The 144,179-nt window shown below is 40.2% G+C and overlaps 7 protein-coding genes and 1 long non-coding RNA gene across 15 annotated transcripts; 3 read left to right on the top strand and 5 right to left on the bottom strand.

Moving 5' to 3' along the window:
- Window positions 1-2,224: 2,224 nt before the first annotated feature.
- On the bottom strand, window positions 2,225-22,057 carry LOC122034510. The gene is made up of 5 exons (XM_042593832.1): window positions 21,877-22,057; window positions 21,557-21,599; window positions 2,629-2,803; window positions 2,395-2,527; window positions 2,225-2,325 (listed from the first exon to the last, which is right to left on the bottom strand). Exons 1-5 carry the CDS (start codon window positions 22,055-22,057, stop codon window positions 2,225-2,227), a joined length of 633 nt encoding a protein of 210 aa, XP_042449766.1.
- A 2,982-nt stretch (window positions 22,058-25,039) lies between these two features.
- On the top strand, window positions 25,040-48,106 carry LOC122053490 (oxysterol-binding protein-related protein 1D-like). Of its 5 annotated transcripts, none has more exons than XM_042615548.1 (8): window positions 25,045-26,151; window positions 26,844-27,200; window positions 35,691-35,778; window positions 37,048-37,523; window positions 45,287-45,442; window positions 45,668-45,976; window positions 47,234-47,578; window positions 47,802-48,106. In XM_042615548.1, the coding sequence occupies exons 1-8, from the start codon at window positions 25,645-25,647 to the stop codon at window positions 47,967-47,969; spliced, it is 2,406 nt and encodes an 801-aa protein (XP_042471482.1). In that variant the 5' UTR covers window positions 25,045-25,644; the 3' UTR covers window positions 47,970-48,106. The 5 variants fall into 5 exon arrangements, with proteins under 5 accessions (XP_042471488.1, XP_042471496.1, XP_042471482.1 ...); XM_042615569.1 differs by lacking the exons at window positions 25,045-26,151; window positions 26,844-27,200 and adding exons at window positions 29,902-29,998; window positions 30,073-30,106; XM_042615554.1 differs by lacking the exon at window positions 47,234-47,578 and having other exon boundaries at window positions 25,040-26,151.
- Window positions 48,107-48,258: 152 nt separating this feature from the next.
- LOC122053541 lies at window positions 48,259-49,675 on the top strand. Its single transcript, XR_006132228.1, has 3 exons — window positions 48,259-48,465; window positions 48,551-49,428; window positions 49,537-49,675. It is a non-coding gene; the product is annotated as an uncharacterized LOC122053541 (long non-coding RNA).
- A 240-nt stretch (window positions 49,676-49,915) lies between these two features.
- Window positions 49,916-51,524, bottom strand: LOC122053528 (thiol protease SEN102-like). Its single transcript, XM_042615581.1, has 4 exons — window positions 50,832-51,524; window positions 50,513-50,745; window positions 50,278-50,415; window positions 49,916-50,194 (listed from the first exon to the last, which is right to left on the bottom strand). Exons 1-4 carry the CDS (start codon window positions 51,259-51,261, stop codon window positions 49,934-49,936), a joined length of 1,062 nt encoding a protein of 353 aa, XP_042471515.1. The 5' UTR covers window positions 51,262-51,524; the 3' UTR covers window positions 49,916-49,933.
- A 3,823-nt stretch (window positions 51,525-55,347) lies between these two features.
- Window positions 55,348-69,717, bottom strand: LOC122053549 (coilin-like). 2 transcript variants are annotated; one of them, XM_042615595.1, is made up of 14 exons: window positions 69,389-69,717; window positions 68,909-68,973; window positions 67,562-67,846; window positions 64,926-65,123; window positions 64,539-64,733; window positions 62,104-62,167; window positions 60,941-61,012; window positions 60,685-60,823; window positions 59,009-59,049; window positions 57,858-58,049; window positions 57,488-57,559; window positions 56,196-56,345; window positions 55,950-56,091; window positions 55,348-55,860 (listed from the first exon to the last, which is right to left on the bottom strand). In XM_042615595.1, exons 1-14 carry the CDS (start codon window positions 69,578-69,580, stop codon window positions 55,622-55,624), a joined length of 2,046 nt encoding a protein of 681 aa, XP_042471529.1. In that variant the 5' UTR covers window positions 69,581-69,717; the 3' UTR covers window positions 55,348-55,621. The 2 variants fall into 2 exon arrangements, with proteins under 2 accessions (XP_042471529.1, XP_042471524.1); XM_042615590.1 differs by having other exon boundaries at window positions 55,348-55,866.
- A 27,504-nt stretch (window positions 69,718-97,221) lies between these two features.
- LOC122053572 (serine/threonine-protein kinase STY13-like) lies at window positions 97,222-107,650 on the bottom strand. 2 transcript variants are annotated; one of them, XM_042615600.1, is made up of 7 exons: window positions 107,050-107,650; window positions 106,788-106,920; window positions 106,511-106,706; window positions 99,033-99,157; window positions 98,778-98,936; window positions 97,997-98,694; window positions 97,222-97,917 (listed from the first exon to the last, which is right to left on the bottom strand). In XM_042615600.1, the coding sequence occupies exons 1-6, from the start codon at window positions 107,178-107,180 to the stop codon at window positions 98,389-98,391; spliced, it is 1,050 nt and encodes a 349-aa protein (XP_042471534.1). In that variant the 5' UTR covers window positions 107,181-107,650; the 3' UTR covers window positions 97,222-97,917; window positions 97,997-98,388. The 2 variants fall into 2 exon arrangements, with proteins under 2 accessions (XP_042471534.1, XP_042471537.1); XM_042615603.1 differs by lacking the exon at window positions 97,222-97,917 and having other exon boundaries at window positions 98,519-98,686; window positions 107,050-107,649.
- A 483-nt stretch (window positions 107,651-108,133) lies between these two features.
- Window positions 108,134-109,634, top strand: LOC122048599. 2 transcript variants are annotated; one of them, XR_006130736.1, is made up of 3 exons: window positions 108,134-108,564; window positions 108,653-109,340; window positions 109,494-109,634. XR_006130736.1 is itself a non-coding variant. In XM_042610175.1 (2 exons), exons 1-2 carry the CDS (start codon window positions 108,321-108,323, stop codon window positions 109,105-109,107), a joined length of 699 nt encoding a protein of 232 aa, XP_042466109.1. In that variant the 5' UTR covers window positions 108,134-108,320; the 3' UTR covers window positions 109,108-109,601. The 2 variants fall into 2 exon arrangements, 1 of the variants encoding a protein (XP_042466109.1); XM_042610175.1 differs by having other exon boundaries at window positions 108,653-109,601.
- A 52-nt stretch (window positions 109,635-109,686) lies between these two features.
- Window positions 109,687-110,217, bottom strand: LOC122034589 (probable calcium-binding protein CML46). Its single transcript, XM_042593938.1, has one exon. It carries the CDS (start codon window positions 110,215-110,217, stop codon window positions 109,687-109,689), a length of 531 nt encoding a protein of 176 aa, XP_042449872.1.
- Between the last annotated feature and the right edge of the window lie 33,962 nt (window positions 110,218-144,179).

Here is a 144,179-nt window from a genome sequence, read left to right on the forward strand (position 1 = left end):
GATCAACAGAAGCTATTCTTAACAGCATATATGGCCGACTTGAACAACCGACCGAGATATATTTAACAGGAAACATTCTTAACAGTATATATGACCGACTTGAATGACCGACCGAGATACATTCAGTAGGAAGTACTCTTAATAGTATATACGGCCGGCTTGAACGACCGGTCGAGCTATATTCAACAGAAGGTATTCTTAATAGCATATACGGCCAGCTTGAACGACCGACCGAGATATATTTAATAGGAAGCATTCTTAACAGTATATACGACCGGCTTGAATGACCGACCGAGATATATTCAGTAGGAAGCACTCTTAACAATATATACGACCGGCTTGAACGACCGATCGAGGTATATTCAGCAGGAAGCTAAGTATTGTTAACAGTATATATGACCATCTTGAACGACCGGTTGAGACATATTTAATAGGGGGCATTCTTAATAGTATACACGATCGACTCAAATGATCGGTCAAAACATGCTTAACAGAATATTCGGCAGGAAATATCTTCTAGAAGTTTTTTTAATTATGACGACGTGTTATAAATGACAAAACGAATACATATGGGGTACAGAAAAAATTCTTTAAAGAATTATTGCACGAAGTATAGAAGATGACTTCATCTCCTAACAAACTTTAATGAACCGGGGACCACCTCACGACTACGGAGGTCACGTGAGGTGGTATAAAAAGGGGAATCTTCTCCGTTGACAAGGTATGTAAGTTCTAGCATCTGAACTCTGTTTTCACTTCAATTACTCTTCTTCTTCTTCTTCTTCTTCTTCTTCCATCGGTGAGAGGAACTGACTTGAGCATCGGAGGGCCCAGCCAAGGATCCCCACCCCGGTCTTAAGTCGCTAACGCTTTGTTGGCTTGTCTCATTGTGCGTAAGAACGTGCACTACAAGAAAAACCCTCATGGACATCGGTTTTCCACCGCTGTCTATTACAAAATCGACCGATGTCTATGAAGGTGATGTAAAAGGTCTGCCATTTTAGACATCGATTTATAACCGGTGTAGTATCACTTAACGACATCGATTTTTGAATCGGTTATAAACCGGTGTAGTATCACTTAACGACACTGTTTCAGCAACGGTGTAAAACCGATGTAATATTAGTTAATGACACCGGTTTTAGCAGCGGTGGAAAACCGATGTAATTTCAATATTGTTTAACGACACAGATTCGATTTCCGAAACAGTGAAAAATCGATATTATACAAACAAGTCAATATCCATATAATCAACACATAAATATTATTCTTACAACATAAAAAGATAATAGATATTGTACACATCAAGTCTGTATCCACAAATTACATAGATATTTTTATTACAACAGTATCCATAAAATACACAAATATTCTTTTTACAACATCAAAAGGTATAATAGATATTGTACACATCAAGGTAGTATCCACAATTTACATTTCATGCAAATGCATGGATCATCCAAAGTTTTCAAAAATCAAATACCTTTCCTACTCAAATGTAATCTAGCATGCATTCAGCCCACTCGAGCCGCACTTCATCAATTTCAACTCTGGAATACTTGAGATTTGTAAACTGTAAAAACACATAAATAATATATTAGTAAATCAAGACAAAAATTCATAGTTGAAAGAGAGAAGAGAAGTTCGTTTTAGACCAAACAAATGGTATGCTGCAACTTAACTTAAGAAGACCGTTTCCACAACCTCCAGATTCCTTGGATGGGCAAGGAATGTTGCTTCCATGATTCTTAGCCTTGCTATCAGACTCAACGGTGGATAAAGATGAGTTATCTGGTCGCTCGCCTGTGGAACGTCTCCGTCTTTTCCCAACAATTTCTCTGATGACATACTTCTTTGCCCTCTCTCTCCTACCAGCCTTGGAGGAATCAATTGCAGGTGTCTGAGAAGCAATTCCCTTTACTATCTTTCCGCAACAATCTAAGAAAAGTTTGTAAGAGCAATTTGAGCAGCTTATGTGAAAATCCACTAGTGAAGTCTTGCAATAATTACTTGTTCCAAGAGAGAAACAAGAAAAGAAAACAATATCAATCAAGTGAACATTTTAATGCATGATGAGACGATAACAAAGAACAGAATATGACCTAAAAATTAGAACTTGCTAAAGTAAAATAGAGGCACAAGTTTACAAATGACCATCTAAGAAACAGGGTGATCAGGACACATTATTCAGTTATTATGTCCATGATTTCAAAAACATAGCAAATTACGAAATTCTCAGAGGTGTTACAGATGTGAAGACATACCAGTTAACAAGCTCATTGTGAGGCTCATATACTCGAAGAAGTACACCAGAAAATCCACCTTCTGGATGATAGATCGATCAAGAGGATATCTAACTGGAGGAAGAAACTAGGAAATTGTTTTGAAGCTTACCTTGATCCCCTTGCTTTACTTCCATCTCATTTAATTGGTTCTGATAGATATGTTTCAGCAAGGGAAGCAATTCAGATATCAAGCTATATGTGTGCTCCTTATTATTAAACTTGTTTTGACCATTTGCCAGTTCCTGAAGATGATACAAATTGCATATGCATATAAAAGTTCTAGACAAGTATGAAAGTTGACAGAACCGTCTCTAACTTAACAATAATTGGCTAGGAAGTTAACCTTATGCCAGTCTTCTTTTGCTCCAAGAGGAGAACAAGTCGGACAATCCAATTGTCTATGACTAACAGGGTAGACAGTTGTCACATCGACAAGACAAATCTCATCACTATCGGCATGCTCAGTCTTCCTATGCTCCTGAACAATTTCAAGATCCTGAAGATCACATAAATGGAAACTTTCATGACAAAACATTCTCAGAGTAAATAATGTTCATAAAACTTTGCATGTTAAAAGTAAGTAAACCTTATAATCATCTTTAGCTGGACTTCTAGAACATGCTTTGCAATCACAACAGTCGCGACAAACAAGACAAGCAATCTTTACCTCCTTTTCAAACATACTAGAGTACCTTGACAATACAAACTAAATCAGATAAACAGAAGTAGTTTTTTTTTTTATGTATAAGATCCTATATCACTGATATCAAGATGTTCAAGTCTAAAAGAGCTAAAAGAGAAAAATAAATCAAAAGCATTTTGCCAATATGGTTCAATTCTCTTCCTGTAGACAATGCATGTCATTTGAAATTTAATCACAAACAGGGTGGATATACAAACAAGATCACAATTCAAGCCATTGGATGTGAATATAGTAACAGCAATATAGCTCAACCACAATGAAACTTCACCAAAATAACAAAAGCAATCTAGCTCAACTCACATTGAAACTTATACTCATAAGACAAAAAGGTAATTTAATAATATCAAAATCAAACCAAATCATGAGAAAAGACTCAAATAAGATTAAAGCACAATTAAGATTAACCCAAACCTAAAATTAACTTGGATTCATCCTACAATAAATCAAAATTGATCTAAAAATCTCTACTGAAAGTCCTAATCCAAGTGTGCCTTGAGTGACCCTCCATAATGATAATCCATTCAAATCGAAGCTTCTCATACTAAGGAATATAACAGAACCTGTAAATTGAATCCAAAATAAATAAACTATTTGGTATTCAATTTAGGGAGTAAGAGTTCACAATTCAGCCTAATGACATAACTAGCCCATCAAGGGATACTGAGTGTGATTATATCCACTATAGAATTTATATGCTTTTAGGACCAAGAGATACCAATTGCAAAACTAATCAAGTAGGCTGGAAACCTAAAGCCATGCTTCCCAGATGGCCGAAAGTTTAACAATAAAAATTTGTTTATATGTACAATATATTGAAGTTTCATCGACTTTAATCTAAGTAACACACACAATAGGTAACAACTTGTAGGACACATTTGGGTATAGATTAATGGGTGTCAATGAAAGAAATCTTTTTGTCTTTGTGAAATGTTAATATCATGATTGGTTAGCTTATGAAGATTCACAGGATTTCATTAACTTATGAAGTTGTTACGAAATCTCCCAGTTGCAGAAGCTTAGCTAGGCCAAGTATTCACACAGAACTTGTTATATTAGCAACACACTAACTAAGATGATAGTATGAGGGTGCCAATAGGAAATGCATTTATGTTAGGGAACTTACTTTCAGTTACTAAAGACAGTGAGTAACATGTAAATCTCGATAATAAGTTGTGAGATGCACAAATTCTGTTATTCACTAATATGGTATCAAAGGAAGGTTTTGACATGGATTCATGATTGATTATCATTTGAAAATTCTGAGTATTACCTTTCAAATTCCTGCATAATAAGATAATAATCACAGGATAATAGCATCAGTACAGCAAAAGGAAATAAATTTAGTTTAGACAATTTAAGTTTTTGGTGTTGAAACACGGAATAGGTAATAGCTTATAGGACACATATATTCTGCTATTGACTGAAGCAGTAAGCTTTTGCCTTGGAAGCTGTTATGATTGGTTAATGATCCGGCGGTAAGAATGGGGGGCCCATCTTCTGAAGGGTCCCAGCCTAAGGACGGATGGAGGGCTGGCCAAGCGGGTAATGGTCCGAGCGGAGCTAGAGATAACCCATCCATGGGCTTGGGTTTCCGACTGTTGGAGTGTATACTGAAAGCCTAAGCTTTGTAAACATTCATTATGAATAAAGAATCACATTTGGTCTAATTATCTACATTTGTTTGTAGTTGTTCATTTAATTTATATTGTAGATAACATAGTATGTGGTGTCACATACAGAAGATGATGTTATCAGTACCTTATAAATTATAAACAGTAGCTCACGACCAGAATGGAAAGGAACAAACCATTAGAAGGTCGTAGTGTAATTAGGTATTAGTTTATCTTGACTATATAATTACACTAGTACACTCAGAGTGTATTGAGTAGGACCATTTGAGGTCGTTTCTTTATACTGACTTTATAAAGGAACAAAGACCTCGGTTATTATGGAAGTGTGTGCTCTTAATCCTAATATAATAACAAGCACATATATTTGATATTTATTTCTTTAATTTATCAATGGGTGAGATTTAGTTCGATGAATCAATAAGCGATAAATTGGAAAATGATATCACTTATAGTGTGTTGTTGATTATAGAAGGAAGCGTGTCCTAGAGATACTAGGTTGATAATGTCCCAAGAGGAGCTCATAAGGATTGTCATGTTAAACCTGCAGGTGGACTTAGTCCATGCGATAAGGTTGAGTGGTACTACTCTTGGACTTAGACATTAATTAAATGAGTTGTCGATAACTCACTTAATTAGTGGACATTCGATATCTTAAACACAGACTAACACACTCATAATAAGAAGGAGCCCAAAAATGTAATTTAGGATTGGTGCGGTAGTTCAATGATAGTTCTCTAGTGGAATGAATTATCATTGATAAAATTAAGTTGTGTGTTCGGGGCGAACATGGGATGCTTAATTTTATCGGGAGACCAAAACCAATTCCTCCTCTCGGTCCCTATCGTAGCCTCTTATTTATAGAGTACTATACCCACATATACCCACCTTCTATACCCACCTAAAGGGGTCGGCCAAGCTAGCTTGGGACTAAGCTAGGCCTAGCTTGAACCCAAGCTAGTAGGGCCGGACATAATTAATTAAAAGAACATTTAATTTTAATGTTTATTATTATGTGGAAGATTTAATTTAAAAGAGAATTAAAATTAAAATATCTCTCTTGTAAAAGATTTACAAAAGATTAAAGAAAGAGATTAGATCTCTTTCCTTATTTGTAGATTGGAGAGATATTTTATTTTCTCTTTAAAATTATTCACATGTTAATAAAATTAAAATTATAGATATTTCCTTTTATTAACCATGAAGAGATTTTTAAGAGAAATTTTATTTTTTAAAATTTTCGGAAACAAATAAGGAAAGTTTTAATTGTTGATTGAAACTTGTCCAATTTGCTTCCTATTGTTTTGGCCGGCCATCATTGTTTAATTTGGGAAATATTATTTTATTTTTCTCAATTAAATCATGTCAAGGAAATTAAGGAAAATTTATTGTAATTAAATTTCCTAATTTACCTAGGCCAAGGAATATAAAAGAAGGGGTGAGGGTGCCTTCACAAGACACAACATCTATTATTCCTCTCTCTCTTTTGTTCCTTGGTGTGGCCGGCCATCATCTCCTTCTCTTGTGGTGGCCGAACCTCTCCCTCTCCTTGGAGTTCTTGTGGTGGCGGATACTACTCGGAGAAGAAGAAGAAGAAGGAGAAAGCTAGCATCTCTTGGAGCTTGGTTAGTATTTTGGTTTTTCTCCTTGGTGAAGCTTTTCTTTTGTGGCCGAACCTTGCTTGGAGGAGAAGAAGGTGGTTGGTGGTTTCTCATCTTGGAAGATCGTTGCCCACACAACGTCCGAGGTTAGAAGAGGAATACGGTAGAAGATCAAGAGGTTTTTTTCTACAAGGTATAACTAGTAATTTCTATTTCCGCATCATGCTAGTTATTTATGGAAATAATGCCAAATACAAGAGGCTTACGTTCTAGTATTTCGAATATGTTTTTCAAAGTTGTGTTCTTTTGTTTCTTTCTTTTCCTTGTGATTTGATTGTTCCTTTTGGTTAACCTAAAGTTATTTTAGGAAATTAAATATTGGCTTTCTATTAAAGGTTTTGTCTAGTCGGTGGTGGTTGCTCCCATATCCAAGAAGGCCATGTGCCTCGCCACGTCAGTACTGGGAACCTTTTATGGAAATTAATATTTAATGGAATTAATAACTTAAGGTGACTTGGGTCGAACGTGTTAAGTTCCGCAGGAGATCCAAGTCAAAACCTAAAAGAACAAATAGATTAAGTTTTGGATCAAACGTGTTAAGTAGGCGATCCAAAATTTAATTTAAAAGAACACATGGTAGCTAGGAAAAGGTTCGGACCTTTGTACAAAATTTTTATACAGTGGAACCTATAGGTTTTCAGTAGCAACCAACAATTGGTATCGAGCTAGGGTTTTGCCTCTGTATTTGGTATTTAGTTTAATTATGCACATGTCATACATAATTTAGGCAAGTTAATAGTAGGATGTGCTAACTCTATGGATGCAGGATCCAACTATTATGGCTTTTAGTTAATTATGTGTGTGATTGGACCTTGGACATGTCAAGGGCAATTTATATGTGTGTGCATGATTGTATTAAAATACAGCAGGAGCTGTATTTAGTTTTATTAGGATTTTATTTTTGATCTAGATACATGTACATTCCTTTTATGGAATATAGGATCAAAATGTAAAATTCTATTTATGTCGCGGATCGAATCTTGCAAAGCGTGGAACCTTCTAAGGACCAGAGGCGCAGCGGAACTCGGAGCAAGATGGATGCGACAGTTAGACCCGGTGGCGGTGGCCAAATATGGCAGCAGCTTCGGATGACAACACACGGAGGACAATTAAAGATAAAAGCCATAATAGTTAAAAATTAGATTTTCTATTTATTGCTTTTATATTGTGCTGTGTGTGCATGTTAGTTTACAAGTTTAGTAGGCTAGCATAGTTAAAATTCCTCATTTGTAAATAACTAAGTGGGAGAGGGATTTTTAAGTAAATCCCATGGTCTCCATTCTTGGTTTGTAAGTGATGCAAACAAGCTTGCGCGTTGGCTCAGAGTGCCTTCCTCCATAGCGGATGAGCTTGTTTGCGGATCACTAGAACAGACTTCCATTTCGGATGACTATAGGAAGTTAATCAAGCGTGTGATCTTCCCCAGCGGAAGGGCATAATCTTATTAATGGACTTAGTGTCAAGTAATGGTAAACATAGACACATCTAATAGTATCCTCCACATCAGCTATTATTTGTGAGAACAAATAATACCAACTATTAATTTTATTTGTCAAAAGTTAGGTTGACAAGATAATAAAATTAATGGGTTAAAACCCTCCTTTTACAAATGTTGAAATTGTATACGTCCACACTAACGTGGCATACAAAATTCACGGTGTTATGAGGTGTTGGTTAATTTAAAATAGTATTGTTTGAGGAATCAATATTATTCTAAATTTAGAGTTCGACCAAAAGTTATTTGTGATTCTTAGGATGACTTTCAACCCACTGTCCATCATACTTCAACAAAATAGACTTACTGGACCAAATTACATAGATTGGAAAAGAAACCTGGATATTGTTCTATTGCTGAAAGCTATAAATTTATCTTGACTGAACCATGCACCTACTGGTGAATCTACCCAAGAGGAGATTGAATATCATAAGAGATGGGTAAAGGCGGATGAGATGGCGCGGTGTTACATTTTGGCTTCAATGTCAAATGTATTGCAACATCGGCATAAAGATTTACCAACAGACTATATTATGAACAATCTCAATGAACTCTTTGGTCATCGGGATAGGGCTTCTAGACAAGAAGCTATGAGAAAGATAATGACCACCATGCAAGAGGGTACTCTGTAAGGGATCATATCCTAAACATGATGGCTTATACGAGATAGAGATCCTTGGAGGAGAAATTGAGGGAAACTCAGATCGATATGATCCTCCAAACGCTACCTAGAAGTTTTGAGCTCGCTGAACTATAATATGAATAAGAGGATTTATTCATTAGGGGAACTACTCAAGAAGCGGAAGGATTATTTCGTCAAAATTCTCAAATTCACTATCTTGAAAATGGTTCTACTTCTAAACCGAGAGGAAGAAGAAGAAACAAGTGGTTCAGCAAAGAAAGTGAATAAATCTCAGTGTAGAGATTTTATGAAGAAGCTGAAGGGCAAGTGCTTCATCTAGCAGTCAGGCGGATTGTCCTCGTAAGAACCAAAACAAAGGTATATCTCATGCTCTAGTTGTTGAAACATGTTTAGCGGTGTTATCTACCAACACCTGGTGTGTAGACGGAGCCACCGATCATGTCTGCAATTCCTTGCGGGGTTCCAGGAAACTATTTGAAGATTACAGTCTACATGGGCAATGCTACTAAGGTGGCAGTTGTTGTAGTGGGAGGCGTCTACTTATCTTTTAGTAGAAATAAAAATTTGGTTTAAGAAATTGTCTTTATGTACCCAGTTTAGAATTTAATTTCAGTTTCTAAACTGCTTTTAGATGGATATTCGGTTTCTTCAAGAACGATGTAGTTATTAAAAGAAATAAAGTGATTATCTGCTCCGGTGCATTAGTTGGCAATTTGTATATTTTAAATCAATTTCTTCCACAAAGCAAAACATGGAAATTTATAACTCATCTTCTAATTCTAATAAGAGAAAAGAACCTTAAATGAACCAAGCATATCTTTGGCATCTAAGACTTGGTCATATTAATTTAAGTAGGATTCAGAGGCTTATAGCCGATGGACTTTGAGTTCATTAGAGTTGGAAAATTTTCCAACTTGTGAATCTTCTTAGAAGGTAAAATGACCAAGAGGAGGCCAAGGGTATAGAGCCAAAGAAGTGTTAGAGTTGGTTCACTCGATTTGTGTGTCTGTCCATGCAAGAGGAGGTTTTGAATATTTTGTCTCTTTCATGAGCGATTATTCAAGATATGGATACATTTACCTAATGCGCCAAAATGCTTTGACAAGTTCAAAGAATACAAGGTTGATGTGGAGAAGCGATTAGGTAAAGTATCAAGACACTACGATCGATCGTGGTGGCGAATACCTCTTAGGAGAGTTTAGGAATTACTTATCGGAGGTCGATCAACTTACTCGCATCTGGAACACCCCAATGGAATGGTGTGGCAGAGCGAAGGAATAGGACTCTTATGGAGATGGTTAGATCGATGATGAGTTATTCAGATACCAAATTCGTTTTGGGGATATGCTCTGGAAACAGATATCGTTCCGAACTTAGTACCTTCTAAATCAGTTTCTTCTACTCCCATAGAATTGTGGAATGGGCGGAAGCCTAGTCTGTTGTCTAGCACATGTGCTGAAACCAGATCTTGATAAGTTAGAATCTCGTGTTCGCGTGTTTGTAGGATATCCTAAAGGCGAAAGGTGGTTTATTTTATAGTCCTAAAGACCGAAGGTCATTGTTAGCACCAATGCCCGTTTTAGAAGAAGACTATATAATGGATCACAAGCCCGATAGTAAAGTTGTTTTAGAAGAACTTAGAGAGGACATGTCTACTTCATTACAAGATGAAGTACCACAAGAGCAACACGTGTCACACATGATACGCAACCATAGACAGTTGTGAGGCAACCTGAAGATTCATGTTTTGGGAGAGTCTTGGACTTGATCCGGTAAACATGAACCTCCCGATCATATGATGAAGCACTCCAAGATATAGATCGACATCTTGGCAAAAGGCAATGAATTCGAAATAGAGTCCATGTACTCTAATAAGGTGCGGAGCTTGTAGAACCACACGATGGTGTAAAAGCCGTTGGATGCAAGTGGATCTACAAAAGAAAAGAGGGATGGAAGGTAGAAACCTTCAAAGCTAGGCTTGTTGCAAAAGGGTACACTCGGAAAGAGGGAATCGATTATGAAACCTTTTCACCGTAGCCATGCTTAAGTCTATCCGGATACTCTTATCCATTCTGCTCATATGGATTATGAGATTTGGCAAATGGATGTCAAGGCGACTTTCCTTAATGGAAGTCTTGAAGAGAACATCCATATGAAGCAACCGAAGGGTTCATTGAAAAGGCAAAGAGCATCTAGTGTGCAAGCTTAATCGGTCCATTTATGAACTGAAGCAAGCTTAGGTCTTGGAACATCCGGTTTAATGAAGTAATCCAATCATATGGATTTATTCAAAGTCCGGATGAGTCTTGTGTATATAAGAAGTGTAACGGAAACGTGGTGGTATTTCTTGTACTATCGTAGATGATATTTTGTTAATTGGCAACAATGTCAAGGTATTATCGGGCGTAAGGGTATGGTTGTCAAACAATTTGATATGAAGGACTTAGGAGATTGTGCACACATTATTGGGATCAAAGTTATAAGGGATCCAAGAAAAGAATGTCCCAAGCTTCATATATAGATACAATCCTTGCTCGTTTTAGCATGCAGGATTCCAAGAAAGGTTTCTTACCTTTTAGACATGGAGTAGCTCTATCTAAAGAGATGTCTCCAAAGACATCAAAGAGATAGAGGACATGAAAGCAGTTCCTTTTCGCTTTGGGAAGCCTAATGTATGCAATATGTACGAGACACGATTCTTGGTGGGCATGGTCGTGAGATATCGAGTAACCTGGACAAGGACATTGGATCCAGGAAGCATATATTAAAGTACCCGAGAAGGACTAGAGATTATATGCTAGTTTACCAAGCGAACGATCCGCTCCCTGTGGGTTACACGGATTCCGATTTCCAATCAGATAGTAAGTCTACATCAGCTATGTGTTTACTTTAGGAGGTGGAGCCATTTCATGGAGGAGTGTTAATGCGTTTTGGACTCAACCATGGAAGCGAGTCTAGACCTCCGAGGCTAAAGAAGCAGTATGGCTCAGAACTTTCTAATGGACTTAGATGTGATTCTGGTTTGCCCAAAATCATCACAATTTATTGTGATACTAACTTCAAGGAACCACGAGCCCATAAGGCAAGTAAACATATAGAGTGCAAGTACCACATAGAGATATCGTGGAGCGAGGAGAAGTTATCATCGCCATGAGCAGATAACCTGGCGATCCTTTCACTAAGGCCCTTCCGGTCGATCGACATGTGGAGGAATGGGAATCGGATGTATGGTAGAAGATATGGCGACTTAGTCATTAGTATAAGTGGGAGATTGTTGGGTGTATCAAAGCCTAAGCTTTGTAAACATTCATTATGAATAAAGAATCACATTTGGTCTAATTATCTACATTTGTTTGTAGTTGTTCATTTAATTTATATTGTAGATAACATAGTATGTGGTGTCACATACAGAAGATGATGTTATCAGTACCTTATAAATTATAAACAGTAGCTCACGACCAAAATGGAAAGGAACAAACCATTAGAAGGTCGTAGTGTAATTAGGTATTAGTTTATCTTGACTATATAATTACACTAGTACACTCAGAGTGTATTGAGTAGGACCATTTGAGGTCGTTTCTTTTATACTGACTTTATAAAGGAACAAAGACCTCGGTTATTATGGAAGTGTGTGCTCTTAATCCTAATATAATAACAAGCACATATATTTGATATTTATTTCTTTAATTTATCAATGGGTGAGATTTAGTTCGATGAATCAATAAGCCCGATAAGTTGGAAAATGATATCACTTATAGTGTGTGTTGTTGATTATAGAAGGAAACTGTGTCCTAGAGATACTAGGTTGATAATGTCCCCAAGAGGAGCTCATAAGGATTGTCATGTTAAACCCTGCAGGTGGACTTAGTCCGACATGACGATAAGGTTGAGTGGTACTACTCTTGGACTTAGACATTAATTAAATGAGTTGTCAGTAACTCACTTAATTAGTGGACATTCGATATCTTAAACACAGGGAGACTAACACACTCATAATAAGAAGGAGCCCAAAAATATAATTTGGGATTGGTGCGGTAGTTCAATGATAGTTCTCTAGTGGAATGAATTATCATTGATAAAATTAACTTGTGTGTTCGCGGCGAATTTTATCGGGAGACCAAAACCAATTTCTCCTCTCGGTCCCTATCGTAGCCTCTTATTTATAGAGTACTATACCCACATATACCCACCTTCTATACCCACCTAAAGGGGGTCGGCCAAGCTAGCTTGGGAACCAAGCTAGGGCCGGCCTAAGCTTGGGTTTTAAACCCAAGCTAGTAGGGCCGGCCATAATTAATTAAAAAGAAAATTTAATTTTAATGTTTATTATTATGTGGAAGATTTAATTTAAAAGAGAATTAAAATTAAAATATCTCTCTTGTAAAAGATTTACAAAAGATTAAAGAAAGAGATTAGATCTCTTTCCTTATTTGTAGATTGGAGAGATGTTTTATTTTCTCTTTAAAATTATTCACATGTTAATAAAATTAAAATTATAGATATTTCCTTTTATTAACCATGAAGAGATTTTTAAGAGAAATTTTATTTTTTAAAATTTTCGGAAACAAATAAGGAAAGTTTTAATTGTTGATTGAAACTTGTCCAATTTGCTTCCTATTGTTTTGGCCGACCATCATTGTTTAATTTGGGAAATATTATTTTATTTTTCTCAATTAAATCATGTCAAGGAAATTAAGGAAAATTTATTGTAATTAAATTTCCTAATTTACCTAGGCCAAGGAATATAAAAGAAGAGGTGAGGGTGCCTTCACAAGACACAACATCTATTATTCCTCTCCTTTTTTTTGTTCCTTGGTGTGGCCGGCCATCATCTCCTTCTCTTCCTCTTGTGGTGGCCGAACCTCTCCCTCTCCCTTGGAGTTCTTGTGGTGGCCGGATACTACTCGGAGAAGAAGAAGAAGAAGGAGAGAAAGCTAGCATCTCTTGGAGCTTGGTTAGTATTTTGGTTTTTCTCCTTGGTGAAGCTTTTCTTTTGTGGCCGAACCTTGCTTGGAGGAGAAGAAGGTGGTTGGTGGTTTCTCATCTTGGAAGATCGTTGCCCACACAACGTCCGAGGTTAGAAGAGGAATACGGTAGAAGATCAAGAGGTTTTTTTCTACAAGGTATAACTAGTAATTTCTATTTCCGCATCATGCTAGTTATTTATGGAAATAATGCCAAATACAAGAGGCTTACGTTCTAGTATTTCGAATATATTTTTCGAAGTTGTGTTCTTTTGTTTCTTTCTTTTCCTTGTGATTTGATTGTTCCTTTTGGTTAACCTAAAGTTATTTTAGGAAATTAAATATTGGCTTTCTATTAAAGGTTTTGTCTAGTCGGTGGTGGTTGCTCCCATATCCAAGAAGGTCATGTGCCTCGCCACGTCAGTACTGGGAACCTTTTATGGAAATTAATATTTAATGGAATTAATAACTTAAGGTGACTTGGGTCGAACGTGTTAAGTTCCGCAGGAGATCCAAGTCAAAACCTAAAAGAACAAATAGATTAAGTTTTGGATCAAACGTGTTAAGTTCCGCAGGCGATCCAAAATTTAATTTAAAAGAACACATGGTAGCTAGGAAAAGGTTCAGACCTTTGTACAAAATTTTTATACAGTGGAACCTATAGGTTTTCCGAGTAGCAACCAACACCGACGCCAAGGCAGGAAGATCGAAGCTCGGCTGGGACCGAAGGGCCGATCGGGTGGTCCGTTCGGCCAGGATAGGGGCGAGGGTACAAAGGTGGCCGAGCGGCCTATGCGCTCGGCAGAAGCATGTCTGATGATTAGGCCGTACACAAGATCGCACGATGGAGGATCTTACCGTCACATCATGGAAAGGTTGATACAGTAGCAGTATGGCCTCATGGACGTCTTTCTGACAAACCCATATCTGAGCATGGTCCTTCTGACAGACCCATACCTGGGCATGGTCAAAAGTAGGTGGTTGCTTTGATTAGCGCGCCCAGGCTTCTTCGAGAGGTCTATATAAGGTCTCCATTTCTTCACCGGAGGTATGAAAAAAGTCTTCATCTTAAGGCCACCTATTCGTGATTCCTCGCCTGACTTGAGCATCGGAGGGTCGTCGCCGGGACACCCCTCCCGGCTCGGTTTTGCTGCAGGTTCGCCGGAGCGCTCGAGGATTCAGCAGGGAGCGCCACGTGCCCAGTGTCCGTTGACTCCTGGTTCGGACAGGATCAAATTGGCGCCGTCTGTGGGAACGCTCCTGCATCCGACTGGAAACAATGGATGAGGCTGGACGACAATGTTGGTGCAATATCCCTCAGGTCAAGGGTGACCTGGTTAACCAAGCTGAGTCTTGGTTAGGGTTTAGATGTTTGACAATAAGATATTGATCGAAGAAGAGTCAAGTAGGTCAAGGTTGACCGGATACTTGACTGGGAAGTCCTAACTGGCATGTTAGGCAGGTGAAAATCCTGGTGAGTGAAGCCAGGTGAAAGTCCTAGTGAGTGAAGCTAGGCAGAAGGAAATCCTGGTGAGTGAAGCCAGGTGAAAGTCCTAGTGAGTGAAGCTAGGCAGAAGGAAATCCTGGTGAGTGAAGCCAGGTGAAAGTCCTAGTGAGTGAAGCTAGGCAGATGGAAAACCCTAGTGAGTGAAGCTAGGTGAAAGTCCTGGTGAGTGAAGCCAGACAAAGGAAATCCAGATGGATCAAGGATGATCGGACATCGGTGTTGGGAAGTCGTCAAAGGATTGACTGGATACTTGGCAGGAAGGAAATCCGGATGGGTCGAGGTTGACCGGACATCTGGTGAGAAAGTAGGTCAAAGGATTGGTGGATACTTGGCAAGGAAGGAAATCCGGATGGGTCAAGGTTGACCAGGCATGGGAAGTCAAGTAGGTCAAAGGATTGGGTGGATACTTGGCAAGGAAGGAAATCCAGATGGATCGAGGATGATCGGACATCGGTGTTGGGAAGTCCAAGTAGGTCAATGGGTGACCGGATGCTTGCACGACGAGTAAAAGTCAAGTGGGTCAAGGGATTGGCGGACACTTGGTGGGGAGTCTGGCAGGTCAAGGGTGACCAGATGCGAGGCATGATGTACCAACAGTCAAGGTTGACGGATGTTGGTTAGGGAGGTTTGGGACTTGGTTTTGGGCAAAACCAAGTCTTGGATCGATCCGTGGATCGATCCAATCGATCGGTGGATCGATCCAGTTCTTCCTGGAAAGCTTGGATCGATCCGTGGATCGATCGAGGTCGATAGATCGGCCGTCGATCGGGACGATCTTTCGCCGCGATAGCGCCGGATCGATCAGCGTTTCTGAGCAGAGGTGCTCGGATCGATCCGTGGATCGATCAAGCCTCCCTCGATTTGAACATTCGAATCGATCGGGATCCCAGTTGCGTCGGGTTTAAAGCCGCAGCGAGCGTGGTCTTCACATCTCTTTACGAGCTCTTCTCGATTCATTCCGGCTCCTCCACGCTCTCTACAAGCACGTGATCGCCAGGTTCTTGAAGGTTCTTGGAGGCTTTCCAAGTCAAGAGGCGGATCTATTGCAAGAGGAAGAAGTTAGGGTTAGGGTTTTTACTGCACATCTTGTAAGCTTTTGCTTAACTTGTATTTCCCTTTCTTCTTCTTGTATTGAGAGTGTTGCAGGGCTTCTCCGCCTTTGGTAGTTACCATAAAGGAGTGTTATTCATAGTGGAGGGTGTGTGCGTTGGTGTGGATCCTTGGATTAGTCACCTCTTGTTGAGGTGGATACCAAGTAAAATCCTAGTGTTAGCGTGTTTGTGTTTGTTTCTGTATTTTCCGCTGCACATCCAAGAAGCAACAAGCAACGAAGCGCATCGAGCGAACGCGACGAGCTATTCACCCCCCCTCTAGCTACTTTTGGTCCTAACAGACAACACACGGTGGCGCTTTCGACGGAAGAACTCGAAGCTCTGGTCGAGATAAGGGCCGCCAAACTTGTGGAACAAAAACAGAAAGCAGCAGCCGAGCGGCCTGAGCAACAAGCAACATCTACGTCAGGTGGCCGAGCGAGCAGGTCCCTTCAAAATCATCGAGAAGCTCCGCTCGGGTGCGTATTATTTGGAAGATGAGGAAGGTCGGCAGCTAGATAGGCCGTGGAGCGCGAACCACCTCCAGCCTTACCGGGCAGGGTGAAAGGTGTGCCTATGTAAATCATCTTGTGTACTTTTTTCGACTGAATACTTGAAATGCAGAAACGAAAAATCAAAAGAACAAATAAGGCACCACCAACAAAATAACGAAGGCCCCGAGCCGCTCGGCCGGAGGTAAATGGGTCGAGCCAAGCGCTCGAAAATTGAAGGCCCCGTACCATTCGGACGGAGGTATATTATCCTAGCCAAAATGCTCGACGAAGCAGACCCTGAGTCGTTCGGCCAGGAGTACGTTCTCCAAGCTAGGGAGCAAAAAGATGAAAACACATGGAGCATTCTCCGCTGAACGGCGTGTGCATTTAGATTCGTAAGCAAATGACCCGTGCCGGTCGGATGGGCATAAAATTTGTTCGAGCACGGGAAAAGTTATGAAGGCCAAGGTCGCTTGACCTGGTAAGGAGTTAGCCTGGAAGGCCGTCTCAAACGTTAAAACCGAGAGCCGCGCGATCGGCTATAAACATCCGCGCCGTTGAGAGCCACGCCGATCGGCTATAAACATCAGCGAGCACCGTCGTTAAAATCGAGAGCCGCGCCGATCGGCTATAAACATTCGCGCCGCGAGCACCGTCGTTAAAATCGAGAGCCCGCCGATCGACTATAAACATCCGCGCCGACGAGCATCGTTAAAATCCGCGCCGCCGATCGGCTATAAACATCCGTGCCGAGAGCGGCGCCGATCGGCTATAAACATCCGTGCCGACGCGCCGCCGATCGGCTATAAACATCCGCGCCGACGAGAAAAATCCGAGCCGCCGATCGGCTATAAACATCCGCCCCGACGAGCACCATCGTTAAAAATCAAGTCGGTCCGGCGACTATAAATACCCCGGACGAACGAATATCGAGTAAGAAACCATGGAAACTACAAATATTAAAACATTCGGGCCCGATTGGGGTTGGTCCTTCGATACTCGGCGTTTGTTAACTTCACGCAGGCAAGATACGTGCAGAGCGAGTAGGCCTCCCCGCTCGGACTTTATGCAATGGGCCAAGCCGATCGGACGCGTGACGGAGAACGCTTAAGAGCATGACTGACTCTAAGCATACACGTTAAGCAAATAGAAGAATATTATGGATAATGAGTAAGAAGACAAAAGCAGATGGGCATCGTTTCATTAGAAGAAAAATTATGCCGAACGGCACGTACAAAAATTTTACATCCGCCGAGCGGATGAAATACAGAAAGTACTTGAAATAACCTGCATCACTCCGGATCCTCAAAATTAAAAAAGGCGTCCGGGATGTCGTCAATCATGGCCGCCAGTTCAGGAGGGGGAATGCTCAGGTCAGCAGGAAGGTGCCCCCCCTTCTTAAAGTACGCCGTGGTGACCTTGACCGCCTCGATGAAGGTTGAGGAGACGTTGCCACCGAACTTTTCGCCAAAGCGCTCCGAGCGGAGGTATTCCTGGCGCGCTGCTGCTAGGCGACTCGGCTCTCCCTCCTTATATTTTTTGAGTGCCGCTCGGGAAGCGGTTAAGGTATCTTGGACTGCCTTCAAGTCCACCTCGGCCTTTGTGCGTTCTGCCGAACGGTCCTCCCGCTCGGCGTTCAGCTGGGCGTTAAGATCCTTGGATTGCTGATCTAGGGCCCGGACTTCAACCTTCATCTTATCCAGATCCGCGATCGCCCGCTTCTTCCGACTGCTGGCGCGCTTCACGTCTGCGTCGCGTATCTTCACCAGGCCTTCAAGTCGAGCCACCTCTGTAGCTAGGTGCGGCCTTCTTGTTCGGCCTCGGGGCTTGTTTCTCCAGCCGTGGGACCCCGACACTTGAAGTTTTCCAGGCTCCTCCAACTCGGCTAGCCGATGGCTAGTGGCGATTTGCTCAGCCGTGTTGTAAAGGAAATAATGAAATCAGAACAAAGCGGTGGCATGCACGGGAAGAAAATGAATTTACAGGTGGCTGCTTGCATGTTGTTGTCGGGATTGCTTGGGCGTCATGAGGGCCACTTGAATCTGGGCGTCCTCAAAAGTTGGCGAGCGGACCCGTCAAGGTTATTTCGTGAGCAGGGCTCGAAGGCCGATCGGCAGACAATAAATATTCCTCCGATGGGAATCGGAGGGTAGTCTTGATGGTTGGATGGCCGGATGGCGCTTCTGGTCGCCTGACGCGGAGACTCCTATAGTGGAAGTTTCGCCCAACCGACGTAGGCGACGAGCGGGAAGGCCGTGCGGTGGGCGAAACCGCAGGGTCCCGATCTGTGATGGCGTGCGATCCGTGAGATTACGTCGATCGGCGCACGTGGTTCCGCCTCTTGGGTGGACGGTGGAGTCTCGTCGGCGTTCATGAACCTCCAATGGGGATCCCGACACAGGGCGCCACTCGGCGCAGGATCCGCCTCAACCTCCGTTGAGCGGATGGGGCTTTTGTTTCAGGCACCCCTCTCTCAGCATCGTCGGTGGGGATGAGACCCGCTCGGCGAGCTCTTTGGTGGCGCTTCAATTTCCACGGACTTTAATTTCAAATTAGCGGTAGCCTTGGAGCGCCACACTAAGGAAAAGAAATTAAAATCAATTAGACAAAAAGACTAAGAGTAAAGAATCCTTACTCATGCGGAAGGGAGATTTGCCCGAAGGAGACAATCCGAAAATATACAACACCCCTTAATGGTCGATCTTGTATCATTGACCGGACAACGATTCGCGCATGAAGATAAAGGCTGGATTGCTTCGAACTTGCCGAGCTCCGGTCGAGCTGATGCCATTTGGTTCGGAATGCGGGCCGCTCGGGAAGTCGGATATAGAAGAAAAACTCCTTCCAGTGTTTGTTGGAGGTCGGCATATTATCAAAAAATTTAAAGCCTATTCTACTTTGGAAAATAAAAGTGTCCGGCTCGGATTGTTTGGGGTAGAAGAAGAAGTGGAATATTTTGGGGTCAAGAGGGATACTGTGCAGCTTGAAGAGGACGACCACCCCGCTCAGCAGCCTAAAGGAATTCGGCACAAGTTGGCCGAGCGAGATGCGAAAATAGTTACAAACCTCTAAAATAAAGGGATGGGTAGGAAATCTAAGACCGCCCTGGAATTGATCTAAAAAGAAACAAATGGTGCCGATCGGCGGGTCATGTGGCCGGTCAGTCGGGTCGGCTATAACTATTTCATGGTTATCAGGAATCTCATACGTTCGAACGAGGCGCCGAGCACCCTCCTCATCAAATCGACTCTCCATGGTCAGGTACCAAGGGCCGGGAACACCAACAGCGGGTCCGGAGGAGCTTGCCATCTCGAAGAAGCAGAAAGATAGCAAGAAATCGACGGAATGCGAACAAAAGAGGCAAGACAAGTTGGGAAGACCTTGTAAACGAAGGGAGAAGACTCACTGAGAGGGAAGCGGACGAGAAGGATCACCGGTGAAATGGTAGCCATCTAAAAACAGACACTGGATCGTCGGAGGCCGCAGCAATAGAACGAAACAGAAAGACAAAGCGCGAGCAAGTGACCGGCCAAAAAAGGGGACGGAGGCTTTATACGGCCGAGGCCAGTCAGCCTCCGCCGTCCGATCTAGGTCACGAGAAACGAGGACGCCATCGGGCCGTCCATTTCAAACGGGGGCGTCCCATCGTAAGTGACGCCGCCGCCACACAATGGTCGACACGTGGCGCCCTGTCATCGAGCGCAATTAATGCGCCCATACCGCGCACGCTTCGCCTTAATGAAAAAGATTGCACGATTTCCGAGAAGATTTAGACAAGCAAACACCCATGTTGAGCGACAAGACAACCAAAACGCTGAGCCGAGCGGCTGAATTTGGTAGAAGGGCCGAACGGCCCCATGGATATTATAAGCTACGGAAAGGCGGCGACCGCCCGCTCGGACACATAAAGTCCAGTCAGTCGGACTCACTTCCTCCTTCGACTAGACTTGAAGGGAAGACAAGTGATCCGGCGATAAGAATGGGGGGCCCACCTTCTGAAGGGTCCCAGCCTAAGGACGGATGGAGGGCTGGCCAAGCGGGTAATGGTCCGAGCGGAGCTAGAGATAACTCATCCATGGGCTTGGGTTTCCGACGCCAAGGCAGGAAGATCGAAGGGCCGAGTCGGCTGGGACCGAAGGGCCGATCGGGTGGTCCGTTCGGCCAGGATAGGGGCGAGGGTACAAAGGTGGCCGAGCGGCCTATGCGCTCGGCTCGGGTTATGGGATATCAGCAGAAGCATGTCTGATGATTAGGCAGTACACAAGATCGCACGATGGAGGATCTTGCCGTCACATCATGGAAAGGTTGATACAGTAGCAGTATGGCCTCATGGACGTCTTTCTGACAGACCCATATCTGAGCATGGTCCTTCTGACAGACCCATACCTGGGCATGGTCAAAAGCAGGTGGTTGCTTTGATTGGCGCGCCCAGGCTTCTTTGAGAGGTCTATATAAGGTCTCCATTTCTTCACCGGAGGTATGAAAAAAGTCTTCATCTTGAGGCCACCTATTCGTGATTCCTCGCCTGACTTGAGCGTCGGAGGGCCGTCGCCGGGACACCCCTCCCGGCTCGGTTTTGCTGCAGGTTCGCCGGAGCGCTCGAGGATTCAGCAGGGAGCGCCACGTGCCCAGTGTCCGTTGACTCCTGGTTCGGACAGGATCAGTTATCATTTGAAATTCACAGTATTGCCTTCCAGTTCCTGCATAATCAAATGTAAATATATTAGATAATGCAAGAGTTCAATTGAGAGAATGTCGTCGATGTAAAATCTGTGTACAAAAGAAGAAAATTTCATGAACTTTCACAAAAAAAAATGTTACATTTGCAACATCACCACGCCACAAAGAAAGTGATGCATACGAACTTTCAAATTCAAAATAATAGTAAAAGGACAACTATAGATGCCTTTCTTCTCAGTGCATGTAGACATCCACACCAAATGCACAAGAATGAGTAATGATCAGTCTTTTTCCTTGTCCAATTACATGAAGTGGCACCACCCAATTTTTTAGGTTTATTTAGTAGTAAGGAAAAACCAGCATGCAAGGAGGATCTAAAATCAACAAACATATGAAAAATAGAACCTGTGATCTCTTTGTGAAGACTTGATAAGAAGACAATCAAAGTCTGAGAAAGTGAAATCAATAAGTCACAGATCCATGCAATAAACTTGCAGGACAATCAGAACAATACAGTTACATTAATGAGAAAGCATTTTTATGCCATCACCAAAATCCATTGCAGACAACTACCTAGTGTATTAGATTCTTTGCAACTTTGACAAACACACACATAATTGCATTAAAGAGAAAGCGGACAGAAGGAATTTAGTAATGCATACTTGATACATAAAAATGTTACAACCAATGAAAACAATACAAAGCATGCATGACATCAAGGATACATTTTCCAGCATCTGAAGGAACAAGTCTCATTTCAGTGATTTTTGACAACACCAAATCACCATTTATTTCTGAATATGAGGCTTTGGACTCCTCTTCATCATCCTCATCACCCGTCTCAATCTTATCAAGCATCCAACAAACATGCATAAGCTGGAAAATGAAAATCACTAGAGAAGCCATCGACAAAATAGTCCTTTAATGCTCAAAAAATTCAAGTCAAAGTGACAAACTCAAGTTTACCAAGCAGTGAATAAGGGGAAAAAAATATATATCACATTTTGTGCTTTAATCCTGTTATCTTCAGATAGAACATCACGAAACTCGATCTTAAACCAAATACCTGAGTATAGATGCAAGGAAATGGGTAGGCCTCTCGGCCCCTCAATACAGCGTGAAGAGACAACGACAGAAAATCCACCGCGTATCCTTTCCCTCTGTCGGCGTCACTCAACCAAATCACTCTCCTACAAGGAGCTATTCGCATCAGACAGAAACACCAAGAAAGAAAGTGAGCAGTGCGGCACTGATACCTGGTGGTGACATAGAGAGACCCAGGAGATTCCAGGGGCCAGGAACCGAGGGCGATGGCGACGCCATGCAAAACGTACATCAGCTCCTCGCTGTCGTCGGAGCCCAACCAAGGTCGTACGTTGCCGTCGACGATGCAATCGTCGAAGTGCTGCAGCCCTGGAACAAGGTAGGTTCAAAGATGTCCTTTTTTTTAAAAAAAATATTTTAATAGAACCTATTCGTTGGTCGAGGGAGAGGTGGACAGTCCGCCCGTCGCCGTGAAGCATGAGGTTGGAGTCTCCAAACAGTTGGGTGTAGCCTTCCTCAAAGGAGATGGTGGCGAGGTTGGGCAACTTCAGGAGGAAAGCAGCCTCATGGGAAGGGAGCAAAATCAAACACAAAAATAGGAGGAAGTAGAAAGGAAAAGATAAAGTATGGACTAAGAAGGGGAAGCAAGGGCATCGTCTTGATCCTGATCGGGAGAGGAAGGGGCGTCGATCTAGGAAGGGGAAGAGGGAGATGAGGCTGAGAGAGATGGTCGGATGGCCAGTGGCGAGGAGGAAAGTGGTGGTGGCTTCGCGACGGTATACGGTGGACGGCGTGATATAGGTTTAGGTTTAGAGGAAAGAGTGAAGTGTTGCAAATTTTGACTAAGTATTGATGGAAAAATTATATTATTTTATTTTGGTTCATAGACATCGGGTTTTAAAAAACCGCTGTTTAAATCGGTGTTTATTAACGAAAAAAAAGCGCTCATAGACATCGGCTAAAAAACCGATGTCTATGAGCAAAAATCTGCGCTCATAGACACCGATTTTTGGAAAAATCGGTGTAAAATACTCAAAGACATCGATTTTTGCTTAAAACTGTTGTTGTTCCACCGATGTCTATGAGGGTTTTTTTGTAGTGGTGGAGGAGTTTCTTCGGATCATCGGAGTTCGTCTTCATCAGAGGTCATCATCATCCATCGGAACCAGTGCTTATCCTCGCATATCTCGGACAAGATCAGTAGTCTGTCTCTCTTCATCTTTTATATAAATTTTGCCCTTTTTTTCTTCCCCGATAAAATACTTAGATAGTGTTTGTTTCACTCCTAGGAATCAGAATAGGAATGAGTATCATAGTATTATAGAATGAGAATGAGTATGACCTTGGGTATCATTATTAAAAATAATGTTTGTTTAGTTGAATATTTTTAATCGGAATGAATCTAAATTTTCTTTTTTACCCTTAGAGGAAAATAAGAGAAAAAATTAGATGTGAGAGAAAAATATGATGAGTGAGAATGATGAGAGAGAAAGTGTGATAAGAGAGAAAACATAATGGGAAAATTGAAGAGAGGGAAAGTGTGGTGAGAGAAAATGAGGAGAGAGAACTTGATAGGAGAGATTGAGGAGAGAAAAAGTATGATGGAAAAATTAAGAAAGGGAAAGTGTGATGAGAGAAAATGAGGAGAGAGAAAGTATGATGAGAGAAAAAGTATGCTGAGAGAAAAAGTGTGATGAGAAAAATGAAGAAAGGAAAAGTATGATGAGAGAAATGAAGAAAGGAAAAGTATGATGAGAGAAAATGAGTAGAGAGTATGTGATAAGAGAATGAAGAGAGAGAAAATGTGATGAGAGAAAATGAGTTGAGAGAGTATGCTAGGAGAGATTGATGAGAAAGAAAGTAGGATGAAAAAATGAGGAGAGAGTGTGTAACGGGAGAGAAAATGAGGAGAGAGAATGTGTGATAAGAGATAATATAGAAAGAAAATGATAGAGAACGAGGAGAGAGAAAGTATAATGAGAAAATGAGGAGAAAGAAAGTATGATTAAAGAGAACAATAAGAGAAAAAGTGAAGTGAAAGAAAAATTGAATAAATATATTAAAAATATTTTTATCCAAAACTTAATGTTCATTCTCATTTGGGTCATTTCTATCAAAACTTAAGAAAAGATGTGAATTTCATAATATTCAAGTTTTTAAATTTTATTCTAAAATTTTGATTTTATTCCCATTAATCATAGGTAAAGTTTAAAAATAAATCCATTCTTTCGATTCCAAAACCTTAAACCAAACGTCACATTGTTTTGATATGAGAACCCAACAATTTCCTCACTAAATTATCATAAATGCGGAGTGCGGACTCAGAAACCTGGGCCAATCAATAATAATAATCAACAGCCGAATTTTTCAATAAAATAAATAGTTATAAATTAGAAAAATTAATGAAGAGAAAGGGAAGAAAAGAGACCACAAACCCGCCCCCCGCTCGCTCAACAGCACCACCTGCCAAGTCCCTTTTATCATGCCCGCTTGCAGCAGCGTCATTCATCTTTCATTTACCTTTTTCTCATTTTTCCACTCACCCTTCTCCCTTTTAAATATTCCTCTCTCACTAAAGACAAAACGAACGGTACGCTACTCCTCGCCATCTCTTATCTTCCCTAATCATCCTCGCCTGTCTGTCTTCGTATCGTGGGTGACTGGTGTTGACCTGTGGGGCCACCGGCGACGCAGATATCCTGCACCGGAAGCTCGTTAGCATGCTCAGAGACCAGCGCGGTGATTGAGTTTCGCAACGATTCCGTACGGGCTCCACCCATTGCAGAAAAGGGCACCGACCGATGCCTGTCCCGTAAAACACCAGCACCACACACAAGGTGAGTGAGAGCCGTGAAGCCAGCCCACTGCAAAGTCAGCCGTAGCCATGGTCCCAACACCCGCCGATCCCATCGAGTTGCTTCTTCGAATTTTCCTCCCTTCTCGAACCGACCCATGAATTGTACTCTTGTCGTGACCGGATGGGCGTGTGTCCGTCCCACCGTTGTCCCGCGCGCTTAGCGAGGATGAGAAGGCCTTGCAAATGTGGATCGTGATGGGGGAGCGAGCGCGGGATCCGCCCGATGCCCATCGCGGTCTCTTTCCCCCACTGTCCACCGCCTGCCACACTACTGCTGACGCTGATACTGCCGCCGTTTCTGCTGCGTTGATCAGCGAATTTAATGGATCTGCCGCGCTCGTCTTTTCCTTTTCTCTCGCTTCTTTTGACATTCTCATTAACTTAAACCCATCTCTCTCTCTCTCGCTCCCCTTCAGATCCAAATGAGTCGCTTGAAGTACGTTGCTCCGGCGATACCTCGCACGGTGACCCTACGACCAAAGCTTCTCTTCGCCGAGTTGGAGTCGCTGCGGTCGGTTTCTTTCTTCTTGATCTCCTCTTCTTGATCGTTTCCCTGCCGGCTGGAACTCGAGACATTGAAACCGCCGTGGAGATGAACCCGCTGTGCTGCATTGCGCCTGTGTCGCTGGATCGGGGCGACCGGGATCCCTCGCCCATGGTGGGGCTCAAATCCTCGAAGCCGTCGATTGGGGCGGAAAGCCCCACCAGGAATTCGTCGAGCAAGAAGTTGATCCAGGTCCCGGTGATCCTCTCGGATTCCGACGCTGCTGCGTGTGTGGAAACGGAGGCTGAGGGGCTGGAGAGTGGGGATGGAAGGGGAGGGAGTGGGAATGGGGCGGTCGCAGGGGTAATATGGAAGTGGGTGAACTATGGGAAGGGGTGGCGGTCGCGATGGTTCGTGCTGCAGGATGGGGTGTTATCCTACTACAAGGTCCATGGACCCGATCGGATATCGGTTGGTTCGGCCAGGCGTGAATCTGGGGTCAGGGTTATCGGGGAGGAGTCGTTGAGACGGATGAGGAAGGAGCAGCAGTTGGGGATGGGGAGTGGAGGTTACACTGGGCCGCGGTGGAAGCCATTTGGGGAGGTACATTTGAAGGTGAGATAGGGGCTTCTCTTTGTTCAGCAGTGAAGATTTGGCCTTTACCACATGTAGATTGCCTTTTAAAGTTTTTTGCATCTTTTCTTTCCAGCGAATATTGGAGATTGATATTGATACTTCCAATAAATATCCTAGAAACATTGGCTTCTTAGATATTCAAATTCATGCTCCTACATAGCTTTCCATTGCTCTCTACATAGTTCAAATTCATTCCACTACTATTGATCCCCTCGATTAAAACACAAGACCTTTGTTGACTTGGGCATTTTCTTAGTAGTATAGGGCTGCTGAACTTTGAGATGCTGATGATACCTATAAATTCCTTATCTGCCTCCTCTAACTATTCATTGCTTTATCAAAAGTTGCTTGGACTAGTGGTAACCAAATCAGATTCTGAAGGGTGAAATTCCAGTACGTATAACAATTACCGTTACCATTATTTGAGCTTTGCTTGCACTGTTGCATTACATATTTTGCTACCTTAAATTAAATACTTCTCTTCTCAATATCTTTGACATTAGCTTACTTTTGTCAAAACTAAAACACCTAAAGTATGCTGCTCTCCCTGCTAACGGCTAAAAATTTGTCATCAGTACTTGCATTATAACGTTTAAGTCAGTCCTGCTACTTCCTCCTAAATCTTGAGCAGCCCCTGTCACTTCCTCCTGAACAATTAATGATATTTTCAGGTCTCTTCAGTTCGTGCCAGCAAGTCAGATGATAAAAGGCTGTATATTTTTACTGGTACTAAAACTCTTCATTTACGGTGTGATTCTAGAGAAGATCGAACTGCATGGCTTGATGCTCTATTGTCTGCTAAGGATCATTTTGCTCCTTCACTGGCAATTAATGAACCTGAACCTTCAGTGGAGGTTACTGTCTCAACTGATAAACTACGAGCAAAACTGATGCAGGAGGGACTAAGTGAAGCAGCAGTTAAGGAATGCGAGACTATTATGCTATCTGAAGTCTCTGAGCTGCAGGACCAATTAAAATCCTTGCAACAGAGACATCTTATTCTACTTGATACATTGAGACAACTTGAGGTAAAATTTCACCCCTACATTCTTATAGAATAGTTGGGACAGCAGGCAAATGTTTAAATCACTTCTCAGGAAAGTTTTTGTGTGGGTGGCGTATTAGTTGTTTCTGTGAAAATGGTTGAGTCTGCTTGTTTCCAATTAATTGATATTTCAATTAGTTAGAAAGCTCTTTGACATATTAAGCCCCTATTCTGCCAAATCCATATCTCTTTTTGATCATTCATGATGATTATGTGTATGTCACATCTGACCCTTGCAGTTTTCAGCAGAACAAAGTGATATAAGTCTGAAACTAGAAATTGAGTGTCTAATATAATTAGATTTGTTCTTAGAGTTAGAGTGATACAAGAGAAACATTCACCACAAAAGGGCTCTTCCAGTGGGATGAGTTTCATTCCAATATATAAGGACACCAAGGAACAATGACTTAGTAATGTGGGGCTAAAAAGCCTTTTCTTGCCTTGGATCTCACTTTAAAGCACTGACCTCAAGTGACGTATGACTACATTTCCCTCATTCTAGATCCTAAGTATGTCCGCATTACTCAGGCTTCATCACTATCCATCCAAGATCTAATACCATTGTGATGCAGGAGCCTTTTCACCACAACAGGATTAAATCCATTTGGTGAGCAAGACTTTTCCTATACATGGACACCGAGGACTCCATGAATCAGCAACAAGAATTTACAGCATAGCTTGATGCTTTTGCACAGAATGTGATTTTAATAAAAAAAATATATTACTTTATTGATTTACTTGTACAAAGAATCAGGATGGGCTAAGTTCCAGGGAATATATGTGTGATTAAGATTTTGACAAAAAGGATCACTATTTTTTACAGAATATCTTACTTTAAATATTTTTTTTATATTTATTTAATATGGAACCTAAACGTTCCAGTTAGGGCACTTGCAATGGAGGTTTATATTGTGGGATTTATACTATAAACTCCCCACTATAAACCCCGCCCCCACTATATGGGTGGGGTTTATAATTTTTTTTATAAACCAGTCTCAAAATCTTGGGACCGGTTTATACTTTATTTTAAAAAAAAAAACCGAGGGTTTATGCTCTCCCTATTGACACGCGTGTGAGGGCAGCAGGCAGCAAGGGCCCTCTGCCCTATTTAATGTTTTTTATTTATATTTTTGTGAAACATTTATTTATTTTTATCAAATTATTATTATTACATAAATAAATATATAAAATTTAAAATACTAATATAATTATAAATATTAAATTAAAATATTAATTAATATTATATATAGATGAAATTATAAATAAAGATAAGTGAAAAATATAAATAAAAATAAATAAATTGACAGTGGGGTCGTAAAAAAGTTATTGGAGAGGTTTATGGTAGTGAAGAGAGGTTTTTAAAATGAGTAAGGTTTTTAACTTTTGATGTGCAGCGATGTGTGGAGCATTTACGATTGCGGATGCCCATAGAAAATATTTATGATTCTATAGATAACTATCTCATTTTTATTTTTAAAATATTTTAAAAATACTATTTTTGCTCTTCAATTGCCCACAACAGTTCCGTGAAATTATAACATTTATATTACCCTACCTTAAATTTGCATGAATTCGTGTTTCCACACCCATAATTAGGGTTGTAAATGAAACAAATGTTCATAAACAAGCTTGGTGTTCGACTTGGTAACAGCTTGTTTATGTTCCTTCAATACACATAAGATCGATTAAATGAACAAGCTTGAACAACTTATTAAACTAATCAAACAAGCTAGAACACATGTGTTCAGATCATTAATGTTCGTGAATAGTGTTCAACAACAAAACTCTTATCAACATGTTAAATAAGTAAAGAAAGTTTCAAAATGAATAAATAAGTTTGTATTATCACGCTTAATAACTAAGCTTAATAATCAACCAAATAAGCTTAAAATGTAAAAGTTTCAAACAATTAAACAAGCTTGAATTGAGAGCTCGATAACATCTAAACGAACCAAGCTCAAGCCAAGCTTGAACCAAGCTCAAGCCAATCTTGAACCAAGCTCAAGCTCATAAATAAGAAACCAAACTAAGCTTGAACAATCATTTCAATGACTTGGTTCATTTTAGTAGGGGTGAGTATTCAGTTACCGAACCGAACCGAATTAACCGAACCAATTTTTTTTCAAACAAATCGAACCGAACTAATTTTCGATAAAAATCCAACCGAATCGAATTTTCAATAAAACCGAACAAATCGAACCGATCAAACCGATTTTTTCTAAAAATTTGGTTGGTTGTAAAATTTATGATCTAAAAAATCGATTTGGCTCAAAAATTCGGTCTATTCGATTTAACCGAATAAAAAAATTCAAAACTGAACCCGAACCGAATTAATCGATTTTTTAGGAAAAAAAATGAATTTCCGAATAAACCGAACTGAATTTTTAAATTCGGTCGGTTTGATCGGTTTATTCGGTTTAATCGAACTTTTGCTCACCTTTACATTTTAGGCTCGACTTAGCTTGGCTTGGCTTGACTACCTTATCAAATAAACTTAAATACCACAAAGCTTGGCTCGTTTAGCCCCACCGGTAATGCTGCAAAGTTATAAGAAATTGATATACTTACTATTTAACAAATGTTGCTTGTCCTCTTCTCTAATTCTTTTCCATAAATTTGGTTATATTGTATATTTGCCAGTGTTCGAAATATCGCCCTAGGCGGCCGCCTAGGCATTGTGCGGCGACAGGCCGAGTCGGAAATCAGCCAGGTGGAAGACCTAGGCGGTCCTCGGCGGGCTTCGGCAGCCATCGCGAGCTTCGGCAGGCTCGGCGGGCCTAGGTATTTTAGGCATATTTTAGGTTTTTTAATACTAAATCGGATTTGCTGAGGCGCTTCGTCTTCTTTCATCGCAGATTCTTTGTCTTATCTCATCGCGGCGTGCTTCCGGTAAGTTTTTATTTTTTGTTTTTGTTAATTTATTTTTTTGTTTCTTTGTCGTCGCGACAACTCTCCGGCAACGCTGGATGTGTCGCAAGGCGTTAGAAGCCGCCGGAAGCGTGTCGGATGGGTCCGGCGAAGTCCTGCGTTGCTGTGCTTCTGGTTGCACCGAAAGCTTTTCGCGACGCTACTGGCGCCGCTGGAAGCAACGTCGGAGGCATCGGACTCGTCCGGCGACGCTTCCGGCGGCGTCGGTGGCCTCGCGCCGTCGCGCAATGGCGTTTTTTTTGTTTTGTAATTTTTTTTAGATTTAATAAATTAAAATAATTCCTAACTGGGATAATTTCAATAATAGGGTTCATAAAACCTAATAGGATAATAGGATTCAATAATAGATTTAATTTTTTTTAATAAATATTATTAAATATTAATTTATATAACAGATTTAAAAAATTATAATAAATATTATCATTTATCAGATTTAAAAATAAAAAAAAATATTTAAAATTTTAAAAATTATAATACATATTATTAATTTATATAAATCATATTTATAAATTTTATATATTATTAATGTATATTAATCAGATTTATAAATATTAAAATTATATTAAAAATTTAAAAATTCTAATAAATATTATTAATTTATATAAATCAGTTTTAAAAATATGAAAATTAAATTAAAATTTTAAAAATTCCAATAAATATTATTAATTTAATAATTTATATATAAAACAGATTTAAAAATTTTTAAAAATATATTTAAAATTTAATTTTTTTAAACAAATATCTAATAAATTTTATTAATTAGATTAAGATATATAAAAAAATATTCTCAGACTTGTTAATGCTATATTTTATTATTTTGTATCGTATGGTATAATTAAATTTTATTATCATGTTATGTTGTCATATATAATTTTTTCAGGTTATCTGTTATCATAATGGCTAGCAATTCATCTTCGACAACATTTGTCACTCAACCCAAATCCGGGATTCTTAGAAGAAAGTCAACTGATATTGGATGGGAGTTTGGGATATTGATTGATCCTAAGAACCTCGACAAAATTAAATGCAAGTTATGTGGAAAAACAATGTCAGAGGGAGTGTATAGGATAAAGGAGCACATTGGAAATATACCTGGAAATGTATCTGGGTGTCGAAAAGCATCTCAAGAAAATAAAGTTGTAGAGTAGAGGTGACTATTTCTCTATACGAAGAAGAAGGTCTTGAAATTGAAGGGATGGATGGAATTAAAAAACCTCTTCCACTTGGCCCCATGGAATCGGCAATTGCTTCAGAAAATGCAGGCTCCAATGGAAGTAAAGTGCTTCGCTAAAAAAATATAAATGAGGCTCTTTTCAAAGAGAGAACTCAGCAACTAATGGAGGCAGTGGGTCAATTTGGACGAGGATTCAAGCCTCCAACTCAATATCAACTTTGGAAGCCACTATTGAAAGCCGAAGTTGAAAGAACAAAACAATTGCTGAAGAAACATGAAAAAGAATGGGTAAAGAATGGATCCTCGATCATAACAGATGCATGGAGTGATAGAAAAAGAAGAAGCATCTTAAATTTGTGTGTTAATTGCAAGGAGGGTATTACATTTTTAGAGTCTAAGGAGTTTTCAGACAAGGCGCATACAACTGAACTTATTTTTGAGTATGTTGACAAGTGTGTTGAACAAGGAGCTTAGAATATTATTCAGATTGTAACAGACAATGCCACCAATAATATGGCTGTAGCTAAATTGATGAGTGAAAAGCGACCTGGGATTTTTTGGTGTTCATGTGCATCTCACACGGTTAATCTCATACTTGAATGTATTGACAAACTTCCATGATATAAAAAGGTTATTGAGCAATCCAAGTCTTTTACCATTTTCATCTATGTTCACCATAAGACTTTGTTATTAATGAGAAGTTTCACGAAGAAGAGAGACATAGTCCGACCAGGAGTTACCAGATTTGCATCAAATTTTCTCACATTGTAAAGTTTGATTGAAAAAAAAGTTAATTTAAGGGTCATGTTTACAAGTGATACGTGGGAGAAATGTAAATGGTCAAAAACAAACAAAGGAAAATTGGCTTACTCTACAGTGATGAGCATGAGTTTTTGGAATGGTGTGACACTTTGTTTGAAAATATTTGCTCCTTTGGTAAGAGTTTTTCGATTGGTAGATGGAGATAGAAAACCATCGATGGGGTTTCTATATGGGGAGCTTTTTCAAGCTAAAGAAGATATCAAGGTGGCTCTGAACAACGTGGAATCAAATTATTAGCCTATCATAGTTATTATTGAGTCAAAAATGAAGGATAGACTTGATACATTATTGCATACCACTGCTTTTTTGTTGAATTCTTATTTTTACTATAAAGATAGTTCTATTGCTCTTTATGAGGAGGTCGCAACGGGGATTTTTGAATGTATGGAAACTTTACATGTCAATGAGTTAGATCTACAAGATACAATTATTAACAAGAAATTTCTAAAATATAGAGATAAGACTGGGTTATTTGGAAAAACATTGGCAGCAAAAGCATGTGAAAAAAATGATGATACATTTGATCCATGTGCATGGTGGAGTGCATACGGTGCTCACACACCTAACTTGCTAAGGGTGACATTGAGGATACTTTCATTAACTACAAGTTCATCTGGGTGTGAAAGAAATTGGAGTACATTTGAAGGAGTAAGTTTTAAACTTTCAGTCTTTAATTAAATTAGCTATAATTTTTAACGTCTATACTCTATATTCAGGTACTAACTATAATATTTACTTTCTCTGTTTTTTTAGATTTATACAAAGAAAAGAAATAGGTTGGACAATCTAGTATTTGTCCAATTTAATGTTAGATTGTTGAACAAACAAAAAAGAGAAAAAGAAAGGAATGTCGATGTCCTTCTTGCAAAAGATGCTTCAAATGCACAAGGTCGGATTGTGGATGGTGGGGAAGATGATGAAGTTGAACTAGGTTCCGGACTCACTTAGCAAATGGTTGATGAAGCAAGTGGAGCAGATGAAAATCTACAACCCCGAAGATGCTCTAGAGTGAGAGAACTTCATGAAGATGATTTTGCATCCGAAGAAGAAGAGGAGAATCATAATAATGATATTGAGTTTGTGTCTGATGAAGAACGAGTTATTGAAAATTATGGAGAAGAAGAAGTAGAATAAATATGAGTCTATAAGATTATTAGTTGTGTAATTTTGAACTCATTTTGTTAAGACATGATTTATGTTATTCAACAATTATATATTTTGTTGAATAACATAAATCATGTCTTAACAAAGGGGAGCCTTGGCGCAACGGTAAAGTTGTTGTCATGTGACCAAAAGGTCACGGGTTCGAATCCTGGAAACAGCCTCTTGCAAAAAGCAAGGTAAGACTGCATACAATGGATCCTTCCCTGGGACCCCGCATGGCGGGAGCTTCGTGCACCGGGCTGTCCCTTCTAGTGGTTACTGGTTCATAATGCATTGTAATTTTGAATTGAACTATTGCTACTATTTTCTAATGTTTTCCACCACTAAAGTTGTAGCTTATAGCAAGATTTTAAAATTCGAGTTGGATATATGTTCTACTGTTTACTACATGATTATGATAACTTACTGCATGTTCTACTGTTCAACTATTTCTTTTACTCGTATTTACTAAGTCTAGTATATTTCCTTTGCACAAAATTGTTAGTTTTCTTTTATAGTTTTTCATTTTTTGGGATTGGAAAGTATGCATTTATTTCAACATACATAGTTAGATCTCCATTGCTATGAAATTGTTTAAGACAACATTTAGATTTGCATATGACATTGTTCACAATCCACATAAAACAAGGGATATCGAGGAATCGGCCTAGCGGCGTCGAGTCCCCGCCTAGGCGGCCTAGGTGCTGGTCTGCCCCCCGACTAGCACCTAGCGAATTTTAGAACCTTGATATTTGCTTATAAATTGTTTTCTAAGTCTCTTCATATTTTCTATTTTTATGTTAAGGACAATTGTTTCTAACATTTTATAATGTTTCTTTTGTTTTGATTTCTCTTATCTTCTCTTTGTTATTCTTTTCTTTTCTTTTCTTTTCATTTTAGTTCCCTTTCTTTCCTTTTGTATTATCTTTATCTTGGAGAAAAATCAAGTTACGTACCCTAGGTAGTCCCCTCTACCTATGTATATTATTAATCAATGCCAAAAAATTACAAGTAGGTTCTTGATATTAGTGTTATTTACAAGAGATGAAGCATTAGAAGATGCATATTGAGCTCAGATTAATGGACTCTTAAAGGAGGCAAAATAATTGGGCACCAATATGCTCTTACGTGGCTCTTGTGGATTTAGGAATCTCAGTAACTCGAGTTTTGAGGTACTTCTTATTATTTAGTTTCTCTGTGGCATCATCATAGAACTAGAAAGTTTTGAAAGCTCAATAGTAGGAAGTAATTAGGAGGTAGTCAAAGATTCAATAATTTAGAATTGAGGGGATCGTTTACCAATGGTTGATTGGTCCCTTGTGTAAAGAACTACATCAAGGAGGAGCAACCGATATAGTATCAATTGCATGGTGATCCCAATCTGCATGGGGGTGCTGTCCGAGGTTTGCTGAATAGCAAGTTGTGGTAGCACAAGGTAGCCTAGAAATAATAACCCTTCTGATCCAGAAGGTAGAATGTTTGTAGGTGGCAACAAAGGGAGTGACATGCAATGTGTATCACTCTTAGAGCCATATGAGGGAAAGTTGTAGTGGTATGCTTAAAGTGGCATTAGAGAGGTGCTCACAGTGAAGCTCTAGAGGTGTTGTTGGAGAATATTGCACGCAAGAGGTTTGACATAAGCAGAAGCTATGTTATTGGGCTTGGTGAAACCAGTGAGTAGTGCCTTCAATGTTTTGATGCTCAATTGCTAAGGAGGGAATAGTTTTTGATACCAACTTGAAGCTAGATGGACCAATTTTGTCAAAAATATTAGTCTCTGAAGGGATGATTTGAGGCTGATACCAACTATGAATTCATTGGATTTGTAGTGGATGTCAATAACAAGCCACTTCAGATATGGAAGAGCCTTCTAGGTGAAAAAGAGCTATTGGCGCATGGAAAGAGGAAGGGACCAAGCAAGGTACCTAGGGCTCTGATATCATGTTATGTGGAAAAATCTAGATACCTCAGGAAGTCACCTCCTCGTATCTATATTATTAATCCATGCCAAAAATATAACTAATTTCTTGATATTAACATACATATATGCCCCTAGGTTCACTACAATCTGTTCTTCTTTCTCCTTTTTTGGTTATTCAATTATTGAATAACTTGAGTTGATTGCTGATGTGTGGACTCATGGAAGGCTAGGGAGATGAGGGATTGAAGGTGGATTCTTCTGCCCCATGCAAGGAATGTGAAATGGGGAGGAGAATGGACGTGGATACAGACACTAGCGCATTTCTTTAAGCCAATTGATGTTACAAACATAGGTAAAAGACTTAAGCAAGACATGAGAACAAAATTTGCTTTATCATATTATGTATTGTATCACATATCTTCCTGAATGTTTATAAATACTGTATGATAACTTGTATCTCTGGCTGATTGACTCTTTCATTGCAGACAGAGAAAGTTGAACTGGAGACCACAGTAGTTGATGAAAGAAAGGAACGTGAAGCACAACTAGGGATGGTCAACGGAAGATTTAGTGGTCAGTATGTCTAGGTTTTCTTGTGTGGATATTACTGATATAAAAGCCAAAAATTAAGTGTTATCTATAAATATCAGTAATAGTCTCATAAAATCAAGCACGACCATACAGAAACCTGCAATTGATTGAACAAAGGTCTAAGTGCTAGATTGCCAGTAATTTTGCAGATTGTAATCTTGTTTATTATGTTAAATGACATTTTCCTTTGGCAATATATGTTGTCATGGTAATTTCCATTACTTCATGGGTTTAGGATCTGAATAATCTATTATGGTGTGGTTACTTGATGATGCTGTTTATAATTGTTTTAAACTAAACCCCTCAATTTTTTCTTCTCATGTTTATTAGCTAGCCTAAATATAGTGAATATCTCACAGATTTGTCCACCTCCCCTCTTTCTCTAAAAAATGGTAAATATTTGTCTGTGTGCTTAGAAAAAAAGACTCTAATGGTATTTGGTTCATTCAATCTAATATAAAATACATTTTAATCTTGTGAAAACTCAGATTATATTAGGTAATTGACATATTTTCTGAATAATAGTTAATTAATCTTTTGGATGCATGCTATTGTCATGGACATATATGATAAAATTAATATATTAAAAGGTACCGTATGATTTATCAACTTTTGAATGACAGATATGCAATTTCCAAAATTTAGAAGTCATGAAGTGTTTGTGCAAAAAATTTGTTCTTTCAATTCTTTAATATGGAAAGTGAACTTGAATTCTTGACTAGATATTCTTTTAAAATGTAGAGAAGAAATATTTAACTTAAGCAGCATATTGTTGAGCCAAGGGTGTAGTGGTGTGCAAGGAAAAAAAAGGTGAATAGCCAACACAATTTATAAAGTTATGGTGTGAAGCCAAGTGTTCCCGTACTCAAAAGTGTTTGTAAGCTTTTCACCAATAGAAAAAGTTTGTCAAAGCTGACAATAATGACTTTAGATGTTAGCAGTGGAAACATTTCTACATTGTTTTATCCCTTCAATTTTTTTTTTCTTTTCCTTATGGTGTCCAAAAGTGTCTGCTTTTATTTTATCATTGAACCTGCAGCTTAATTTCTTAAGTTCCCATTATCTACAATACCCTTAGCACAAACATCAAGATCCAATATGTGAGTAGCTGTTGCTTTTTAAGGTGACAGCTGACTATTGCTGGAATTTTTAGATTGAAAAATCAACTACTCTTTTATTTGAAAGTTGAAACACTTCATTTTGGATGGACTTGTGGCTTTGCATTTCTAAAAAGTTCTCGATCCTTTTCAGATTTCTATTCCATTATCTCAGAGGGCACAGCAACCGACTCTGAAGTCGACAATGAAAGTCAAGGCGCTGATGTCGATACAGATGAAGATGATGGAACATACTTTGACACAAGGGACTTTTTATCTGCTGAGTTACTAAGAAATACTTCTTACCGTAGTAGGGAAGCCATGGGTAATGGTTGTGTTGTGTCAGCCTGTAGTATTGAGTCCACATTTCCTGACAATTGTCAAGATATGGTTCTTGGAGTCAGAAGAATTGAGTATCCCTATGTTGAGAGGAGGAACAAATTGCCTGAGCCAAAGGAAAAAGAAAAGCCTGTTGGCTTGTGGTCGATAATTAAAGAGAATATTGGGAAGGATCTTTCTGGTGTCTGTCTTCCAGTTTACTTCAACGAACCACTTTCTTCCCTCCAGAAATGCTTCGAGGATCTTGAGTATTCCTACCTGGTTGATCGGGCATTAGAGTGGGGCAGACAGGTTTGATTATTGTCAGTTAAAATTTTTATTTGGATAATATTCTAATCTGATTGCTTAGGTTATTGTTTGTTAGACATGATATTATGCTAAAATTTAGACCCCTGAAATTTTTCTAGAAGTTAAATTGACTACCTAATCGTTGGTTTTGTCCATTAAATATTTTTAATAGAATCCTATGTACAAAGAATTAACCCATAGTTTTTTGTTGGAACTAGCAATTGTAATTTTAAGCAACCTTGCTGGTGGTTGAAATGTGGTGCTAATATATCTAAGAGTGGAAAGTTTGTATTGTTGTTTATAATACCTTCTTTGATGAAAGGTTTATTGCAGCTTTCTTTTTCTTTGTTTAGCAATTCACCAAATAATTTTCTACATTTTGCATGCATTAGTGCTTGTTAGCTAAACTTATTGTTCAAGGTACTTCCTAGCAAATTTTGTATGATTTTTATTAGTTAATAAATATATATAAATTGATCAGTTCCCAAAGTGCTTAGATTTTTTGTATAGGTTGCTTATCACATCTTTATTGCAGTGGTGACCAAAGAGCACCTTTGTGTGTTTGAACCCTCTCTCGTCCTTTTTATTATATTTTCTGTCTATTTTACAATTATGTTAATGTTCACGCAAACCTTTTGGATCTTTGACTTATCTTTTTTTTTTATCCTACACTTTTATAAACCTACAATTGAGTAATATGCCTGGATGTCTAATAGATGGAAATATTATCTATTGAGTCTATAATTGATCCATTATAGCATAACTTGATGCCAACTCAATGTTCCACTTTTGTGCTCATTCAGCACAAGATATAAGCGGAAAGATGTATGCATCATATTGTTGGCCACTTTTTCGTTTTACCACTTCATCTACCAATTAGTTGTCATGGTATGAGTAGAATTTTGTTGAACCATTAGCTATATTTAAAGTTGTTGTGCTCAAAGGATATTCACATATCTCCATAATGACATGATATTGTCCATTTTGGGTCTAGGCCCTCATGACTTTGCTCTTGGACTCTATCAAAAAAGCCTCATACTAATAGAGATATCTTACATCCTTTTAAACTCATGATCTTTTTCTAAATCTTTCCAATGTGGGACTTTGATTGAATCCCAACAATCCTTCCCTCAAACGAAGGACCATCATTACTCTCATGGTTTAGGTCTCTTTACGAGCATCCGGTCACCCTTCACTTGCTTGGGCCTCCTCGCAAGCATTCGGTCACCCTGAACTGCTTCGGGCCTTCTCCTGACCTGCTCTGGGCCTTCCCGCGAGCATGTGGTCATCCTGACTTGCTTCAAGCCTTCTCCGCGAGCATTCGATTATCCTGACCTGCTCCAGGTCTTACCCGCAAGTATCTGATCACCCTGACCTGCTCTGAACCTCCCCACGAGCATCTGGTCACTCTGACCGATTCCGGGTCTCCCCGTGAGCATCTAGTCACTTGATCTACTCCGGACCACCCCGCGAGCATCCGGTCATCCTAACCTACTCCGGGTCTCCCAACCTACTCCAAACCTCCCCGTGAGCATCTAGTCACCTTGACCTACTTTGGGCTTCTCTGTGACTTCGTTCAAGGCCACCCCACATGACATATGGTCTGGACCATGACTTTGATACCATTTGTTGTGTCAAAAAATGTTCACATATTTCCACAATGACATGATATTATCTACTTTGGGCCTAGGCCCTCATGACTTTGCTTTTGGGCTTTACCCAAATGACCTCATGTCAATGGAGATATCTTATATCCTTTTAAACCCATAATATTTTTTCAAATCTTTTCAATGTGAGACTTTGATTGAATCCCAACAATCCATGATTCTTGTGATACAATAGGTTTACAATAATTCCTATAAATAGTGCCTAAATCTCAAACCCGATTAAATCGTAATAGAATTTTATTATGAAAAATTGAGAATTATGTTATAAAAAATCGTAACAAAATTCTGTTATAAAAAATCATAACATAATTATGTTACGAAAAACCTTAACAGATTTTTCTTCCATGATATTCATCGCATTGACCTTCATCCAAATATGAGTCACCCATCAACAATCTTCACCTTGACCAATATTCACCCCTTCGAAGAACACGAGTATCTGAACAAAACTTCTCGATCTCTGGGTCTGGGCTTCTTTCCTCTAGCATCTAGAGATATGAATCAAGTTCAAGCAATGCTTACACTTCTCTGTGGTCATTGCTTTGTTAACATGTCTGTAACATTGTCTGTGAATTTTCTCAAGTTGAATTTTTTTGGAAGCAATTAACTCTCTTATCTTGTGAAACATCACATCAATATGCTTGGTTTTCGCATGATACACCTGATTCTTTATCAAATAGATAGCACTCTGGCTATCACATAACAATTTGACTTCACCTTGCTGAACACTTGTTCTCTAACCAACCCTATAAGTCATAAAGTTTCCTTCACTGCTTCAGTTGCTGTCATGTACTCCGACTCCGTAGTAGACAATGCAACAATATATTATATCATAGATTTCCAACAAATAGGTTCTCCTGCCACAGTAAACGCGTATCCTATAGTAGACTTCCTGTCTTCTAAATCTCTTACATAGTTTGTATTTATGTATCCAATAACTGAAGGATATTCCGGTTGTCTACTGAACATGATGACATATGCCATAATCAGTTGTATTTTTCAAGTATTTGAAAATTCACTTCACTACATCCCAATGTGGTCGATCAGAATTTGAGAGAAACTTGCTTATCATACTTGCGCCAAATATGGTCTCGTGCAAACCATGGTATATATCAGACAATCAACTGTACTGGCATAAGAAATCTTTGACATCTCTTGGATCACGTTATCCGTCTTTGGATTGTGTACTTGATAACTTGAAGTGATGCGCCAGAGGTGTGCTACTTTGCATTCTTCATGTTGAACCTATCCAGCACCTTCTCCACATAGCTACGTTGAGACAACCATAATTTCTCTGCAGCTCTATCCGTGTGAATCTCTATCCCAAGAATCTTCTTAGTTTCTCCGAAATCTTTCATATCAAATTCCTTGCTCAGTAGTTTTTTTAATTTTTCGACCTCTTTTATCTTCTTCGCAACAATGAGCATGTCATCTATGTATAGTAATAAGAAAACCAGTGATTTATTTTCAATGCTCTTTACATATATGCAGCAATCATACTCTCATCTTCTATATCCGTTTTGAATTATGTATAAATCAAAACGTTTGTACCATTGCCTAAGAGATTGTTTCAATCTATAGAGTGATTTCTTCAACTTGCAAACCAACCGCTCTTGTCTGGACTAACTAAATCCTTTAGGTTGTGACATAAAAACTGCTCTTCCAAATTTCCATGAAGAAATGTTGTCTTCACATCCATTTGCTCTAACTGCAAATCGTAATGTGCCACCAAAGTCAACACCGCTCTAATTGATATATGTCTTATTATTGAAGAAAAAATTTCTTTATAGTCAATTCCCTTTATTTGTGAATACCCCATTGATACCAATCGAGCCTTAAATTTCACTTCTCCATTTGACGTTGCTTCTTTCTTCTTGAATATCCACTTGCACCCTATAGCTTTCTCTCCTTCAGGAAGTTCCACTAGATCCCACATTTGGTTCTTATGCAACGACTCCATTTCCTCCGCCATAGCACCCGTCTACTTGTCCTTCTTAGAGTTGGTATCACCTCTTGAAAATATATAGGATCTCTGCTACTAGTGATAAGTGCATAAGATACCAAGTTTTTGAATCCGTTTCTGGTGGGTGGTTTTACGACTCGTCTCATTCTGCCACTAGTTATAGTGCGATGCTTCGTGTGCTCTGAGCTAGAATTATCGGAGTCATGAGTCTCTAGCTCCACCTGCACAACATCTTTCTCTATGTTGCTCTGTATTGTTTCCTTTCCTCCTTCCTGAGTACATTGTAGCATAACCCTCTTGTCAAACACCACTTCTTTGATCACCACCTTATTTGCTTTAGGATCCCAAAAACTTGAAGCCTTTAACTCCTTTCTGATATCCCAGAAAAATGTATTGCTTTGACTTCGCATCTAGCTTTGATTTTTCCTCACTAGATATGTGCATATAGGTTGGACATCCAAAAACTCGAAGATAAGAGTAATTTACTGGAGTTCCTGTCCATACTTCCTCTGATATTTTGCCTTCTAGTGTTGTCTTTGGTGATCTATTAATGAGATAACATGTCATATTAACCGCTTTTGTTCAGAAATTCTTTGCTAGTCCTGCATGCAGCCTGAGACATCTTGCTTCTCAATGATTGTCCTGTTCAACCTTTCCGTCATCTCGTTCTACTGAGTTGCCCTGCGAACCAAGAAATGCCTCATTATCTCATGCTGCTCACAAAATTCTCGAAATTTTAAATCTATGTACTCAGTCCCCATTGTCTAACCTAAGGTATTTGATCTTTCTTCCGGTCTAGTTCTCCATTTCAGTTTTCCACAGTTTAAATTTTGCAAAAGTTACGCATAAAATATACCCAGACCTTTCGTGAGTAATCATCAGTAAAACTCACAAAATACAAGTACCCTCCACGTGATGCTACACTAGCTGGTCCTAGAGATTCGTATGTACGTAGTCCAGAATCCCTTCCATCTTGTTTGTTGCTGTCTTGAATTGCACTTTGCTCTGTAGTTCTTATCAACTTATAGATGTTCCTTGCTAACTTTTATCACCTCATTCACTGATTTGTAACTACAACTAATACCATCTAGTATGCCTAACGAGATCAAGTTCTTAGCACTGCTATATATCTGATATCACATAGGGTTCTGATCACACCATCAAACATCTTGATTCTGACATTCCCTATGTCGATAACTTTGCACGACGCATCGTTTTTCATCAACACTGAACCAAAATCCACTGCATAATAGGTGTCAAACCACTCCTTGTTTGATGTCATGTGATATGAACATGCAGAGTCATGCACCCGTCAGTTGTTTCGAACTTAACATAACTGATAGCATATCTCCATCATCGCTCTCTGAATTTTCTTCAACTATGTTTGCAGAATATGTGGAACTACTTTTGTTCTTTGCAATATGTTTCTTTATCTATGGGTAATCTCTCTTCGTATGACCTTTGCCTCCACACTTGTAGCACGTGATCACCTTCTTCCTTCTCAATTTAGAACAAGCCTTGTTGTCTTTGCTAGATCCATGTCGAGATTTGCTCCTACCACGCTCTTGGTTGCTATTTACCATAAGTCCTCCCTAAGAAATGCCATCACTTATTTGCTTCCTTTGGTGAAAACTTAGCAATGCACCTGTGATCTCCTCCAATTTGAGAGTTTTCTTACCTCACATCAAAGTAGTAACCAAATTCTCGTATGTAGGGGATGAAGGTAAAGAATTCAACAACATCAACGCCTTGCCTTCGTCTTCGAACTTCACATCAACCCGCTTCAGATCGCTCACAATCTGGTTGAATACGTTAATGTGCTGGCTTAGATCGGTTCCTTCTATCATCGTCAGTCTGAATAATTTCTGCTTAAGATACAGCTTGTTTGTCAATAACTTTGACATGTATCGACTTTCCAACTTTTGTCAAACTGCCACCAGTGACTCCTCATCCATGATATAGTACATCACATCATCCATAAGACAAAGCTTGATTGTTGCCATTACTTTCGCTTGAAGTTCTTCCCAATTCGATCTCTCCATGCTTTCTAGTTTCCTTTCTCTTAGCGCTTCACCATGCCTTGTTACACCAACAAGTCATTAACCCTTCACTGCCATAATCTGAAGTTCCCGGTTCTGTCAAACTTCACCATATCAAACTAAAGTCATCTTCGACATGTTGAAAAAATCCTTCAAAACCTCGCTTTGATACCAATTGTTGCGCAAAGAGGAGGGGGCAACACCTCTCAACCTCTAACGCGAAAGAAGAGGAAGAGAGAAAGAGATCACATGGAGCAACGAGACAAAGACGTACAAGAAAAGCAAACATGAGGAAGAAGATGAAGAAGAGAAAGAAACAGAGTTGCCGTGATTCGACAGTATACCTACTCCACAAAAACGGTCGAAGTTTTATTAGAATTCTCTTTACACAATTGAATCATATTCCATGATTTTTGTGATACAATAAGTTTACAATAATTCCTATAAATAGTGCCTAAAACCCCAGACCCGGTAAAATCATAACAGAATTTTGTTATGAAAAATCGTAATAGAATTTTGTTATAAAAGATCGTAATAGAATTTTGTTACAAAAAACCTTAACAGATTTTTCTTCCACGATGCCCATCGCATTGGTCTTCATTCCAAATATGAGTCATCCGTTAACAGAAGCAAACTTATGACTTAGTAAAAAAACTACTTTCCTGTGGACATTGTGGTAGACTATCTGAATGACCGTTCAATGCTGGTTGATCACCGTTTACATAGCATATTTAAAATGAATGAAGTAGATTCTAGCCTAATAGAATGTAAATTTCCTCATGACACGTTGGGTTCTCTTACTATCGTTCCATAAGCTGACTTTGTGTTAGACTTTATTAGTTTCAATCCTCATGACCAGCTTTCTATGTTGTTATTCATATAGAAGTTCATATATGTTTCAACAAATTTCAGTCATCACATGTAACTAATGCAGTAATTGTAGAGAATCTGACCTAAGCCTTCTGAAATTTGAATTCTTCTTTTGATTTTATCCACTTGCATATGCATGGTATCAGCTGCTAGCTTGCTAGTAGGTTGAAATTCTTGAAGGACACCACACTCATTCTACTTGTTTGAGGTTTTACTCCAAGAAGTGTTATGGAAACATCAGGCTCGCATGAGGTAACTTCAAGATGGTGGTAGAAATTGCCTATTTCTACCAGAATATGGTGGGTGGGTGTGGGAATGCTCCATTTGTGGAGCAAGTAAACGAATAATACTTCCAATACATAAAGCAACTTCAACTAAAGCAATTGAAGGTGGGTTTCACTGATATGAAAAAATTCACTGGTCTTGGCAGCAAGATGATGAGTTAGTGACTGTAAGCTAGTGTGTATATCGGAAACTTTCAAGTGCTGTTGAAACAGATTTGTATCATACAAAATGTGTTTGGAGAAGCTCTAGATGCACAAGTATACATTCAAGGATCACTAGAGGTGTGCCATGAATTGAAAGATAAGAGTGAATAAGGTGTATGTCTTAGACTCAAGGAACTTGAACAGAAGCGGCTTGGTGAACTATAACATACAGAAGCCTTGTGGGGTATTACAAAGAATCAACATGCCTTGGCACCGATCTCATGCAGAGGAAGAGAGGAATAGAACTTTATTAAGTGATCAGCCTTGCAGGTCTTTTTGATTGAATAAAATAGACACAATCTAATCAATAAAAAATATTTTTAATCAAAAATTTAAAAATAATAATATATACATTGTTCGAGTAGATATGTATCTTCTAGTTGGAGTGATTGCCTACTTGGTTTGGGTTAACAATCAATTTCTTTAAAACTTAGTTGGAGCTTAGTTCGAATGAGCTGGCTTGAGATAGAACATCCCTTCAAGACCAGAATTAACTATGGTCTGCTCTTTACTTTAGAACATAAAGCTATACTAATGTTTCTTCTATAGTTTTTCTTACGTTATGATTATTCTTTCTTACACAATGATACCAATGTTTTTTTTAGAACTTTTTTTTGAATATTCATTCGTGTGAAGAAGATAAGCATGCACATTGTGAAGTATTCTTTCTTAATATGGGTCATTACATTAATTATTTCTGTGATGCTGATTACAAGTGAATTTACTGAAAATGGAACAGGGAAACAGCCTAATGAGGATTCTACATATTGCTGCATTTGCTGTATCTGGTTATGCTTCAACTGAAGGCCGACAATGCAAACCGTTCAACCCTCTTCTCGGAGAGACATATGAAGCTGATTATCCAGACAAGGGGCTGCGCTTCATCTCTGAGAAGGTAAAATTTCTATGTGAGCAGCAACTGATCTACATGGTTCAAGTTATCATGGATATGACCTTTTCCCTCACTTGTTCTTTTGGACACAAAAAACCTTAATTTTTCTCCATATCCTTCTAATGCTATTTGTCATCTTTTCAATATTGTGTCTTTATGCCTGGAGCTCTATTCTCTCTGGCTCAACATCACATTACTAAATTTAGTAAGCATTTCTATTACTTTCAGGTGAGTCATCATCCAATGGTTGTTGCTTGTCACTGTGATGGTAGAGGATGGAAATTTTGTGGAGACTCTAATCTAAAAGGAAAGTTCTGGGGTCGATCTATTCAGCTTGATCCTATTGGGATCCTGACTCTTCAGTTTGAAGACGGAGAAACATTTCAGTGGAGTAAAGTCACTACTTCTATATATAACATAATTATTGGGAAAATTTATTGTGACCACTATGGTACTATGCGAATAAGGGGCAGTGGCCAGTACTCCTGCAAACTCAAGTTCAAAGAACAATCCATCATTGATCGAAATCCCCATCAGGTATGGCTGTGACCATGCAGATCTTTCTGTCCTGTAGCATCATCATTAGGCGTTTGTGTGCCCTTAGGGTGTAACCGAGTCGGTAACCATGTGGCAGATTTGTATCATGGAGCAAGGGGAGGGCAGATCCTCTGGTCCGCAATTTGCGGACCAAGGGATGGTCCACTATTGTAGACCCTTGATTTGGATGGACCCTACCAACTTAAAGGTGGGCTCCATTCAAATCAATGGTCCATATACAGTGGACCATCCCCTGGTCCGCAAATTGCGGACCAGAAGATCCGGCCTGGGAGCAAGGGTTGAATCCCGGCGAAGCCGGTGAAAAATGCTCTCCCACATAGGGGTCTGCTCGGTACCTAATTTACTCTCTCCCAATAGCATGGAATAGTTGTAGGGGACCGCCATGGTGACAGATTTCACCTTTTGCGGCACCATTGGGCTTTTGGGCTATGAGTTATGACAATATTGAAAAAATATTATATACCTCCTATTTTTACGCCACCACAAAATCAACAAAGACAAAATGTAAAGCTTAGTCAAGTCTCAACCATTTTTATAGAAAACAATGACATTCTTTTTAGCAGAACAATTGACTGTGTTTAGCAATCAAACAAATACGTATTAATTTCGTATCTCATGCAGGATATTTTATTTCAAAGATTTCTTTTCTTCTCCACTTTGATACATTTTCTTCAAGGAATGTTATTTAGGATACTAATTAGTTAAGAATTGATGCTCAAGTCAAATAGTCCCCGCCCTTGATAATTTCTTGTTTCAAAAGCTTCATCCTTTCAGCCACTGTAAAATCTAAAACCTTAACTTACTTTAGTGAATGTACCTTGTAACCTTTGAACATTCTCTTCTACCATTGTGATCACATTTGCTATCTTTTAACTACTGTACAATAATGGTTCTTATGTCAACTCTTTCAACTTTAGTGAATGTATATGGTGATGGTTTAATGAGATTTCTGTGATTTCACAAATGTCTTGATAACTCCTCTATGAACCTAGAGAATTCTAAAAAAACAGATTCTCATATCCTAAACAGGTTGGCTGTTCCTGTCACTGGACTGTTATAGTACTTGAGGAACACAATTATCTTGGTTAAAATGAAACGAGTTTCAGATAGTCCCCCAGACAAAGAAAATCCTTCCCTCAGAAAAAGGAGGCCCTAAGTAGAAGGGGAAATTCCAATTTGTCCTATTTACAATTTATTCAGCTTTCTGCCTTTACATGCAGTTTCTTTCTTATTCAGGTGCATGGTTTTGTGCAAGATAATAGAACTGGTGACAAGGTAGCAATGCTGATGGGAAAGTGGGATGAGGCAATGTATTATGTGTTAGGAGACCCAACTACAAAGCCAAAGGGTTATGACCCAATGTCCGAAGCAGTACTTATTTGGGAACGAGATAAGTTTGTAAATCAAACTCGATACAACCTCACGCCATTCGCTATTTCCTTAAATGAGCTGACGCCATCCTTGATGGAGAAGTTGCCTCCAACTGACTCCCGCTTAAGGCCTGATCAAAGACATTTAGAGAATGGAGAATATGAGCTGGCAAATACAGAGAAACTTAGGCTGGAACAATTACAAAGACAGGTGTTTTGTCTCAGCCATTGTTCTGATTGGTTCATTTGAATGTTACAATTTGTCTTTTATCAATATTCAATATGTGCCAAAGTTTTTTTACCAACTGTTCTTATTATAACAAATAGTTTGTAAAGTTAAATTTATTTTTCTCTGAGATCCACCATGTAATTTTTTTTTTTTTTTTTTGTGGTGAGTGAAGACCCATCTCAAGATAATATTCTCACTGTTTCAGGCAAGGAAGCTACAAGAGAAGGGGTGGCAACCGAGGTGGTTCAGGAGAAATAGGGAGGATGACTGTTACCAGTATGTGGGCGGATATTGGGAAGCACGCAAGCAAAGAAAATGGGATGAAATTCCGGATGTATTTGCCAAGGGTGACGATTTGTTGAGTATAGAGTAATGTTTTTTTTCTACCTACTATGTACATGTATAATGCAAGGAAATTGGGTATGCAGCCATATGTAATTAGGAGGATTGACGTGTTATCAACTATCAGCCATTTGAGATCAATATTTCACTATGCCCCATCTTATGTTAGTAACTATTCTTGCTGTTTGATGTAGTATAATAATAATTATAAAAAAAACAGTTCGGCACACGAAGCACCTGATAAAAAATTTGATCTCATTTTGTAGTAGTGTTCATCAACTTGATTGGAAGTATTGGTTCTACTTAATCTGTAGGTCAATTTGGTGTCCTGTGGGGCTGGTTAGAAAGCATCAGCAAGAGGCATGTGCCAGGCTAATGCAGTCTGGAGGCAGTTGACAGTCAAACTCGTGCTGCTGCCTGCTGCCTGCTGCCTGCTGCCTGCTGCCTGCTGCCTGCTGCCTGCTGCCTGCTGCCTGCTGCCTGCTGCATTCTCTTGTAGTATCTGGTTCCATTCTTGTGATAAAAAGGTGATATTTATGTAAGTAGAACATCTATATAATATTGCTCTTCCATTTCTGACTTCTCCAGTTTCTATGCTTTCTGCTGTTACAGCCAGTTGTCTTATCTAGATTCCAATCCAAGGAAGTGGAGACAGCTATATCCAAGATCATTGCCCAAGGAAGGTTCGTACTTTCTCCCTACGGTTTAGGAACTGTTCAAACGGCAAAAAAGTGCAGTCCTATGATCACAATAGCAATAGCCAATATAAAAGTCCACAGAATTTAAACAAAAGTAGTATTGTCTGCCTACAAGCATGTGCCTGGGGTCTCAAACCTCACTACTGAGAACCTAGTAGTGCGAGTTGTCTCGTTACATATCTTAATTATTACTCAGTTTCTGCCGCTGGTTTGCCGAGTGCTGACTATATTCATCTTAATTTCACAATTTAAACAATGATTTGAGCATGTAGGTAAACTTTCCGTGTAACCTTATCTTTGACTCTTTCCATATTGTTGCAAGCAATTATGAGATCTACGCGGCCCTTTATATTATTAACCTCAGGTAGTACTTGTTGCACCTCCACCATCTATGCATATATTTCTTCATTCCATTAAAGTGCGACTTTGGGATGATTACCATACCTGCTGATAGAATTCTTGGGTAGTTCCATGTGCTCATTCTGCTAGTGCTAGTGCAAGTGGAGCTCACATGAGACAAGAAAGTCCAGAAGGCAGAGAATCTCCTTGCAGAACTTGTAGGGTAGACTAGGCACCTAGGGATGGACAGGGGACGGAATGGAACTCTTAAACCCAGATTTATGCTCCCCTAAACCTCCTTACTTTGGCCTGGCGAAGGTGTTTAATTTAAATCAACACAAAACAAGAGGAGTCAGAGAATAATGGGGTGTATCAGGAGGGTTCTCGTGCTGATTTGGATGCTGCTTCTCATGCTTTCAGGTCTCTTCCTGCACCATCAGCAAATCACAGCTGGTAAAACATCTTTCAGTCCAGTAGTCATCTATTCGCACTGAGGTTTCTTCCCACACTCAGTTGTCATGTTTTGTGTTTTGCAAATGCCTTATTTGCTGGATCTAAAAGGTGCCATTAGGATGCATGATCAACAAATAGTGACGGAAGGAACCAAGGGTAAGAGGCCTTGGTGGTGGGATCAGGATTATGCTCGTGTACGTGACCGGAGGCCGATAAATAACAGGTTCAGTCCATGAATCGAGTTCAATCATTTTTAGCTTCAACTAATCGCTTTAATTTCCTCAGCGTAAGAGTTAAAATTGTAGGATTCTGAAGTTGTATTAGTAATATTTTTGCCAGAAAGGCGTTAATCAAATCATTTCTAGCACTCAACAGAATTTTATTCATTAGTAAGCTTATGGCAAGGTGCACAGACAGAGTGCGTAGGAAAACATGAATAAACTTCCAACAAGAAGAAACATTCAAAAGTTGCAGATTCAGAGATATTATTCAGCAGCAAATCGCCCTAAAGCTCATCCTTCAGCGGCAACTCCTGGTGAACTAAGGGAGATATCATAACGGGGTAGGATGCCATCATCTCAATTCCACAAATCCCAAAAGGATATTTCGTGGAATTGATCGCCATCCTTACGTAACCCTTCTCCCCCCACCCCGGCCCCCATGAGTTTTTGACGATCCAGTATTGCTGCCCCTCCTTCGTCTCCCCGTACCCTACAGCTGCAACTCCATGATCTAAATACGTGCCACACTCCCCGTCGTACACGCCCTGCAAATTCACAGCTAGCAGTATCATCTTTCGATTCAAGAATAAGAAGAAGAGATTATTTAACCTGAGACAGAGCAGGAGACCTCAGAGTAGAATATGAAGTCTCGGCTACTCGCTTCGATAGCAACCGACACAGGTTGACGAGACACTGCCTTCATTAGAGACGTCTCGCTGCTAGGAACAACCTCGTAGCCACTGATCGCAACCACTTGAGAATGTTTCTGCAAATGCAAATTCTCCAGTCGATGGATTAGTTTTGTGATTGTGAATGTATATATTAATCAAAGACAATGAGTCGGTCGGTCCCTCGCCAGTTACCTCGACGTTACACGCTCGGCCATCTTTGCCCACGTAGGGGTAGGCTTCTTCAGTCGTTAAGCCTTTCTCGTGGATAAACTCGAACGCATGCTCCATGAGACCTCCGTTGCATCCTTCATCGTATTTGGTGTCGCAGTCGATCAGCTCTTGCTCCGACAACGACACGAGATGCTTGGTTGCGATCTGGTGTATTCCCTCGACGGCGGCGACGGCCGAGAAAGCCCAGCAACTCCCTGCGAAACCCAACAACCAATCGATACGTCTCCGATGCTATTGAGAAAAAAAAAAAAAAAAGATCCGGCCATTTCTACGTTTTTACCGCACTGGAGTTGGTTCTTGACTTGAGTGACTGCGCCCCTCTGCCTCCAGTCGATCGAGGGAGGGACGTCGGCGTTCTCGTACATGAACTTCCCCTGTCGACTACCCCGGAACATTCGGTGGTGGTCGATCTTAGACCCGGCGAAGGTGCTCCGGAATTCCTCTCTCGTCAAGTCCCCAAACTTGTTCAGCGTCAGTTTATAAGGCCTGTCCATCTTGTTGATCTCGTGGATGTACTTAGCATTCTCCTTGAACACATTGAACCTCCTTTGCTTGTCCTCGAGGTCCCGGGCCACCGTGTGGTGGCTTCGCCACCGCTCGTACAGGTCCCAGAGGTTCTCCTCGGACGCGAGGTCCTTGTCAGTGATCGGAGTGCTGCTGCCTGCCACCCCTAAGGCCAGGGCAACTGCTAGAGCTAAGAAGGTCAACATTATGACAATGCGACTGCGTATCGCTTTCTGGAATTGGAGGTATTTATAGAGTGGAAGAAGACGGGGATGGAGCTCCAAGTGTGCAAGCCAAGCAGTTGAGATGCAAATTATTGCTTTGGAATTCTGGAGGGACGCTTTCGGACAGTTGGGGATTCCGAAGTCAAAATTTAAGCGTGTGGTATGAGGTTGGAGCTCAAAAATGAAAATGGCGGAGCAAAGAGCACATTTTGTAACTGTCTTGTCTGCATTCCAAAGAAATTCAAGTGACCGAACAATTTCTTGTGAGCAGCGCAAATGCAAGTGACCCAACAATTTCTTAGTTCTATCTTAAATTTGTTTTTTTCTTTTCTTTTCTTTTCTGTTTTTTGTCCGGTAGTAATCGATCAAATTACTCATGCTTAATGAAATTAGATAGAGTCACAGCCTTTGCATTGGCCATTGGACGTTGAAAGAGAAGATTCTCGTTGCATGTTTATTTTGTCCATTTTTTTTTCTGTTTTGTGTTTTTAGATAACAATTATAAATTAAACGGCATTTTATTGGCGTGAGCAACTTTCGGCATCCATTGCACGCAGTTGGGATCTTCTGGTCCGTAAATTGTGGACCAAGAGATGGATCATTGCATGGGAACCCTTGATTTAGATGAACCCCACCTTTAAATAGGTGGGGTCCATCCAAATCAACGATGTAAAAAAGTGGACCATCCTCTGGTCCGCAATTTGCGGACTAGAGGATCCGTGCTCCATTGCACGGGCCGGATCTCTTGAATCAGGAATTCTTGGTCCCTCCCTGGACCACAAATTTCACATAAAACCCTTCCTCACGAGGGCAGATCCTCTGGACCATTTTTTGCGGTCCAGGGGATGGTCCCTTGGCTTGGATTGGTGAGATGAATGGTCCCCATTCATAAAATAGGTGGGGGCCATTCATCCCCACCAATCCATATCAAGCAGTGCCGCCTCCCTCTAGCGCCGCTTCCAGCCAGAATCGCCGGCCTACAGCGTTGGTGTCTATTTTCCTTCCTTCTCATTGCGAATATTCTACATCCAGCGAATATTCTGGCTGGAGGACGGGAGGTCAGCGATGCTTGCTGGAGGCGGCGCTGGAGGTCGGCGATGATGGCTGGAGACGGCGATGTAGGTCGGCGATGCTGGCTGGCGGCGCTAGAGGGAGGCGGCGCTGCTGGAGTCGGCGATGGAGACGGCGCTGGAGGGAAGCCGCAGGCGACGAGGGAGGGCAACGGGTGCTGGGGAGGGGAGCGGTGCTGGAGGGAGGGAGGTGACGCTGGAGGGAGGGAGGCTAGGGCTTTTTTTGGGTGTTGCGTGTGCACGCGCTTTGCACGTGAGCAAGGATTTATATGAGATTTGTGGTCCAGGGAGAGACCAAGAATTCCTAGTCCAGAAGATCCGGCCCCTCCATTGCACACGTACCGTCGAAAGTTTCTCTCTATCTTTAAATTCTTACTTTATACATTTTAAAATTCATTATCCTGTCGAATTCAGAGATCTGATAAAATGCTTTTATAAATATATTAATTTTAATTTAAAATAATTTTTTAAATCTATCAGTTAATTTTAGATAAAAATAATTTATGAAAATATCTTCAAATCAAAATATGGGTGCTCTTGAAAACCTTCTTAATATATATATATATTCTCATATCTAAATTTGACGGGATACATTGAGAAAAGTAAAATTTTAAATTGATAAAGATAATAAAATTTATCACAAACTCGTTATAAGACCAGTTCAATACTATCAATAAATTCTTAGAACTCTCCTAATTTAAAAAATATCAAATTTTTTAAATTTTGAATGTTGTATGTAATTTTATTCGAAACGATAGATCTAAAGTACTTTAAATCACTTTAAAAACAAAACCAATATATTCTGAAAATCTCAAAATATATATATATATATATATATATATATATATATATATATATATATATATATATGCTCTCGTATCTAAATTTGATAGTATAAATTAAAAATAATAAAATTTTAAACTTGCAAAGACTTGATAGCATTTGTCACAAGCTCATTGTAAGGCCTATGATAATGATACTTACTAACCAATACCATTTAATGATTTCATAGAATTTTTTGGTTTGAAAAAAATATTAAATTTTCAAATAGTATAAATTCATCCGTTAATGTTATCTAAAATTGAGTAATAAACTAAAAAAATTCTGATTCACTTCAATCAAAATCGATGTACTCTTAAAAGTCACCTTAAGATATTTATACTCTTTTGATTGCCTAAATTAAGAATTTTAAATTTTTAAAAAGAAATTTTTGAGAATAATAAAAAGGAGGGTATGACAGAAAAGCAATATCTGTTTTAAAAGTTTTGAAACTTGAATATGGTTCAGTAAAATACCGCAAATTGAAGTTACTTAGCAATATGAATCAGTACTTTTCTGTTTTTTTTTTTTCATAAGCCATGTGTCAATGCAGTTATAGATTCTGAAGTTTTAATATTCTGAGCAAGATCTGCAGGTCGGTCCATGATTGAGTATCTTTAAAAATGCTTATTTAAGGAAAATAATAAAAAAAAATAATATGGGATTATGACTCACTATTCAATGCAGTTATAGATTCTAAATTTTTAATATTAATATATTGCCAAATGACAGGAATTTCTTTTATCACTTGCTTTTAAAGACAGAAGCTAAAAATTCAATTGTAGTAAAAACAAATGATTAAGCAGGCGTATCTTATAGTCCTTCATCAAATTATATAAAATAACATAAATTATTGAATCAATTTATAACTGACTGTCAAATGATTGAAAATGAAAAGATTTTTTTTTATCAAAAATCTTTCCCGTTATAGTAAAGTTGTCACCCAAAATTCAAGACTTCCTTGGTAGATGCTATAGACAACATCAATATAGAATGCCCAGGAATATTCAGACATGCATGAAATCATGTGGTAAAAAGGTGAAATCGCTCGCTCTTAGCGCTCCTACCGCACCCGATCCAAGGTCATCACGAGAGAGATAAATCATAGCATCCTGAGTGAGCATGTGGTAGGTGGGATGAGTTGCACAGGGACCGGGGATTTACACCCCGACTACCCTGAATTTCGACCCCGTGATCTCAGACATGCATGAAATCAAGATCTATATAAAAAGAAAAATGATTTACAGTAGAAAAAATCTTTAAAAAAATTTCAAAGATAAACACATAAAATGATAGATCCATACAAATAATAATGATGGATCATTATCCTTGAACTTTTCCCTTCTTATTATTATTTATATAAAAAAATCAATTACATTAGATGAATACGATGTATGCGACGTAGGGTGGACAACATATCTCTCACACACACACACACACACACACACACACACACACACACACACACACACACACACACACACTCACACACTCACACACACACACAACTAACATCAACACACATCCAAATAAAATAGTTCGTCCATGATTGTTTGCGCCTACAGAAGGTAACAATGGCAGGTTGTGCTTATTCGCCATGATGTCTTGAGCATAAGCAACTTCAAGCTCCTGATATGATTGATTTCCCAACTCTAGGGCATGCTATTGTAGGAGTGTGTTAGGGATCTGGGACTGCAGAGGGAAGGAGCAAATGCTCTACTTGGCGTGCATGGTTGGCTCGGTTTGATTCATGAAACCGAAACACATGCTGCGATTACTTTTGAATCGGATCAAAACCAATAGCATTGCTTAAACAACAACGATTTAGTTTCCTACCATCTTTCCACCAAGTACGTGAGAATTTCACTACTGTTAAGAAGTTCCTTCAATACACTTCTTATAAACACCCACTATTTAGGACCCACTATTCACTTTGATCAAAATTCTTAGGTACACTCATGCCATCATTATTTAAAGGGTCTATGCGATAGAATTCATTCAATCTTAAGCAGTTTTACCAAAGATACAATTTGCAAGGTAATTTGATAATATTCTACTAAACTCCGCAAACATATGTTATAGAATGACTCAGAAAATACAATGCACCTTTCATCTATTTTTCTCCCCTTCTAAAATAAAGGATTTATCCAAAGTAAAAAAAATTCCAACCAAGAAAATCTCCAGGGCAACCAACTTGTAATATGCAAATTCAGTTTCAGGTTTACGAATTCGAAAAGTAAATGCTAGCAGAGCCCGGCATCCCTCTTGATACAGTAGGATGATGCTTGACTAAACCAAAAATCATTACATGATGAAATTCTCAGCCTGGAGTTTCTGTCGGTTGGAACATGTTCCAGACGCCAAAAGCTAGTTTCATGCTCAGCTACACCAATGATGGCATGTAACGATTTTGTAGAAGTAGCCTAACCATGAAATTTTGTAGATCAAAGGATTCACTTGGTATTGAAATCCTCAGCTGATGCATTCTCGCCAACAGGACCAGCATCATTCCCATTGTTCCTTAGCAATGCCAAAGTCGGACCTAGTGCACTCCTTCTCAGGGCCCTGTATGACCATGGAGCAGTGCTCTCGTGGCTTTGTTTCTTTGGCATCGATGCAACCTCACTGTTCTGAAGTTGTGACTTTTTCTCATCCAGTGCCAGTTCGATTTGCTCCCAGCCTGTGCTCGGTCCTGCATCTATAAAATAAGAGGTGATGCATAGTCTTCTTCTTAAGTCCAATAAAATGCCAACTCATGTTCCACTATCAATTTGGTAATACCTGAAAGAGGTGTGGCTGACTGTTTAGAATTAGTCTCCACAGCCCAGTTGTTTGATCTTCCTACATCTGACTTTTCATTCTGCAAGCTATCTGGGTACTGTTCCTTGAAGAGACGAACATCAAGAAGTGATGTATACTTGATCTACATTGATAACAACAATCAGTTACTATTTTAACCGAGTATTTCAAATCTTATACTGTGATAATTGAACAGACTAGTTTGAGTATACAAACACAAACGGCTACCTCCAAAGAGCCATCTTCATTGTATAATGCAGAGTCAGCCTGCAATGGAGATTCCTCTGCGTCTTTGTCCTTTTTGAGTATTGGATATTCTGGAACTAGTACCATTACAATGTTCTCGGAAATAGGATCATACGATGAAACTTTTCCGACCTGCAAGCAATGTCAACATTATATTTTATCCATCAATAGTAAAATGATTAGTCTTGCCCATTGTTTGAATTTTCATTTTGATCATTCTAGTAATTTCTGAATCTCAACATCAGTCGGCAGCTAGAGAGAAGTGTTACATGCTCCTGGGCTACAGTGTAGCAATAGGGTGCCCATGTAGTCTCCCAAGTACCCATGATTTGATTCCCAACTACGACGCACTACAGGGCATTTTCCTCTAGGGAATAACAAACTTGGATGTTGGGCTATTGGGCCGCCCGTTACGAGCACTTCCGGATTTACCTTATAGCCGGTGGAAAACTAGGCCGGACCAGGCCGATCATTCCTCGGATGAGTCAGCCCAAATGGGCTAGATATTTGGTGCTAGCTAGAGAGAAGTGTTACATATGTAAGCACTTAACAAGCTTTGACACATGTCAAGGTGTGTTGAGATAAATAAATAAATAAATTTGAGTAAAGATATCTAGACTAATTTTTGTTAGTTGAGATAGTTGTTATTTTTCTAACTTGTTTCTCCATAATTTTATTTCAATTATCATAATTTTATTTTTTAAAATAAACAAGTTAAGTGGAAGGAGATTGAAAAGCCAAAACTCATTTGAATTAATCTCAATATGTTCAAGGAGTAGACACATGTGGGATGTTGGTATGGGTGTGGGTGTGGGTGTGGGTGTGGTGTGCTACAATAAAATTTTAATTCAGCTAACCATCTCATCGTTATAGCCTTAAAATTGATTAAGTAGAAGGAAGATCAAAAGAGTAAAATTTATTACAATTCATCTAGGCATGCTTTGGTACATTCTGAAATGTGTCAAGTGTTCACATCATACAGGACAATAAAATACAACTAATTATCACAGTTCTATTTTCAAAATTAAATAAATAATGTTGAAGGTAACTAAAGGAGTAAAATCCATTAGAATTCATCTCTAAAACATGTCAAGCATTGGCATGGTATATTATTGGAATTGTGCCATTCTGACATAGGATAGAAATCCAAATTATGGAATGATACTTTACCAAGATTTTTCCCAATATTGTTTGTTAGTTTAGTGGCAGGAAGCCAAAAACTATTTCCTCATGTATGTGTCAATAATTGACTTGGGTATTTGATAAAAACTTACCCGAAAAGGAGAGATCTCAGGGCACCAAGACGAGGATAACTCAACCAATCGATATACAAGCATGTCACCTTCCTGAAAAAATAAAATATAAAACAGGCCATACCAAATTTATAAAAAGCGTTCAATCAGTACACAAATACATACATGCTAATTCTTCAGCAAGTAAATACAAAATTAAACCAATTTTAAAATTTTGCATGTCACTGAGCACCGGATTAACATAGAATAACATCAACAGAAAGATCAGCCAGGAAAACATAAGTATTCAATTTTGTCTTCACACTGCTGCAAACATGAGGATAAGAGGAAGGCTCCACCGTATGTTGTTCCTCATTGGAAATTAAAGGAAAATGACTCTTGAAGCCTTTACCTTTGGTAGACGAGTCAAAGGAAAAAGACTCTCAAAGTTTGTCTGGTCATTTGCATGTTGTTCCTTATCAGTGATTAAATTGTCACTGGAGGTTCTGCCGGTATATTGGTCATCATTCCAGCCTATTGTTTTCTCCCTTCCCCATTTCTGGCCCTTCTTTTTGCTAATTGTTCCATTCCATTTTAGAGTCTCCTTCAACGTTAGCAAATAGAAGCTAATTAATCATTAGTAAAAAAAATGGGTAACTCAAAAATGTAGTGGAAAAAATTAATTAATAATGCATTAGCACATTGCTTTCTTGGGAGCTTGTATGTAGAAACAGGTATGGTGCATTTGGTTCACCGAATCGAATAGACAAACAATGGACTAGTCATGACTATGGAATGAAATAGACAAGGACTATAATAGGAGTAAATATTCCTTTAGTTTGTTCTATGAAAATGTAACAAAGGACTATAATAGGGCAAGGACTATAAGTATATGATAGAGAGATATTTATGCCATGAGTCCATGACAAATTTTAATTTTATCAACCGCCATAGATTTGTATGTAGCAAATGTTAAAACCTCCTCCATTGAGCACACATGAATAATATTAGACTTCAAATAGTTACAACATCCAGAAGCAGGAGAAAGTTGCCATCTGCTTACAGGACTTACGGGTAGTGGATACCTCTACTAAATTTTCCTTTCTTGGTAAACTACTCTAAAGAAGTTTACTTTTCCTTCGCTTAGTTTTTTTTTTAAATTTCTCACAAAAGTTGCACATTAAAATTCTCCAACAAGAACGTGATATCATACTACCACATACCAGTGATTTAGCAAAAGGGTGTTTGATGTGCTGATGTATAACTGGAAAAAGAAATTGTTTAGGGATGCAAAATAAAGACTCCACGGCTAAAATACATGATCCAAATTCATTGAAATGGGATAGGGATTCCAAGAGTATATCAACAACTTTGAATACATGTAAAAAAACACCCTTGTTTTTTTAACCTTTTTAAAAAGGAAATATAAGCAATGTCCCACTTGGCCAACTTCATTAGCAATAATCATTAAACTCAAACAAAGAGGTTCTATAACAACATATGAGTGGAGGCACATGATACTAACTAAAGCTTGTAGCACAATGAGTATGAACAAAACCATACCCCTGGTCCATTTGAATGTGTGTTCTTATGTTCTTGATCATCTGTAAAATAAATCTCAAGTTAAGCAGAATATAAATATAAAGAAACCAATCTCAACTCAAGTGCAAACATAGAGCATATATAGTTTAAGGCTTGAAGCATGTCTATATACATGATAGCTAACCATAGGAATTAGGAACTAGCACAAATAATTCCGATTTCATGTAATCTAGCATAAAGCAAACTGATGGAATAGGATTCTGCCAAACCAGAAATCAGAGCCTTGTACAAAGAGTATTGACTTGCTCGTGTGTGACATGAACAATTGCAAATAGGTTCACATCATCTGTGTATGGCATATTTTATGTGTACAGATTAGATGTTTAATGACAAACTGTAGTAGTGTGTCTTCACTCCTTATTAAAAGAACACGCATGCAAATTCCAATGTTTGTCGTATGCTTCCTATTAACACTTAAAAGTGTAATTTTCACGTATGAGAAATTTCTACAAAAAAGTTAGAAATGCAAGAGTGGAATTCCTTAGTTCAGAAAGTGTGGACACTCAGATGTTATACCTTAGTTAGTGAACAGGGCATATCTAGCTTGCAAACAGATTGTCCTCAGTTGAGTAAAACCAAACCACATAACAAAATAGCAATTTATTCTTGTCAGTGTTAATGGACATCCCATCAATTGCAGACAGATAAATATGTAGGATGAGAAAATGAATAAGTGCATCTCAAAATGAACAAGAAACATGATAACAGCACTTAGAAAGGTCCTGAAAAAACTTGGAACGCATACAAGATATTTAAAATTGTATCGTCTATAGAAAATCTTGTTCAAAGCTGTCGTATCAACCCCCTGCAGGAACGAGACAGTGTTGTGTTGTGTCAATGCCTCATGCTAGAGGCACTAAGGAGGAGGAGAAGAAGAAGATTAGGAAGAGGAGGGGAAGAGGGGGGTGAGGGAAGAAAATGACTTACCTATGAAAGTCCTAGATAATCACTCATTCACTATTAGAGAAATAAAATTAGAGTCATTTTATCATTCCACAAATGGCGTTGATGTCATTAAGTGGCATATGTGACTGGTGCTTCCACAAGTGATGGTGCCACAATGAAGTCCATAAGTGATGCCTCTACAAACTATATGCCAGCCAGTGACAGTGTCATTGTTTCGTCATTTGTGGCATTGTTTTGTTACTCTCCCTAGCAACCTAATCGTTGTTCAGTCATTCTGTGTTGTTTCGGTAGTCACACACACAAGCCAAAAAGAAGCATAGCCATTACTGAGGGAAAAGATGTTTCGTGGTCTCGGAGTTATCATTTGTCATTCGTTGGATTAAATGGTAAATTTTGCAAGTGTCAATCAGAACAAAACCAAATTTTAAACCATGGTCTATGGATAAATAAAAGCTCATTTGATAAACAAGAGGCAAAAATGCCCGAGGCGTAGAGTAATCAAAATGCTTGCTTAGTTACCGGTTTCAACAAACCATATGGAAAAGAATTACAAAAAGGAATTTAACACTTGTAGACAGCTACAATCAGCCAACCTTTACTAGAACTGACAAAATAACAGAACATAAAACTTTGCAGAAAGCATATTTCTCCAGACAAAAATAACAGAACAAAACAACAGTGACAACCCTAAAAGTGAAGGAAAATGTCAGGGATTAAAATATCAAAGATACCTAGGGATTCAAACCGAATATGACCAGGTCTAACAATTACAGGAATGATTTCTTCCTCTCTGTCAGCAGTCTCATCTACTGCTTCATAGTCAGATGATGTATTTTGTTCATCATTTGTTAGTATTTGAACTTGCACTTCCTTCAGATCCACAGTAGAGTAATTAAGAAGATATGGTTGCACAATTAGGTAACAGTAAATAAGATCAACCAAACTTCACTTAAACAAGAAAACAGTATCCTTCTAATTAAACAATACCTCTACTTTCTGCTCGGCCTGTCTGCGCCATTGTCTTTTAGCTTTTTTACGACGAGCACTCCTACTGGGAAGCTAATCATAAACAATAATTAAAACAAATTCAAGGATCTCATAAAGCATCAACTGTCAAAAGAAGATTCCTGATCCAAAGATAGTACTATCAGAAATGACAAGGATTAAGAAAAAAATCTATGAAGTATAAAAAATTGTTTATTTTTATTGACAGTGGAAAATAATAACAATAAGATCAACCTTCCCTTGATAACCTAACTAAAGAAGCTAACATGCTTCAAAGATATAACACTAAAAAAGAAATTGCAAAAAATGTATAGAACCAAAATACACATACAATTTTATTCATCTTAGAGATCCCTAATCTGAATAAATAAAAAAAAGTAAATTATTTGTCATTTACTCGGTTTCCACCCTGATTAGAAGGTAAAACATCAGAACATCACCAGATAACCTAGAGAAACAAAATCAATGATGTGGAGGTTATTTTACCAAGAGTTTAGCACAAGGTAGAAATCCAAAGGTACAGTTAGAATAGGCAATTATGGCTTAAGAACAGTTTAAAAATTAAGAGGATGAACACACATTCCCAACAACCTATCCAAATCATAGGGAGTTAATGCCTCAGAATTAAGTTCAATTATTAACAGCGGAATTGAATATGTTTCCGTGCAAGGACCATCCTATTTATGCAATTATCATGTATCCTAACCACATCTAGTACAATAGCAGCAAGTATCCTACTTATTCAGGTCACATATAAAAGGGCTTTCCTACAGCCCCAAATAACTTAACCGCATGAAAGTGCAATATTTTTAACCAGAATGCTCAATGGTATCTAAAACCTTTACCCCAGACTAACCCCAAATCCTCATATCAGGGAGAAGCAAGAGGTTAGAACGAACAGAAGGGATCACCTCCTGTTTCCTTCTGTACACAATCATGCCATGCCTTTTTTTCAATCTGTGTTTCTTTGTTCAGTTGCACTAACATGCAAAATCCCAACAGAAACATGCATGCAAATCAAAATAATTAAAAGTTTATAGATGTGTTCTTTGGTTACATAAAACAAACTCCAGATTATACAAAAACGAAAAATTACAAGAACAATTATCTCAATCAAAATAAACATATGTGAAAGAGGCCCTAACCTTTTTTGTGTCACCAGTATGAAGTTCAGGTGGGATTTTGTGAGAGTTGTCAACATGCTCAGACCTAATACACAATGTTAATACTAATGCATTTCCTGACGCTTAAACAAGATAGAAGATGCTAGATATAGTAGAAAATTACCCTTTACAAGCTTAAATGTGAAATTTACTGTTAGTGAATTGCCGTATCAAAAGGGAAAGAGTTTACACTTTTTGTTGCCTCAAGATCTCACAATAGAAATAACCATATGGGATTGGCCACTCTTTAGCACAGTAATAAAGAATAAATTGATCTTCTACAAAGGCTTTTGTTATGTATAATAATACACCTAAACACAAGAATACAAATACGAATCTGATACAAACCTCAACAGAATAATCATTAAATACATACATCATGTAAACCCAAATGCCATATATCCACGTGACACTGAACATCGCTAAACTAGATAACGGGCATAAAATAACCTCGATGTACCGCTAAAGAGGGTGACACTGGAAGCAGGACCAAGCATAAGGAAGCTGCATAAGAGCTTTAGCCAACAAGTTAAGGCTTGACGTATGGATAGAAAGTGCATAACGAAGTATATCGCTCAGTAGGCCCAGCTGACATTGCACTACGCTGTAAACCCTATAAATGTCAACCCCTGTGGACTGTGAATTATTAATTGAGAAAGTCTTTAATGATATATGATACGGTGTGTTACGAGTGGTCTCAAAGGTAATGTGGGATCGATGGTCAAGATGATATAACAGTCAAAGTCAAGGTAAGGTGGCAGTTAAGGTAAAGTGGTAGTCAGAATCAGAGTGTATGTATATAGCTGAATGAGTCACTCTCACAGGGGCTCAGCTCTCCAAGACAGCTCTCAGCATGTAGCCGATCGGCCCAAGCGCCAGTCGGACTTACAAGACTCAGTTCCTCGCTTCTGCTAAGGTACTTAGCGTATAGATGGTCGACCCAAGAGCTAATCAGACTTATGAGACTTAGCTTCCCATTATTCAAGCACAAGTCTCTCAACATACAGTCGTCGACCCCAACACCGATCGGACTAAGGGATTTAGCTCCCCACTTCTCAGAAGCAAGTCTTGCAGAATACAGTCGGTCGACCCAAACACCAATCAGACTTGCGAGGTTCAATTCCCCACTTCTCATGTGCGAGTCTTCAATCATACAACCGGTTGGATACAAGCTCATGTGCATGCATCCTATCATATAGCCGATCGACTACAAGGCCGATCGGATTGCCTCATACAATATTATCAGGGAATTACAACAACCTGTCACAAAATAATAATTACTCATTAGGGAATATTCCACTGTCATAACATATACATGCAATGGAACCTTCCTCTGAGAGTGGTCGTACAACTTCCCTCATTTGACGTTACTCGACATATTCTAATATCAAACATTCTCAGCTGCCTCATTAATGCGGAGATTATGAATGACGATTCATATACATGTAACATAAGCTTCCACTGAGGATGATAGTACATATTATGACACTAGACATTTTCTAACACCTCATTATTATGGAGGTTATGAGACTCAGTATAAAAAGGAATCCTCTTCGTTGGCCGAGTAACTAGAACTTTTACATTACACGCACTCACGCATCTACTGTTCATCTTCCTCTCCACTTTTCGTCCATCTAGTATTCTAACTTGACCGTCAAAGTGCCTGCGCGAGGGACCCCCTCCTGGATCTCGCTCTAACACTTCCCTTTACTCTCTCTTTGGTGTGCACAGAGAGGTTTGACTAGAGCTATCTTCGAGCTCAGAGTCTTCTCCAAGTCAATGTCAGAGCCACCTGCCCGCCATCTCCCCCAATTTCAGACAGGATCAAATATAAAACCTCTTACTAAATTATTATTATTATTATTATCCCACAGAAGTTGCTACTTGCTATCTAAGGATGGAAAATATATTTGTTAATGTTACATCATATTGGAATGATAGTGTTTAAGATATTTATATATCTAAAGTTACTACATGTGATAAATTATAAATTCAAATATAGTTCTAAAGTATTTTAATTAAATTGTAAGATCTTACAATTCTATGCTCCAATCCTACTAGACCTATAAACCTCTTTTCATTACTAAGTAGGATCCCAATCCTTACTACCTTGCATATATGCACACCTTTCCTGCAGAGTGAGTGTTAGAGAAGAGACATCTACTCCTATAGCCCAACATGGGTAGTTCAGGACATCTTAGGCATACTAAGATAGTAGGAGAGTCCCTGTCAAAATGGGAACACGTGTTGGTAGGGACTCGCCATTCTGCTCTTTGACTCATAATTATGCTTGCAGAAATTTTACATAAGAAATGCTAATATTAGAAGATCTCTTAAACAAATAAATTGGATTAAATAAATTAATGAAAACACATTCGAATTATGTAAAAATTATATAAGACGCGCCAATTATGTACCTCTCTTGTGTGGCAATAGAACAATCATTCTGATCATCATTTTGTGAGGTGGTCTTATCAAAAATTTCATTTCCATTGGACAGGTTGAGTGCCTCATCTAAGGCCAGGCTTTTCTGCTGCTCAGCATGAAGGTTTTCTTCTTGATCGGCAGTTATAATAGTCTTCTTTGAGTTGTATAGTTTTAATTTCTTCTTTCTACATAAAGAAAAGTGGGAAAGTAAAGCTCCAAAGCCATAAAATAATATGTAATCGAAGATCTCAAATCTACCAGTAAAAACAGTATACAACATCTTAAGCTTTCACTGCAAAAAAAGAAAAGGATGATAAGGACATAAAATATATATATATATATATATAAAGTTTGAGGAAAGAAGATCAATTATGTACCTCTTTCCTTTAGTAGTAGACCAATCCTTATAATCATCACTATGTGAGGTAATTAACTTGCTGAATTTTTCCTCCCCACTGGACGTGATACATGCTTCCTCTAAGGTCAGGGATTTATGCTGCTCAGGGTGTATGTTTTCTTTCAGGTTAGCAGTAGTATTAGTCTGCTTCAACCTGTGAAGCTTAGATTTCTTCTTCCTATATCAGCAAAAATAGACAAATTAAACTCCAAAATTAACAAACAGTTCCAGGAATTATTATGTATATAAGGGTTGTCAAAGCCCTTATGCCATTAGCCAAAATGGAAAATTAAACACATAGCGGGCCAATAATATACAAATATTAGAGGTTGTTAGGTGAATCAAGTATCAAATCATCACCAAGAAGAGCTATATTGAACCAAAATGTTATGGGTCTTATCAAAAATCAAATAATACTTTATTCACTGGGCCTCCAAAGTAGATCAAAATAAAGCATAGCATTAGATTGTGTTTACTTGTATGGAAAGATAAGAGGAGTGTTGAAGAAGGAAAGTGATACAACATGTGTAATTTGTAATTCTTTCCTTCTCTCTCACCCCCTTCTCCCTCATAACTTTCCATACAAGTAAACCCAACCTTAGTTGTCATAGGATAGTGACCTGAATCACTAGTTACTGAGCTAAGCTGTAAATTCATGATTCATGTTATTCAAATTTGAAAACTAAATCTCAACAAGTCATGTAGTGTATGAATCAGCACCTGGACAGGCATCATGATGCATATTTGTGACTCATGATTAGTTCAATAACTGACAGTAATATATAACTAGGCACATGGCAACTACACATTTTTCATTGGTACAAGTTATTAGCATCATCACAAAAGTATCCTACAAATAACATGTGTCCTTAAATGAGAATTTAGAGGCTGAATTTGAGTGAAGGACAGACAGTGCTACATTATTGCTTGATTGTCCCTTTGATAGGATTATATCTTTGAATACTGAAGGTCAATAAGACAATTAGGACAAGTAGAGAAAATATATTGGAAAATATGCAATAGTCACCAATAAACAATTGTATATGACAACATTATATATTACCATTTAGCATTACAAGGGAATTTGAAAAAAAAAATAAAAAAAGGAATCTAGAACCAATAAGTATTTATGGAGGTGCAATGAATAGCATTTAGATAAGGAAATGTATCAAGAAACAACATATTAGTAGTTCACTTCATGATTTAAAATTTCGATCCGTGCCGAGATTTCGGTCTCAAACCGGAACGATACGATTTCGGTATTGTATCGTACCGTGCTGATACAGTTTCGGTATTTTTTTTATTTATATATAATAATTATTAGATAAATATGTTTATCGTGTATAATTTAAAAATAAGTTGTATATTGATTTTATATAAGTTGTTTGAACAATTTAATATGGTTATAAAAAATAATTAAATATAATTTTCTATAAAGATGTATTAATTACTCGAATTAAAATTGATACATCATAATTATATAAATTAATTATTTATTCATTTAATTAATTATTAGTTTAAATCTTATATATTTAAAATAGAAAAAATCAAAATATCAATTAAACAACAAGAAAATATTAAATAATAATAAAAAATTATGAGAATATAAATATAATTTATTAGAATTTTTTTAGAATTTTTAAATAAATTTTAAAAAATAATTTTTTATAATAGGGATAATTTAATTGGGGTTTATAAAAGCATATTCAAAATATCACTCTAGTTGGGAATGATTTAATTAATTAAGTCTTTTTTTTTCTTTTTCAACAGTGATCTCGCGAGTCCCGCGAGCACTGCTCGCACGACACTTCCGCCAACGACGGAGGCGTCACGCGACGCTTCCATCGCCTGTGTTGCGGGGCGCCGAAGCGTCGCGGGACGCTTCTAGCGGCGCGCCAGAAATGTCACGCGACGCCTCCGTCACCACCGGAAGCGTCCTGCCACTTCTGGCGGCACGGAGGCATCGATCACGGGCGGATGACGAAGGCGAAATTTGTCCACCTGCTGTGCCGGTTTCGCTTCCTCATCGGAACGGTAAATTCCGGCAATTTTAGGCGGCACGACTTGGCACTTCAAACCCTAGTTCACTTCACTTATTGGACAACATGATTAGATTGACTTTTAACTACCTTTAGTCCTATCACTTAACTATAATGTGCTCCTCTTCGGAGACATTGCCATAAGAATATTTGATAGGGCATTGGATCCCATATAATGTTCTTGCAAAGTCAAGCATAAATGCATCAAATAATATTATTATAAAATTGCTCATCCTGTTTAAATGCATCAAATCATATTATTATAAAATTGCTTGTCTTGTTTATTCATATTCATAGAAATAAGAAAAAACATTTAGAGAAATCAATAGAAATACACGACATTGTGCAAATAAAGGGAAAAAGATCAGTAAAAATACAGCCATTAAGGTATTGTTATAAGAGTTTCTGAGAAATATGTTAATGCATACGTCAATGTGTCAACAAAAAGAGAAAAGACAGTATCGGTTACTTTAAGCCATAAGGATGTAGCTATAAGAAGTTTTATAAGCTATATAAAGTATTAAAAGTAAATTTCAACAAAGTGAAAATCACTCAAGTTATAGATGAAGATTGATACTTTGAGTTCTGTAGTTCATCCGATTGCTTCCTTTTTCTTTTCAAATTTATTTCTTCAGTTGGCATATTGGTTGTTCTTTCCTCTTCTGCATACGCATTCTCTATAGTTTTATTTTTGCAGGGTATAGCTATAAAAAGTCTTATATCCTCTTGAGAATCTTGAACAGTGAGAAGTTCATCACATAAAAGAATAGGCCTCTTTTCAACAATATCAGAATTTTGTATATGACAGGCTTCACCACCAATCTCAAGAAGCTTCTTCTTTTTGTCTAGTTTCTTGCTAACCCTGGCAAAGGTAAGAAAAGAGAGAAATTATAATATTTAATGCAATAAGAGTAGCAATATATTATTATATAATATGAAGCGTAGAAGGAATGACCACTTCATCATATGCATAGAAAGATGCAAAGCCCTGTCATTATCCTATCTGAGTGAGCTAATTTTAGTTTCAACATTGAATAATTTAAGTTGTAGAACTCAAAAGGTCTCTAAAATTATCAATATCATAGAAAATTAATGAGATTTATTGGAGAAAGCAGCTAAGCATGCAAGACAAATCAGAGTGAGGGCGAGAATTATGATGGTGCATTCAATTCTGAGTGCCAGAGGTGGAGATAACCTTCTATTTGAAACTGGAGAAATTTATCAAAGCATTTTGACTTATTTTTCCAACCTAGATCTTTGCAAGGTTGTTAGATTTAGACATTGATACATCATGATCAACACCAGCAAGGCAAGTAACTACACTTTCGCATCAAATTTCCAAGGATTGCATTTATGTAACAGGAAACAAAAGATCCTAACTAAAGCAACAGAACAAACGTCCTAAGGATATTTGCAGGGAGCAACCATATATAAAACATCTTCCACATGCGTTGAAGAGACACTAATAACAAGGAAAATTTTGCACTGAGTTCAGAAAAAAAATCATGAAATAGTAGTTTAGAATCAAATGCAGATGAATGGCATGTGATTCTAATGAAGTCCTGATTTGTATATCCACTAATAAATTAATATCATAGCTTTAAGAATCCAGACTGATAAAAACCTTTACAATTCTGTACTAGGATAAAAGCATTGCAGAATGAAGCACTAACTGAATTTATTCTCAAGAGCCAATCATAGGCACTAAACATGGCTGCATATCAAAATTTTAAAAATAGGATTTGGTGAGCCCAATATAATGATATCCCTAATTATAGTATTATTTAAACTTATCCATTACTTTGTTACTCAGTATAACAAAAAATAAATAAACAAGCTAGTAAACAACAGCAACGATTCACTAAATTGAGACCACCTGAACCTTGTGAATCTCAACAATGAAACATTATACACAAATAGTTACCTGACTTTATCACTATTCTTGAATATGCCTGTCGATTCAAACAGTGGTAAAACGAAGTCATCCATCTGAAAATAGAGGAAAGGAGTAAAGGGAGTAGATAAAGTTATTTGTATACTATTTCATATAAAAAAATTCACTGGTATAGATATATCCCACCAAAACTCATTTAGCTGGAAGCGACATTTATCAACATCGTATGACATGCGGAGTCAAAGAATATGTTGCGTCCTATATCATACCTTTCTTATCAAGAACTATAGAAAATAGGATTTTATTTGTTTAACCATAGCTCTATTAGTCATTTGCAATCAATCCGAAAGGCATTCATATTCCAGAAAATCAATTACCAAAATGACCGAAAAGAACAGAGAATCCCGTTCATTATTTATCACAGCTATGAAACCCTTTTTTACTCGGAAAACAAAAGTAGCATGAATCGGACAATTGAAGAAGGGGAGCCTGACAGGCGGAAATGCTTACGGAGAGGATGATCCCATCGGGACAGGTTCCATCGAGGGCGAAGGTGCGAAGGATGTGAGCTGCGACGTCGGAGACGGTGGTAAAATCGGAGCGGACGAGGAGCCAGCAACGGACGAAGCCTTCCGACTTCTGCGACTCGGTGAGGAGGTGATCATCGAACTCCACACGCAACCTCACGGTGCCTTCTTCCATTTCCCGGTGAAATGGAGAGATCGGAGTAGGGTTTCGTTAGAGGCGAACTATCTCCGTCGCCTTCGCTTCGTCCTGCAAAATCTAAAACCCCTTTTTGGGCGAGCTTGCAGTGTTTACCAGGCAGGGTTTCTGATGATTGTGTTGTCTTAGTCGTGATCATTTTATTATTTATCTCATAATAATTCAAAATTAAGAATTAAAAAATAATAATGAAACTCAAAAAAGAGAAAGAAAAAAAACTCTATAATTAGATATTAAAAGTTAAAATGGTTTTTTACTTAACCACATAGGATTTTTAAAATTATTTTAAAATTATCAAATTAGGTATCCATTTCTCATTTTACCTTTATCAATCAACTAATTTTTTGGATCAATCGAATCGATTTCACTTTGTGTCAAAACTTCAAATTTTGAGCAAATTAGTCGATTGATTTTTTTTTAAGTCGATTTAAGGTAAAATCGATTGATGCATCAAATAACTTTGGATTGATATGAATTTATTTCTTATATATTTGACTATCTCTCCTGATTATATTCATACCCTCAAATATCAATTTAATGTTTAGTACATCAATCAATTTTACCCAAAATCAGCTGATGGACCAAATGACCTTGGATTTATATGAAAATAATTTCTTTGTGTGTTATCTACCTCTCCTGATTATATTCATATTCTCAAATGTCAATTTGACTTAATATATTGAGAGCAATAATTTTTTGAACAATGATATGTTTGAAAATTTAATCCATATTAAAAAAATCTGGCTAATGGACTAAACTATCTTGGATTGACATGAAATTAGATCATATATGTTTGGCTAGTTCTCTTGATTATATTCATGTCTTCAAACATCAATTTGACCCGATATATTGAGAGCAATAATTTTTTGAGGTCAGCTGATGGACCAAATGATCTCATATTGACATGAAACAAGTTCTTATGTATTTGTCTACCTCTTCTAATTATATTCATTCCCTCAAACTTCAATTTGACTAATATATTGAGAACAATGTTTTTTTAACACGAAAATATTTGAAATTTTAATTTTTGTTCAAAAAATTTAGCTGATAGGTCAAACGACCTCGAATTGATATGAAACTAAATCCTATATGTTCGGCTAGTTCTCTTGATTATATTCATATTCTTAAACATCAATTTGACTTAAAATATTGAGATAAATGATTTTTTAAACATAAATTAAAATTTTTAAATATATTCAAATTTAAAAAATTATTGTTCTTAATATATTGAATTAAATTGACATTTGAGGGCATAGATATATTCAAAAGAGTTAGATGAATATATATAAACTAGTTTTATGTCAATCCGAGGTCGTTTGGTCCATCAGCTGGATTTTTTGAACACGAATTAAAATTTTCAAATATTTTCATATTAAAAAATCATTACTCTCAATATATTGAGTCAAATTGATGTTTGGAAGCATAAATATATTCAATAGAGTTAAACAAACACATAGAAGCTAGTTTCATATCAATCTGAGGTTGTTTAATCCATCAGCCGATTTTGTATCAAATGACATTAAATTGAAATATAACTAGTTCTTATATGTTCGTCTACCTCTCATGATTATATCTATGCTCTCAAATATTAATTTGATTCAATATATTGAGAGTAATAATGTTTTAATATGAATATATTTAAAAAAATTAATCCGTATTCAAAAAATCATTATTCTTAATATATTAGATCAAATTGATATTTGAGAGCATGAATATAATCAGAAGAATTAGCTAAACACATAAGATCTAATTTTATGTCAATTCGAAGTTATTTGGTTCATCAGCTAGATTTTTTGAACATGAATTAAAATTTTCAAATATTTTCGTATCTATAAAATTATTACTTTAAATATATTGAGTCAAATTGACGTTTGAGAGCATGAATATAATCAGGAGAGAGAGGTAAACGAACACATATGAACTGGTTTCATGTCAATCCGAGGTCATTTTGTCCATTAGCCGATTTTGTCCAAAATCGACTGATGGACTAAATGACCTCGAATTGACATGAAACTAGTTCATATGTATTTGTCTACCTCTCATGATTATTTCTATGCCCTCAAAAATCAATTTGTCTCAATATATTGAGAGCAATGATTTTTTGAACATAAATATATTTAAAAAATTAATTCATGTTCAAAAATTCATTGCTCTTAATATATTGAGTCAAATTGACATTTGAGGGTATAGAAATAATCAAAAGAGGTAGATAAACACATAGGAACTGGTTTCATATCAATCCGAAATCATTTGGGTCATCAGTCGATTTTAGGTAAAATCGGCTAATGGACTAAATAACCTAAAATCGGTTGATGGACCAAATGGCTGTGGATTGATATAAAACTAATTCCTATGTATTCATCTACCTATCTTGATTATTTTCATGTTCTCAAATGTCAATTTGACTTAATATATTAAGAGTAATGATTTTTTAAACACGAATTAAATTTTTTCAACATATTTGTGTTCAAAAAATCATTACTCTCAATATATTTGGTCAAATTGATATTTGAGGGTATAAATATAATTAGGAGAACTAGCTAAATACATAAGATCCAGTTTCATGTCAATCTGAGTTCGTTTGATCCATCAGTCAAATTTTTTTAACACAAATTAAAATTTTTAAACATATTCATATTTAAAAAAACATTGCTCTCAATATATTAAGTTAATTTGACATTTAAGTGTATGAATATAAATAAGAGAGGTAGATGAATATATAGGAACAATTTCATGTCAATCTGAAGTCATTTGGTCTATCAGCCGATTTTGGAAAAATCAGCTGATGTACCAAACGTCAAATTTGTTGGTGCAACCTTAGGTCAAGGTTGACCTGGTTGACCCGACTCGAGTTGACCTGACTCGAGTTGTATTTTGATGTTTGACGAGAATAGAAAAGTTGTATCTTGATATTTGACAAGAATACAAACTTGGGAGATTGTGGGTGCAACCTTCGGTCAAGGTTGACCTGGTTGACCCGACTTGAGTTGACTTGATTCGGTAAAGTCCAAGTATGGAGACTTGGCACGGGAAAAGTCCAAGTATGGAGACTTGGCACGGAAAAGTCCAAGCAGGGAGCTTGGCACAGGGAAAAGTCCAAGTATGGAGACTTGGCACGGAAAAGTCCAAGCAGGGAGCTTGGCACGGGAAAAGTCCAAGTATGGAGACTTGGCACGGAAAAGTCCAAGCAGGGAGCTTGGCACGGGAGAAGTCCAAGTATGGAAGCTTGGCATGGGAAGTCGGAGAGGGCTTGGCAGCTCGTTCTCCGGACTAAGTCAGAGAGGGCTCAGGAGCTTGTTCTCTGGACGACGAAGTCGGAGAGGCTCACTCGTTCTCCGGACTAGGCCGAGAGGGCTCGGAGCTCGCTCTGGACCGCAGAGTTGGAGAGGGCTCGGTGAGCTCGTTCTCCGGACTAGGTCGAGAGGGCTCGGTAGCTCGTTCTGGGACCGGATGAAGTCCGAGAGGACTCGGTAGCTCGTTCCTGACTAGGCCGAGAGGGCCTCGTGAGCTCGTTCTCTGGACCGGATGAAGTAGGAGAGGGCTCGGTAGCTCGTCCTGACTAAGTCGGAGAGGGCTCGTGGCTCGTTCTCCGGACTAGGTCAGAGAGGGGTAGCTCGTTCTCCGGACCGGACGTGGAAGTCGGAGAGGCACGGTAGCTCGTTCTCCGGACTAGGTCGAGAGGGCTCGGTAGCTCGCTCTGACCGGACATGGAAGTCGGAGAGGGCTCGGTGGATCGTTTCTCCGGACTAGGTCGAGAGGGCTCGGTAGCTGCGTTCTCTAGACCGGGAAGGCTTTAGGATTTAGGGCGGAAGCTCTATAGGCATTGGTCTGGTGACCGATCAGTGATACTCGAGTTTATCGATCGGCGGTGACCGATCGGTAACCAAACAAAGGGTTCGTCAGGTTATCCGATCGGTCCACGGACCGATCAAAAACAATCGTGAAGCTATTATCGTTGCTGATCGGTCCACGACCGATCGGGCTTTAAAGCCAACCTCACGAGATGGATGACCGTGCCGGGGACCGATCGGCTAGACTGATCGGTCCACGCCGATCAGGAGCTCGGAACCGATCAGGGTGGAGCCTGATCGGTCCAGGCCTAGCCGTTGCGACACAACGGCTAGATTTCTGTGTTGTTCTTTGTCTTCTTCACAGGTGCAGCAGGTGCAGGATATATATCGAGGTTGAGGGCCTCTACAGGAACAGTTCTTGCTCTTCCTCCTTACTGCGATTTGAGCTTTGCTGAGCTCCTCTTTGCTGAAGCTTCGTGTGAGCTTCCCTCGACTGGGTGATCAGCTGCTGTTGACATCGTGAAGTTGCTGCTTCATCGAACTCCAGTCAACGAGAAGGCAAGCAAGGTGTTTTTACATTTATATTGTTCTTGTTTTCTTTCTCTATTGGTTGTACTCCATTCTTGCTGTTGCAAGAGAGATTGTGGTGAGGTTTCTCCACCCAGAAGGAGTTCATATTAGCCGGTTATTCGGGGTCTCATCCACCGACGGATTGATAGGCTTCGTCCACCTTACGGACACGCCGAGGAGTAGGAGTATCATCTCCGAACCTCGTTACATCATCGTGTTTGAGGTTTGATCTTCTCCACTTTCGTTTCTACATTGTATTTCCGCTGCGCTAACCTAAATTGTAGGAAGAAACGATAATTTGAGGTCGGCTATTCACACCCCCCTCTCTAGCCGCATCCGAAGGTCCTAACAAGTGGTATCAGAGCGAGGTTGCTCTTCGACGGATTAACACCCGGGGGAGCACAAGCTAGAGAATGGATCTACTTTGAGAAGACATCACGATTCCACCCTTCTACGATCGTGACGACTTCGCGTATTGGAAGGTAAGAATGAAGTATTTTCTTATGACTAACCTAGTGAATTGGAATTGTGTACGAGTAGGTTTTACTCCTCCGGTGGATAAAAAGGGAGAACCTCTCGAGAAGAAGAAGTGGACGAAGGAACAAATCCACCAATCCACAATCAACGACGAGGTAACGAAAATCCTTGAATTTTCATTACCTAATGATATCTTGTGTAAGATAGGTGGATACAACGATGCCAAGGAGTTGTGGAACAACTTGGCTAAGTTCCATGAGGAGAGCTCCAATTCAAGTCATGAAGAGGAGTCAAGTGAGTCAAGTAGCTCACATCATGGAGGTATGGAATTAGAAGTTGAGGGCTACTCAACATCTAAGGAAGAAGAGGAGGAGAGTTCTTCATCAAGATTGGTGCAAGAAGAAGCCTCTACCTCCGGAAGGGATGAAGAAGAGAGCGTATATTCATCCTTAACCCTAGGTAACTCAAGCAACTTAATTTCAAATAAATTACATATAATGTGCTTTGAGTGTAGGGAATATGGACATTACAAGAGTAAATGTCCAAAGAGGATTAGGAAGACTCCACCGGCGCCAAAGGTCAAGGAAACCGGAGTCCCGATACGCAAGGGCAAGGAGCACGTGGTGTGCTTCCAATGCAAGCAAAGGGGACATTATAGGAGCCAATGTCCGAGGGGGAGGCAACCTCACAAGGACAAGAGACCAAGCACATCTATAGTGGGAGCTAAGGCAAACCCTAAGGTACCCTTTAAGGCACATTATTGCAATTCTAATAAGAAACATGCTAGTAGATTTATTGCAATTGCCAATGATGATAAGCATGATAACCATAGAAACCGATACATGTGCTTAGGTGCCAAACATGTTAGTCTAGGTAAGGATAATACTAGAAATGCCAACCCTAGAATTAACTCATCTAAGGTTAAGGAAAACCTAGATAGGAATCCCAAAACAACTAGACATATGCCTAGGAATACCTCAAAGAAAAATGACAAATTAAAACTTGAGGTATTAGAGAAGGAAAATCAAGTCTTGAGGTCAAGACTTGACACCTTAGAAAAGACTCTTAAGAATTTGGAGAAGTCAACTCTAGGGTCTAAGGGTCAAAAGCAAAAGCCCAAGGACATGAGAGGTTTGAGTCACAAACCTAAGTCTCAAGTGGTCAAGCCCACTTATCATAATGTTCCATTCGATTATGGAACAAGACCTAGGGCTAGGAAGACCATCACCAAGGTCACAAGGGGAGTCACCCCTAGAGTTGATCTTGATGAGTCCCAAATGACCAAGGCTTTAAAGCCTAGGAGGGTCATTAGGAGGGTTGCTAGGGAAGTCATCCCTAGTGAATATTTAGTGAACCCAATGAGCTCAAATAGGTTTTGGGTTCCTAGGAGCGTGATTCCATCACGCTAGATGGGTTAGGGTGTGCCAACCTTAATTGGATAGGTAGTTAACCTAATCATGGCAAAAGGTGGCATTTTAGGAATTTTCAAGGTGTAATCAAGCCTTGAAAATGAAATTTAAAATTTTACTCATTCCTAAGGTGATTAGGATGTGCCAACCACACTTGAGGAATTTTCTAGGGTCAATCTAATTGGCACATAGTGATCTAAAAATCTTTAGTATATGATTTTAGATCTATTACACTTAGGAATATAGAATTTATGGCAAAATGATCAAAATTATCAAAAATGACAACTAAAGCTAGAATTAGGTATTTTCTATACCTTTATATGTTATTTGCCATATATTGTTTGCCATATGTCATGTCATGACATCATATCTAATTTACTATCATTTGAAATGTCATGATAATGCTTAGGTTAGTTATATGTCATGCCTTATTTAAGTTTCATACTTTATGCCATGACATCATGACATTGGCACATGTTTCCACTTATGATATTATTTTATGCCATGTCATCATCTCTTGCATGTATGATCAATTAAATTGATTTAAGGATAAAAACACAATTTGATATGGAGATCAAATTGTTGTTTAGAAAATGCATGAGAACTTAGCTTAAGATGACCTAAACCCATATCTCACATCAAAATTGACTTGGATGTGTTTGATACACCTTAGATGTGTGTGAGATATTAGGATTATGAGTTAGGATCAAGGTGCATAGTTCTTGTACCTAGATGAGCCTAATTCGAAATTGAGGATCATAGGGAAAGCTTGCGTACAAGTCATGTACACTTAGCCCTAAGATTGTGGTCCTAAATTAAATGGTTTAAAATCATTTCAAAATTGATTTGAAAAACCTTGATGAAGCTTTTCTAATGATAGCATTCATCATTGAGCAAGTTGACACAAAGATGGATTAACCTTGAGCTATTTCAAAGTCTTTCGAACTTTGTATCAAGATTTAAAAATGGAAGTTATTTTCATAGAAAATTATTTTTCCAAGATAATATATGTTATGAGGAATGTATCCTCAAAATTTTACAATTTTTGAAATTTTCTGTGATTTTTTAGGGGTTTTTTGAATTTCGGGAGAAAAATCAGAAATCTCTATCAGAGATTTGTGGACCAATCAGAGGGGATCCTGATCGGTCCAGGGAAGTCTGGATCGGTCACTGGACCGATCCAGAGAAGTGTGGATCGGTCTGGTGACCGATCCAGTGAGGTTCTGATCGGTCTGGTAACCGATCAGAGCGTGCCAAAATACTGATTTTCGATTGTTGTCTGAAATTTCAGCTTTGGAAGTTGGTGTTTTTGATTTCTAAAGGGTTGAAACTCTCCAAGACATTGTTGGTGCAATGGTCAAGGGGGAGTTGACCTTTAGGGGGAGTTTTACCTATTAGTCAAGCGAGAGTTGACTTTTAGGGGGAGTTTTTACTCGTCAAGATTAGTGATATGGGGATTGTCACTATGTTGATTGTTGTATTTAGTATCAAGGGGGAAATTGAGGGTTTCAATGAAAGGTATGGGACTTTCATTAGGAAGAAACTCTTTGTTGGAGCAATCCCAATGGTCCACGGGGCCATGTGTTTTGGTGTTTGGGCAAAGGGTTTAAGTTAGGTTTACCCTTGTTATTTGATGTGTACTTGAGTTGTGCAGGACTGCATGTGACACATGTGACTCAGGTTGACGGCTTCGGGTTCGGTGAAGGATGGAGTATCCGAGGGACCGTGGACAAGGTAGCGAGGACAAGGGCCGAGGGAAGCGACTTCGAGGCATACGCGAAGGATGGCATTGGGGACGAGCCGCGGGCTTGGATGCATCCGAGGGACGAGAGCCAAAGGAAGTAAGCTTGAAGGCAAGAGGTCAAGGCTGCAAAAGAAGAGTCAAATGAGTCGTGAGGGTACGAGTGCATGAGAGATTGTACTCGGAGTAAAATCCTAGTTTTAGGGTTTTACTGTAGCGGCACTGTAGCAGTTACTGTAGTGCACTGTAGCAGTTACTGTAGCGTACTGTAGCAGTCGACTGGTGTATGGACCAGCCGTTGGGCTGGCATCAGTCGACTGGTGCAAGGACCAGTCGACTGGTAACGGGCAAATCAGGTTCTGATTTGTTCCAAGCTCTATAAGAAGGAGCTTGGTATGGCCGGCCAAGGCGACGAAATTAGACTTGGTTAAGGTCTAATTAGTAGTCTACAAGTGCTCAAGTGTTTGTGGAATCCAAGAGGTCTTGGTGTGTTGTGGTGAGGTTTCTCCACCCACAAGGAGCGACTTGAGATAGCCGGAGTTTGCCGGGGGCTAATCCACCGACGGATAGGGATCGTCCACCTTACGGACAGCCGTGGAGTAGGAGCATCATCTCCGAACCACGTTAAACGAACGTGTTATTGGTTTGCTAGTTCTTTTCTTTGTCTTTAGCTTTTGTATTCGTTATTAGTATTTGTATTTCCGCTTGCGCATTAACGAATACGTAGGAAGCGAGTATTTGGGGGTGCCGTCTATCCAACCCCCCTTCAAGCCGGCCACCGATCCTCCAACAAGTGGTATCAGAGCGAGGACGCTCTCCGTTGGACTAACCGCCAAGGAAGCGCAAGATGGCCGGGTTTATTGTCCCTCCAAAATTTGAAGGAGGAAGCCTTGGGGACATCACCTTTTGGATGGTGAAGATGAAGAGCTTCCTCGACACGGATTGGGACACAATGATGGTCGTTGAAGAACCATTTGAAGTCCCAAGAGACAAGAAAGGAAAGAAGCTCCGACCACGACATTGGACGGAGGAGCAAACGACACGATCGGAGGCAAATTCAAAGGTAATATCAATATTGATTGAAATTTTGCCTTCTAATGTGATAAGTCGTGTAGGTGAATACAAGAATGCCCACGAGTTGTGGAGCAAGGTAAAGAAAATTCTAGGAGAAGAACTTTTGCCTACACATGAGGAGATAGAGCCCAAGGAGATGGGCTTAGTAGCTCAAGAAGAGGAGGAGGAGCAACCGGAAGTTGAGTCATGCTCAACATCCGAGGAGGAGAAGCAAGATGAGGCATCATCTACATCCTCAAAGGTTGAAGATGAATCCAAGACAAGTGAAGAGGATGAAGAAGAAATCTTGGAGGAGGTCAACCTAGTGAGCACCTCCGCCGAAGCAATGTCAAAAGATCACATAGTATGCTTCGGTTGCAATGAGAAGGGACACTACAAGAGTAGGTGTCCATTGGGTAAGAAGAAGGTAACTCCTAAACCCAATCAAGTTATTTTGAATACTAACATGGGTTGTAGGAATAAAGAAGCCCAGAAGAAGGAGAAGAAATGGCACATAGTGTGCTTCACGTGTGGTGAGCGGGGTCACTACCACACCAAATGCCCCAAGAAGAGAGAAATCAAGAAGCTTGAATATTTAAAGAAATGGGAGAAGAAGAAGAGGAGCTTGAGTCAAGGGGGAGCTTCAAGGGTAAGGGAGGTATACCCTAATTTGAAGTGTAATTCAAATTCAAATTCTTATGTTCCCATGCATGCTAGGAGAAATAATGATTATCATTATGTAGCAATGAAAAATTTTGGATTTAAATATCATGATAAGAATAGGGTTAATGTAGATCATAACCCTAGGAGACCTATACATGATAGACCTAGACACGTTAAATTCTCATTACCTAAGGAGAAGAAGGTAATAGAGAACCAAGGCATTAATCCCAAGAAGGTGAGACATATGCCTAGAAAGGGTAGGTCTAGGAATGTCCAAGGTGGACATGTTGACTCTAGGTTTAGGAACCTAGAAAGGGAGAATCAAGCTTTGAAGGCAAAGCTTGATGGTTTAGAGAAATTCCTTAAGAGATTCACTATTGGATCTAAGGGATTAAGTATGGTGTTGGGGAGTCAAAAACCCAACAATGATAGATCGGGTTTGGGATACCGATCTAGTCCCTCCAAGGTCAAAAGGAGACCATGTGCTAGGGTGGCACATGATAAGGGCAAGGGAGAGTCATCCAAGGCCAATAAAAAGAAATATGCTAGGGTTGCATATGATTATGGCAAGGATGATGTGTCCAAGGTCAAGAAGATAAGGAGATCTTCTAAGGGACATCATTGTGGCCTAGTCATTGTGGATTAGTCACCTAGGGAGGTGACTAAGGTAAAGAGCTCTAGGGGGAGCTCCAAGAGTCAATTTGGGACCCATGGCCAATGGATCTCAGGTGGGTTCTACTTGGGGGTCTAGAGAAGCCATGGAGTGTGCCAAAAGGTTTGGAGATGGATTTGAGTCTCAAACCTATGGATTTGGCACACATGGATTGTGTTTCATGCAAGAAATATGACATTTGGGGTCATATAGCATGATAATTGGTTTTGGATGTATAGATGCCATATAAACCAATGCTAGGGATGCATTGTGGGTTGGTATGGGCAAATACATCAAAAGGAAGCCAAAACTAGGACTTTAGGTCAAGGTTCAATTGAACCATTTAGCTAGTTTTGGATTTTGTGTCAATCTTGGGATTGGTGATAGATATATTTTGTAATATATTTTTCCCAAGTAGACAAGAGTACAATAGACCTCTCCACAAAATTTGGGAATTTTTGGAGGTCTAGGGAATTACTGGTGCATTTCTGAAGTTGGCCTGAAAAGGCTGATTTTTTCAGAAATAGGGTACCAGTCGACTGGTGCAGATACCAGTCGACTGGTAACAGTGTTTTTGAGCACAGAATGTCTCTGTAAGCTCATTTTGTCGATACCAGTCGACTGGTGATGATACCAGTCGACTGGTAACAGTGTTTTTCGACCACAGAATGGTTCTGTAAGGTTCTGTCGAAGGGGGCAGTCGACTGGCACTTAGGGCAGTCGACTGATACCAGCCTGAAAGTGTTTTTTAGCACTGTTCTTGACCATGTCAACTCGTTTAGATGTATGGGATCCAAGGGGGATAAATACATGAGTTTAGGGTCAATTTAGATGATAAGTTTTCAACAATTGGGATATTGTTGGAGATCTTTTTGGATGTTAGGCAAAGGGGGAGAATTAAGGTTTAGTTGGGAAAACCTTTAGTGCCTTTGCATAGGGGGAGCCTTGGGATATGTTCTTAAAAAGCCCTGTGATAAAATCCTAGCTCAATGGGGAGCGTAGGTGTAGGGGGAGCCTTGGGATAGGTTCTTAAAAAGCCCGTGGTAAAATCCTAGCTCATTGGGGAGCGTAGGTGTAGGGGGAGCCTTGGGATAGGTTCTAATGCATGTTTGCATTTTGATTCGGCGGTTGCCAAGTGTGTAGCCTTGGCAACGTAAGTCCATTCGGCGGTTGCCAAGTGTGTAGCCTTGGCAATGTAAGTCCATTCGGCAGAGTAAGTCCAAGTGTGTAGCCTTGGCATCGTAAATCTATTGTATTAGCATGTTTATTTGCTATTTGTTTTCCCTAACTTAAACGAATTGCCAAACACCAAAAAGGGGGAGATTGTTGGAGCAATTCTAATGGTCCGTGTGACCATGTGTTCTGGTATTTGGGCAAAGGATTTAAGTTAGGTTTACCCTTGTTATTTGATATGTGTACTTGAGTTGTGCAGGACTGCAGGTGACACATGTGACTCAGGTTGACGGCTTCGGGTCCGGTGAAGGATGGAGCATTCGAGGGACCATGGACAAGGCAGCGAGGACAAGGGCCGAGGGAAGCGACTTCGAGGCATACGCGAAGGATGGCATTGGAGACGAGCCGCGGGCTTGGATGCATCCGAGGGACGAGAGCCAAAGGAAGTAAGCTTGAAGGCAAGAGGTCAAGGCTGCAAAAGAAGAGTCAAGTGAGTCGTGAGGGTACGAGTGCATGAGAGATTGTACTCGGAGTAAAATCCTAGTTTTAGGGTTTACTGTAACGGCACTGTAGCAGTTACTGTAGTGCGCTGCAGCAGTTATTGTAGCGTACTGTAGCAGTCGACTGGTGTATGGACCAGTCGACTGATGCACTGTAGCAGAGAGCCGTTGAGATAGCCGTTGGGCTGGCATCAGTCGACTGGTGCAAGGACCAGTCGACTGGTAACGGGCAAATCAGGTTCTGATTTGTTCCAAGCTCTATAAGAAGGAGCTTGGTATGGCCGGCCAAGGCGACGAAATTAGACTTGGTTAAGGTCTAATTAGTAGTCTACAAGTGCTCAAGTGTTTGTGGAATCCAAGAGGTCTTGGTGTGTTGTGGTGAGGTTTCTCCACCCACAAGGAGCGACTTGAGATAGCCGGAGTTTGCCGGGGGCTAATCCACCGACGGATAGGGATCGTCCACCTTACGGACAGCCGTGGAGTAGGAGCATCATCTCCGAACCACGTTAAACGAACGTGTTATTGGTTTGCTAGTTCTTTTCTTTGTCTTTAGCTTTTGTATTCGTTATTAGTATTTGTATTTCCGCTTGCGCATTAACGAATACGTAGGAAGCGAGTATTTGGGGGTGCCGTCTATCCAACCCCCCTTCAAGCCGGCCACCGATCCTCCAACACTCTTGACCTTGATTCACTCTTTTTGATGTGTGTCAAAAAGGGGGAGAAATGTCTAGAGAATGTTCAAGGAAGAACATTGGAGTTTGGGGAGAATGTTCAAGGAAGAACATTGATTGGAGAACTATTGGAAAACCTAAGTTAGGTTATCGAGTTAACCTAACTTGATTATGGTTTTTGTCAAACATCAAAAAGAGGGAGATTGTTGGTGCAACCTTAGGTCAAGGTTGACCTGGTTGACCCGACTCGAGTTGACCTGACTCTAGTTGTATTTTGATGTTTGACGAGAATATAAAAGTTGTATCTTGATGTTTGACAAGAATACAAACTTGGGAGATTGTGGGTGCTGTTGGTGCAAAATCCCTCAGGTCAAGGTTGACCTGGTTAACCAAGCTGAGTCTTGGTTTGAGTTTAGATGTTTGACAATAAGATATTGATCGAAGAAGAGTCAAGTAGGTCAAGGTTGACCGGATACTTGACTAGGAAGTCCTAGTGAGTGAAGCTAGGCAGAAGGAAATCCTAGTGAGTGAAGCTAGGTGGAAATCCTGGTGAGTGAAGCCAGGTGAAAGTCCTAGTGAGTGAAGCTAGGCAGAAGGAAGTCCTAGTGAGTGAAGCTAGGCAGAAGGAAATCCTAGTGAGTGAAGCTAGGTGAAAGTCCTGGTGAGTGAAGCCAGGTGAAAGTCCTAGTGAGTGAAGCTAGGCAGATGGAAAACCCTAGTGAGTGAAGCTAGGTGAACGTCCTGGTGAGTGAAGCCAGGCAAGGAAGGAAATCCAGATGGATCAAGGATGATCGGACATCTGGTGTTGGGAAGTCCAAGTAGGTCAAAGGATTGACTGGATACTTGGCAAGGAAGGAAGTCCAGATGGGTCAAGGTTGACCAGACATCTGGTGGAAGTCCAAGTAGGTCAATGGAGTGACCGGATACTTGGCACGACGAGTAAAAGTCCAAGTAGGTCAATGGAGTGACCGGATACTTGGCACGACGAGTAAAAGTCCAAGTGGGTCAAAGGGATTGACCGGACACTTGGTGGGGAGTCCTAGCAGGTCAAGGGAGTGACCAGATGCGAGGCATGATGTACCAACAGGTCAAGGTTGACCGGATGTTGGTTAGGGAGGTTTGGGACTTGGTTTTGGGCAAAAACCAAGTTCTGGATCGATCCGTGGATCGATCCAGGCTGTGGATCGATCAGTGGATCGATCCAGATTCTTCCCAGCGAACAGAAAGCTTCTGGATCGATCCGTGGATCGATCCAGAGGTCCCGATCGATCAGCCGATCGATCGGGACGATGCTGCTTCGCGCGATAAGCGCTGGATCGATCCGTGGATCGATCCAAAGCCTCCCCGATCGATTCGGAACATTCGAATCGATCGGGATCCGACCGTTGCGTCGGGTTTAAAGCCGCAGGCAAGCGTGGTCTTCGGGATCCTTTCACAAGCTCTTCTCAGATTCATTCCAGCTCCTCCACAGCTCTCTACAAGCACGTGATCGCCAGTTCTTGAAGGTTCTTGGAGGCTTTCCAAGTCAAGAGGCGGATCTATTGCAAGAGGAAGAAGTTAGGGTTAGGGTTTTTACTGCACATCTTGTAAGCTTTTGCTTAACTTGTATTTCCCTTTCTTCTTCTTGTATTGAGAGTGTTGTAGGGCTTCTCCGCCTTTGGTAGTTACCATAAAGGAGTGTTATTCATAGTGGAGGGTGTGTGCGTTGGTGTGGATCCTTGGATTAGTCACCTCTTGTGAGGTGGATACCAAGTAAAATCCTAGTGTTAGCGTTTTGTGTTTGTTTCTGTATTTTCCGCTGCACATCCAAGAAGAAACAAGCAACGCCAAGCGCACCGAGCGAACGCGACTAGCTATTCACCCCCCCTCTAGCTACTTTTGGTCCTAACAAGTGGTATCAGAGCAAGACCGCTCTTCACCGGAATCATCGCCGGAAGGGTCAAGCATAAATAAGAAAAGCTAGAGGGTGAAGAAGTTGGAGCAAAATTTTCAAGTTCAAGACTTTATCAAGCTCAACTTCAAGATGCAATTCCAAGATGGGCTTGGATTTGACACAAGGGTGGCTCCACCATACACTTCTACGAGTTTCGATTCTTGGAAATCAAGAATCGAAAATTTTCTTATGATGGAGATAGAGCAATGGTTTGCTCTAATGGAAGGCTTCGAAGCTCCAACAAATTCCAAGGGCAAAGTTCTAAAGAAAAGCAAATGGAGCCCGGAGCTAGTCCAAAGGTGCGAGGCCAATAACAAAGTGACCAAGCTTTTGGTCAATCTATTGCCAAGCACCATCCTTTGCAAAATTGGAGAATTTGAAGATGCAAAGGATTTATGGAGCAAATTGGCCAAGCTTCATGAAGAGATCCCCTCCACTGTACCGAATCAAGAAGTATCTAAAGAGGGTGACTCTTTGGAGCAAGACCAAGAGGAGGACTCCGAGGTTGAGAGATGCTCAACCTCCGAAGAAGAGGAAATCCAAGAAGCTTCATCCTCAAGGGAATGCAACGAAGGGAACAAGGAGGGAGCATACTCCTTGTTTCATATTCAAGATGATGAAGCCTCCACCTCTAGGATTGAGGGGGAGCAATCCTTGGTGACACCGGATCAAGAAGAAGGAGAAGCTTCTACATCCGGGTCAAGAGAAGAAGAGGAGGAAGAAGCTTCTACCTCCACAAGTCAAGAAAAATCAAATGGAGAAGCTTCTACATCCAAAACAAGTGCCACCCCTACAAGCAAAGGTATAAATATTTCAATTAATAATAAAAATCATATAATATGTTTTGAGTGTAGGGAAAGTGGGCACTACAAGAGCAAGTGTCCTAAATTGGCCAAGAAGAAGGGCCAAGTGGCACAAAAGGGCAAGGTGAAGCCCAAGGAGACCATCCCCGGAACAAAGAAGAGCAAGGAGCACATTGTGTGCTTTTTGTGCCAACAAAAGGGACATTACCGTAGTCAATGTCCCAAGGGGAAGAAGATGATCAAGGCTCAAGGAGGCACCAGTCAAGGGGGAGCCTCCAAGGTAAAGAAGAAGGTATCTTTTATTGAGCCTACTCCTTTACATTATGGTAAAAAGCATGCTAGGTCAAATTTATATCATTTCAATGCTATTTACCATGAACATAGGAAGCATGATAGCATTAAGGAAAAACATGTAGCTCTTCATGCTAAAACTACCACTCTTAGGGCTAGGAATGTAGGTAAAAGTCTAGGCAAGAACTCTAAGGATTGTAGCTACAAGCCTAGAAACAAAAATGCTCATGAACTAAATGGAAAAACAAAAACTAAGGACTTAGTGATGGAAAATCAAGTCTTGAGGTCAAGACTTGATAAAATGGAAAAGACCCTAAAAAGGATGGAAAATATCCTATTAGGGCAAAAAGAGCATAACCTAGGTTTAGGGGTACAAAAGTCATCCAATGGCCATAGAGGTTTGGGATACAAACCAAAGGCTAAGAAGGATGTGCCCTCTTACCATAGAGTTCCATATAGTTATGGAACAAACCCTAGGTCTAGTGGTCAAGCCAAAAATACTAGGGAAGTCATCCCTAAGAGTATTTTTGCAATAAATGTGACTAAGGCTTCTAAGAAGTCTAAGAAAGTCACAAACAAGGTCACAAGGGAGGCTATCCCTAGAGTTGACCTAGAAAGTGTGACCAAGGCCTCCAAGAAGCCAAACAAGGTCACTAGGAAAGTATCTAGGGAAGTTATCCCTAGTGAATACCTAGAGCATCCAAGGAGCATCAATAGGTGTTGGGTTCCTAGGAGCATCTTCTCTACCCCATAGATGGGTTAGAGAGTGTCAACTCCGATTAGAAGGGTAGTTAACCCAACTTTGAGGAAATTGACACTCAAGGAGCATTTTCAAGGTTTTTGTTAACCTTTGAAAATGAAATGGAATTATTATTTACTCCTTGAAAGAGTAAAATGTGCCTAATGGTGGAAAATTGATTTTAATCTTAAATGGCACATATTGGGAAATTCATAAGAACTACCAAGTTGGGATTTTGGTATGTTCTTAGTAAATTTAAGGCAATCCGGGCCTTAATTTAAAAGTGCTACTCTTGTGGAAAAATGAAATATGCCAACATTTGAGGATATGCTTACTTTCGACTGGCATAAATTAATCAAGGGAATTAGAAATGCCAATTTAAGCTTTGGCATTTTCTTAAAGCACTTTAGGGCAAATCTAGGTTTAAGTTGTAAGCTTAGCTAAGGTTTTAAGGATACTTAGATAGTTAATCTAGGTATATTTTATTTATGCTAAATCTTGCCATGATTGTTTGCCCATCATATGTCATGACATCATGTCTATTTTTGCATTCATGACTTATCATGAAAAATACAAAAATACCATGTCATGCCATACATACATCATGTAGCTATAGGATATCTTTCTTTTGAAAGTTATTTTATTTTGATGTATGCCATAACATTATCATGCATTAAGTTTAATTCCTTGTAATTAAGGACAAATGGCATTTAACAACACTTATTAACAAGTGACATCCTTGGTGGATGTCTAATATATATCTAAAATGCCTAGATAGATATGCATGATCCCTAGATTAGGGCAAAACCAAAATCTACATCTCACAAGACCTATAAGATGACTTGTATGTGTTTTAGTGCACATTAGATACAAGTGAGATGTTAGGATGATGAACAAAACTCAAGATGTTGATTTAGTGCATTCTTTTGAGTTTTAAGTTCATCAAAACACATAGTTATGTGTTTTCCCATCATTGGGAAAGCTAATGTACAAGTCATGTGCATTAAGCCCAAGGAATATGGTGGGATATTGGTTTTGAAAATGTTTTCAAAATGATTTTGGAAAACCTTGGTGAAAGCTATCTTTTGATAGTAATCACCATTGAATAGTTAGACACAAACTTGAAGAAAACACTAAAGTTTTTGGAAGTTTTCAAGTTTGTGTCAATCTTTGAAAATATGATGTATTTTCATAGAAAACTATTTTTCTGGATAGTATATGCCTAACTAATGTCTACACGAAATTTCATAATTTTTGGATTTTGTAGAATTTTCTAGGGTTTTCAGTTGAGTGAAATGGAATTTCAGCAACTATCGAGCTCGATCGATCCATGGATCGATTGGAGTTCTGAATCGATCCATGGATCGATTCGGGCGCTTCTGGACTGGCTCATTGGATCGATCGATCGATCGATCCGAGTAGTCTGAATCGATCCGTGGATCGATTGGGAAAGGTATTCTGCGACGAGGCAAGCTCATTGGATCGATCGGCCGGTCGATCCAGGTAGTTTGAATCGATCGGTGGATCGATTCACACGCTTCTGTGTTCTCGCGATCCCATCGATCAAGTTCTGATGCTGGAAAGCTGATTTCAGCACTTTGAACCTATTTTAGTCAATGTAACCTTTCCAAACCCTAAATATACATTTGTATACATAAGGAGGGTGTTTTCATGTGAAAACAAGGATGGATTGGTTAAGGAAGGCTAAGTTGAAGTTTAGGTTGAGGTTTGTTTCAAATTTTGAATATTTGAACCTCAAAACTTCTACAATTGGGTTTCCTAAAGATTTAGGGATTCCAAGTCATTGTTGGTGCAATGACAGAAGTTACCACCATGCCTTTAGGGGGAGGTACTCTTTAAATACATGAAAAATTATTTTTCATGAACCTTGGAAGGTGGTTTACCTTCTGTTTAAAATATGCTCAAGGTTGAGCATGGGTTGAACTTGAATGAGGAGTGTATATCCTCATTGTTCAGTGATTTCATTGGATAATGCTCAAGGATGGGCATTTGCCTACATTGGGGGAGAATGTAGGGGTAAGAATAATGAAGGGTATGGGACCTTCAGTATTGAGTTGATCACAATGAGTGAAATTGTGATCACGATGAGCAACTCTTCAGGGGGAGAGTCTTCAACAAATGGAGTTGTTGAAGTGTGTCCAAAGACGGGTTGATGTGTTTTATTAGTAGGGGGTTGATGTGTGCCAATAGGGGGAGAATGAAAGGAAGTAAGTTAGGTTTTCATTACCTAGAGGGAGTTTGCCCTCTTAGGGGGAGAATGAAAAGCTTAACTTATGTGTTCATTACCTAGTGGCATGAAGAAGAAGGCTATAGGATTAGCCTAACTTACATGTGGGATTGTAAGTGTTATTGTGGTATTGTCAAACATCAAAAAGGGGGAGATTGTTGGTGCAAAATCCCTCAGGTCAAGGTTGACCTGGTTAACCAAGCTGAGTCTTGGTTTGGGTTTAGATGTTTGACAATAAGATATTGATTGAAGAAGAGTCAAGTAGGTCAAGGTTGACCGGATACTTGACTAGGAAGTCCTAGTGAGTGAAGCTGGGCGGAGTGAAGCCGGGTAGTTGGAAATCTGGTGAGTGAAGCCGGTGAAAGTCCTAGTGGTGAAGCTAGGCGGAAGGAAGTCCTAAGGATAGCGGTGAGAGGCGGTGAGTGAAGAGAGCGGTGAAAGTCCTAGTGAGTGAAGCTAGGCGAAGGAACTCCTAGTGAGTGAAGCTAGGCGTGAGAAATCCTAGTGAGTGAAGCTAGGTGAAAGTCCCAGTGAAGCAGGCGGTGAAAGTCCTAGTGAGTGAAGCTAGGCGGATGGAAAACCCTAGTGAGTGAAGCTAGGTGAACGTCCCGGTGAGTGAAGCCGGCAAGGAAGAAATCCAGATGGATCGAGGATGATCGGACATCTGGTTGGGAAGTCAAGTAGGTCAAAGGATTGATTGTATACTTGGCAAGGAAGGAAGTCCAGATGGGTCAAGGTTGACCGGACATCCGGTGGAAGTCCAAGTAGGTCAATGGAGTGACCGGATACTTGGCACGAAGTAAAAGTCCAAGTAGGTCAATGGGTGACCGGATAGCACGAGGAGAAAAGTCAAGTGGGTCAAAGGATTGACCGGACACTGGTGGGGAGTCCTAGCAGTCAAGGGTGACAGATGCGAGACATGATGTACCAACAGGTCAAGGTTGCCGGATGTTGGTTAGGGAGGTTTGGGACTTGGTTTTGGGCAAAACCAAGTTTCGGATCGATCCGTGGATCGATCAGCCAGATCGATCGGTGGATCGATCCGATTCTTCCAGTCGATCGAAGGTCACGGATCGATCCGTGGATCGATCGAGAGTCCCTCGTGATCGCTGGATCACCCTGAATCGATTGCCGCGATCCACGGATCGATCCGTGGATCGATCGGCAGGTCTGAGCAGGCGCTCGGATCGATCCGTGGATCGATCCAAGCCTCCGATCGATCGGAACATTGAATCGATCGGGATCCACCGATGCGTCGGGTTTAAAGCCATGACGGCGTGGTCTTCGGATCCTTTCACAAGCTCTTCTCGATTCATTCCGGCTCCTCCACAGCTCTCTACAAGCACGTGATCGCCAGTTCTTGAAGGTTCTTGGAGGCTTTCCAAGTCAAGAGGCGGATCTATTGCAAGAGGAAGAAGTTAGGGTTAGGGTTTTTACTGCACATCTTGTAAGCTTTTGCTTAACTTGTATTTCCCTTTCTTCTTCTTGTATTGAGAGTGTTGTAGGGCTTCTCCGCCTTTGGTAGTTACCATAAAGGAGTGTTATTCATAGTGGAGGGTGTGTGCGTTGGTGTGGATCCTTGGATTAGTCACCTCTTGTGAGGTGGATACCAAGTAAAATCCTAGTGTTAGCGTTTTGTGTTTGTTTCTGTATTTTCCGCTGCACATCCAAGAAGAAACAAGCAACGCCAAGCAACGAAGCGCACCGAGCGAACGCGACGAGCTATTCACCCCCCCTCTAGCTACTTTTGGTCCTAACAGGTGCAACCTTCGGTCAAGGTTGACCTGGTTGACCCGACTTGAGTTGACTTGATTAGGTAAAGTCCAAGTATGGAGACTTGGCACGGGAAAAGTCCAAGTATGGAGACTTGGCACGGAAAAGTCCAAGCAGGGAGCTTGACATGGGGAAAAGTCCAAGTATGGAGACTTGGCACGGAAAAGTCCAAGCAGGGAGTTTGGCACGGGAGAAGTCCAAGTATGGAAGCTTGGCATGGGAAGTCGGAGAGGGCTCGACAGCTCGTTCTCCGGACTAGGTTAGAGAGGGCTCGGGAGCTCGTTCTCTGGACCAGACGAAGTCGGAGAGGGCTCGGCAGCTCGTTCTCCGGACTAGGTCAGAGAGGGCTCAGGAGCTCGTTCTCTGGACCAGACAGAGTTGGAGAGGGCTCGGTAGCTCGTTCTCCGGACTAGGTCAGAGAGGGCTTGGTAGCTCGTTCTCTGGACCGGATGAAGTCGGAGAGGGCTCGGTAGCTCGTTCTTGGACTAGTCCGAGGAGCTCGTAGGCGTTCTCGGACTAGGTCGGAGAGGGCTCGGTAGCTCGTTCTCCGGACTAGGTCAGAGAGGGCTCGGTAGCTCGTTCTCCGGACTAAGTCGGAGAGGGCTCGGTAGCTCGTTCTCCGGACTAGGTCAGAGAGGGCTCGGTAGCTCGTTCTCTGGACCGGACGTGGAAGTCGGAGAGGGCTCGGTAGCTCGTTCTCTGGACTAGGTCAGAGAGGGCTCGGTAGCTCGTTCTCTGGACCGGACATGGAAGTCGGAGAGGGCTCGGTAGCTCGTTTCTCCAGACTAGGTCAGAGAGGGCTCGGTAGCTCGTTCTCTAGACCGGGAAGGCTTTAGGATTTAGGGCTGGGAAGCTCTAAGGCATTGGATCGGTCTGGTGACCGATCCAGTGATACTCAGGTTTATCTGATCGGTCTGGTGACCGATCAGTAACCAAACAGTGGTTCGCTGTAGGTTATCTGATCGGTCCATAGACCGATCAGAAAATGATCAGGAAGCTACTGATCGTTGCCTGATCGGTCCACAGACCGATCAGAAAACGATCAGGAAGCTACTGATCGTTGCCTGATCGGTCCACAGACCGATCAGGCTTTAAAGCCAACCCTCACAGAGATGGCTGACCGGTCTGGGGACCGATCAGCCTAGGGCCTGATCGGTCCACAGACCGATCAGATGGCTCCCAGACCGATCAGGGTGGAGCCTGATCGGTCCAGGCCTAGCCGTTGCGACACAACGGCTAGATTTCTGTGTTGTTCTTTGTCTTCTTCACAGGTGTAGCAGGTGCAGGATATATATCGAAGTCGAGGGCCTCTACAGGAACAGTTCTTGCTCTTCCTCCTTACTACGATTTGAGCTTTGCTGAGCTCCTCTTTGCTGAAGCTTCGTGTGAGCTTCCCTCGACTGGGTGATCAGCTGCTGTTGACATCGTGAAGTTGCTGCTTCATCGAACTCCAGTCAACGAGAAGGCAAGCAAAGTGTTTTTACATTTATATTGTTCTTGTTTTCTTTCTCTATTGGTTGTACTCCATTCTTGCTGTTGCAAGAGAGATTGTGGTAAGGTTTCTCCACCCAGAAGGAGTTCATATTAGCCGGTTATCCGGGGTCTCATCCACCGACGGATTGATAGGCTTCGTCCACCTTACGGACACGCCGAGGAGTAGGAGTATCATCTCCGAACCTCGTTACATCATCGTGTTTGAGGTTTGATTTTCTCCACTTTCGTTTCTACATTGTATTTCCGCTGCGCTAACCTAAATTATAGGAAGAAACGATAATTTGAGGTCGGCTATTCACACCCTCCCCTCTCTAGCCGCATCCGAATGTCCTAACAAAATTGACGTTTGGGGACATAAATATAATCAGAAGAGATAATCGAATATATATGAACTAGTTTCATATTAATTTGAGGTCGTTTGGTCCATCAACAAATTTTACCTAAAATCAACTATGGGAAAAAAACAAATTAGTCGACTGATTTGCTTAAAATTTCGTCGTTTTGACACAAAGCGAAATTGATTCGACTGATCTAAAAAATCAGTCAACTAATAAGGGTAAAATGGAAAATGAATACGTGATTTTGTAATTTTGAAACTATCCTATGTGATTTGGTAATTTTAAAAATTTACTTAAAAAACACAATATTAACCTTTGATTTCAAACACAGGAATTTATATTTTTCATTCTAAATATGTTTCGAGATAGATGACGTTTATTTATTTATATATATATATTTATAATCCAATTGTCCTATTTTTCGAAGCGATTAATCTCGAAGATAACCAACCTAACTCCATCATGAGTAGTTCGAATGAGAGTCCATCCTACCTCTTACATTATGAGTAGTTTGAACACTACGAACTTATGAGGTACTTAGTTATATCACAAGTGGTTCCAACACCATGGTGTATGAGATGCCTAGTTACATCGCAAGTAGTTCAAACATCGTGACCATATAAGGTGCTCAAATTTTTGAACCGCTCCACCTTGGTACTAGAACCGTGAGCCACAAACACATGCTAGGGATAGCTTTTTTTTAGATAATCCAAGTTTTCGGTTCAAATACTAGTTCTTCGAACTACTCCACCTAGGTACTAGAACGTGAATAACAAACACAGTTGCTCTATAAGGTGAGGCCACCTAACCCCACCTGGGCAATTGTACTCGTGCCACTTGATATAATTTTCCCTTTAAAAGGGAGTATATGCATGCTTTAATCAAACCGTTGTTCTCTTAAGTGTCCATCCAGCGCCTTACTGTTGCACCATGCCCCGGAGCAAATAGATGACATTTTATTTTATTTTTATACCATATATTCAGATCTTATAATATGATTAATTCTAGGATAGATGGTCTGACCCTATATTCAGCTCATAATTAAATTTTAAAAATATGATAACTCCTGATATTCCATCCACTTATGTATTATCGAACATGGAAATCGAACCCTTGTTGTTGAGGAGCAATGCCCTATCTTTTACCTCAACATGATGCCTAGGGCAGATAGATGACATTTTATGTTGTAAAAGGTGATATTATTTATTGATCCGGTGGTAGGGGGGGCGGGCGCCCGACTGGAGGTCGAGGTGGTCAACTCCCGGCAGACGTTCGACTGGGTGGGTTACCTTCCTGATCAGCTGGAGGAACAGCCGACCCGACATTTCTACAGCTCGGCCTGACGCGCGAGTTTCCGACGCTCATAGGGCAAAACGGGGAGAAACGGAAGATGAGCGGCTGTCACGGAAGCTGAGCGGCGATCCCGCTTGGCTAATAGTGGACACGACATTCGGTCGAGCGGGCATCCGCCTGGAGGGTGTTAGCCGACGTGGCCTCTACTCAGCCCAGGAAAGGCGCTAGTCGAGCGATTCCTCCGCTCGGCTCGGTAAAGGACAGAGGGAGGAGATGGCGAGATCTTCCTGGGAACCAGTGCCGCCGACAAGAGGCATGACCAGTGGCCTGGTCAGACAGAGAATCGTACGGTGGAAGCTTCCACTGTCACATCAGAGATATGCTCGTGCTATTAAGGTAGGGTGTCAGACATACTTTTCTGACACGCCCATTCCAGGTACGCTTTGAGGAGCGTGCACGCTTGGGGAAGCGTGCACGTGCCCCTGGGGAGCCCTATATAAGGACTCCCAGACTTCGACGGAGGTATGCACACATATATACTGTAGCTACAACCCCCCGTTGCTTCTTGGTTCTACTCCTTTTTTCGTCGGAGATTTTACTTGAGCGTCGGAGGGCCATCGCCCGGGAACCCCTCCCCGGCTCGGCGTTGTGTTTGCAGGTCCACATCAGTAGGAGACTTGCGCCTTCAGAGTCCTCAGCCCGTCAACAGGAGCGCCACGTCTCCAGCGTCCATCGACTCAGCTCTCGGACAGGATCAAATTGGTCCCGTCTGTGGGCAAGCGGAAGGAATTGGGGACGAGCTGGGCGAGCGAGATTCGAAAAAAATTACACACTTCGGTTATGAACGGATGGAGGGGAAATTGAAGACCGACCACGAACTGGTCTCGAAAGAAACAAATAGTGTCGGTCGGCGGGTTGTGTGGCCGATCGGATGGTCCAGCCAGGACAAGATCGTGGTCGGGCGGGAGGTCAAAAGCATTGATGAGGTGCGCTGCGTCGCTCGCATCAAATCTGGTCTCCATTGTGGTATACCAGAGATCAGGAGCCGGGTCGACTGGCTGGGAGGAACTGACCATAATTGGAAAATAGAAGCGGGGGGAGTCGCTGAGGGAATCGTCGAAAAAACAAAGCGGAGGACCACTGGACAGAATGACGGCGCACGAGAAAACCCTAAAAGGCAAGAAAGGAAGACAACGGAACAAAACTCAAAGCTAGGAGAATGGAGTGCCGGAGGAGAGAGTCAGGGATCACTGGAGCACTGAGCACAAACAATCACTGGAGCACTGAACACAGACAATGGCCGAAGGACTCGAACACGAAGGTAGCAGTGATGGAGCAGAAGTCGGCGAGGCGGCTTTATAAAGATGGGCACGACCGATTGGGGCCATCCGATCTAGGTCACAGGAATCGGAGCGCACATTCGATCGTTGAATTATAACCGCCAAATGTCACATCAACAGCTGTCACCTCGGACGTACGGCGATTGCGCCAAAGACACGTGGCGTCATCCCATAGGACAACATTTAATGGGCGCGTGCCTGGCCTTAATGAAGGTGATTTGCATGCATCACGAGGAGATTTGGACGGCGTCAGCATTAGCTGACCGGCCCGCGCCCCTGCGACAACGATGGGGAAAAGTATCCAAAATAGCCAAGTATAAAGGCACGAATCGCCGACCAAGGGAGAAAGATCAGTCCTACGGAGACCGAGCTGGATCCAACTCGTCTATTAGCCGACCGACCCACCACTCAACAGGCTATTTGTCCAGTCAGTCGGACTTTCAGCCTCCTTTGACTAGACTTGAAGGGAAGGCATGTGTTCCGGTGGTAAAGGGAGGGCCCGCCCGGCTGGAGGTCGAGGTGGCCAACTCCCGACAGACGTTAGACCGGGCGGGTTACCTTCCTGATCAGCTGGAGGAACAGCCGACCCCGCATTTCGACAGCTCGGCCTGACGTCGAGTTTTCAACATTCATAGGGCAAAACGGGGAGAAACGGAAGCCGAGCGACCGTCACGGAAGCTGAGCGGCGATCCCGCTCGACTAATAGTGGACACGACATTCGGCCGAGCGGGCATCCGCCTGGGGGGCGTTAGCCGACGTGGCCTCTACTCGGCCCAGGAAAGGAGCTAGCCGAGCGATTCCTCCGCTCAGCCCGGTAAAGGATAGAGGGAGCAGGTGGCGAGATCTTCTTGGGAACCAGTTTCGCCGACAAGAGGCATGGACAACGGCCTGGTCAGACAGAGAATCGTACGGTGGAAGCTTCCACTATCATATCAGAGATATGCTCGTGCTATTAAGGTAGGGTGTCGGACATGCTTTTCTAACACGCCCATTCCAGATACGCTTTGAGGAGCGTGCACGACTGGGGAAGCGTGCACGCGCCCCTGGGAAGCCCTATATAAGGATTCCCAGATTTCGATGGAGGTATGTACACATATATATATTGTAGCTACAGTTCCTGTTGCTTCTTGGTTCTACTCCTTTTTTCGTCGGATATCTTACTTGAGCGTCGGAGGGCCATCGCCGGGGAACCTTTCCCCGGCTCGGCGTTGTGTTTGCAGGTCCACGTCAGCAGGAGACTTGCGCCTTCAGAGTCCTCAGCCCATCAACAGGAACGTCACGTCCCCAGTGTCCATCGACTCAGCTCTCGGACAAGATGAATAATAATAATAATAATAATAATAATAATAATAATAATAATAATAATGTATGACATTTTAACTTCATACACACATGTATTTATTTTCCATGTATAGATTGCCTATCTTAAAGAATTTTACAAGTAAAAAATTATTTTCTATATTTGCATTCTTTATGGCCGCCGGCAGCTATGAAAGCCATAGCGAGGACGGCGGTTAGGGTGGTCTAGCCACGGGCGACGTGGCCGGTAGTGCCCATGTGGCGCGGGGCTTCTTTCTCTCTAACTTACTGCAGGCGGCGCGGGCAGCGCGGACGACGAGCAGTCTGTGTCGGCGGCGGAGGCTTGGGAAGGAGGGGGACGAGGAGAGACAACCGGCGGCGGCGGAAGAAGGGAGTTTGGAGGTTTGGGGTTTGGAGTACGTGGAGGAGGCGGAGAGAGATTTTTGTGCGAATATCGCATTTATCACAAACATCGCAAAAGAAAAAGAGAAATGATAAGCTGCAACGGAGAACGGTATACAGAAAGATCAACAATGTTATACAGGATGAAAGCACTGAGAAATCTGCTAAATGGGAAGTCGTTAGCAGAAAGATCAACAATCATAAAGATGAGAGCACTGAGAAATCTGGCAAATGGAAAGTTATTAGCAGAAAGATCAAGGATGTTATAACGAAAGTGAGTAGCAGAAAGACGAACAATGTTATGAAGGATTGGAAGATGCTTGTTCTCGCTCTTGGGAGTCCTCGGTCCACCATCCCCCCTTCCTTTCAGCGGTGAAGCATCACTGACTCATTAACAGAGTCTGGTCCTGGAAGAAGAGGCTTTGGCCCAGTCATGAACTTTGAGCAATAGTCACTCTGTGCTGTTCAAAGTTGGGTGTAAGATTCCCATGCTGAGCAATCTCTTTATCTGTGTACCTCAAAGGCATTACTGCATGGTGTTCCACTAAAGGTGGGACAAGGCAAAGGCCTGTTATCTTGCCTTCCACGCACCGCATCGAGATATCTTGATTAGATTCTTGGCGAATATCTTCTCAACTGTTATTTCTGTTCACATTCTTCGATTTTACATTGTATCGACATGATTCAGAAAGTGTCAGTAGTGTAGTTTTGTGATTCCCCAATTTTTCACATTCGGGAAACATTTTTGTTCTAGTATTTTAACTCTTTTTTTTTCTTAAAAAAAGAGAGAAAAAGATAGCCTAGCAATCTAACTTATCATGATGAATGATATGGAGTTTCTATTGAGAAGTCTTATTTGGATGTTTATAATAAGGAAAGTCTTTAATGGTCATTTATTTTTCAACAAAACAGAAGAAATGGCTCTTGCTGTAAAAGCAACCAAAAACTAAAATGAATCGTTTGAACGTAGAAGAAGAACAAAACGATCGGGGTCAAATATATTGAATCCATAAAAGTACAGTGTTTTTCATGTTACAACCCATGGATGATTCAATGATTCAACCACCACAAAAATTCTCCATTAATTCCTATCTCTCAGTATCACTAGCCACCATGCAGGACAAGTTTCTGCAATATATATTCAACTCACTGACTGAATATTACAGAAATAAGCCTGACTGAATAGCAAAGATCGTCGGACCAGCAAGCTTGATTCCCCGTCATCATCGCACCAGTAATCCTCAACAAGATGTTAGGCCAGCAAACCGCCATCTCGACCGAGCACAGGATTGACGTCGACACTTCCGGTGAACTCCTGGGGAGAGGAACACAAGGGAGCCTCCACAAGCTGCCATCACTCTCAGCTGGTAAAAGAAGGAAAGATAAAATTTTGTGAGCCAAGTAGAAGTGAAGAGGAGGTGAAAGGATAGATAAGAAGAAAACAACAAAGAGAGACGAGTAATATTGTCCTCGGCTGGCTAGCTTTATCTTAGTGCACATTCCACTGCGTTCTCCTAGCACTTCTGTACGCATTGAGATGGAAAGCTACTATTATTAAAGGTCGCGCATGCACGGTGAATGGACTTTTCCCTTGGCAAAAAGGGAGGGAGGAAAGTGAGAGGAGCAACGGTGGTCTTGCAGAAAGAGGGCTGGTGCCCTTAAACTGTGCAAGCATAGTTCCCAGCCATCAAATGGAAGTTAATTAGAAAAAGATTAACTAGATGGTTGAAACAATGACTTACTGACTTGGAACGATTGATGATCCATCAAATCTTTACTATGTTTTCCTTTTGCAGCTGGCATTGCTTGGGAAAGAATCTGTTGTAGTTCATTCGACTGAGAGATTAAAGAATGAATGAAAGTCTACAACTGCAATAAGTCCAAAATAATTGCACTTGGCATCTTCACATTTATTTAACCCAATAATTCTGATCTCTGAATTTCAAGAAGCTCAGACATTCTACCAGTATTTTTTCCAGGTAATTTAACCCAAATGTGGAAGTAATTACAAACAAGGTGAAGGCAAGATATTGTTTCATTCCTAACATACATGTAGGAACCAGCAAATAGTAGGGTTAGCATTGGATGTCTGAGAATTTACTAATCATTTTGGAGAGCCTAAAGTAGCAGGCGACTAAAAACACTGGCCAAAGCAGAAAAATCCTTTGCTATCCCTGGTGGCCTTCGTAGTATCGCCTATTTCATCTCGTGCTGCCATCAAAGAACTAGTGCCGGGTGATTCAGGTGGTAAAACCATATTTTCTGAACTGAAGGCATGCAATGGAACAACATGCTCGGGAGGCGAAAGAGTGGAAAGATACTGTAGAAGCATCTGAACTATCTGAGTAAAATTGGGTCGTGAATTTGGGTCCTCGTGCCAACAAGAGGTTAAGATCAGAGCCAGCTCCTCTGGAAGCTCATCTGCACTTGGCCTGAAGTTCTAAGAAAAGTATAAGAGAAACAGTTCGATTTCAATAACCTTAAAAGGACTGCAAGGATTGCATATACCAAAAGGTGGGCTACCTTGACAGCAGCTGCATAGGATGCTTGCAGGTTGGACATGCCTTCGAAAGGAAGCCGATTGTGAAGTAGCTCCCACAGCACAATTGCAAAGCTGTATACATCCACCTTGTGGTTGTAATGCTTCTTCTCCCCATGCCTTAAAGTAACAGTGCTGTATAACTGTACATAAATTTTTGTCAGCTATCATTTTGAAGATGATACAGTACCCAACAATAGATTATACATCAAAGCATTTATGCGAGCATTATGATGCACCTCAGGGGCCATCCAACGATATGTTCCTGTCTCAGCAGTCATCATCTCCGTTAATGTTTCTTCTCTTGCCAAACCAAGATCAACAAGTTTGACTGTCCTCTGATCTGCGCTCAATAGCAAGTTATCTGGCAAGGAGACAATGGTGGAGATATGTCAAGAGAATTCATTAAAAAAAGGTTAAATCTCATGCCTGTGCTTAAAAAGGCAGTTAGCATGAACACAAAAGTTGAGTTGATACATGTGACAAAAGGCGCTAGCGCCCCGCCAACCCGTCTCTAGGCCAACATGGAGCAGGTAAATCATGGGTGACTATTAGTCATTAGTGCAGGTGGCCAAGGTATTGGGGAAGACATGCATGAACCCAATACAGGTCATTGATGGCAAGCCTTCTACAAGGCAGTCCAAGTGCAAGGGGCTCAAAACAATGCAGGTCTATTTTCTTAGTAGAGTTTATTTGGAAGCCAGCACTATTTTCCTAAGAAGATCGGCACCATTTTCCTATCCTAAAGGTCCAGCATCCCTAGGAATCATATGTTTAAGGGATCCATCTCTAAATCTTCCATAGTCCTAATAAATGACCATACAGCCAAATTAATTATTCAAAATTAGTATTAGTGCACTTATACACTGATCCCAATGCAACAACTAAGAAGATCAATTCTATGGTACAAAGCGCTGTAGTTCACGTGGAAGGAGCAGAATGCCAAATACTATAATGATCTCATACCTCATGTTTACAATACTGTCACTTAACTTCATGATCCAATTAGGCAGGAAAATGATACGAAATGAACCAGATAATACAACTTGAAAATGGTCTTAACCTCTAGTGGACGACCTTTACTTTGAGCTGTCTTTATATCATCTACCGAATTGTTGCTCCCCACATAGAATATAAATTTGTTTCATTTGCTATAAACAAGTATTAATAATTATAACAAGGAAAAGATAGGGAGCATTCATTGATAATGTCACCCTTACTCAAGATCATGAAACAAAAAATGTAAAAATTTAAATTCCATACACCATAGAACTTGGATTAATAAGTCATTTCGTGAGTCAATGGAATGTCTATCTATCCATGCCTGTGCTATTTTTTTATGATGGGCCATCTAACAAAGAATGATTTTTTTTATAGCATGAAATGGTCGCGCCTAGTAGCCGCATATCCCACATATCAGATGCCCTTCTCTATGCATCTATTGTATCATCTTTGGCAAAAGCTTTTGGACCTAGAGAAAAGGGCTCTATATCACACTTAATAACACGGAACAAAAAATGTAAGCGATAAATTTCAATCTCCATAATTTTCATCTTAAATAAAGGATGCTTCTTTGCTCCTAAGTATTATAATTTGATTGATTCAAAGAAGATGTGACGGAGACAAGTGGCAAACTCCATTAAAAGTCTATAAGAGCATAAATAAAGATTCTAAAACTCCACTATTAATTTGGCATGTCTTGGAATATAATAAACCTACTTGGGAAATGATATAAAGTTCATCAATTCCTAAAGGTTGAAGTCAAAAGTCAGAATTAAATGACCAACAATTTCAATATACTTTAATTTCCTATACTTGGAAAATTGTAGCATATTTATGAGTCTTTTAAGTTTCCTATGTATGAGTCTTTTAAGTTTCCTATGTATCTTTAAGAGTCTTTTGTGTTTTCAATGAGTCCATCTATTAGCACTTATCTTGCTTGAGTCATTTGTGAGTCCTACTATACACATGTGTGTACTGCTGTAATGCTGGGACAGAAAAATAGATATCAATATTTTGAGAATTCTTTTTGGTTGTGTGATACAATCACCCTATGGTGTGATGCCTCGGAACCCTTAGGTGTGATATCTAAGTTTCTACATTCTTATCACTTTATTCCAGATTTCTATTCCCCAAACTGCCCAACACTCAATCTCCTCTTTTGCTGCATCATTTGGTATCAGAGCTTTAGGGCTTTAATATGTCTACAAGATCCGGGAGGAGCTTTAGAGGAAAGTTGATTGATAATCAACGTGATGAGATACTTATTCACATGATGGAGCAACTTGATGGCATGCAAATTCGTCTAAATGGTGTTGAAACCATGATTTCTTAATCTAAAGGTGATCAAATCCAAGGAGAGCAAGGTGAAACATCTCAAGCAAACAACTTGATTCAAGAAGGATTTCCAACACCTCAACAGCAGCAACCTTTTTCTGAGTGGGCTAGAGGATTTCTTGAGGCAAAAAATAATTACAAGATGCTGTTGGAGATATCACAAAGAAGGTTCGAACTGAGGTGTCAGATTTCAAAGGAAAAGTGAACCCCACTTTATTTGCTGATTGGCTTGCAGCAATAGAAGAATATTTTGATTGGTATGACATGTTCGATCATCGAAGAGTCAGGTTTGCTCGAATGAAGCTCATGAGTTTAGCAAAGATATGGTGGATTGGTGTGGAGGCAGACATAGGAGATTAGGGTAACCACCAATCAACTCATGGTATGAGATAAAAGCCAAGCTACGAGAGAAGTATTTGCCTACAAATTACTATGACAAATTATCTGATCAGCATATTAATTTAAAGAAGAAACACTTGTATGTGGTTGAGTATATGCAAAAGTTCGATGAGTTAAAGACAAGGAGCCAAATTGTTGAAGATCCTAGACAAACTCTTGTAAGGTTCAAAGCTGGATTAAGGCCTAAAATTAGAAGGACTTATTAAGACAACCGCTTTAAAGCCTAGAACAAGCTTTCCAAGTTGCCTTAGATATGGAGGAGTATCTGAGTTATTCATTTGGTAAGAAGCTTGGAGTTTCAACAATGAATAAAAGAATTCATGAAACCAACCAGCAAGCATGAGGTGGATTCATCAACTCATTTAATCAGCAAAGTGGCTCTAAACTGCCTTTAAAACTAACCAAGTTAAAGAACAAGGGTAGCATATGTTTCAAATGTCCGCAACTGGGTCATATGACTTAGTACTGTCCAAAAAAGAATCTACATATTGGGATAGTGCATGAAGATGGTGTTGAAAATTCAAAAGAAAAAGTAGAAGAAAATTCTTTTGATTATGGAGTTTATATTGAAGATGATTTGGAAGAAGATAAAGACACTTCTTTGGCAAGTGTTGTTAGGCGTATTCTTACTACTCCAAAAGTCGAAGGCGAAGATTGGCAACGAACATCTATTTTTCAAATGTTGGTTCATTGAGGGAATCGAGCACATAAGGTTTTCATTGATGGAGGAAGTTGTATGAATGTTGTCTCAGCATCTAGCGCCTCAAGCTTCCTACGCAGCCACATCCCTAGCCATACAAGGTTGGATGGATCGATAACACATTATTCCGGTAACACAATGCTGGCTTATTTCTTTTTCTTGTGAAAATTTTAATGACTCTGACTCTATTTGGTGTGATATTATTCCTATGAAAGTAACTCATATACTTCTTGGGAGACCTTGGCTATATGATCGAGATGTGCATCATTATGGCAAGGAGAACATGTACACTTTTATGTTCAACAACAAGAAAGTATTATTGAAACCAATGCAGATGGCTGAAATGAAGAAATACAAGCAAGAGAAGGCAAAGAATACTAGAAATAGTGGAAAATCTCTTCACGTGCTAACAACGAAAAAGTAGAGAGAGTTCTACTATATATGCTCTTATAATCAAAGAAGTATATGCTCCTGAAGTTTCTTTATTTCCTTCGGAAATCACTACGATATTAAATGGCTTTTCTGATGTGGCTCCAAAAGAATTACCTAGTGAGCTTCCACCCATGCGTAAAATTCAGCATGCTATTGATTTTGTGCCAGGTTCACAACTACCCAATCTACTAGCCTATCGAATGAATCCAAATGGCCATGCAGAATTAAAGAAGCAAGTGGAAGAATTATTATCCAAGGGTTTCATTCGGGAAAGTTTAAGGAAATGTGCTGTCCCTGCATTTTGTTAACACCAAAAAAAGATAGTAGCCAGCACATGTGCATTGACAGTCGTGCGATCAATAAGATCACTATCAAATATCAATTCCCAATTCCGCGCCTTGATGATATGCTAGATATGTTGGCTGGTTCTTATATCTTTTCAAAAATTGATTTGAAAAGTAGGTATTATTAAATACACATAAGGTCGAGAGATGAATGGAAAACGTCTTTCAAGACTAAAGATGACCTTTATGAATGACTTGCCATGCCTTTTGGTCTTTCTAATGCTCCTAGCACATTTATGCGCTTTATGAATCAGGTACTACAACCATTTATCGAAAAAATTCTTATTATTTATTTCGATGATATCTTAATTTTCAGGAAGAATAAAGAAGATCATCTTATCCATTTGCAACAAGTCACGAGGATTCTTCATAGGGAGTAGCTATATATAAATTTAAAGAAATGTTCCTTTATGACTTCCTTTGTGGTATTCTTGGGCTTCGTGGTTTCCTCTAGAGGATTAGAGGCAGATCCTGATAAGGTAAAAGTCATCCAAGAGCGGTCGTTGCCTAGGACACTACAAGAAATCATAAGCTTTCATGGCCTAGCAAGTAGCAACATTTTATAGGTGTTTCATCAAAATTTCAACACTATTATGGCCCCTATAATTGATTGCATGAAGAAAGACTCATTTGTTTGGACCAACACAGCTTCACAAGCTTTTCAAGAAATAAGAAAAAGATTGGTTGAAGCACCTATTCTTCAACTACGAGATTTTTCAAAGGTATTTGAAGTGGCATGTGATGCATCTAATGTTGGAATCGGAGGTGTATTAAGTCAAGAAGGGCATCCTATTGCATATTTTAGTGAGAAGTTGAATGACGCAAAACAACGATATTGCACTTATGATAAGGAATTTTATGCCATAGTTCAATCTTTGTGTTATTGGCGACACTACCTCCTTCCACAAGAGTTTGTTCTACATTCTGATCACCAAGCTCTTCAATATATCAATTCTCAGCAAAAACTAAGTCATCGACATGGGAAGTGGGTCTCTTTCTAACAAAAATATACCTTTGTAATCAAACACAAATCTGGAGTTGAAAACGAAGCAGCTGATGCACTTAGTAGAGTGGTATATATTTCTTTCTTGTATGACAATACAAGTGGTGGGATTTGAACTACTTAAAGAAAGACTATCCTTTGCGCAAAGATTTCAGCAATATATTTGCTAATTTAATTGCAGGACAGCATGGAAATTTCTTAGATTTTTCGCTGCATGGTGATCATCTCTTTAAGGGAACTCGACTTTGTTTGCCTAATACTTCTCTTCATGAACCAGTGATATGGGAGTTACATGCTGGAGGGGCAGCAGGTCATTTTGGAAGGGATAAAACCATTGCAATGGTTGAAAACCGTTTCTATTGGCCTAGCCTTAAGAAGGATGTGGCAAAGATTGTCTCTCAATGTCACACATGCCAATTATCTAAAGGAAGAAAGAAAAATACAAGTTTATATATGCCTCTACCGAGCCACACAAAGCATGGCAAGATCTAAGCATGGATTTTGTGCTTGGTTTGCCTAAAAGCATTAGAGGACACGACTCTATATTTGTAGTGGTGGATAGGTTTCAAAAATGGCTCACTCCATTCCATGTTCAAAAACATCAAATGTTGTTCACATTACTAAACTTTTCTTCAAGGAAGTTTTTCACCTTCATGGATTACCATTAACAATTGTTTCTGACCGAGATGTGAAGTTCACAAGGTATTTTTGGCGAACCTATGGAAATTAATGAATACAAGGTTGCAGTTTTCTTCTTCTTTTCACCCATGGTCAAACAGAGGTAGTCAATAGAAGTTTGGGTGATTTACTTCGTTGCTTGGTTGGAGATCATGCTACCACATGGGATCAAATTCTTCCTATGGTTGAGTTTGCATATAATAGTTCGGTGAATAGATCCGCAGCCCATTCGAAATTGTTACAGGTATGCTTCCTAAAAAGCCAATTGATTTGATTCCTTTACCATTCGAGACAAGACCAAGTGCTGAAGCTGATGCTTTTAGCAAACACATAAAAGATATACATGATGATGCCAAGCGAAAAATTGCTCTAAGCAATGAAAGATATAAAACATGTGATGATTAAAAAAGGAAGTTTGTTGAATTCCAAGAAGGTGAAACGGTTATGGTTTGAATAAGGTCAGAACGATGTCCAAGAGGGGTTTATAGGAAACTTCAATGGCGGATCTAGGGGGGAGCGGGGGTGTGCTTGAGCATCCCCTTGCTCCTGGAAAATTCCACTAGTATGTTGTAGTCCAGGGGGCAGCGAGAAGGAAGACAAGCTCGAGCTCCCTTCTTTGAGCACCCCTTGCTTTTTTGTCTGAATCCGCCACTGAAACTTCATTTGAAGAATGCTGGACCCTCTAAAGTTTTAAAGGAAATCAGCTCTAATGCTTATGTCCTTGAGCTACTAGCAGATATGGGTATTAGCAATGTCTTCCAACATTGAGGATCTCACTTTATATTCTAGACATGAAGATGTTGTAGCAAGCAATACACATAATGCTCATTTGCCATCAATTCAAACAATGAAAGACAACATTGAAGATGTAATTGATCATAAGATTGTGTCTGAAGAGGGAAGCGGTTATCAAATGTATCTTATCAAATGGAAGCACAACCCCTTTCTGAATGCACATGGATTACTGATGATGAATTCCAACAGCTGAATAGAGATCTTTATGAAGGATTCCACATTTTTAACTTGCCAGGGATGAGTTTTTCTCCCCCGAGGAGAGTTGATGGAGACAAGTGGCAAACTCCATTAAAAGTCTATAAGCGCAGAAATAAAAATTCTAAAACTCCACTATTAATTTAGCATGTATTGAAATATGATAAATCTACTTGGGAAATGATATCAAGTTCATTGATTCCTAAGGGCATCTCCAATACAAGGTTTATGAGAGGTTTGTAAAATCCAAAAAGTTGAATAAAAAGTCTTAAACTATTATAGAGGTAAGGTTTGAGGTTTGAGGTTTGTAGTTTAAGAGCAGTAGTGAAAACACAAACTTGCTTTTTTGTCTTGAATTTGATGCAATATGCATGAAGCCATGCAACTTATACTATGAATGGGATGATAAAAAAACACATTTAGAGCTTTAACTATTGGAGATATTTAAATAAGTTTTCATATTATTGATGTGGCATATTGGAATCATGAAAAAAATCTCATTTAGAGCTCTAACCATTGGAGATGCCCTAAGGGTTGAAGTCAAAAGTCAGCATTAAATGACCAACAATTCAATATGCTTTAATTTCCTATGCTTGAAAAAATTGTAGCATATTTATGAGTCTTTTAAGTTTCATATGTATGAGCCTTTTAAATTTTCTATGTGTCTTTAAGAGTCTTTTGTGTTTTCAATGAGTATCTATTAGCATCTATGTTGCTTGAGTCCTTTCTGAGTTCTAGTATAAATGTGTGTACTTGCTGCGTTTGGGTGAGCATAATCAACTTTTGCTACGATAGAATGATAAACATGAAAAAAATAAAATAAAATAAAACTACCAGGCTTCAGATCACGATGAATAATCCCATGAGAATGTAAGCACTCCATAGCTCGTGCTACATCCAACGCAAAACTAACTGCAACAAGAGGCTCCAGTTTCCTAGGCCTCATGTTTATCAGGTACTTGCGCAGGGATCCTCCAAGAAGAAGCTCAGTTACTACCACCATCCGAGGCTCCTTGCAAGCTCCAATAAACTGCAAATTCCATGGCATCCATTAGCAAATGAAATAAAGAGATCAGAGAGTGGAGAGACAACGCTATTTTTTAAAATCAACCTTCACAAGGTTTTTGTGCTGAACACGGGCGAGCAAAGTCACCTCCCTCATGAACCTCCCCTCCCTCTTCGTCACTTCCTCGGGGTTGTCCTCTTTGTGCATGACCTTGACAGCCACATTTTGGTTCTTGTACCTACACACCATGTCGCCGGAAGCACGAAATGCTCGTCAAAAAATTAGATCGGACTAACGAAAAATCCACAGCAAAGCAAACAATTAAACAGTGTTGCGAAGAAGCGTTGATCTCAGCCAAACAACTCACTTTCCCTCGTACACCTTCGCGTGAGCGCCTTCCCCGATCTTGGGCCCGACGAAAAGCAACTTGGGATCGATGAGCCACTGCGGATCTAGGCGGCACTCCTCGAGAGGAAAGAATCCATTCCCAGATTCCATCTCTTCGCGAAATTAAGAAGATCCAGCATCAATTGTTCCTCACAGTAAATCCTACCAACAGACAAAGAGCAGCTGAGACGCCGAACACGAGGAATCCATCTACAAAATCACTCCTTTTCCACTCTCCTTCACGCCGTAGATGCTACTTCACCGGATTTAGGCAAGAAAACAAGACGTCAAAACAAGCTCTGCGCCTCTGCTCGCCTCCGTTCCGAGTCCATGCCACTGCCTCCCTCAGAAATTCTATCTCAAGTACAATCATCCAGCGTACCTCCATGACCCCCAAAGCCCATGACAAGGCCGAATAACACTGCCAGAACCAATCCACTCCAAGCTCCCCTCTTCCCCCTTGTACCGAGAAGATTGGAACAGAAAACCTCTCCAAGGGAGCCAGGTGTGGTCTCGGAGCAAGATGAAGGCGGCAGGTGAGGAGCAGACGACGAAAAGAGGAATCGAACCCTGCAACATCCCTTCACCCATTAAAAACAACCTGTGCCTCGCCCTTGCTGTCCGTACCGCTTATATTATCGAAAGAATTTGAGATTAATTCAGAAGTCAAGTAGACTTCTGCCAAGAGTCAACATAGTCAAATTGGCCTCAATGAACGCAATTGCATATTTATTATTAAAAAATGAATTTAATTATAGAAATTGAGCCAATGTTAAAACACTAATAATCACTAATCAAACACTAATGGTAAGGAGAATCAAATACTAGCATTTTTTTATTTTTCGAATAATATGATACAAATATCTTCCCATCAATATTAATATAATATGACAGGAGTTTTATTATATTTGAAATTTTAATTTTTTTTTCTTCAATAACACTTAATTTTTTAAAATTATTTTCCGAAATTTAATACATGTGCGAATCTTATTCTCGAAATAAATACGAGAACGGGGAACAAACGGTTACCTGGGCTGGCGTATTACGTCGTTTTTTTTCCGTTCCTTTTTTTCCTCTTAAACTAGTTGTTTTGCCTTTATTTTTCCTATTAAAGTGAACGAAACAGCCTGCCAGTCTACCAGAGCGAGGAGCATTGAGGCAAGAGTTGCAGTTTTCCGGTTTCAACCTCACCCCCTGCATCTGCAACCACATCAATCCCTAAGCGAAAAGAAGATACCAGGATTGGCAGCCATGGTGGGAGCCTCCACCTCCTCCTCCACCTCCTCCTGCGCCTTCTTTGGTTCCTTCGTTGAAGGCGTCGGCCCTTCCGCCGCCTCCAAACCCTCAGCCGCCTCCTCCGCTTCCTCGGTCTCCAGACTCAAATTCGTCTGCAGCTACGGTGGTAGGATCCTGCCCCGATACACTGACGGCAAGCTCCGCTACTTCGGCGGCGACACCCGCATCTTCGCCGTCGACCGCTCGGCCGCTTTCTCAGGTACGTGTTTACCCCCTCGCTCTCAATGATCTCCGAATACCTTGATCGGGGAAGGAAATGATTCGGAAATTGGTGGGAATTATCGCAGAGCTGCAGGAGAAGATGCGAGATTTCTGCGGGTGGACCGCGGTGGGCGTCCGGTGCCAGCTGCCGACTGAGGATCTAGACGCCCTCGTGTCCATCAAATCCGACGAGGACCTCTTCAACCTCGTGGAGCTGTACGATCTCGCCGGCCGCCAGAAGATACGGGCGTTCTTATTTCCCCTGGCGTCCAAGCCTTCATCCCCTCCTCCGGCAGCCACATCAGGTGATGATCGGAGCACCCCGGTTACATCCGATCGGTACGTCCAGATCCCCCGGCCCGCCAAGTTCGTGGGTCGGTACGCCGGCTATCTAGGGGATGCCCATCGCCACGACCATTATCACCACCACCACCACCACCATCAAAATCACGGCCACAATGTGGCGCCATGGCCGTGCAATTACCACCACCACCACCGCCAACACCACCACCTCGTAAATCCTGGAAGCCACTGTAAATAACGAGGAATCCAGAAGCATAAGGATCAAACGCCCTCCGCCGCCGTCGCCGTAGCCGGACGAGAATGAGGTGACGAAAAATAGGAAAGATAAATCAACGACCGTTAGATCGTAATCGAAGGGTCAAACTGTACTGTTCAATTTTGAACGCGAATTTGAACCGTTCGATCTGTTCATCCGCTGCATCTGGAGGCGTACAATTGTCTGCTTCCGTCGCGATCCACCTGGTCCAGACGGTGAGTACGCCATTGCGTTTCCGTCTCCACCTCGTAACCTCCGAATCATTCTGAGCCCTTCAATTGCGTGTAACGCAATTAAGTATGCTCCGGTACTTTCACGCCAGCCGTTTGATTACGTCGTCTTCTGAATTGTTTCTCTGCCGGTGGCAGGTTGCTTAATGGCGAAGGCAACCAAGAGATCTGATCGGCACCGGCAAATCGAATGCAACAAATTCGGCGTTCACACCGAATTTCAATGAAAAAGGCTTTGGTTAATTATCATATTGGAGAAAACGATTTATCTGGGAGGGGAAATGATTATTGTGTTTTATTTAAAAAAATTCGTTTTTTCCTTTTTCTCACATCAAAAGACCAACTCCATGAGCCTTACAAACTCCACAAAATCGATCCTCCCGTCTCCATTTCGATCATGAACCTGGATCATCCTCCTGCACGTAGCAACTTCCAGCCCCTCTCCGACTCCAAGCGCCTGGAGAACCCTCCGCAGCTCCAGGTCGTCGATGAAGCCGTCGTCGTTCTCGTCGAAAACCGAGAAGGCCTGTCTCAACTCCTGCAAGCTCGGCTCCTCCTCTGCGAACAAATCAGGCAGTGACACAGCCTCCTCGTTCATCTCAACTTCATCTGGGCTTTGAGCCAATCCCATTCTCCATAAAATGAACCCCAAGTCTCCTCGTTCAAGTGTTGCTGCATTGCTCTCTTTAGCCTCCTCCTGCTGATGGTGGTGGTGGTGGTGCTCTTCCTCATGAAAAATGGAGGAGCATGAAGAAGACAATCCAAAGAACTTCTTGACGGCGATCAAGATAAAGACGAGCAGCTTGTGGATGAAAGGGAGCGAGGTTGACTCTTGAAAAAAGTAGACGAGCTTCTTCTCCATGGCTAATTACTCGGTTGTCAATTTGTTCATCGGAGAAAGGCGTTGTGCAGGCTATTTTTATAGCAGATGAATGCATGGGAAAGATTAAAGGGGGAAATGAAACTCAACTACTCAAGTATGGACGGATCGCAATTTAGGCGAAGGAAAATTCGAGGGAAGTGTAATCAAATATTCAAAGAGGCCTGCCTTAATTTGCTTGGAAATTTCTGTTTATTTGTATTCGAGTAAAATAAAAGCTAAGGACAATTCAAATCACTTGACTCAGTCGAACCTAAACGCGCATTGCCATATCGTGTATGTAAGCTGCTTCCTCATCTGGGTTGTGAAAATCCTTGGATGTCAATAAGAAAATACTCTAGCGATTTCAACGCAGGATTGGTTGAATGAATATTTTGAAGGTCGACTTTGACTATGTTTAAACTGTACATCAATTTTATCCGGCGAATCGAGGGGAAAGAATGATCAGGGCAACTGAATTTCTTTTTATTTTTTATTTTTTTACAAAAACGCCTTGGTCACTCCATTAACGGACGCTGGCCACTGTTCAACGGACGTTTAGACTATGTTTGATTGAGTGTAATGTAATTTAACTTGTAATGTAATCAAATTTGTAATGTAATGTAATCTTGATTACAAGACAGATTACGTCCTACCAAACACAACCTTACTGTCTACGCGCCGAAGCACAAAACTGAGAAGATTAATAAATGATCGATGTCCACCAAACGCCATTGATACGGGGAAAAGGTGACGTCTCCAGGTGTCCTTCCCAAATCAAAATATTTAACCGTAGACGGCAAAGTTAAAAATGAACTCAACGGACTAATTATTTAGTCAATCGGCATGAATATCATTCGGACTGGCTATTCAAGGGACAATCTAGGTAGTCGGCTGATAAGATTGATTATCCAAGCTAGTTGTATAAATACTCGGCCGATAAGATTTGTTTGGACGATAGTAAAAATATAGGTACACTATTGACCGGGGATAAGGGGTTCTGTCAGTACTCTACCGCCCCCGAATGAGGGGTTACATGCAAAGCAACATTAATAGGAGGGGACTTGAGGAATTAGATATTGAAGTTAACTATTATACATGTTGAAGGCAAAACAATGATGAACTAATAAAATAAGAGAAGGAAAAAAGACAAATATATTTAATAAAAAGAAAAGGAAAAATAAAGAATATTTTATTTTTAATTAATAATGGCTCCATTAAATGTAAAGAAGTCAAAGTAAAGATATCTTTTGATAGTTAATACTGATTTCCTTGAAAGTGAGGAAGCTAAAATAAAATAAAGGTGACTGTAATTAATATAAATAAATAAGGTGGTCCCAACCAAAAGTTGAGTCGGATGGAGATACTGATGATGATGGCAAGAACATTGACGAAGAGAGGAATCGGGGGCCCGGGGGAGAGGATCGCTTATAGTACCCCACGACCTTATAAACACCACCAACCAAGCACCCGGGAGCGTTAGAGCGAGAACTAGGAAAGAGATCCCTAGCATAGGGCCTTCGAATCTTAAGTTGGAAGAGAGGCGAGCGAAAAAAGATGAAGAACAGTAAATATGTGCGCGTAAGTAAAACTACTGTTTAGCGTGTACCTGGCCAATGGAGAGGATCTTCCTTTTTATACTGCCTTTTGTAACCTCTGCAATCATAATGTATCAAAGAATGACCAGTGTCAGGGGGGTGTTGGGTGAAAGAAGATGTACAATAGACTTCATTGGGTAAAGGTTTCATGGTTTGTATGTGACAGAGTATCAAAATATTTTTTGATGGATTGCGGTTATCCTCTAACAAGTTATTGTGATTCATTGACAGTGTTGTCCCCTTAGGGGTCTAACTAACTAAGAGGTCAACTGGGAGTAAGGCTGAGACGGTGCTCAGGAGAAGTAAGGGAACTGAGCTTTGGAGGTCCGACTGACATAAAACCAGTCGAGATTAGATAGAGAGTCTTACCCATGAGAAGTGAGTGAATTGAGTCCTGAAGGTCTGACCAGCATAAAGCCCACTGGGATTAGATTAAGAGTCTTGTCCATGAGAAGTGAAAGGACAAAGCCCTAGAGGTTCAACCTACATAAAGCCGACCAGGATTAGAGGAATGGACTATCTAGATGCATAGTCCTTAACTCTGACCACCACCTCCTCTTGACTTTTGAATGTCATGTCATCTTGACTATCATTTCCGCCCTTTCACAAGGCCATCCACTATTTCCCACATCATAGGGGGAGATGTAGGGTCATAAAAAAAGGTATAAAATGATATGTTGAGTATGAAGAATGTAGCTTTTAATCTCTAATTCTATTTCTTCAATTCCTCTTCCTATTATTACTTCTGACTTGAGCGTCGGAGTGCAAACGTTCGGTCCCTTCCTGACGTCTTTATTTGCAGATACTCTTGGTAAGGGTGATCCTTTCTTTTCTCAATGATCATGGTTAACTTACGTGCCATCTCACTAGCGAGTCACCACTACAACAAAAAAGGTAAAAGACAAAGGATTTTATTTATTATTTTTGTCCTTCCAAAACCGTTGTAACTGATGGTGTTGTTAAAGACCCCCCTCAACGACAATGATTTTTAAACCGTTGTCTTTTAATACCAACAACAACAGTTTTGTAATATTTAAAAACCATTGTCCTTAAAATGCGACAGACAATAGTTCTGTAATAATTTTAAATTGTTCTCTTTTAATACCATAGACAAATAGAATATCAATGAAAATCAAATCTACTTCAATCAACAACATATTATTAAATAAACAACCAATATAAGTATACAAATTATCATTCTTACACTTCTATAACAAATATAATTACTCACACATAAAGAAATTTTAATTAGAAGACACTCAAAACTACTCCTCTCGATTACATTTTATTACATGAACTTAAAGGATCTTGATAGATGCTACTTATCCTCTTGTCTTGAATGTTATTTGCTCATTAGCTTTAACCATCTTCTCGCTTAAATCCCAAAGCTTCTTGCTAGTTCTTCATACTTGGCGTGGTTACTCGTATCCTCCTCATTGCAATTATCAAAGTACTTGCCAGTCACACCCTTAAGGTTAGATGCAATCCTTCAGGTTAACTCCATTATAGCGAGTACACTCAGTAAATTTCTTACTTTGCAAATTAAAGAGAGTTTAGTTCTTAACACAATATAGTTATGATATAGATCTATTTCAAGTAGTTATCTTACCCAAGGATGACTTTTTGCATCAATGGTGTATCTAAAAACAAAGACAACTGAAGCAACAACTAGAGATGACAAGAATATGAGGCATCCATAATCTAACAAGCTCAACTAGAAAATGTCCTAGAACAAGGAACTAGATGATTATTATAGTCAACTAGCTGTGATTCAAAAATATCAAAAGAAATGCAATGTAAATCAAATATTTGTATCCATAAATAACAATTATTAATAATAAAAATGCACATCACACCTCAACCAATCAGAGAGTAACAAGGAGTAAGTCCAACATAATCTTAAGCATCAATGCGAACTTATGGAGTACATATTGTTTGAAGGAATGTATAATGAGTTAAAAAATGTGAAACCATTGATTCACCATTTTTTCTTATTGAACTAGAATTACAAAAATGACTTTTACTAATGATTTCTCATAAATTGTTTATCAAATTAAACAGTAGTTTAAGAATCATGGCATGCATGACTAATACAAATCATAAACTGATACATATGACACATAAATTGATGTGGCATGCACGAGCAAATGCAGCGATAATTATACAAACAAATTTGATGCATAAAATGAAGCAATTAGTAGCAGTGCAATATCAATTCTTCTTAACAGTAAGTGATGAAGATAACAAATTGAGGAAATGAACCTTGTCTTTCCAGAATATAGCAGAGCTCTTGCAGCATAACCCAATGCATAGCAATAGTTGGCATCAAAATTTACTGGCAAGCCACATCTTCCTTCATATCTGTTAGGACCTTCGGATAGCGGCTAGAGAGGGGGGGTGTGAATAGCCGACCTCAAATTATCGTTTCTTCCTATAATTTAGGTTAGTGTAGCGGAAATAAAGAGTAGAAACGAAAATAGAGAAGATCAAACCTCAAACGCGACGATATAACGAGGTTCGGAGATGATACTCCTACTCCTCGGCTTGTCCGTAAGGTGGACGAATCCTATCAATCCGTCGGTGGATGAGACCCCGGAAAACCGGCTAATAAGAACTCCTTCTGGGTGGAGAAACCTCACCACAATTCCTTTTGCAACAGTAATAATGGAGTACAAAGAATAGAGCAAGAAACAATGGACAATATGAATGTAAAAACACCCTACCAAGTTTGCTTGTCTTCTCGTTGTTTACTGGAGTCCGTTGATGAAGCAACAACTTCACGGATCCAACAACAGCAGCAAGAAAACCAGCCGATGGAAGCTCACACGAAACTTCAGCAGTGGAGAGCTCAACAAAGCTCAGATCGCAGGAGCAAGAACCGTAGTTAGCAAGCGTTATCTTTCTTTCTTCTACTGTAGCGGCCTTATATCCTGCACCTGTGAAGAAGACAAAGAAGAGTCCAGAAATCTAGCCGTTGAGTCACAACGGCTAAGCCTGGACCGATCAGGCTCCATCTTGATCGGTCCAGGAGGACCCTGATAGGTCCACAGACCGATCAGGCATCGGTCCTGTATCCCTGATTGGTCTGTGGACCGATCAGGATACAGGTGGATCGGTCCACAGACCGATCCCCCCTTCTCTGAATCCCCTCGCTTCCTTAGATAACATCGCTTCCTGATCATTTCCTGATCGGTCTGGTGACCGATCAGATACCTTACAGTGAGCCACTGTTTAGTTACTGATCGGTCACCAGACCGATCAATAACCCATAGTATCACTGGATCGGTCTGTAGACCGATCCAATTTCCCAGCCTTAAACCTAAAGCCTTCCCGGTCTAGAGAACGAGCTACCGAGCCCTCTCTGATCTAGTCCGGAGAATGAGCTACCGAGCCCTCTCCGACTTCCTCATCCGGTCCAGAGAACGAGCTACCGAGCCCTCTCTGACCTAGTCCGGAGAACGAGCTACCGAGCCCTCTCTGACTTCGTCCGGTCCAGAGAACGAGCTCCCGAGCCCTCTTTGACCTAGTCCGGAGAACGAGCTACCGAGCCCTCTCCGACTCCATCCAGTTCAGAGAACGAGCTACCGAGCCCTCTCTGACTTCCCATGCCAAGCTTCCATACTTGGACTTTTCCCCGTGCCAAGCTCCCTGCTTGGTCTTTTCCCGTGCCAAGCTCCCTGCTTGGACTTTTCCGTGCCAATTCTCCATACTTGGACTTTTCCGTGCCAAGTCTCCATACTTGGGCTTTCCCCGTGCCAAGCTCCCTGCTTGGTCTTTTCCCGTGCCAAGTCTCCATACTTGGACTTTTCCGGTGCCAAGTCTCCATACTTGGACTTTTCCCGTGCCAAGTCTCCATACTTGGAATTTTCCCGAATCAGGTCAACTCAAGTCGGGTCAACCAGGTCAACCTTGACCAAAGGTTGCACCCACACTCGCAAGTTCCTATTCTTGTCAAACATCAAAATACAACTTCTCTATTCTTGTCAAACATCAAAATATACCTCGAGTCAGGTCAACTCGAGTCGGGTCAACCAGGTCAACCTTGACCTAAGGTTGCACCAACAATCTTCCCCTTTTTGATGTTTGACAAAAACCATAATCAAGTTAGGTTAACCCGATAACCTAACTTAGGTTTTCCAATAGTTCTCCAATCAATGTTCTTCCTTGAACATTCTCCCCAAACTCCAATGTTCTTCCTTGAACATTCTCTAGACATTTCTCCCCCTTTTTGACACACATCAAAAAGAGTGAATCAAGGTTAAGAGTTTCTTCCTAATGAAAGTCCCATACCTTTCATTGAAACCCTTAATTTCCCCCTTGATACTAAAGACAACAATCAACTTAGTGACCATCCTATATCACTCATCTTGACGAGTAAAAACTCCCCCTAAAAGTCAACTCCTGCTTGACCAATAGGTAAAACTCCCCCTAAAGGTCAACTCCCCCTTGACCATTGCACCAACAATGTCTTAGAGAGTTTCAATCCTTTAGAAATCTAAAATACCAACTTCCAGCTGAAATTTCAGACAATCAGTCGAAAATCAGCATTTTGGCACGCTCATCCCTTTATTGGATCGGTCACCAGATCGATCCACACTTCCCTGGATCAGTCCAGTGATCGATCCAGACCTCCCTAGACCGATCAGCATCCCCTCTGATCGGTCCACAAAGCTCTGATAGGAATTTCTGATTTTTCTCCCGAAATTCAGAAACCCCTAAAAATTCACAGAAAATTCCAAAAATTGTAAAATTTTGAGGATACATTCCTCATAACATATATTATCATGAAAAAATAGTTTTTTATGAAAATAACTTCCATTTTCAAATCTTGATACAAAAAGTTAGAAATAGCTCGTTAAGTTAATCCATCTTTGTATCAACTTGCTCAATGATGAATGCTATCACTAGAAAAGCTTCATCAATGTTTTCAAATCAATTTTGAAATGATTTTAAACTTTTCAATTTAGGACCACAATCTTAGGGCTAAATGTACATGACTTGTACACAAGCTTTCCCTATGATCCTCAATTTAGAATTAGGCTCATCTAGGTACAAGAGCTATGCACATTGATCCTAACTCATAATCCTAATATCTCACACACATCTAAGGTGTATCAAACACATCCAAGTCAATTTTGATGTGAGATATGAGTTTAGGTCATCTTAAGCTAAGTTCTCATGTATTTTCTAGACAACAATTTGATTTCCATATCAAATTGAGTTTTTATCTTTAAATCAATTTAATTGATCATAAATGCAAGAGATGATGACATGTCATAAAATAATATCATAAGTGAAAACATGTGCCAATGTCATGATGTCATGCCATAAAGTATGAAACTTAAATAAGGCATGACATATAACTAACCTAAGCATTATCATGACATTTCAAATGATAATAAAATAAATATGATGTCATGACATGGCATATGGCAAACAATATATGGAAAATAACATATAAAGGTATAGAAAATACCTAATTCTAGCATTAGTTGCCATTTTTGATAATTTTGATCATTTTGCCACAAATTCTATATTCCTAAGTGTAATAGACCTAAAATCATATACTAAAGATTTTTAGATCACTATGTGCCAATTAGATTGATCCTAGAAAACTCCTCAAATGTGGTTGACACATCCTAATCACCTTAGGAATAATTTTTAATTTCATTTTCAAGGCTTGGTTATACCTTGAAACTTCCTAAAATGCCACCTTTTGCCATGATTAGGTTAACTACCTATCCAAATAAGATGGGCACACCCTAAACCATCTAGCGTGATGAAATCACTCTCCTAGGAACCCAAAACCTATTTGAGCTCATTGGGTTCACTAAATATTCACTAGGGATGACTTCCCTAGCAACCCTCCTAATGACCCTCCTAGGCTTTAAAGCCTTGGTCATTTGGGATTCATCAAGATCAACTCTAGGGGTGACTCCCCTTGTGACCTTGGTGATGGTCTTCCTAGCCCTAGGTCTTGTTCCATAATCGAATGGAACATTATGATAAGTGGGCTTGACCACTTGAGACTTAGGTTTGTGACTCAAACCTCTCATGTCCTTGGGCTTTTGCTTTTGACCCTTAGACCCTAGAGTTGACTTCTCCAAATTCTTAAGAGTCTTTTCTAAGGTGTCAAGTCTTGACCTCAAGACTTGATTTTCCTTCTCTAATACCTCAAGTTTTAATTTGTCATTTTTCTTTGAGGTATTCCTAGGCATATGTCTTGTTGTTTTGGGATTCCTATCTAGGTTTTCCTTAACCTTAGATGAGTTAATTCTAGGGTTGGCATTTCTAGTATCATCCTTACCTAGACTAACATGTTTGGCACCTAAGCACATGTATCGGTTTCTATGGTTATCATGCTTATCATCATTGGCAATTGCAATAAAGCTACTAGCATGTTTCTTATTAGAATTGCAATAATGTGCCTTAAAAGATACCTTAGGGTTTGCCTTAGCTCCCCCCATAGATGTGCTTGGTCTCTTGTCCTTGTGAGGTTGCCTCCCCCTCGGACATTGGCTCCTATAATGTCCCCTTTGCTTGCATTGGAAGCACACCACGTGCTCCTTGCCCTTGCGTATCGGGACTCCGGCTTCCTTGACTTTTGGTGCTGGTGGAGTCTTCCTAATCCTCTTTGGACATTTACTCTTGTAATGCCCATATTCCCTACACTCAAAGCAAATTATATGTAATTTACTTGAAATTAAGTTGCTTGAGTTACCTAGGGTTGAGGATGAACATAAACTCTCTTCTTCATCCCTTCCGGAGGTAGAGGCTTCTTCTTGCACCAATCTTGATGAAGAACTCTCCTCCTCTTCTTCCTTAGATGTTGAGTAGCCCTCAACTTCTAATTCCATACCTCCATGATGTGAGCTACTTGGCTCACTTGACTCCTCTTCATGACTTGAATTGGAGCTCTCCTCATGGAACTTAGCCAAGTTGTTCCACAACTCCTTGGCATCGTTGTATCCACCTATCTTACACAAGATATCATTAGGTAATGAAAATTCAAGGATTTTCGTTACCTCATCGTTGATTGTGGATTGGTGGATTTGTTCCTTCGTCCACTTCTTCTTCTCGAGAGGTTCTCCCTTTTTATCCACCGGAGGAGTAAAACCTACTCGTACACAATTCCAATTCACTAGGTTAGTCATAAGAAAATACTTCATTCTTACCTTCCAATACGCGAAGTCGTCGCGATCGTAGAAGGGTGGAATCGTGATGTCTTCTCCAAGTAGATCCATTCTCTAGCTTGTGCTCGCCCGGGTGTTAATCCGACGAAGAGCAACCTCGCTCTGATACCACTTGTTAGGACCTTCGGATAGCGGCTAGAGAGGGGGGTTGTGAATAGCCGACCTCAAATTATCGTTTCTTCCTACAATTTAGGTTAGCGCAGCGGAAATAAAGAGTAGAAACGAAAATGGAGAAGATCAAACCTCAAACGCGACGATATAACGAGGTTCGGAGATGATACTCCTACTCCTCGGCTTGTCTGTAAGGTGGACGAATCCTATCAATCCGTCGGTGGATGAGACCCCGGAAAACCGGCTAATAAGAACTCCTTCTGGGTGGAGAAACCTCACCACAATTCCTTTTGCAACAGCAATAATGGAGTACAAAGAATAGAGCAAGAAACAATGGACAATATGAATGTAAAAACACCGTACCAAGTTTGCTTGTCTTCTCGTTGTTTACTGGAGTCCGTTGATGAAGCAGCAACTTCACGGATCCAACAACAACAGCTAGAAAACCAGCCGATGGAAGCTCACACGAAGCTTCAGCAGTGGAGAGCTCAACAAAGCTCAGATCGCAGGAGCAAGAACCGTAGTTAGCAAGCGTTATCTTTCCTTCTTCTACTGTAGCGACCTTATATCCTGCACCTGTGAAGAAGACAAAGAAGAGTCCAGAAATCTAGCCGTTGAGTCACAACGGCTAAGCCTGGACCGATCAGGCTCCATCCTGATCGGTCCAGGAGGACCCTGATAGGTCCACAGACCGATCAGGCATCGGTCCTGTATCCCTGATTGGTCTGTGGACCGATCAGGATACAGGTGGATCGGTCCACAGACCGATCCCCCCTTCTCTGAATCCCCTCGCTTCCTCAGATAACATCGCTTCCTGATCGTTTCCTGATCGGTCTGGTGACCGATCAGATACCTTACAGTGAGCCACTGTTTGGTTACTGATCGGTCACCAGACCGATCAGATAACCCATAGTATCACTGGATCGGTCTGCAGACCGATCCAATTTCCCAGCCTTAAACCTAAAGCCTTCCCGGTCTAGAGAACGAGCTACCGAGCCCTCTCTGATCTAGTCCGGAGAATGAGCTACCGAGCCCTCTCCGACTTCCTCATCCGGTCCAGAGAACGAGCTACCGAGCCCTCTCTGACCTAGTCCGGAGAACGAGCTACCGAGCCCTCTCCGACTTCGTCCAGTCCAGAGAATGAGCTCCCAAGCCCTCTCTGACCTAGTCCGGAGAACGAGCTACCGAGCCCTCTCCGACTTCGTCCGGTCCAGAGAACGAGCTCCCGAGCCCTCTCTGACCTAGTCCGGAGAACGAGCTACCGAGCCCTCTCCGACTCCATCCAGTTCAGAGAACGAGCTACCGAGCCCTCTCTGACTTCCCATGCCAAGCTTCCATACTTGGACTTTTCCCCGTGCCAAGCTCCCTGCTTGGTCTTTTCCCGTGCCAAGCTCCCTGCTTGGACTTTTCCGTGCCAAGTCTCCATACTTGGGCTTTCCCCGTGCCAAGCTCCCTGCTTGGTCTTTTCCCGTGCCAAGTCTCCATACTTGGACTTTTCCCGAATCAGGTCAACTCAAGTCGGGTCAACCAGGTCAACCTTGACCAAAGGTTGCACCCATACTCCCAAGTTCCTATTCTTGTCAAACATCAAAATACAACTTCTCTATTCTTGTCAAACATCAAAATATACCTCGAGTCAGGTCAACTCGAGTCGGGTCAACTAGGTCAACCTTGACCTAAGGTTTCACCAACAATATCTACAAATGTAGAACTCCTAATTGAAATAATAAAGTATAAAGGAAAACCAAAACACCTAAGTAAATTTGGCACAAAATAAAATTAAGAACTTTAAAATGTGTGAATGAGGGATTATAACCAAAAGGAAGCTGACGCTACTCCGTAATGAAATTAAAATTAAAAAAAAAAAATCTTAAACTCTATATAGAATCTAATATATTTCTTGATGTAAATGGCGATTCTACAATGATGCCTAAAAAATCTTAGCATAAAATCAAGCCTCACCTGAAGTGGTCAATCAACAGGAGAAAACAATATAAAGATACTGGAAAGCTACAAAACCAATTGAAGTAATATGGTTATTCTTACCCAAAAAAGTGGGGTTGTCCTTTAAAGTTTCTAGCATATTTATCCTCCAATTTTCTTTTCTGCAACTCAATTTCAACCATGGAGATAAGCATTTTCTAATTTCAATTTTGGTAACATGTATAAGAACATAAATAAGCCATACACAAAATGGCTAGCTTGCCATTTTAAAAATACCAATAGCATAGGAACCTACATGGCATGATCATTAAATAGTTAGCATCACCTGTACATTTCCATGTGGATCTCTTTTCAATAAGAATTTCTCTTGGATTTGCTAAGGCATAAATGTTAGAGTGTATACTGAAAGCCTAAGCTTTTGTAAACATTTATTTTGAATAAAGAATCACATTTGGTCAAATTGTCTACATTTAGTTGTAGTTGTTCAATTAATTTATATTGTAGATAACATATTATGTGGTGCCACATACAGAAGATGATGTTATCAGTACCTTATAAATTATAAACAGTAGCTCACGACCAAAATGGAAAGGAACAAACCATTGAAAGGTCGTAGTGTAATTAGGAATTAGTTTATCTTGACTATATAATTACACTAGTACACTTAGAGTGTATTGAGTAGGACCATTTGAGGTCGTTTCTTTTATACTGACTTTACAAAGGAACAAAGACCTCAGTTATTATGGAAGTATGTGCTCTTAATCCTAATATAATAACAAGTACATATATTTGATATTTATTTCTTTAATTTATCAATGGGTGAGATTTAGTTCGATAAATCAATAAGTCCGATAAGTTGGGAAATGATATCACTTATAGTGTGTGTTGTTGATTATAGAAGGAAACTGTGTCCTAGTAATCTAGGTTGATAATGTCCCCAAGATGAGCTCATAAAGATTGTCATGTTAAACCCTGCAGGTGGACTTAGTCCGACATGATGATAAGGTTGAGTGGTACTATTCTTGGACTAAGATATTAATTAAATGAGTTGTCAGTAACTCACTTAATTAGTGGACATTCGACATCTTAAACACAGGGAGACTAACACACTCATAATAAGAAGGAGCCCAAAAATGTAATTTGGGATTGATGCGGTAGTTCAATAATAGTTCTCTAGTGGAATGGATTATTATTGATAAAATTAAAGTTGTGTGTTCGGGGCGAACACGGGATACTTAATTTTATCGGGAGACCAAAACCAATTCCTCCTCTCGGTCCCTATTGTAGCCTCTTATTTATAGAGTACTATACCCACCTATACCCACCTTCATACCCATGATATAGGGGCCGACCAAGCTAGCTTGTGGATCAAGCTAGGGCCGACCAAGCCTTGGCTCATGGGTGGCCGGCCCTAGCTTGAACCCAAGCTTAGGTGGCCGACCCCCATTAAATTAAAAAGGATTTTAATTTTAAAATTTTCTTATGTGAAAGATATAATTTATTGGAGAGATTAAAAATTAAAATATCTCTTAAAAGGATTTACAAAAGATTAAAGAAAGAGATTAGATCTCTTTCCTTATTTGTAGATTGTTAAGATATTTTATTTTTCTTCTTTGTAAATTATTCACATGTTGAAAAATTAAAATTATAGAATTTTTTTTTTATCAACCATGAAGGGATTTTAAAGGGAAATTTTATTTTTTAAAATTTCCGAAGACAAATAAGGAATTTTTAATTGTTGATTAAAAATTATCTTGTTTGCTCTCCATGAGGTGGTCGGCCATATATAATTGATTAGGAAATTTTATTTAATTTTTCTTAATTAATTGTTATCAAAGAAAGTTAAGGAAATTTTATTGTAATTAAATTTCCTTATTTTCCAAAGCTAAGGCATATAAAAGAGGGGGTTGGGGTGCCTTCATGAGACAACCTCTATTATTCTCTCTCTCTTTTCCTTGATGTTGTGGCCGGCCATCCTCTTTCCCTCTCTTCCTCTTTGTGGTGGCCGAAACTCTTCTTTGCTTGGAGTCTTTGTGGTGGCCGGATACTACTTGGAGAAGAAGAAGAAGAAGGAGAGAAAGCTTGCATCCCTTGGAGCTTAGTTGGTGGAAAAAGTTCTTCATCCTTGGATTTTGGTGCTTGGCCGAAACTTGAAGGAAGAAGAAGAAGGTGCTAGGTGGTCCTCATCTTGGAAGATCGTTGCCCACACAACGTCCGAGGTTAGAAGAGGAATACGGTAGAAGATCAAGAGGTCTTTTTAAAAGGTATAACTAGTATTTTTCCTTTCCGCATCATACTAGTTATTTTTAGAAATAATACCAAATACAAGAGGCATACGATTCTAGTATTTCGAATTTGTTTTCGATGTTTTGTTCTTTTATTTTTTCTTTTCCTTATGATTTGATTGTTCTTTTCGGTTGACTTAAAGTTATTTAAGGAAATTAAATATTAACTTTCCTTAAAAGGCTTTGTCTAGTCGGTGGTGGTTGTTCCCATATCCAAGAAGGCCATGTGCCTCGCCACGTCAGTACTGGGAGCCAATTTTGGAAACTAATATTTAATGAAATTAATAACCTAGGTGATTTGGATCGAACGTGTTAAGTTTCGCAGGAGATCCGAGTCTAAACCTAAAAGAACAAATAGATTAAACTTTGGATCAAACGTGTTAAGTTCCGCAGGCGATCCAAGTTTAATTTAAAAGAACACATGGTAGCTAGGTAAAGGTTCAGACCTTTGTACAAAATTTTTGTACAGTGGAACCATTAGGTTTACCGAGTAGCAACCAACAATTGGTATCAGAGCTAGGGTTTTGCCTCTGTGTATTTGGTATTAGTTTAATTATGCACATGTTATACATAATTTAGGCAGATTAATAGTAGGATGTGCTAACTTTGTGGATGCAGGATCCAACTATTATGGTTTTTAGTTATTATGTGTACGATTGGACCCTTGGACATGTCAAGGGCATTTATATGTGTGTGCATGATTGTATTATAAAATACAGCAGAAGCTGTATTTAGTTTTATTAGGATTTTATTTTTGATCTAGTTACATGTACATTCCTTTTATGGAATATAGGATCGATGGATGTAAATTTTTATTTTATGTTCGATCTAGTTTACATGTACATTCCTTCGAGGAATATAAGATCAAAAAATGTAAAATTTTATTTGTGTCGCCGATCGAATCTTGTAAGGCGTGGAACCTTTTGAGGACCAGAGGCGCAGCGGAATAAGGAGCAAGATGGATGCAACAGCAAGACCCAGTGGCGGTGGCCAAATATGACAGCAGCTTGGGATGAGAACACAGGGAGGACAACCATAGATAAAAGCCATAATAGTTGAAAATTAGATTTTCTATTTATTACTTTTATATTGTGCTGTGTGTGTATGTTAGTATACATGTTTAGTAGGATAGCATAGTTAAAATTCCTCATTTATAAATAACTAAGTGGGAGAGGAATTTTAAATAAATTCCACGGTCTCCATTACTAGTTTGTAAGTGATGCAAACAAGCTTGCGCGTTGGCTCTGAGTGCATTCCTCCATATCGGATGAGCTTGTTTGTGGATCACTAGAACAAACTTCCATTTGGGATGACTATAGGAAGTTAATTAAGAGCGTGTGATCTTCCCCATCGGAAGGGGCACAATCTTATTAATGGACTTAGTGTCAAGTAATGGTATACACTTAGGCACAACTAATAGTATCCTCCCTATCGGAGTCACTGCTATTATTTGTGTGACTAAAGGATACCAACTATTAATTTGATTTGTCAAAAAGTTAGGTTGACAAGATAATAAAATCAATGGGTTAAAACCCTCCTTTTACAAATGTTGAATTTGTATACGTCCACATTATCGTAGCATACAAAATTCACGGTGTTTTGAGGTGTTGGTTAATTTAAAATAGTATTATTTGAGGAATCAATATTATTCTAAATTTAGAGTTCTGACCAAAAGTTATTTGTGATTCTTAGGATGACTTTCAACCCACAGTCCATCATACTACAACAGAATAGACTTACTGGTCATAACTACATAGATTGGAAAAGGAACCTGAACATTGTTCTTACTGCTGAAAGCTATAAGTTCGTACTGACTGAGCCTTGTCCTGATGCACCCACTGGTGAATCTACCCAAGAGGAGATTGAATATCATAAGAAATGAGTAAAGGTAGATGAGATGACGCGGTGTTACATTTTGGCTTCAATGTCAAATGTATTGCAATATCAGCATCAAGATTTACCAACAACTTATGATATTATGAACAATCTCAAGGAACTCTTTGGTCATCAGGATCGGGCCTCTAGACAAGAAGCCATGAGAAAGATAATGACAGCCACCATGCAAGAGGGTACTCCTGTGAGGGATCATATCCTAAAGATGATGACTTATCTGAATGAAATATAGATCCTTGGAGGAGAGATTGATGGGGAAACCCAGATCGATATGATCCTCCAAACACTACCTAGAATTTTTGAGCAATTTCGCCTGAATTACAATATGAACAAAAGGGTATATTCATTGGCGGAACTACTGAAAGAACTTCAGGCAGCAGAAGGATTGTTTCGTCACAATTCTCACATTCACTATGTTGAAAATGGTTCTACTTCTAAACCGAAAGGAAAGAAGAAGAAGAAACAAGTTGGTTCAGCAAAGAAAGTGAATAAATCTCAGAGTACAGGACCTAAAGCTGGAATGAAGAAGCCGAAGGGAAAGTGCTTCATCTGCAAGCAGTCAGGGCATTGGAAGGCGGACTGTCCTCGTAGGAATCAGAACAACAAAGGTATATCTCATGCTCTAGTTGTTGAAACATGTTTAGCGTGTTATCTAATAGCACCGGGTGTGTAGATACAGGAGCCACTGATCATGTCTGCAATTCCTTGCAGGGGTTCCAGGAAACCCGACGACTAACTGAAGGAGAGATTACCGTCTACATGGGCAATGCTACTAAAGTGACGGCTGTTGCAGTAGGAGATGTCTACTTATCTTTTAATAAGAATAGAAATTTGGTTTTAAGAAATTGTCTTTATGTACCCAGTTTTAGAAAGAATTTAATTTTAGTTTCTAAACTGTTTTTGGATGGATATTCAGTTTCCTTTAGTAACGATGTAGTTATTAAGAGAAATAAAGTGATTATCTGTTCTGGTGCATTAGTTGGCAATTTGTATACTTTAAATCCAATTTCTCCCACAAAGCAAAACATGAAAATTTATAACTCATCTTCTAACTCAAATAAAAGAAAAGAACCTTCGGAAATGAACCAAGCATATCTTTGGCATCTAAGGCTTGGTCATATTAACTTAAGTAGGATTCAAAAGCTTATAGCCGATGGACTTTTGGGTTCATTAGAGTTGGAAAATTTTCCAACTTGTGAATCTTGCTTGGAAGGTAAAATGACTAAGAGGCCTTTTAAGGCCAAGGGGTATAGAGCCAAAGAAGTGTTAGAATTAGTTCATTCTGATTTGTGTGGTCCTATGTCTGTCCAGGCAAGAGGAGGTTTTGAATATTTTGTATCTTTTATAGATGATTATTCAAGATATGGATACATTTACCTAATGCACCGCAAGTCTGAGTGCTTTGATAAGTTCAAAGAATACAAGGCTGATGTGGAGAAACGACTAGGTAAAAGTATTAAGACACTACGGTCTGATCGTGGTGGCGAATACCTCTTAGGAGAGTTTAGAAATTACTTATCAGAGGCCGGGATTCAATCCCAATTGTCCACACCTGGTACACCCCAACAGAATGGTGTGGCAGAACGAAGGAATATGACTCTTATGGAAATGGTTAGATCGATGATGAGTTATTCAGAATTACCAAATTCGTTTTGGGGATACGCTCTGGAAACAGCAGTGTAAATTTTGAACTTAGTACCTTCTAAATCAGTTTCTACTATTCCCACAGAATTGTGAAATGGGCGAAAGCCCAGTCTAAGACATATTCGGATTTAGGGTAGTCCAGCACATGTGCTGAAATCAGATGCTGATAAGTTAGAATCTCGTACAGAAGTTTGCGTGTTTGTGGGGTATCCCAGAGGAACGAAAGGTGGTTTATTTTATAGTCCTAAAGACCAGAAGGTCATTGTTAGCACCAATGCCCAGTTTTTAGAAGAAGACTATATAATGGATCACAAGTCCAGTAGCAAAGTTGTTTTATAAGAACTTAGAGAGGACATGTCTACTTCAGTACCAACAGTACAAGATGAAGTACCACAAGAGACTACAACACGTGTCACACATGATACACAACCACAGACAGTGCCTCGTCATAGTGGGAGGGTTGTAAGGCAGCCTGAAAGATTCATGTTTTTGGGAGAGTCTTCGGACTTGATCCAGGGTAAACATGAACCTGATCCCTGAACATATGACGAAGCACTCCAAGATATAGATGCAGCATCTTGGCAAAAGGCAATGAATTCTGAAATAGAGTCTATGTACTCTAATAAGGTCTGGGAGCTTGTAGAACCACCTGATGGTGTAAAAGTCGTTGGATGCAAGTGGATCTACAAAAGGAAAAGAGGGACAGACGGGAAGGTAGAAACCTTCAAAGCTAGGCTTGTTGCGAAAGGGTACACTCAGAAAGAGGGAATCGACTATGAGGAGACTTTTTCACCGGTAGTCATGCTTAAGTCTATCCGGATACTTTTATCCATTGCTGCTTATGTGGATTATGAGATTTGGCAAATGGATGTCAAGACAGCTTTCCTTAATGGAAGTCTTAAAGAGAACATCCATATGAAGCAACCAGAAGGGTTTATTGAAAAAGGCAAAGAGCATCTAGTTTGCAAGCTCAATCGGTCCATTTATGGACTGAAGCAAGCTTCAAGATCTTGGAACATCTGGTTTAATGAAGTAATCCAGTCATTTGGATTTATTCAGTGTCCATATGAGTCTTGTGTATACAAGAAGTATAACGGAAACATGGTGGTATTTCTTGTACTATACGTAGATGATATTTTATTAATTGGCAACAATGTCAAGCTATTATCAGACGTAAGGGTATGGTTGTCAAAACAATTTGATATGAAGGACTTAGGAGAATGTGCACACATCCTTGGGATCAAAGTTATAAGGGATCGCAAGAAAAGAATGTTGTGTCTATCCCAATCTTTATATATAGATACAATCCTTGCTCGTTTTAGCATGCAAAACTCCAAGAAAGGTTTCTTACCTTTTAGGCATGGAGTAGCCTTATCTAAAGAGATGTCTCCAAAAACATCAAAGGAGATTGAGGACATGAAGGCAGTTCCTTATGCTTCGGCTGTAGGAAGCCTTATGTATGCAATGTTGTGTACGAGACCTGATATCTGTTTTGCCGTGAGCATGGTTAGCAGATATCAAAGTAACCCTAGACAAGGACATTGGACTGCGGTAAAACATATATTAAAGTACCTAAGAAGGACTAGAGATTATATGCTAGTTTACCAAGCAGACGATTTCCTCCCTGTGGGTTACATGGATTCAGATTTCCAATCAGATAGGGACAACAGTAAGTCTACATCAGGCTATGTGTTTACTTTGGGAGGTGGAGCCATTGCATGGAGGAGTGTTAAGCAGAAATGCGTTTCGGACTCAACCATGGAAGCTGAGTATATAGCAGCTTCAGAGGCGGCTAAAGAAGCAGTATGGCTCAGGAACTTTCTAATGGACTTAGATGTGATTCCTAGTTTGCCCAAAATCATCACAATTAATTGTGATAATAGCGGTGCAGTTGCAAACTCGAAGGAACCACGAGCCCATAAGGTAAGTAAACATATAGAGCGCAAGTACCACCTGATACGAGATATCGTGAAGCGAGGAGAAGTTGTCATCGCCAAGATTGCATCAGCAGATAACCTGGCAGATCCTTTCACTAATGCCCTTCCAGCAAAAGTTTTCGATCGGCATGTGGAGGGAATGAGAATCAGATGTATGACAGAAGATATGACAGCTTAGTCGTTAGTATAAGTGGGAGATTGTTAGAGTGTATACTGAAAGCCTAAGCTTTTGTAAATAATTTTTTTGAATAAAGAATCACATTTGGTCAAATTATCTACATTTAGTTGTAGTTGTTCAATTAATTTATATTGTAGATAACATAGTATGTGGTGCCACATACAGAAGATGATGTTATCAGTACCTTATAAATTATAAACAGTAGCTTACGACCAAAATGGAAAGGAACAAACCATTGGAAGGTCGTAGTGTAATTAGGAATTAGTTTATCTTAACTATATAATTACACTAGTACACTTAGAGTGTATTCAGTAGGACCATTTGAGGTCATTTCTTTTATACTGACTTTATAAAGGAACAAAGACCTCAGTTATTATGGAAGCGTGTGCTCTTAATCCTAATATAATAACAAGTACATATACTTGATATTTATTTCTTTAATTTATCAATGGGTGAGATTTAGTTCGATAAATCAATAAGCCCGATAAGTTGGGAAATGATATCACTTATAGTGTGTGTTGTTGATTATAGAAGGAAACTGTGTCTTAGTAATCTAGATTGATAATGTCCCCAAGATGAGCTCATAAGGTTTGTCATGCTAAACCCTGCAGGTGGACTTAGTCCGACATGACGATAAGGTTGAGTGGTACTATTCTTGGACTAAGATATTAATTAAATGAGTTGTCAGTAACTCACTTAATTAGTGGACATTCGACATCTTAAACACAGGGAGACTAACACACTCATAATAAGAAGGAGCCCAAAAATACAATTTGGGATTGGTGCGGTAGTTCAATAATAGTTCTCTAGTGGAATGGATTATTATTGATAAAATTAAAGTTGTGTGTTCGGGGCGAACACGGGATACTTAATTTTATCGGGAGACCAAAACCAATTCCTCCTCTCAGTTCCTATCGTAGCCTCTTATTTATAGAGTACTATACCCACCTATACCCACCTTCATACCCATGATATAGGGGCCGACCAAGCTAGCTTGTGGATCAAGCTAGGGCCGGCCGGCCCTAGCTTGAACCCAAGTTTAGGTGGCCGCCCCCCATTAAATTAAAAAGGATTTTAATTTTAAAATTTTCTTATGTGAAAGATATAATTTATTGGAGAGATTAAAAATTAAAATATCTCTTAAAAGGATCTACAAAAGATTAAAGAAAGAGATTAGATCTCTTTCCTTATTTGTAGATTGGAAAGATATTTTACTTTTATTCTTTGTAAATTATTCACATGTTGAAAAATTAAAATTATAGAAATTTTTTTTATCAACCATGAAGGGATTTTAAAGGGAAATTTTATTTTTTAAAATTTCCGAAGACAAATAAGGAATTTTTAATTGTTGATTAAAAATTGTCTTGTTTGCTCTCCATGAGGTGGCCGGCCATATACAATTGATTAGGAAATTTTATTTAATTTTTCTTAATTAATTGTTATCAAAGAAAGTTAAGGAAATTTTATTGTAATTAAATTTCCTTATTTTCCAAAGCTGAGGAATATAAAAGAGGGGGTTGGGGTGCCTTTATGAGACACAACCTCTATTATTCTCTCTCTCTTTTCCTTGGTGTTGTGGCCGACCATCCTCTTTCCCTCTCTTCCTCTTTGTGGTGGCCGAAACTCTTCTTTGCTTGGAGTCTTTGTGGTGGCCGGATACTACTTGGAGAAGAAGAAGAAGAAGGAGAGAAAGCTTACATCCCTTGGAGTTTAGTTGGTGGAAAAAGTTCTTCATCCTTGGATTTTGGTGCTTGGCTGAAACTTGAAGGAAGAAGAAGAAGGTGCTAGGTGGTCCTCATCTTGGAAGATAGTTGCCCACACAACGTCCGAGGTTAGAAGAGGAATACGGTAGAAGATCAAGAGGTCTTTCTAAAAGGTATAACTAGTATTTTTCCTTTCCGCATCATACTAGTTATTTTTAGAAATAATACCAAATACAAGAGGCATACGATTCTAGTATTTCGAATTTGTTTTCGATGTTGTGTTCTTTTGTTTTTTCTTTTCCTTGTGATTTGATTGTTCTTTTCGGTTGACCTAAAGTTATTTAAGGAAATTAAATATTAACTTTCCTTAAAAGGCTTTGTCTAGTCGGTGGTGGTTGTTCCCATATCCAAGAAGGCAATATGCCTCGCCACGTCAGTACTGGGAGCCAATTTTGGAAACTAATATTTAATGAAATTAATAACCTAGGTGATTTGGATCGAACGTGTTAAGTTCCGCAGGAGATCCGAGTCTAAACCTAAAAGAACAAATAGATTAAACTTTGGATCAAACGTGTTAAGTTCCGCAGGCGATCCAAGTTTAATTTAAAAGAACACATGGTAGCTAGGTAAAGGTTCAAACCTTTGTATAAAATTTTTGTACAGTGGAACCATTAGGTTTACCGAGTAGCAACCAACAATAAATTCAAAGAACTTTCGATTGTTGTTGAAGTTTATTTTTCCACAACCCCACTATATCAACTACATCATGAGCTAGGATTTCATTTAGTTTAGCAATAAGTTGTTGAACCTAAAAAGAAAGAACAGAAATATCAATACAACAATTTATATCTGGATCATAAATGAATACCAACATATCCCTTGTTTACTCATTTATATCAAACATGCAAAAAGAGGAAAAATAAGGATTAATTCGTGCTTCAGGAATAAAATCAATCAATCCTTCAGAAATAAGTATGACACCATAATTGTAGCCAAGTTCTACCCGCTTGCAGATAATATCAGTAATGTAGTCCGTAACATTCTTAAGTGTTTGTTTCTTAGCCCAAGTTCACTTCCAATGACCTCACCCTTGCATGGAGATTAAAAATGTGCCAAAAATAAGACCAATTGGAAAAAAATCTTCAGTTCACCTAAAAACTACACACAATATTATTTGCACGAATTTATTCACACACAAAACTCATTGCTATTGTTTGATGCATTGATAGTTATAAAATGAATAAACTTTTGGGGAAAATATATTACATTAAAGTGGAGCACGAGCAAACATTTGTGCTTACCTACCATCTTTGAGATGTGCTTTTCCACTTTCTTTGCACACCCATACTAATCTTGTGAAAGATAGATTTATATGGAGGTACCTAGAACATACATCTTCTGGCAGCGGAGTTCACGGGAGGCGAGTAATCGCTTCCTCGGTGGAGACGGTGAGCAATGATGGCAAGGGAGAGGAGAGGCGGAGGGGCTTAGAGTTAGAGGAGCGGAGCATGCCATGGTGAGGAGCGCCATCAGGGTGAAGTGAAGGAAGACAAAGGTAGATCAGTCTGACCGTGAGAGGAGTCTCGTCAGCGCCGGGGCCAAGAAGTTGAAGAATGTGAGAGGAGTCACAATGAAGGGTCGAATGCCTCACCATTGAGTTGCCGAAGAAGCATTGGGGATGATGGAGGTGTTGACATTCCGCAAGTGTACGGAAATATCGTAAGTAATAATAAAAGATATCGTATCCACAGGGACTGGAATAACCACTAAAGATGTCTCAATACGAGTAATCTAAACAACTAATCAATGGATTGACAAAAGTAAAGTACAACTATGCAAAGTAAAACATAGAAACTAAAGAATAAGAAACAAGAATAAGGGCTATGATAAAGGTATGTTCTAGGATTTTTGATTTCTTTGTAAGGTTATTCAATGTAAATGATCTACCAAATCTTATTCCTCAATTGTCCATCATTTGTAGAAGGTTGACAGTTCCCTCTTGCAATAGATAACCGGCCTAGGACTGTAATTTATATCTAAATGTGATCAATTAGGTATGGATCCTATGATGTCCGTACATGGGCTTGCCTGTCACGTGCGCCCCTCGGATAATCAACATAGGAACTCATTGCTTCTCAACCTCATCAAGATACAAAAGATTAATGCACACAATCTATCCTACCTCCTTGAATAACCCTATTTCACCCTCAAGATAATTCCTCAAACGTCCTTACACGGGCTTGTTCCTGTCACGAACGTCCCTCAAAAAATCGAATGAGAAATAATCTCTACAAGATCCACAAGATATTCAAACATTCAATCAAGTATGAGAATTAGGTTCAAATCACAACAAACCACACAAGATCAAAGAGATACAAACATGACAAAATCATAGAAATAGGGAATTGACAAATCCACAAGAGTTTTACATCAAATCTTCATTACAAATACTCCCTCCATCCTAGAACATAGAGATCTAATCCATAGAACAAGGAAAGAAATCCAAAAATAAGAAGATTACAAGCATCTTGATCCCCAAATCCAAGAAAGAAAGGGAAGAAAGACTTATCTACAATGAAGAACGGTCTTCGGATCCAATCCTTGCTTCCGGAGTCGAAACGATGAAGATCTGCCCTTAGATCGTCGGAAATCCCTCCAAGAAGGTGGAGGAATGCCCCAAAACTTCTTTCCCCCCAAAAGGGAGAAAATCTCCTTTCAAATCTTGAAGAAGGCCTTATATAGAAGGAGGGTTTGGATGCCACACGACCCCGAGACACGTCCGTGTGAAGCTCACACGGCCTGTGCTACTCCCTTCTCTGCCTGTCTCACACGACCGTGTGTGAGACACGGCTGTGGCTTGCTCTGCCACTGCTCCCCTTGCACGACCGTGTAGATCTACACGACCTGCACTGCCTTTGGCTCTGGAGCTCCTTCACGGTCGTGTGGTGCACACGACCAAGGCATTCTTGGCCTTTGGAAATGTTGCACGGCCGTGTAGATCTACACGGCCGTACACTGCTTCAGCTCTGGAGGGCTTGCAAAGCCGTGTGGTGTACACAGCCTGGCTCTGTTGGCTTCAAAACTTGGCACGGTCGTGTGAAGCTCACACGGCCATGGCTACTCCCTTTCCTGCTGTAGCCACACGGGTGGTGATCCTCACATGGCCTGGGCAACCCCCCATGGTAGGGTCGTGTGGCACACAAGGATGGTGCCTTCCTCCTTTGGTTTTCTTGCAGATCTGGCCACGATCATAGATCCTTCACCAAATATGACTCCTGTGTACAGAAAATGTACAAAAGCATATATCCGAACAAAAAGAGTAAATATGCTAAAAGTAAAGCTGGAAGTACGAAAATGCATAGATAAAGTATGTGCAAAGTATGTGAATGTGCGTCAAAATTGTTAGGATCGATGGTCGCGGCTAGAGAGGGGGGGTGTGAATAGCCGACCCCAAATCTTCGCGTTTCTTCCTACGATTAGGGTTAGCGCAGCGGAAATAACTAAATAGAAACTCAAAAAGGAAAGATCAAACCTCAAACTCGAACTCGACGATGTAACGAAGTTCGGAGATGATACTCCTACTCCTCGGCGTGTCCGTAAGGTGGACGAAGCCTATCAATCCGTCGGTGGATGAGTCCCCGGAAAACCGGCTAATAAGAACACTCCTTCTGGGTGGAGAAACCTCGCCACAATATTTTGCAAAAGCAATACAGGAGTAGAAAGCAGCAAGAAGCAAAATACAATACAAATGTATGAAACACCTTCGCTTACTTGCCTTCTCTTCGACTGGATGAAGCAGCAGCTTCAAGCGACAAGCCTCGGACCAGAAAAAGAGTAAGAGAGAGAGAGTTCCACTGTAGAAGCACTCAGCCTTATACCTGCATCCACCTGCGAAGAAGAGAAGAGCGAAGACTAGCCGTTGTCCAGCGGCTAGTGCCAGACCGATCGGGGATACCCTGATCGGTCTGGGGCTGATCTGATCGGTCGTGGGGACCGATCAGGCTCTATGCTGATCGGTCCCCAGACCGATCAACACACTTCACAGAGAGTTGCCCAACTCTCTGTGCGTACCTTGATCGGTCCCGGGGACCGATCAGTAAGCTCACAGAGGCACTGATCGCTTTCTGATCGGTCTCCAGACCGATCAAGAAACCACAGTATCACTGGATCGGTCACCAGACCGATCTAGGTCTTGGTTTTTGCCCAAACCAAGTTCAAACCAATATCCGGTCAACTTTGACCTATTGGTACATCATGCTTAGCATCCGGTCACTCCCTTGACCTGCTAAGACTCCCCACCAAGTGTCCGGTCAATCCCTTTGACCCACTTGGACTTTTCTCTTCGTGTCAAGTATCCGGTCACTCCCTTGACCTACTTGACCTTCTCAACACCATATGTCTGATCACCCTTGATCCATCTGGATTTTCCCTTGCCCGGTTTCACTCACCAGGACTCTCACCTAGCTTCACTCACTAGGGTTTTCACCTGGCTTCACTCACCAGGATTTCCAATCTGCCCGGCTTCACTCACCAGGACTTTCCAACTGCCTAGCTTCACTCACCAGGACTTTCCCACTGCCTGGCTTCACTCACTAGGGTTTTCACTACTGCCTGGCTTCACTCACCAGGACTTTCCCACTGCCTGGCTTCACTCACCAGGACTTTCTCCAACTGCCTGACTTCACTCACTAGGACTTTCACTTTCACCTAGCTTCACTCACTAGGATTTTCACTCTGCCTAACATCCCAGTTAGGATTTCCCAGTCAAGTATCCGGTCAACCTTGACCTACTTGACTCTTCTTCATTCAACCTGATCAGACCTTGATTAGTATCTCTCCGCATGGACAACTGCACCTGCATTGTCCATGTCTACATGTCTTTCTGTATTGTCAAACATCGAAACCATGACCAAGGTTTACGCTTGGTCAACTAGGTCAACCTTGACCTACTGGAAATTGCACCAACAATCTCCCCATTTTTGATGTTTGACAATACCTTTAAGTTAGGCTAATCTAATAGCCTCAACTTTCTTCATGCCACTAGGTAATGAAACATAAGTTACAACCTTACATTCTCCTTCTAAGAAGGCAACCTCCTTCTTAGATAATGAAGGCCTAACTTAAACCCTTCATTCTCCCCCTATTGGCACACATCAACAAACTCTCCCCCTGAAGAGTAAGTTATCGTTGTTCACAACTTCACTCGTCGTGATCAACAAACTCTCCCACTAACTCCAATGTTCTTCCTTGAACATTCTATAGACATTCTTCCCCTTTTTGACACACATCAAAAGGAGTGAATCAAGGTCAAGAGTTTCTTCCTAATGAAAGTCCCATACCTTTCATTGAAACCCTTAATTTCCCCCTTGATACTAAATTCAACAATCAACTTAGTGATAATCCCATATCACTCATCCTCAAAAATTTCGACGAGTAAAAACTCCCCCTAAAAGTCAACTCCTCCTTGACTAATAGGTAAAACTCCCCCTAAAGGTCAACTCCCCCTTGACCATTGCACCAACAATGTCTTGGAGAGTTTCAAACCTTTATAAATCCAAAACACCAACTCCCAGCTGAAATTTCAGACAAAACAGTCGAAAATCAGCAAGTTGGCACGCGCTGATCGGTCACCAGACTGATCAGCCTTCACTAGATCAGTCACCAGACCGATCCACACTCTCCTGGATCGGTCCTAGTGACCGATCCACACTTTCCTGGACTTATCAGAATCCTCTCTGATCGGTCCACAAGTCTGATATCAGAATTTCTGATTTTCTTCCCGAAATTCAGAAACTCCTAAAAAATTCCAGAAAATTCCAAAAATTGTAAAACTTTGAGGATACATTCCTCATAACATATACTATCAAGGAAAAATAGTTTTCTATGAAAATAACTTCTATTTTCAAATCTTGATACAAAGTTCACAAGTATTTGAAATAGCTCAAAGTTAACTTATCTTTGTATCAACTTGTTCAATGATGAATGCTATCACTAGAAAAGCTTCATCAAGGTTTTTCAAATCAATTTTGAAATGATCTTAAACCATTTAATTTAGGACCACAATCTTTGGGCTAAATGTACATGACTTGTACATAAGCTTTCCCTATGATCCCCAATTTTGAATTAGGCTCATCTAGGTACAAGAACTATGCACCTTGTTCCTAACTCATCATCCTAATATCTCACACACATCTAAGGTGTATCAAACACATTCAAGTCAATTTAGATGTGAGATATGGGTTTAGGTTAGCTTAACCTAAGTTCTCATGCATTTTTCTAAACAACAATTTGATCTCCATATCAAATTGTGTTTCTTATCCTTAAATCAAGTTAATTGATCATTAATGCACAAGATGATGACATGACATATAATTGTATCATAAATGGAAACATGTGCCAATGTCATGATGTCATGACATAAAGTATGAAACTTAAATAAAGCATGACATTTAACTAACCTAAGCATTATCATGACATTTTAAATTATCATAAAATAAATATGATGTCATGACATGACATATGGCAAACAATACATGGCAAATAATATATAAAGGTATATAAAATACCTAATTCTAGCCTTAGTTGGCATTTTTGATAATTTTGATCATTTTGCCATAGGTTCTATATTCCTAAGTGTAATAGACCTAAAATCATATCCTCAAGACTTTTAGATCACTATGTGCCAACTAGATTGACCTAGAAAATTCCTCAAATGTGGTTGGCACATCCTAATTATCTTAGGAATAATTTTCACTTTCATTTTCAAGGCTTGATTAGACCTTGAAAATTCCTAAGGTGCCACCTTTTGCCATGATTAGGTTAACTACCTATTCAAGTAAGGTTGGCACACCCTAACTCATCTAGCGTGATGAAATCACGCTCCTAGGAACCCAATACCTATTGGAGCTCATTGGGTTCACTAAATATTCACTAGGGATGACTTCCCTAGCAACCCTCCTAATGACCCTCCTAGGCTTTGAAGCCTTGGTCATTTGGGACTCATCAAGATCAACTCTAGGGGTGACTCCCCTTGTGACCTTGGTGATGGTCTTCCTAGCCCTAGATTTTGTTCCATAATCGAATGGAACATTGTGATAAGTGGGCTTGACCACTTGGGACTTAGATTTGTGACCCAAACCTTTCATGTCCTTGGACTTGGGTTTTTGACCCCTAGACCCTAGAGTCAAATCCTCAAGAGCCTTTTCTAGAGAGTCAAGTCTTGACCTTAAGACTTGATTTTCTTTCTCTAATACCTCAAGCTTTAATTTATCATTTTTCTTTGAGGTATTCCTAGGCATATGTCTAGATGATTTGGGATTTCTACCTAGATTTTCCTTAGCCTTAGATGGGTTAATTCTAGGGTTGGCTTTCCTAGTGTTATCCTTATCTAGGCTCACATGTTTGGCACCTAAGCATGTGTATCGATTTCTATAATTAACATGCTTATCATTCTTGACGATAGCAATAAGGCTACTAGCATGCATCCTATTAGAATTGCAAGAATGTGCCTTAGAGATTACCTTAGGGTTTGCCTTAGCTCCCCCTATCGATGTGCTCGGTCTCTTGTCCTTGTGAGATTGCCTCCCCCTCGGACATTGGCTCCGATAGTGTCCCCTTCGCTTGCATTGGAAGCACACTACGTGCTCCTTGCTCTTGCGTATCGGGACTCCGACTTCCTTGATCTTTGGCGCCGGTGGAGTCTTCCTAACCCTCTTTGGACACTTACTCTTGTAATGCCTATACTCCCTACACTCAAAGCACATTATGTGTAATTTATTTGAAATTGAAATGCTTGAGTTACCTAGGGTTGAGGATGGATGAAGACTTTCTTCTTCATCCCTTCCGGAGGTAGACGCTTCTTCTTCTTGCTCCGAACTTGAAGAAGAACTCTCCTCCTCTTCTTCTTTAGATGTTGAGTGGCCCTCAACTTCTAAAACCATTCCTCCATGAAGTGAGCTACTTGACTCACTTGACTCCTCTTCATGACTTGAAGTGGAGTTCTCCTCATGGAACTTTGCCAAGTTATTCCACAACTCCTTGGCATCGTTATATCCACCTATCCTACACAAAACATCATTAGGTAAAGAAAATTCAAAAATTTTCAATACCTCATCGTTGACTAGGGATTGGTGGACTTGTTCCTTGGTCCACTCCTTCTTCTCTAGGGTTTCTCCTTTCTTGTCCATCGGAGGCTTGAAACCTAATTGAAGACAACTCCAATTTTCAAGGTTAGTCATAAGAAAGTACTTCATTCTTACCTTCCAAAACGCGAAGTCGTCGCGATCGTAGAAGGGTGGAATCGTGACATCTTCTCCAAATAAATCCATTCTCTATCTCGTGCTCCCCCGGGTGTTGATCCAACGAAGAGAGGCCTCGCTCTAATACCACTTGTTAGGATCGATGGTCGCGGCTAGAGAGGGGGGGTGTGAATAGCCGACCCCAAATCTTCGCGTTTCTTCCTACGATTAGGGTTAGCGCAGCGGAAATAACTAAATAGAAACGCAAAAAGGAAAGATCAAACCTCAAACTCGAACCCGACGATGTAACGAGGTTCGGAGATGATACTCCTACTCCTCGGCGTGTCCGTAAGGTGGACGAAGCCTATCAATCCGTCGGTGGATGAGTCCCCAGAAAACCGGCTAATAAGAACACTCCTTCTGGGTGGAGAAACCTCGCCACAATGTTTTGCAAAAGCAATACAGGAGTAGAAAGTAGCAAGAAGCAAAATACAATACAAATGTATGAAACACCTTCGCTTACTTGCCTTCTCTTCGACTGGATGAAGCAGCAGCTTCTCGGATCCAACCACAACAGCAACAGCAACTGATCAGTTGGTCCCAGCCGAGTGGAAGCTCACAAAAAGCTTCAGGAACGAAAAGCTCAGCAAAGCTCGCAGAAGAACTTGCAGCAGCAAGCAGAAAGAAGTAGCCTCGGACCAGAAAAAGAGTAAGAGAGAGTTAGAGAGAGTTCCTCCACTGTAGAAGCACTCAGCGCACTTATACCTGCATCCACCTGCGAAGAAGAGAAGACAGAAGACTAGCCGTTGTGAGCCAACGGCTAGTGCCAGACCGATCAGGGTGATACCTGATCGGTCTGGGGCTGATCTGATCGGTCGTGGGGACCGATCAGGCTCTATGCTGATCGGTCCCCAGACCGATCAGCACACTTCACAGAGAGTTGCCCAACTCTCTGTGCGTACCCTGATCAGTCCCGGGGACCGATCAGGCTTCATGCTGATCGGTCCCCAGACCGATTAGTAAGCTCACAGAGGCACTGATCGCTTTCTGATCGGTCTCCAGACCGATCAAGAAACCACAGTATCACTGGATCGGTCACCAGACCGATCCAGGTCTTGGTTTTTGCCCAAACCAAGTCCAAACCAATATCCGGTCAACCTTGACCTATTGGTACATCATGCTTAGCATCCGGTCACTCCCTTGACCTGCTAAGACTCCCCACCAAGTGTCCGGTCAATCCCTTTGACCCACTTGGACTTTTCTCTTCGTGTCAGGTATCCGGTCACTCCCTTGACCTACTTGACCTTCTCAACACCATATGTCTGATCACCCTTGATCCATCTGGATTTTCCCTTGTCCGGTTTCACTCATCAGGACTCTCACCTAGCTTCACTCACTAGGGTTTTCACCCGGCTTCACTCACCAGGATTTCCAATCTGCCCGGCTTCACTCACCAGGACTTTCCAACTGCCTGGCTTCACTCACTAGGACTTTCCCACTGCCTGGCTTCACTCACCAGGACTTTTCACCTAGCTTCACTCACTAGGGTTTTCACAACTGCCTGGCTTCACTCACCAGGACTTTCCCACTGTCTGGCTTCACTCACCAGGACTTTCTCCAACTGCCTGGCTTCACTCACCAGGACTTTCACTTTCACCTAGCTTCACTCACTAGGATTTTCACTCTGCCTAACATCCCAGTTAGGACTTCCCAGTCAAGTATCCGGTCAACCTTGACCTACTTGACTCTTCTTCATTCAACCTGATCAGACCTTGATCAGTATCTCTCCGCATGGACAACTGCACCTGCATTGTCCATGTCTACATGTCTTTCTGTATTGTCAAACATCGAAACCATGACCAAGGTTTACGCTTGGTCAACTAGGTCAACCTTGACCTACTGGAAATTGCACCAACAAAAATATGCTAAACAAGAGTATATAATCTACACACATCAGGAGGCGAGTCTTTGACAAAGGAGGCGGGTCTTTGACGAAGGAAAGGAGGGTTTTTGGTAATCGGGACTTTGTGAAATATTTAGATTTAAGGAAATTAATATTTTAACTAAAATATATATTGTCTTGAAACTAAAAAAAGTGAAAAAAAGACAACGATTGAAAAAATCATTGTCATAGCCCTTGTAACAATAGTTAAACACAATGATTTTAAAAATCTATTGTCATAGCCCCTCCAAACAACGCTAAAAGACAATGATTTTTCAAAAATCATTGTCTTTGTTAAAAAAAGGTGCAAAATGACAATGGTTCCCTCAAAACTGTTGTCTTTTAACTGTTGTTGATTGTAGATTTTCTTGTAGTGCACCCAGAGCATCTCGGAGTAGGGATGGCAATGGGTCAGGTTTGGGCCAGGTTTGGCCAATCTCAGAACTTGCCTTATAAAAAAAAAAAAGAATCTGAACCTGCCCTGCTTATTTTTGCAACCCGCCCTGCCCTGACCCTGCTCAAAACCCGAAGGGTTCGAGGCAGGTTGGACCCGCCACCCCACTATATGGGGCGGGTTCATTGAAACCCGTAACCCGCCCTGAACTCACTTTTAAATCCGGTCAACGGGTTTAGACCTATCCCGTAACTCGTTTGATAGGGTTTAAACCTGCCTCGAAAAACCTGGCCCATTGCTATCTCTATCTCGGAGTAGGAATAAATTAGCACCGTTTGTAGGAATCTGTAAATACCTAAATCAAGACACTCAATGGATGACACCGGAAGAATCCCGACTCTCACCTCACATAAGAAGACTTGGATAGGATTGTGGCTTCTGTGGTAAGAGGCGCGCTTGAGCAACAACAAGTGCAATAGTTGACTTCTTGAGGTCCAATTCCAACAAGAACTCCTAGTGTTCCATTGGTAGCAGTACCTCTGACTAGCATACCTCAAAACTCAGTGGGAACCGTTGCCAGTCCCTATTCTTAGGAATTACATTCAAAATCTTCCACAGGAAATACCCCTCCCTGTAACTCTGACTGGGATAGAATGTCGCCAGCGTGAAGTGTCAAGTATTTTTAACTACCTTGTCAGGCTTAGCTTAAAGGTGGTTCAGCCGGCTCCTTGTGGCTTCTATCCGATCATTTGGCGACTTCAAAACTGTATTCTTATATCATTTGGTTAGTAGTTGAAGGTATCATAAAACACCACTAAATTTATTCGCTCTTAAGCAAAAGGCTAAGGAAACGCTAAAGAATTACATTCAATGCTTCAATCGGATAGCTCAAGATGTGCCTTCGGCAACTTCAGAAGTACTGATGAGTGCCTTTTCGTAAGGTCTAGCAGAATGAGAATTTTTTTGATCCCTACTAAGGAAACTGCCAATTAGTTTTGATGACCTACTCGATCAGTCAAGTACATGAATGTAGAAGAGGTTCAATTCACTTGGAAGAAAGATCTAGGGGCTTCAAATGCTCTCATCCCCTACTAAGAGTCGAGGACACCTCCCTTGCCCCTGTAAGGTAATAACACAAGCAACCTATCATCCACCCTAAGATCACCTGGGGAAAAAATAATCTAGCAGGTTGAAACAAACGCTTGAGTAAATCAGGGCTCTCATCAATGGCCCCCCTAAGGAAAAAGGATGATTCTACATTTACCACCAATCCAAGAGCCATGTGACTGAAGACTGTTATGATTTTCCCAACTATACAAGACGAGCTATGAAGCGGAAGACACTTAAAGGAAAGCCTTATTCCAAGTCATATAATACTACCTAGTTAGATTGCCATGATAGAGAAGTTGATCAACCTAACCGATGAGATTGGACACCTCTTGAGCAACGAAAGCCAGCACCTTCCATAAAGAGCAACCCAAACAAAGGCAAGGAGAACGCCAGGAGTCCACCCGAAGGAACTCTAAACATGATTTCTGGAGGAGTCACTAATAGAGATTCAAACTGAGCCTGAAAATCCCATGTCCATCACCTGGAGAATTACGCTGTGGAGACCAGATGGGAATGGAAGGTTAGGTCATTTATAAGCTTCATTGTGCAAGACTTAGAAAAGGTGGAAGCCCCCCATGAGGATGCTTTGGTAATTCACGCTTTAATTGCTAATTATAATGTGAAAAAGGTCTTTATAAATATGGATAGCTTGGTCAATATTATATTCAAGGCAACCCTTGACTAGATGCAAATAGAAGATAAAGAGTTGCTTCCAATAGCTACTCCGTTATTTGGCTATATGGGCCAACAACTACAGCTATTTGGGTAGATCTCCCTCTCTCTGACTATAGGAGAAGAGCTCTTGGAAAGAACCAAGAAGCCTCTCTCCATGGTAGTAGATGCCTCTTCCTCCTACAATGTCATCCTAGGAAGGCCGACACTAAATGCCTTCTAAGCTGTAGTATTCACGTTTCATCAAAAAATAATGTTTCATGTCGGGTAGCAGGTCAGAGAGGCCAAAGGAGATCATCTAACCTCTCACAAATGTTATGTGGATTTTTTCCAGATGGATTCTCCTAAAACTCGAAAGATTCAAGAATCACTTTAGGTTAATATAACAACTCCATCTCCTCGAGCAAGGCAATAGGTAAAACTCTATCAAGAGGAAAAGCATGAAGAAATCTGAATTCACCCTAAGCAGGCCAATGAAATAACCTAGATAGTGGCAATTTTTGGGGTATATGGTTGCTAAATGAGGAATTCAAGTCAACCCAGAGAAAGTCCAAGCAATTCGACAAATGTCTCCGCCATAGAATCTTCAAGAAGCACAAAGACTGGTCGGGCGAATCACCGCCCTTTCTAGGTTCATTTCCAGATTGGCTGACCGGAGTTCCCTTTTTTCAAAGTGCTTTTCCAATTCTAAATTTGAGTGGAATGAAAAATACAATCAGACCCTTATGAAACTTAAAGAATACTTGTCTGGACTACCCACCCTTTCCAAACCGGTGGTAGGCGAGAGTTTATCACTGTATCTGTCAGTCGCTAAACAAGTAGTGGGTTCCATCCTATTACACAAAGAAGGTAACATCCAATATTCGATATATTTCTTTAGTCATTGGCTAAAAGATGCAAAACGTTGATACTCCACTATGGAGAAGTTGACCTTTGGATTGGTCTTGACCGCCCATCCGTTGAGGCCTTATTTCTTATCTCATCCGATGATAGTTCTCACCAATATCCCTTTGGGGTGAATATTAACCAATCCCAAAGCTTCAGGGCAATTAGTTAAATGGATTATGAAGCTCAATGAGTATGACATTCAGTACTATCCGAGGATAGTTATCAAAGCTCAAGGT

Source organism: Zingiber officinale, chromosome 1B, assembly GCF_018446385.1.
Source record: "Zingiber officinale cultivar Zhangliang chromosome 1B, Zo_v1.1, whole genome shotgun sequence".
Classification (NCBI taxonomy): Eukaryota; Viridiplantae; Streptophyta; class Magnoliopsida; order Zingiberales; family Zingiberaceae; genus Zingiber; species Zingiber officinale.

Bases quoted from the DNA above. Each gene is read 5' to 3' on its own strand.
- LOC122053572 (XM_042615600.1), bottom strand. From the start codon at position 107,180: ATGGAATCTGGGAATGGATTCTTTCCTCTCGAGGAGTGCCGCCTAGAT. The intron at 106,707-106,787 runs GTTGATTTTAAA...TGGAATTTGCAG, and splicing joins AGCACAAAAACCTTGTGAAG to TTTATTGGAGCTTGCAAGGA. The intron at 99,158-106,510 runs GTAGTTTTATTT...TCTCCTTGCCAG, and splicing joins TCATCGTGATCTGAAGCCTG to ATAACTTGCTATTGAGCGCA.
- LOC122034589 (XM_042593938.1), bottom strand. From the start codon at position 110,217: ATGGAGAAGAAGCTCGTCTACTTTTTTCAAGAGTCAACCTCGCTCCCT.
- LOC122053549 (XM_042615590.1), bottom strand. From the start codon at position 69,580: ATGGAAGAAGGCACCGTGAGGTTGCGTGTGGAGTTCGATGATCACCTC. The intron at 59,050-60,684 runs GTATCTTTGATA...TTTATTTTACAG, and splicing joins TATTCGGTTTGAATCCCTAG to ATGATCAAGAACATAAGAAC. The intron at 56,346-57,487 runs GTAAGTTTTTAT...CATTGCTTGCAG, and splicing joins CTGAGATCTCTCCTTTTCGG to GTCGGAAAAGTTTCATCGTA.
- LOC122034510 (XM_042593832.1), bottom strand. From the start codon at position 22,057: ATGGCTTCTCTAGTGATTTTCATTTTCCAGCTTATGCATGTTTGTTGG. The intron at 21,600-21,876 runs GTATCCTTGATG...TCACTTTCTCAG, and splicing joins TCCTTCAGATGCTGGAAAAT to ACTTTGATTGTCTTCTTATC. The intron at 2,804-21,556 runs GTTCTATTTTTC...TTGTCATGAAAG, and splicing joins TCTTCACAAAGAGATCACAG to TTTCCATTTATGTGATCTTC.
- LOC122053528 (XM_042615581.1), bottom strand. From the start codon at position 51,261: ATGTTGACCTTCTTAGCTCTAGCAGTTGCCCTGGCCTTAGGGGTGGCA. The intron at 50,416-50,512 runs GTAACTGGCGAG...TTGCATTTGCAG, and splicing joins GCCGAGCGTGTAACGTCGAG to AAACATTCTCAAGTGGTTGC. The intron at 50,195-50,277 runs GTCTCCTGCTCT...GTGAATTTGCAG, and splicing joins ACTTCATATTCTACTCTGAG to GGCGTGTACGACGGGGAGTG.
- LOC122048599 (XM_042610175.1), top strand. From the start codon at position 108,321: ATGGTGGGAGCCTCCACCTCCTCCTCCACCTCCTCCTGCGCCTTCTTT. The intron at 108,565-108,652 runs GTACGTGTTTAC...GAATTATCGCAG, and splicing joins CCGCTCGGCCGCTTTCTCAG to AGCTGCAGGAGAAGATGCGA.
- LOC122053490 (XM_042615548.1), top strand. From the start codon at position 25,645: ATGAACCCGCTGTGCTGCATTGCGCCTGTGTCGCTGGATCGGGGCGAC. The intron at 37,524-45,286 runs GTTTGATTATTG...AAAATGGAACAG, and splicing joins CATTAGAGTGGGGCAGACAG to GGAAACAGCCTAATGAGGAT. The intron at 45,977-47,233 runs GTATGGCTGTGA...TTTCTTATTCAG, and splicing joins TTGATCGAAATCCCCATCAG to GTGCATGGTTTTGTGCAAGA.